At 32.6% G+C, this 114,684-nt stretch overlaps 5 protein-coding genes across 5 annotated transcripts; 2 read left to right on the forward strand and 3 right to left on the reverse strand.

Annotated features, from left to right (window-relative positions):
- Positions 1-20,945: 20,945 nt before the first annotated feature.
- LOC139524994 (uncharacterized) lies at positions 20,946-21,737 on the reverse strand. Its single transcript, XM_071320167.1, has one exon. The coding sequence runs from the start codon at positions 21,735-21,737 to the stop codon at positions 20,946-20,948; it is 792 nt and encodes a 263-aa protein (XP_071176268.1).
- Positions 21,738-21,913: 176 nt separating this feature from the next.
- Positions 21,914-23,065, reverse strand: LOC139524995 (uncharacterized). Its single transcript, XM_071320168.1, has one exon. The coding sequence runs from the start codon at positions 23,063-23,065 to the stop codon at positions 21,914-21,916; it is 1,152 nt and encodes a 383-aa protein (XP_071176269.1).
- A 20,157-nt stretch (positions 23,066-43,222) lies between these two features.
- On the forward strand, positions 43,223-45,102 carry LOC139523198 (zinc finger protein 135-like). The gene has a single exon (XM_071317014.1). It carries the CDS (start codon positions 44,067-44,069, stop codon positions 44,886-44,888), a length of 822 nt encoding a protein of 273 aa, XP_071173115.1. The 5' UTR covers positions 43,223-44,066; the 3' UTR covers positions 44,889-45,102.
- LOC139524996 (zinc finger and SCAN domain-containing protein 2-like) lies at positions 43,236-43,871 on the forward strand. Its single transcript, XM_071320169.1, has one exon. It carries the CDS (start codon positions 43,236-43,238, stop codon positions 43,869-43,871), a length of 636 nt encoding a protein of 211 aa, XP_071176270.1.
- A 2,321-nt stretch (positions 45,103-47,423) lies between the features above and the next one.
- Positions 47,424-101,385, reverse strand: LOC139525435 (low-density lipoprotein receptor-related protein 2-like). Its single transcript, XM_071320761.1, has 24 exons — positions 101,309-101,385; positions 96,026-96,078; positions 93,740-93,877; positions 91,592-91,717; positions 90,846-90,971; positions 87,165-87,290; positions 85,835-85,960; positions 83,470-83,595; positions 82,407-82,532; positions 78,808-78,933; positions 75,564-75,686; positions 74,947-75,072; positions 73,426-73,551; positions 72,791-72,916; positions 71,254-71,379; positions 69,147-69,272; positions 67,338-67,463; positions 65,128-65,253; positions 57,931-58,074; positions 56,626-56,751; positions 54,276-54,404; positions 52,952-53,080; positions 48,939-49,070; positions 47,424-47,945 (listed from the first exon to the last, which is right to left on the reverse strand). The coding sequence occupies exons 2-24, from the start codon at positions 96,072-96,074 to the stop codon at positions 47,908-47,910; spliced, it is 2,772 nt and encodes a 923-aa protein (XP_071176862.1). The 5' UTR covers positions 96,075-96,078; positions 101,309-101,385; the 3' UTR covers positions 47,424-47,907.
- Between the last annotated feature and the right edge of the window lie 13,299 nt (positions 101,386-114,684).

Here is a 114,684-nt window from a genome sequence, read left to right on the forward strand (position 1 = left end):
TTTATAGGTTAGTCCGAGACACCATTAATTATAATCTTTCATTTGCAGAGTAGTTTACTTAAGTTTACCTTTATTCTATTGATTGCCTATTGATTATTCATTGATCCATAAAATCTAACTGTTTACCTTGTAGCATTTACCTATTATTGATTTTACTATCAGTACTCAGTGTTCACTAGAGTATACAGGTTTTCTTGTATTCTGATTGGTTAATTAAGCCTTGCCCCCAGTTTTGGTGGTAGTTTTGAAAACAGTAATGGAGGATTGATGTCTTTGTTGTGATTCTGATATATTCGTATGATTTGATGCACTTTGTGCTCATAGACTTTATATTGTGTTTGATTAGTAGTTCCATAAGTTCTATGGATTAGTATAGTGATGGAATTCATTCTGGAACAGGAAATCATGACTTTATATGAACCATATTTGATGTGAACCTCTGTTACCATTACTGTAGAAGTATGAAGATCGTTACTGTTAGTATTGTGTAGACTGTCGATGTTAATTATTAAACTCAGTTCCACAGACTGGGGAGTTTATGTATACTTGAAATAGCATAATATATAGTGTTCATGTAAGACAGTGAATAACATTTGATATAATATAGAGTTATCTACCGTTGATATATATGCTATGGTTATTTGTAGAATATGGATTTACATATATCTATTTAGTAAATGGAAATAGTGTTATATGATCTTGACATTATAGTAGTATGTTTAATTGTCAAAGCTGATGATTTTATATGAACTATGAGTGTATATTTGCAAGTGTTAATTATCATCAGGCATGTCATGTCACCTTGTGTATTGATATTGTATTAGAACTATAAACATTCAATGTTCTGATTTTATTTTGATCTGCAGTAATGTTATAATAACTGTAACACAGTATGATATAGTATTTTTAGATTAATGTGTTTAAAATATGTATCTTGTTATATTTTATAGGGTTTATAATAATTATATGATTACATCATTGTTGAATAAAGAACCCTAGACTAAGATGAAATAGACTTGTTATTCTTTGACTGTCCAGAAATCACCTTTTACACACACACACACACACATACACTTCTATATATATATTTATTTAAATACTCCGTCTCAAATGCCCAACTGTAAAAGACCTACAAATTTGCGTTAGCAACATTTTAATGTTTGGTCTCCCCTCATTGGTAAAAGAACCCTTGCAGCTCAGACATCCATTAAAGTTTAAACTAGGTAAACATGTTCATAAGGACAAGATATATCTGCCCTGAAACTTTCAGGCACATCAGACAATTTATTGCTGGGTTGCTGCCAATAAATTGGTAATTTTAGAGAAATTTTAAAGGTTTCTGTTTTTTTCTTGAATATTTTAACACTAGTAGATAGAGATAAACTGTGAACAGCAAAATTATGCAGCGAAGTAAGATCTACAAATTAGTCAGGAGGACAAAAGTTGTCAATTGACCACATAAAGAATTATTGCTCTTTAATGTCAACTTTTTGACAATTTTTCATCAATTTTCATAATTTTACAAAAATTGTCTCCTCTGAAACTATTGCGTCAAATTAAATCAAAGATGGCCAAAATCATCATTAGGGTATCTCGTTTTACAAATGTATCCGATGAACCCGCCTATCAACCAAGATTTCTACCATGGCTATAACAGAACATGGTGGTAAAATGCAGTTTTTGGCTTATATCTATGAAACTAAAGCATTTAGAGCAAATGTGATATTTAGAAAATTTTGCTGTTTTTGGTTATTATCTTGAATATTATAATAGGTAGAGATAAACTGTAAACAGCACAAAAGTTATTGCCCTTTAAAGTAATTTTTCATTAATTTTGTAAATTTTTACAAAAATATTTTCCTCTGAGACTACTGGTCCAAAGTCATTGTAGATATAGAAATAATTGTTAAAAGCAAGAATGTTCAGTAAATTAAGATCTACGAACAAGTCATCATCATCAAAACAGAGAGTTTTGTCATGAATTCTATTCTTGTATGTAATGTGTGTCTTTTGTTTAATATGCACACAGACCAAGGTGAGCAACACAAGCTTTTGAGAGCCTCTAGAGAACTCAAGATTATACTGCAAAATAGGATGGTCAGGTCGGGTTTTATTCGTTCATGTTTTGAAATTAATCTACATTGGTTCATTCGACTGGCACTTAACGTTACAAAAGTATGGAAAGACTTGCCATAGCAAGCTATATGAAAACGATATTAATTAAAGATTAAAATAATGCAAGAAACATTGTGTGGAATAAAACAGGCCGTATATGGTAACGGTTTTGCTCATTAATGAAGGTTGTACGGGTACCTTTAGATGCTTATATCAACGTTGTTTTTACAGTTGAGTTGTTTCATAGGCAATAATTCCACAACTACTTAATACTAAATAATTCAAGAAATCTAATGTGGAATCAAATCGGTCTGGCAAGACGATACAAACCGCCGGCATTTTTAATATTGGCAAGTAATTGTTCTTCTGGTAACAGAAGTAACAAAAGTTCCTCTAATGACACCACACTTACGCTAGGCCATAACTCGAATAACTCGAATAACGCTTCCTCGGTACTCGGAGGATAAAATTCAAAACTGGTAACAGTGATGAAACATGCGCTCTGGTAAGCAAGAGAAAGTCGTTTATAAAAATTTCAACTTCCCTGTGGTACCACAGTAGAATATTTTAACATAGGGTCTAACGTAAATTTATAGGGTCATGATCCCCCTGTCGTATTGCCAGATTTTCGAGTCCCCCTTTTTTCTTTGCATTCTGAACTTTGACCGTGCCTGTCATGTGACGTTACCGTATTGTGACGTCACTTCTAAATTTTCTAACGTGTGAACGAGAAGCTTGTTCAGAATTGGAACTGGATTTTACAAAAACAAATTTGAACAAGCTTCCTATCAAACGTTAGAAAATTTAGAAGTGACGTCACAATCCGGTAACGTCACGTGACAGACACGGTCAGAATGCAAAGAAAAAAGGGGGGGGACTCGAAAATAAATGCGGAATTTGATCTTTTATTAAACTTGTATTATCAGTAAACCGATCAGCATTATTATCTAGTTTATTTGAAAGGAATACATGTTATTCAATAAAAATTTTTTTTTTACATAATAACAAAACATAAAAAAGCTTATATTTGTTCTGAGTGGTAAAACATTTACATATCTAATATTCTTTTGTTAAATTTGTTAAATTTGGGTCAATTTATCAGCATGAATAAATTGAGTGCTATATAACCATGTACCATGCCAAAGCAAACGAAACAAAATAACCCAACCCAAACCTACAAAACACAACAGTGTTAGGACTGTTCAACACCAAACCGTCTCAAAACCCAGAGCGATTCAATATACTATTAAGGGTGAGCCGGCCCTGTGTCACTCGTTGCACCCGTCGTACTGTATATGTGAGTACAAACCAAGGCAACAATTCAAAAGTTTTAGCTATCGATCAACATTTTGACATCTCAACATACATTTTGAAGATATTTTAACACGTAAATCAAAGATAATGGATTAAACATTATATGTATTACGTTATCTGAAGAAAATGCCAATTAATCTAAGATTCTGAGATGCAATCAGAAATTACACTTATTTTAAGAATTGTTACGTGTTCCTGCTCTGTTTACAATACGCACATCTGGCGCACAAAATGTAAAGCCTGGTATCTATGATAAGTTTAATGTAAGTGATAGAATACATGTAGTAGCATAAGAGTTAATTTTGTTGACTGGTCAATTTCATTGATTTATTTTTGTAATTTGTTCAACATTACTATGCGATTAAAATCATATTGATGTAAGTATTCTAGTGTTCCAGTGGTCTTGATCTGTATATAATTATAACGTTGTGCAAATCTGCATGTTCAACAAAAAATCTCAAGTAAAAAGTTCATAAATATATGAATTAAAGGGGCTTGTTACAGTCCCACGTAGCTACGTATGACCTTATTGCCGTCTAATCTTCATATTCCACCAAAGAATTGTCCATTAGATTGACTAAAATTATGTCCGCAGTGAAAGAGGGTCTTCAGAAATACTGTGAAACTGTTAACTCGCGTAGTGGTATTAACCATATGTGGATTTTTAAAAATTCAAAAGAACTTCTAGATAATTTTAAATCTCGGTCTTTTTTTTAATCTGAAATTAGTTCTATCAAAACTTTTGATTTTTCAATCCTGTATACAACCATTCCCCATGTGAAATTGAAAAATCGCTCGAAAGAAATAATCCACAATGCCTTTCAACGTAAAAATGGTAGCTTACACAATATATTTATTACTTTGGGATATCATAAGGCATATTTTGTAAATAGTAAAAAATAAAGGGTTAAACATGCTAAACAGAAGAACAAGTGATCAGTATGTTGGAGCTTCTTATCGACAACATATTTGTTGAATTTGGAGGTAGACTTTTTTTAACAAATTGTCGGCATTCCTATGGAAACAAACTGTGCGCCTCTCTTTGCCGACCTCTTTTTATTTTCAAATGAATCGGAGTTCCTTCAGACACGATTTTAATTTTGAAATTATAAATTTCTTCCACCTTATTAGCAATATACCAACTTCACCTGCATATGGGATATACATTTGCCAACTTATTCGATATGCAAGAGCTTGCAGCTCCTACTCAGACTTTGTAAAACGTCACCAGTGTCTGAGAAGACAGTTGATGAACCAGGGGTATGTCAAAGAACGTATGGTCTTTTTTTTTCTAAAAAAAGTTCATCGGAAGGTACCAAGACCTTATTGATAAATATTCCGTATCAACTTCACAAATAATACAGGATAGCCTTTATGTATAGATTCTGCGTCCTGACGTTGTTTATCATCTTAACAACGTGTTATATTGTTCTTTCATTTGTCCTTGTTCTATTATTAATATTACTTTTACTGTTTGGATTGTTTTCTGTGATATTCATTTGACGTGGCTCGGTACTTATATATCCTGTCAATGTGTTTGTATTATCTTTCATTTTTGCTGGTGTGTTTTTTATATGCGACTTTTTGTGTTTATTTGGTTCTTATAAACTGACTCTGTACTTTAAAAGATCTCGTCATTATGTTATGTTTCTAGTATATGTCATTATGTTAAAGTTCTATTATAAATTAGAAAATAATTTGAACGACAAAAGACAAAATTATTTTAATCGCGTAGTGGTATTAACCATTTGTGGATTTTTCGAAATTCTGGACTATTTTAAATCTCGGTCTATTTCTGAAATTCTTACATACTTTTGATTTTTTTAACCCTGTATGCCAACATTCCCCACGTGAAATTATAAAATTGTTTTATATAAAAATTGAACAACAAAATTTCTTCCTATGTGACGTATAAATTTCTGACGTCAGACACGCGAAGCAATAAATGTGTTTTTAATTTGATAGATGCTTTTGTGCTTTTTGTAAAATTGTTTGTTTTAAGATTGTAACACAGTGATGACTGTATCCATATTTTGACTATTTTATTAATTGTGTCTCTTTTATTCACGCATTGTTGCAAATATAATGGAATTTGATGAGACAAGAGAGAGGTTTAGCGCTATTATACCAGGTTCAATTCACAATTTTCTACATTTGAACTTTGAAAATGCCTGTACAAAGTCGGAATATGACAGTTGTTGTCAATTCGTTTGATTTTGTCATTTTATTAAGCCTCGGTCACACCTTACCGGATAAGACGAACGGACGCCTAACGGATGAAAATAAAAGTTGTCCGTTGACAAAATTGTTATCCGTTGGGCGTCCGTTGATGTACTGACCAACTAAAACGGACGCCTAACGAATGCATAACGGACATGCAACGGATATGCAACGGACGAGAAACGGAGACGTAACGGACAGAACGGATGTCGAACGTACATCCAACGGACGAGTACCGCATAAAACGGACACCTAACGGAAGCGTACCGGATAAAACGGATAAACAAGATATACGAAAAAATTAAAGGCGACAATAATAATACATGTCAATCGCATTAATATTGAAAATGTTCTAGTTAAGTAATTAAGTAAGTTGATTTTATTTCGAGTCGGCATATATATACATAATAACAGACAAAACATGAGCTCTGATGAACTTTTTAACCGACTATCACATAAAAAAATCATGCAAATCCTACCAAACAAAACTGAAAAAACATGCAATATAATGAAAGCAAATCTATTTGTCAAAGTTCTGTGTAACTGGTTTTTGTTTGTTCTTCAAAATGCCGCTAAAGGGTAGTGTCTGACCTGAATATTAAAGTTTAACAGCTGATTGATTGTGAAGATGTGCCCTTACTCTAAGATCGATTATGAATAATAAGAATTCATGAACCTTAAGAAATATTTTTGGCATTTCTGACGAGAAATTTTCAATTGGCATCAATTTTATCCGTTTAAGATCCGTTCATCATCCGTTATGTCCGTTATACGTCCGTTAGAAGTCCGTTTCTCATCCGTTTTATCCGTTAGACGTCCGTTAGAAGTCCGTTGGTGAATTTATCTGCCAGACCTCCAACGGATGTATAACGGACACGTAACGGATACAAAACGGAAACGAAACGGACGAGTACCGTACAAAACGGACGCCTAACGGACGTCTAACGGACGTTCAACGGACATTTTATCCGTTAGACGTCCGTTCAAAGTTTTGAACATGCTCAAAATTTTCCACCGGACAGAACGGACGTCGACGGATAAAACGGACGCTTAACGGACATGCAACGGATAAAACGGACGCTTAACGGACATGCAACGGATATGGACGGACGTCTAACGGATTGAAAAAAAGTTATCCGTTAGGCGTCCGTTCGAGCTATCCGGTAAGGTGTGACCGAGGCTTTAGGGACTTTCAATTGAATTTTCCTCGGAGTTCAGTATTTTTGTGATTTTACTTTTTTGGAACAAACAACGATTAATTAGTTTCAGAAACAAGAAAGATTAATCTTTAAAATTGTGATAATTTCATTATGACATAATTATTACATAATCAATTGTTATGTAATTAGTTGCCATATTGTGTTGTCCACACTTGATTGAATTTAGCATCTTTGTTCTTCATAGCATTTTATAGATTCTTGAACAACACAGCTTGACCTTCAAAACTGTGACTCAGATTTTTCCTATTGTATTTCATTCTCTCATAAATCTTCAATGAAGTTTGCAACATCAATTCATAAGAGATCACTAAATTCAATTGGGTATAAAATGTGTTTTATTGATGTTTTTGGAAATCTGAGACACAGTTTTGGAGGTCAAGCTGTGTTGTTCAAGAATCTATAAAATATTTTGGGATGCTATGAAGAACTGTGATATTCATTTGACGTGGCTCGGTACTTATATATCCTGTCAATGTGTTTGCATTATCTTTCATTTTTGCTGGTGTGTTTTTTATATGCGACTTTTTGTGTTTATTTGGTTCTTATAAACTGACTCTGTACTTTAAAAGATCTCGTCATTATGTTATGTTTCTAGTAATATCATTATGTTAAAGTTCTATTATAAATTAGAAAATACTTTGAACGACAAAAGACAAAATTATTTTAATCGCGTAGTGGTATTACCCATTTGTGGATTTTTCGAAATTCTGGACTATTTTAAATCTCGGTCTATTTCTGAAATTCTTACATACTTTTGATTTTTTAACCCTGTATGCCAACATTCCCCATGTGAAATCATAAAATTGTTTTATATAAAAATTGAACAACAAAATTTCTTCCTATGTGACGTATAAATTTTCTGACGTCAGACACGCGAAGCAATAAATGTGTTTTTAATTTGATAGATGCTTTTGTGCTTTTTGTAAAATTGTTTGTTTTAAGATTGTAACACAGTGATGACTGTATCCATATTTTGACTATTTTAATAATTGTGTCTCTTTTATTCACGCATTGTTGCAAATATAATGGAATTTGATGAGACAAGTGAGAGGTTTAGCGCTATTAAATCAGGTTCAATTCACCATTTTCTACATTTGAACTTTGAAAATGCCTGTACAAAGTCGGAATATGACAGTTGTCAATTCGTTTGATTTTGTCATTTTATTAGGGACTTTCAAATTGAATTTTCTTTGGAGTTCAGTATTTTTGTGACTTTACTTTTTTGGAACAAACAACGATAAATTAGTTTCAGAAACAAGAAAGATTAATCTTAAAAAATTGTGATAATTTCATTATGACATAATTATTACATAATCAATTGTTATGTAATTAGTTGCTATATTGTGATGTCCACACTTGAATGAATTTAGCATCTTTGTTCTTCATAGCATCCCAAATTATTTTATAGATTCTTGAACAACACAGCTTGACCTCCAAAACTGTATCTTCTTTTGGGATGCATATTTTGGGATGCTATAAATAACAAAGAATGGATATCACAATATAGCAACTAATTACATAACAATTAATTATGTAATAATTATGTCATAATGAAATTATCACAATTGGAAAGATTTATCATTCTTCTTTCTTTTGGTACCTAATTTATAAAATTAAAAGAAGGATGAGTGGAATTACATCAGTTTAAAGATGTCTGATTGGGGATGAAAAATCTTTGTATTGTGCTACCTTAAATATCTTCATTATTTATTCTATTTTGCTATGTATACAAAGTAATAAAAGCCAATTTGACCTAGCATGTTATATTAAACATGTAGACAATGAGTATCCTGAAGTTATAGACGTATGCAAATACAATGAAGGTAAAATGAGGTAAAATATTTAAAGAAACAAATTTTAATATTTGAGCTGCGTCGGATAGAAATCGACCTTATGCAAACGAAAATCAATACCTCTGTTAACACATTTTGGGTTGAAATAATTTTTACGGAAAGTTTGTAATTGTTCCAAAGGTAGATTTGCAGAAGAAGACAACCCTTTTAAACGGACCAAAATGCATCTTTTATATCTAAAATTATTCCAAAATCGATCAAAGTCTTATACATGAACCTGTGTACATGCACTTGCATAAGGTCGATATCTATCCGACGCAGCTCATTTCATATAAAACTAAGTGAATCTTCTATGTAATTGTAGAAAGTAACTAATTCTTCACTGGTATAAAGCTTTTTGTATAAAAAGATATAATTAGAAAGACTTTAACGTTATGTAACTTTTAATATATAAGTATTAGATGTGAAATTCTTCTTCTTTGACACTTGGCGACATAAATAAGGTTTGACAGCTTAAACTCTTAGAAGTATTTCCTTTAGCAAATATATCTAATTCTTTTCTATTGTCCAACTAGAGTTCTATCTAACCAAAATAATCGGATTTCCCTAATGGTCGTAAAAACAAAGTATTAAGACTTAGTAATTAAAAATAGTAACCCCAAATTATGTAAAAATGTAAATAAGTTTAAAGTCATAAGAAACGAGTGACTGGTGAAAAATAATGTTTATCCAATTCTTGCACCAATGCATGTATATATCATAAACTTAGTACTCTGTGCACGATTTTATCATTTTTTACGCAAATATATCCTATAATTGTCAATTTTTTTTTCTCTCTGTCTGTTATGATTTAACAAATATGGCTACTCATTAAATGCCGTGTTTTGAAACCGAAGTTTACCGATTGTCACCTTATAGTAAATAATCAACAAAAAGCATGGGTTATTTAGCACGTGTTTAATATATACAATCAGGTAATTGTTTATTTTAATGACAGATTCATGCGTATTGCTGTCACCGGATTTGTACGTAGAGGGTCACGCTTAGGTCACTATGCATACGGAAAATATGTCGGCGAATTGCTTCCTGGCAGCAAGCAATTAAAAATAAGTAAACTTCTTCTAAATGTGGACAAATTAAAGAATTTTCCTCAGAAAAAAAGTATATATACATAAGTTGTATAATGAAAACTATCCATTTAGTTTTAGAAAAACATATGCATATTTTTTTTAATTTGAGGTTTCATATGACTATAAAAGATATCTAACCAATAGAAACTGTTCTTATAAAAATAAGTATTCTAAAAGTCATTTTGTTGGTGAATAAAACAAGTCCAACCAGCACGTGTTCTTGGGGTTTAAAATAGGAAACCCTAAGAAACCAAACATTAATTTACTCGTATGGTTGGACTCGAAATAAACATACATAGACATCTTTGTTTTATTCACCAGGTTCGTAAACTTACAAATTGTGTTTAATGAAAAACATAACGTAACCTTAATAATCTTTTAATGTATCATTTTATAACAGAAATCTTTCTTAATTAAAGTTACCATAAATATCATGATAAACTATTTTAATTAATTAATAAAGTATTTTGATAAATGTTAATTCAAGTACATTTTAAGAACCAAACTCTTATTTCATATTGATGTATTTGATTAATTTACTCGTATGGTTGAACACAGATATGTAAAGCAGTGTACAACATTTAAACCCTTCAACGGGAAAGGGGAGGCAACTGCCTTAGTCTGCGCTTTCCTCCTCTTTCCCGCATAACACAAACATGACTTCAAGCACATTCCAGTAAAGAAGCAAGAGGTCAAGGATTTCATCAAAATCATTAATGGAAACAAATACCCAGATACCTATGGTGCACAGCTGAAAATGTATTTCCAGGTGGTGAAGCACCTGCCTTTGATATACAATTTTTACTCAATAGATCCTTTGAATTTTGCTTTATTCTTGATATTTTCAAATTTGGAACATTAACACCATTCTTTAAAAAATAAAGTCTATAAGACTCAAACCGCAAGCAATACTATTGGTTACTGGTCTAGTAACTAGTAACTCTCTGCTTGAATCACAAATATTAGTCAACATTGCTAATGACTAGAACAAAGGAGTCATATATAGACATTCATAACAACCTACTAACTAAAATCGTTGTACTGCCTATTCAAACCAACAGCAATACCCATGATGATATGACACTTTTTTATGGAATAAAGGAAAATAACTACGGTTGATAAAACCACATATATTGGGACACACATTGAGAGATAAACCTGTAACAAACAAACTTTTTTGGTGGGGTGCGTGTTGCTTAGTCTTAAGTTTTCTATGTTGTGTTGTGTGTGACGTTACGCACGTTATTGCGTCAGTACCGTGTAATCAACCAGTCCACACTAATAAACAGCTTTTCTATAAAATCATAACAGTTAAGTTATATAAAATTTACATCCATACACTAGACAGGTAAATACTATTCCGAAAAGTACTACAAATTGTTTAATCATATTTCACAATAGTCTAAAATAAGGACACCATGCTGCTGTTTCATAAAACAATCGTTAGCGTTCGTTTAAACGTTAACCAAACGTAACGCTAAAATTCCGTTTCGTAAAACAGTCGTACTTTGCGATGGTTGTACATTGCGTGTGAATCGCGATCGATATTAACGTGTGGTTAAACCTGTCGCAAAGCGATCGTTACATAAAAGATGGCCGTCGCTTTGCATAATTTGAGGTACAACCGACGCCGAATCTTTGGACGACAAAGGGTTTTCAGGGAAGAATTGAAATCATGGACAATTTAAATAACACATATATCATATCTCGCTACCGTCTTGGTAGACAGGGCATATTTAAGTTTGCATAGACGTTTTTACCACGCCTTGAAAGGCCTTGAAAGGACGACTTTGATTAATTTATCAAAACCTCCTTTCACACTGACTTTCGGGTAAAGTTAAAGGAAACAAAACGTCAAAAATATCCTTGTCAGACGTAACAGACTATACGAATAACTTTAGCAGGGGTGTTTGTTTTCTTCAAAACAGTGTTATATCCGCGAAAATTCGAATGAATGATCAAATTATGCTTTACATATAACGTATTACAATATTTCTGAATATGCGTTCCTGTAACGACTAACGCTATTTTTTGTCAAAAACAAATAGTGTTCATAATGGTCAGATTTAGGAAAATGTTAAATGTTATCAAAATTTATAGGTTTTAAAACATAAGATTATATGAACTTTCGTTTGTGTAAATTATGCTCACAAAAGTACATAGATAGACCATGTCAAAATCGAATTTTTGCAGCACTCACACCACATATAAAAATGCAATAGCTTCTGGCAAATGTCTTGCAAGATGTCCAATGTCAGATTTCGCCGCTTTTAAACTGGCATTTGCGAAGTTATTTATTGGAAATTTTGATTTGTTGCATGCTAAGTAGTGCTTTTCCGTAAATGTACCTTAACTCTACAAAACAGCTACATACTTTTTGATAATTTGCGTAGTCAAAATGACTTCGAAAAGAAAAGAAATGTCTTGCGAGTTTGTCCACTGGGCGATTTTCATACGTTTTCAACGTTGTCGATTAGGGACGCTATTTATGGTGGATCATCTGTATATATGTCCTCAGATAGAAAGATCTTAGTCAGATGCTATCAACAAATCCACAAAGTATAAACAAAAATCCGATGGCTGGGGTTGTTCGTTTAGTTGAGGTTCTTTTGTTGTGAAAAAGTTGTGTATTACGAGAGGATAAAAAATCATATTTTTCAAAATTTTCAAATTTGGGAAGCGTAAAACTGCGATTTTTTTTTAATTTTTCTGCAATAATATTTATATGTATTAATCTTGAAAGTGAAAATAAAATTGGGCCTGAAGCGTAGCAATATACCTCTCCATATCATACAAAGCATGTAAACATATGAGATGAATATAATCAACCTTTTTTTTTCTGACAATCGTTTCATTTCTTAATCTAATTGTTCCGTTATTAAAGAAAGTATTTACGGAGGCTCGCGGGTACAAAAATTTCGGCAAAAAATTAAACATTTATTTTTTCATTACAAATTTATCTATTACACTATTACTTTATGATATGGTACTGATATGGTACAAAAATCAACCAAAACAATTGATTCGGTTTGGTCCTAGATGACTTTTAAAATGTTTTTATCATGAAAAAAGCTCCAAAATGTCTCCCTTTGGTGAAAAGCTGTCATTTTTTGGCATTAAAATTAAAATGTCTTCTTTAACTCATCGATGACCTATATTTTTTATTATTGTTTTCAAATAAGCTTCACATAAACTAAATAATTGTAAAATTTTAGCAATTTCTGTAATTAAGTTGTTTTTATATCGATATTACCTTTATTTCACCTATTCTTTCAACCGAAAAAAAGAAGACATTAACAAAAATGTATGCTTCTTTCTGATGAAACGATGTTAACTAACATAGATACTTTAAACCTACTAGACGATTATATCTATTTTAGTTTATTTAATTCTTGTTCTGACTTTGTCGCTTCAAAAATATACGGGTTGTCAGTTTCCCTATCGAAGGTCGGTGGTTTTCTCCAGGCCCTCCAGCTTCCTCTACCAGTAAAAACTGACCGCCACGAAATAGCCCAAAAGCGTACTTAAAAGTGGCATTGAATACATGTACATGAATTAAATATGAACAGATCTAACATTGTTTGGTTGATGTTTACACGAGTTATATATATATATATATATATATATATATGTGTTAATATAATTTAATAAACAAAATATACATAAATAAGAATTAATATAAAATGCTATGTTAAAACATATATTTGTAATTTTTATGAGAAAAGGTTTACCACAATGCATGTGACACATTCCACTCTAGTTGAGCATGGTCTTTTACAGCCTGTCTGTACTGATCTCTTGGAACACCTAAAACACAAAATTTTAAAATCATCGTCAATCAAACTACATATTTTATATATATTGTAAATTGTACTTTATTTCATACCATTTAATGTATTATTTTCAGAGTTAAAAATTACGAATCAGGTTAATTTACAAAATGTGTAACTTTGACATATTTCAGAAACTTAGTTTCTAGTATTATACAAAATGAAAAAAAATGTCAACATTTTAGTATGAATACAAATACATGTATACTGTTTAATATTGATATAGACTTGTTTCCGTATATTTATGGATATGTACATAATATTTGGGCTTGTAGATATATGCCAATAGAAAAACACTTATCAGAAATACTTATGTTAAAGTATTATAAAGATAAACTTTTATAGCAACATTTGAATACTATTGTGCAGTAGTTTCTATTTGCTAAAAATAAAATTTAAATAAAAAAAAAAGCACAATGATGAGAAAGTTGACAAAATTTACATCAGTATCGACCCTAATATAGGTGATTGAAATGATGAGTTTTCAATCACCTATATATGTTTTCATCAATTTTCGAGCCAGATACCAAACCAAATTGTTTTAATTTTTCGAGTAATTTTTCAAAGTCTGTTAGATTCGTCGATATAATGCGTGTTGAAAAAGTTTTACATTTGTGCTATGATTAGGAATTTGTATTCCCTGTATATTATTGTTCCTGCGAACTTTACAGGCTAATGCTTCTATTATGACATCATAAATGCTCATACTTATTGGGCATCCTTGTCTCATGGATCTTGTAATTTCAATCTTGTCACTAAGTGCTCCGTTTATAATAACCTTACTTGATATGTTAGTGTAAATGATTTCAATCCATCTTATAAAGTTCGAAGGAAAATTCATCGCTCTTAACACTTGTATGATAAATTCATGCTCCACCCGATCAAAAGCCTTTTCCTGGTCAAATGAAATTAATATACCACTTATGCCATTCAAGTCCATATACTCCAATATACTTTCTACAGATAAAAGATTGTCTGATATTAATTTTTCTGGTCCTGCACCTGTTTGATTTTTATCTAATAGTTTGTTTAATACTTTTGACAAGTTTTTACTTAAGAATTTGGTAAGAATTTTGTAATCAACACATATTAGACTAATCGGTCGCCATTGTTTCATGTCTTTTCTATTACCCTTATTTTTATATATTAGTGAGATCAGTCCTGTCTTCATTGTTTCCGTGAGTTCTCCGTTTAAAAACACGTTGTTCAAAACTTCCACCAGGTCTTCCCCTATTTATGTTCCAGAATTTTAAGTAAAAAGACTTTCCTATTCCATCAACTCCTGGAGATTTGTTATTTTTGAATTCCTTTAATAATTTAAGACATTCATCTTGTGTTATAAAGGTGTCAAAGTGTGTTTTATCTTCTTCTGTTAATTTATTTAGATTAAGGTCTTCTAAATAGTTTGTCATTGATTGTCTATCAATGTTTTGGGACTTATATAAATCGGAATAAAAAAAACTACTTTAATCACCTCACTTATAGATGTGCATGATTTTCCATTTTTGTCTAATACATTTTCTACTTCTCGTTTATCTCCTCTTTTTTCCTCTGCTTGTTTAAAGAAATCTATGTTATCTATATCTCCTTCGTAATAATATTGTCTTGAATGTATTATTGTTCCAATTTTTCCCTTATTTTCTAATTTAATCATAATTTCACTTAAGTTATCAATGGTGACTTGAATTGGTCAGACTGAATTTTATTTTCTTCATTCTCAAGATGCATATATGTTTCTGAAAGTTCTTTTCTTTCACGAGCTACTAATTGTTTTGAGAAACGTATTGTCAATTCTTTAATTTGTTTCTTTCCAATTTCCCACCAAACTAAAATGTTATAGTTACTCTTCCTTTGTTTCCAATTTATCCAAAAGTTATTTTTGTATTCGGTATAAAGTTCTTTGTCCAATAAACTATCATTCATTTTCCAATAACCATTTCCCCATTTAGTTTTTTGAAGTTTCAAGGATATATATACGATCTTGTGATCACGTTATTGGTAGGGTATATGCTTAAGATCTCTTATCTTATGTTTTAATGCTTCAGATATCCATATTTTGTCTATTCTAGTTTTAACACCTTTATTACCTATAAAAGTATAACTTATTATTTTTAGGATATTTATATCTATAGCTATCTATTGTATTTAACATGGTACACAATTCTTTACATAACAAAATTACAGTATTATCAAGTACAACATTTGGGTTTTTTGTATCAATCTGTTGATCAATACAGTTAAATCTCCCAACATAATATTTCTATGTGATTCTACATTTACACTTGCAGAGTAATCTATCATTTCTCTATAAAAAATAACTTGTTGTCCTGCAGATTTTGTAGGACTATAAATGTTCAATAGATTTATTACTTTGTCATCAGTTTTGAAACTAGTATGTACCAATCTACCTTTCAATATATTGCTGTTAAAGTAATGGTTTGTACATTCAATATCTTTTTTTACCAAAGTTACCACAAGTTTTGTATGTAAATCTCCTTGCGAAAAATATATTTTAAAGTCTGTATTATTTTCTAAATTGCTAATAACATATTGCTTAATATAACTACATTCCTGCAAACAAATGATTTCACAATCACCATAAACTCTAATGATACCATCTATTTTTGTTTCAAAACTTTTTCTAATATTCACACTTATAATTTTCAAAATACTTAACATTAGTAGTGTGCTATAAAGAAATGTTAGTTAAGCATGCATCATTTTAAAGTTTGAGTTGTCGGTGTTTGTACTGTTATTTTCTTTTGTGTGTGCTCTTGCATTTTACCATCTCCGGTTGAATTTCTCGGTCTTTTATTTGCTATCTGTTTTCGGTTCATCTTTTTTGTCTTATCACTGTGTGTTTCGCCTTTTTTGTTTGTAGTTTTTGAACTTTTTGTCTTGTCTTTATCTTCCGTCTTTTCTTCATTTTTCTTTTTCCCTACTTTAGTTTTGTCTTTCTTTTTCTTAGCTTCTATATTCTTATTTTCTATTTGTTCATTTTCTTTTATCTGTGTATCTATTTTCTACATTTTCAACAATATCGTCAGATTCTGTTTCAAAAATTTGTTTATTTCTGGTAAACACGGAAACATTTTCGGTTTCGTCTGTTTCAACTGTTTTTTCTTTATGTTCACAAGATATTTCTATTATTTCACCAATTTGTAACTCATTCTGTTGTATGATTTCTTGTTTGTTTGTAATGCCGCCCTGATTGTCTTGTTCCCACAATTCTTCGTTTTCCCAATTGTTTTTGTATGTTGTGTTCTCCGTTTGGTATTGAATATTTGATTCTAAATTGTTATCAAAATTTTCACTTGAAACAAACTCCTCTGTATTTTCTATATGATCTTTTTTCGGTAGTGAAGGAAAACCGTGTCCAAAATATCTAGTTCCCGTATTAAAACTACAGAATTTGGAATGTGTGTAAGAGCTGTCTATATTTTGATCATGTACCTCAGCATATTGAGAGATATCATACGATTTGGGGTTTTCTTTATCACTATTGCCATTGTCATCTGTGTTATTTGTATCAGGTACATTTTTGTCATTATAAAATTCTGTAGATTTGTGTCCATAGCGACCACACTTGAAACAGTAATCTTTTGTTCCCATCTACGTTTTGGTTCATTTCTACAATCTATAGCAATATGACCGTATTCATTGCATTTGTAGCATTTTTTCAGATTTTGTTGGCCCTCATATCTGATAGTAACAAGCTGCCCATAATGTATATTTTTCTTGGAATCGGTTTTTCCATTGATGCAATTCTAACAATTCTGACTCCCGACTGAATAGAAGGAAAGTTTTTAAATGTAGGCGATATCAGTTTGATTATTTTTCCATATTGACTTATTTTTTTGTAAACAATTGCAGGCTTAACTTCGAAAGGCATCCCGTATATAAGAACATTTATGAAATCTGTTTTGTTCTCCCATTGGAGAGGACCAGCCTTTTCTGTTGTAAATTCAGTGTTTCCTATTTGAAATTTAGCAAATTTCCCCAAAAAAGTTTGCAGACTTGTACTGTCTTTACATGTTACCATATATAGATCTTGATTTATCCTTTGTAGACATTTTATTAAGTCTGATACATTTGTAGTTGTTTGTAAATGTGTAAGAATATCTATCGTCGTAATTTTATCTTCGACTAACTTTTCTTTTTGTATAATATCACTTAAATTTTCTTTTTGTAGCGGGCTTGTTGTAATTATCTTTGCTGTCAAATGTCTAGCAATAGTTTTGTTTATGGTTATCCCATCTCCATATTGACTATCACCATCTTGACTGTTAGATTCATATCGATAACCGTCATAACCATCATTTTCAGTTTCCATTTTGCATAGATGTAATGTCAAAAGGAAAACTTTTGTCGATAGGTAAATATTGTTCACTCATTAACGAATGAGCGACACATTTAGTAAACACGAAATATGGCGATCGGTTTATCGTATCACTTATTAATTAATGTATGTTTACATTTTGCTTATATAACATAAAACAGTACTTATAACTATTTGTTGTTTGTTTCCTTAATGTGGAATTCCAAAGAAAGCACTAATTTTCACTAAGAATCCGGAGCAGGCGAAAAACACGTCTGTTCACCTTAACGTCCAGGTAATACTGTATACACTGTATACAACTGTCGTCTGACATGTCATGGTATTTACTCATTATGGCTTGCACACGCTGTTATGTTTATGGCTTTTAATATTAAAACAATAAATTATTGTTTTCAAATATTGTGTTGTCTTAACAGATGTAAGGATAAAACGAGAACACAAGCTGCAAACACAAGCTATATACTTTTGATCTTTATTGAGGAATTATTAGATTTAAACATAAAATACTGATTAATGCATAACTACAATTAATTATGATTCAATTAAATAATGTTTATTCAAACAACGACGATCGACAACATATCTTACAATCAATTATGATTTAATTAAATAATGTTTATTCATACAAACATAATCATTAAGAGTTTAATTAAATGATGATTATTCTTTTTATAATGCATATTTTATATACAAATTATAATATTTATGCAACAATTCTTTAATTTTTGATAAAGAATTTATTTTTAAAAACGAGTAGCCGGATTGTCTTGATGCCGATTTGTCCGGATACCGATATGTCCAAAATGGGTGCCGAAATGTCTTCGGACTTGGGTGTCGATTTGTCTGGGTGCCGAGATGTCTTGTTACCATAATGACCAATAGCAAATTATATAAAACACTACAATCTTTCTACAAGAAAATGATTAAACACAACTTATATTTATTAATTACAACTGCTGACCCGGCCATATACATATTATCTGGATCACTACCCATTTCAATGCTGAAATCGATATAAAAATTATGATATTACTTAAAAATATTTAATGTTTGACAAATAAAACATTGAATGGGGGAAATATTGCAAGGGAAAAAAAATCGTCAATTAAAAATGAAATCAAGCAACAGATGCAAAAAAATCGTTTCAGAATATTATCATCTAAAAAGTAAACTGAATAACGAAAATACCGAGCTCAGCGGAAAATTCTATAAATACGGAAAGTTTAACCGATTCTGTGTATATTTTTGGATACTGTAATGACTAAAGCAACGTGAAAAAAACGTATCGTCAATAAAATAAAACATACTGGCATAGAAAGGGCATATAAACGAGAAAGAAAAATTCGCTATTCCACAGTATTTATTTCCAATATACAGACTTGGTCATTGTCATCAATATTAAATTTAATCTGCATATAAATCAGGAAAATGATCTACCTACCTAAAAAAAAAACCACACGGTATATACTACATTGTACAACCGAAAAGGAAAAGAGAAGTTTAAGGTTAATTATATTTTAGGTGATGTACAAAGTGACTAAGCATAAGCAGAGACGTGTAATACATTATTCGGTATATTAGTAGGGTGCCCAGTATCGAAAAAGACGTATAGTTAAAGAGTTTAAGTTAACGGATAACACACGGCTATATTTATATGCAAATTATTAGAAAATCATTAATTTTTCCAATCATGAATATCGCCGTAAGCTCCCGTGATCATTTTTATCAAAATTTCTTGGTTTCTTAGGGTACCCAAAGATACTTCATCATACAGGCCATTTTCAACACGAATGTTTTTTTTATTGCTTTCTGTGTTATTTGTTATAATGATACTTATCATTTAGCTTAAAAATTAAATTTATCATATAACGAAAGCTGAAAAGATTTATATAAGTTAAGTATAAGTATTTGTTGATTTTATTAAGACTATTTTTTAAGCCGAAATTTACCACATTTTGAACGAAAGAAAATTTATTGCGTGTTACTACCACGGGATTTTTACTCTGATTACACAAATAAGACATGGTTCATATGTGTGCCAAATATCTTTCTTGTAATGTTAATCGGTGAGAAGGAAAAAGCATTTAAAAACACAAATTTAGTGATAAATCTGCCTTGATTCAAACACGCCTTTTCTCGTGTCGTTAATCGTTTTGTAGCTTACACTATCAGGTCATTAACTAGGACAATTGTCACTAACTTCATTTCTTTTTTTTTGCTTGTTGTGTGGTCGATTTGTATATTTGGAATAGTTCAGGTAGTTTCATGATCGTTGTTTTGTAATTGGAAATATTTTGTTTTTGTTTTTTATAACTTTAATTGTTTTATTTGAATTGATAGTTTTGTTATAATTGTAATATACAAACCAAATCCTTCGGTCACGTTTCAGACCCAGAATATGGCACACATTCACAGTCCTGTTAAACTATGCCCATCAAGCCCGAAACGAAGTAGGAATGAAATACAATGGGATAAGTGTGTTATATGTCAGGGTTTGTTGAAGAATCTTAATGAATCATGCGTTGTGTTTTTCTATACGTTTAATCGTCGTGATAGCTAATGCATATAATATAACGTCACAGAGTAAAGCGGTATGGTAACAACGTTACCATAACGTAATGTTTGTACTTCGCGTATTTTCCGACATTCTGGGGGCCGACAAAAGTGCAATATGTAACGAAAATTAAAAAATGTAAATTCACAATATAGATGAATAAATTTAAAATTAATGTCCATCTCAAATAAATAATCAAATTCCTTAACCTTGACTGAACACAATTAAAGTTTATTTCTTAGTCCATTCGTGGATGTTTCTTCTGGCACACACGGTAACTTCACTAAGCGGTAATTTTCGTTATGCGTTATAAATTTGTCCTGTATCTATGTGACTTGTTGACTCCAACAGTTGAGGGTGTGTTTTTTCGGGCGGTCTAGGTAGCAAGTTACTTCCTTGGAGAGTTTCCTCAAATTGGTTCATGTACGATCTACTTTGTACGAGCCATACCTGAAGATATATCATCTAAATGGTCATGTTTCCAAGGCACCTCTGCCGTGGATTGTCCTTTCTCTTTGTCAATAGCTGTGTTCTTGTATGAAATGTTGTTTACGAGATCTGTAGATGTTGACGGATGGTTGATGTTTCTATTTATCGGTCCTGATAATAAATATCCGATCTTTGACTGGACAGCGGTGGGTCCGTTTCCTCTAATTACTTTGTCCTCGATAATGTCCCAATAGTGGTCGGCGCCTATGAGTAAGTCGATTTCAAAACGTTCTGTACTTTGCACAGAATGTGCAAGTTTAATTTCTCTTAAGTGTGGCAAGCTCCTTGTAGTCTGGGAAATATTGTTCTCAATTGGGACGGCAATTTCCGGAACAATGAGTGTGTTAATAAGCACCTTTTCTCCTGTGTCGGTCTGTAGTTGTATTGTTGCAGTGTCTAAGTTACGAACTTTCTGAGATAAATCTCCGAACGCAGACAGTTGAATGCTGACATTTTCTGTTGGTTTAATTTCTAGTTTATCAGCTAAATTCTGAGTTATGAAAGAACGCTGTGCTCCCTCGTCAAATAATATGTTACATTCTACTTCTTGGTCGTTATATACAACTGGTGCAATTGCTGTTTTCAGGATAATGTTGTGACTCTGTTGTGATGAATACATTACTCTAGTCTCGTTTAGTGTTTCAAATTCGTTTATTGCTGACTGTTGTATTGTAGGCTCCGGTGTCGTACCCGGAATGACCTCTTTATCTTTACATATGCTAGTATGATGCATTCCGTTACACTTTTTGCATCTATTAGTAGACTGGCATGCGGCCACTCGGTGTGACCCTAAACAGTTAAAGCATAACTGTTTCTGTTTTACAATTTGATTTCTTGTGTTTGCGTCTGTTACTTCAGTGCACTCCGTCGGATAGTGCTCACCTGAACAGAATATACATGTACGTGTATTTACCTTCTTGCGTGTGTCTGTGGAATTACCCTTGTTGAATGTATGTGATTGCGTACCATGAAAAATGCAGTGGCGTACAATCTGTCTGAATCTGTGACTCCTTCTCCAGCTTCGAGTATGTCGATCTCTTTAGTTATAGATTTGCGTAGATTGTTCAATATCAAATTATCTCTCCCGTGTTGTCGTGCAATATTCTTTCTTATGTCAATCGGTAACTTGTCCAAAACTACAGGTACCAAAAGCGAACCATACATCTCTGGTGTTTGACCAAGTGACTCTAATCCTCGTACGTATGATTCTAATCGGTCTCCGTAAGACCTCAAACTAAAAGCATCATTTGTCGGTGCGGGTAAATTCATGAGTGCTTTCATGTAAGCATGTATAAGTTTGCTAGGTTGTCCGAACCGATCTCTGAGAAGGTTGACTGCGGTTTCGTAGTTACTATTAGTCAAAGCGAATCCCTCTACTGTTTGCGCGGCGCTTCCCTCTAGCTGGGCTTTGAGATAATTAAACTTTTGGATTGGCGTTAATGTGTCGTTGTAGTGTATAGATGACTCGAAACAATCCCAAAATGTTTGCCACTTGAGAATATCTCCATTAAAATAGGGTAAGTCTAACTTTGGAAGCCTATGGTAATTAGTTTTTGAAGATCTCGGTTCTGACGGGACTTGAAACATGACATTCTCTGACGGACGGGTATGCACTGCAGGGGCGTTAATTGAATACTGCTGGTTCATAGAATCTATTGCACATCTGTTCATATCAACTCTAGCTTCGGGTGTGAAATGATATGCGTCTGGGTTAAGTCTGCTCGTTGAAGGACCAACAGTATCATGCGAAATTATAGTATGTGTTTCAACATGTTCAAAGGACTTAATAAATTTCAGAATTTGTCTAATTTTACAATCAAGTTCGTACATATACTCATCTGAGTCGGTGATTTCCTGCTCCAGATTTTCCTCCGATGTCTGTTCCAAAAGTCTGTTATTCAGGTCAATCAATGTTTTCTGTTTCTGCGTGACGGCATCATCAAGGGCTTTCACTTCGTCAACTTCTGTGTCTGTTTTTGACTTTAACTCGTCGAATTTCACCAGTAGCTTCGTGACGGCTCCTTTGTGTCCAGCACGAACTGATTTCAGCTTTGAATCCATATATATCCAAAGGTTACGGCACCATTAAATGTTGAAGAATCTTAATGAATCATGCGTTGTGTTTTTCTATACGTTTAATCGTCGTGATAGCTAATGCATATAATATAACGTCACAGAGTAAAGCGGTATGGTAACAACGTTACCATAACGTAATGTTTGTACTTCGCGTATTTTCCGACAGGGTTCTTCTACTGAATTGCTTATTAATATGCGAAGAATTAGCACAAACAAAAGCTTTATCGAAGCTATGGGACCACGGAAAGATTTTAGTTTATTGCATGATGCTTCAGACCTAGACCATCTGCGTACTGTTGATTACAAAATGTTGTACCACCGTTTTTGCTATAAATCTTTAAGTTACATTAGCAGACACAACTGCAGTTATTTTAATAAAATTGAAAATGGAAATGGGGAATGTGCCAAAGAGACAACAACCCGACCAAAGAAAAAAACAACAGCAGAAGGTCACCAACAGTTCTTCAATGTAGCGAAAAATTTCCCGCACCCGGAGGCGTCCTTCAGCTGGCCCCTAAACAAATATATACTAGTTCCGTGATAATGAACGCCATACTAATTTCCAAATTGTACACAAGAAACTAAAATTAAAATAATACAAGACTAAAAAAGGCCAGAGTCTCCTGACAGTCTTGGGACAGTCGCAAAAATGCGACGGGGTTAAACATGTTTGTGAGATCTCAACCCTCCCCCTATACCTCTAGCCAATGTAGAAAAGTAAACGCATAACAATACGCGCATTAAAATTCAGTTCAAGAGAAGTCCGAGTCTGATGTCAGAAGATGTAACCAAAGAAAATAAACAAAATGACAATAATACATAAATAACAACAGACTACTAGCAGTTAACTGACATGCCAGCTCCAGACTTCAATTAAACTGACTGAAAGATTATGATTTCATCATATGAACATCAGGCATAATCCAGTTCTTGTTCGTCTTTAAAAGTGTTTCGGGTCATATATAGAAGGTCGTCAAATTCCTGACTGGAAAAAGTTTCTTGGAGTCAGTGAGAACCAGCAGGCCTTAATCAGATTTCTTGGGAAATAGATTGTTCAGCATCATGGTAAATCAACAGTTACACGAGGAAGTCATATTCTAGCTAGCACTTCCAAGGACCCTTAATCAGCTCAGAAGGAGTATTCAGGTTTTAAGAATTATTTTGTACGCCCGATGAAGTAGATTCTCGCACGACTTTATATGCTATTCATGTAGACAAAGAGTTCGGTGTGAAAGGAATCAAGGGTAGGATAATAATAAAGTCGCAAGATACAGATATTCTGATCTTATGCGTTCATTACTTCCCCTCCATGCAACATACGCATGAGCTATGGTTTCAAACAGGCACTATAACTTGCACACAAGATTTGCGCCGCTATATACCTATCCATAAAATATGTAAAAGTCTCGGGTTTGCCATCTGTAACATTGTACCAGTCGCTATGCTTTAAAATGATGTGTTACAACGTAATCGGCCCTGTTTTTGATCGGTAAGGGCATTGTTTTTCAGTCTTGAAGGACAACCCAGATGATTTCACTGATTTGTCAAACCTTTTTAATTATGACGTCGATGAATCTATAGATGCAGCTCGAGATCTTGTTGTTAGGTTGAATGATCTCAAGTCAAAAATAAAAATAAATCATTGTGACCATAACAAATTGAGCGTAAAACTGGCTACAATTTAAAATTTCTCCCTTGTCAAACTTCCTCCTTGTGAATCTACTTTTAAACAATGTGTAATAAGAGCTTCACTCCAGACGAAAATTTGATGTCTTCCCATATAGCAAAACTACTCTAACATAAGTTCGAATGGGGAAAAAAGAATGACTTGTTCCTGTCTATCTCGCAGGTCAGATGTCATGCAAATTTCTGCAAGATTTAGATTGTACTTGTAAGGGGAACTCTGTGTTTTCAAAGGATTGCATTTGCTTCGAACAAAATCTATCATGTACAGATTTATGCCCTTGTCAGGCAAATGACATATGTCAAAATGTAAATTCTCGTCTGGTTGCAGTTAGAAACATTGATGACGACGAAGATGATGATGTATAAGATTTATTTTTTCTGTGTGTGTCTTATAAATCATTGTTAGCTATCGAATGAAAATTTAGCAGTCCATAATATTTTCTAAACAATAAATAGAACATCTACTCAAATTTGAAATCGTGAGAAATATAGTAATAATCTATCTAGTGGGGATTCCGAAAGATATGTGAAAAAAAACCAAAAAAACTGCCATACATGTATGTTACTTGACCTTGGCATGGTTGGTGGGCTTAAACTACAGGAGATCATAGAACGTAGTAGGTAATACTAGCCTCGATCATAATTTTCTATTTGTATTTGTTCTTTTTTTCGTATTTTGCCATGCTGTCATCTGCTTGTCTTCATTTTATAAGTTTTTAATGTTCCGTTGGTTTTTCACGCCTCTTTTGTTTGAATTGCTTGTAGAATACATCGGTGCTGTTCATAACCCTCTTCCTTATTATATTTTTGAAATACTTGTAAACATTATAGCCAATTGTTGCTTATTTATTCATCTATATATATATATGAAGTTCAAGGATGTTTTTTTTACCTGTATCTGATAGACGTTTTGTTTTCATAACTTTTACCCCCTTTTTCTCTGTTTGCAGTATTTTTTACTTCTGTAAAGCAAAGCTATACACAGAGCTTTATATTCAACCAAGTTCGACGTTAACTTCGAAACAAATCATTTATACATACTCTTTCACACCCAATAACAGAAATTTGATATTTACCCAGTTTAAGTTTTCGACAAATGATTAAAGTTAAGATCTAAAAAAACATCTTTAGATCTTACTTATAACGAGTTAAGGTAGATGGGGTGTCTAAATTATAATCCATAGAATTTTTTAATAATTTGCCAAAATGTAGTTTATATCGTGCTTTTTTAAAAATAACAATAAAAATATTGGGTCACCGGGCTTATTTTCACGCTACATGGTGTTCAAAATTTACAAATTTTGTATAGATTATGCATGGAAAACCCAATTTTCTGCAATAAAGCATAATCTACACCATAGAATTTTAAGATAACATATGAGAAGATGGCTTTCATAGTATGCTTTCATTTAAGAAAAAGAAACAATGGGGTCACCGGACCCGTTTTCTTGCTACAATTTAAAATAGGTAAATTCATAAGACATAAAGACATAAGACATTTTATTTCACTAAAGCCCCCACATGGGGTATGTTATTACAACATTTTTAACAAACAATAATAGTGTGAACATATTTACATTAGAACAACATGGTTAACAAAGGTGCAATAATAGTATATATATAATTAATGCAGATATTTGACAGGAAGTACAAATTATAGTAACATGATTAAGCACATGTATTAAAAGGTTTTAATAACACTTTTGCAAAATTTTGCTATTCCAGTAAGTGTAAATAAATCTGATGTATTCATCAATTCTTTAAATTTTAAAACATTTGGGTCCTAACACAATCCAGTGTAAGTACCTTATCTGAATTATCTGCCCTTGCATTTGAGTTGCCTCCCCTTATTTGGCAAAGTTGGAAAAAAAATTATGAAACAAAGGTTTTCTGTTTTTTGTAAAATACAACCATAAATATGATAAAACATGTCATTTTCAATATCGAAGTGAAATTTCTTACACATGAGTTACCTACTACTGAGTACTCTAAATATTTGCACATTCTATTAAAGATCTAGACCTTGTTTTCTGGTATTTCCAAATCCAATACAGCGGAAGACACCCTATCTACCTTAAATTCCGACCGTGCAAGGGCTGTATAGCCAGTCAAGGTCGTTAAAAACTTCCATTTGTTGTACCTTAAATCATTCAATCAACCCATTCATCACGTCTCAGTCATTACAGCTGAACGGACGTGCTGGGCCAGCTCTCCTTTACCCGCTATCTTCGATGAGGGTTTACAGTTAGATATCAACGACTTACTACTTAAGATGACAGAAACCAATCCATGCCGTACAGATAGACGTAGTAGTTGGCGTACCCGCGTTAACATGCACTCCAAAACCATTGTATCATGGGGAGTGTTATGCCGATTAACGTCCGAGGGCTGTATCCTAGGCTGTTGGGTAATACGACTTTCATTTCACTGCCTCGCGGCTTTGGTCCTGATAATGCTTCCTGTCATCTTTCGAACTACGTCCGAGATCATCTACCAGTACTCCATCATCGAGGTTAGCGGGATGCCAAGCTGACCAAACTGGCCCTGAAAGCAGCCGTTAATTTTTTGTGAAGTAAACCAACATCAAAATAGTCAACAAAAGAAAAACAACTTACCAAAACCAAGATGGCGGCCTACATATGGCGTCCTCTACTACCTGTTCCTGACCCACGGCATCAAAATATGATAAAGCTCACCAATCACCGAGCCGACCGTGCGAGGGCTGTATAGCCAGTCAAGGTCATTAAACACTTCCATATATACGCCTTAAATCCCGACCGTGCAAGGGCTGTATAGCCAGTCAAGGTCGTTAAAAACTTCCATTTGTTGTACCTTAAATACAAAACTTTCAAATTTAGAAAATGAAATAGGTTAAGGTCTCTGTTATTTAACAGTTGTTTGAAAATTTCAAATTTGCACCCTATATGCAAAAAAGTCAATCTAAAGTAATTTTTGGCGAATCAATGACACTTTCTAAAAAACGCCCCACTCTTGTTTACCAACTCGCCCCACTTATGAAAAGGGTAAACTCCCATTGCAAATAGGTATGATAACATGCCCCCTTATGAAAAGGGTTAAAATCCCGCTGAAATACGGTCTGTCAACTGGCCCCACTCATGACAAATAGATAAACCACTTATAAAAAAGATGCAATCCCGTTGTATATCTTTGTCCCTGCCCACGTCAATACCTTTGAAAACCTAAGTGAAGTGCTATAAAATCAAATTGCTGTTAAAAAAGCTTACAAGTATAAAGTTATTCTCCAATAATGATACGAAAATGTATTTGCAATTATATTTTAAGAATGTTAAAAAAGTTTAATAAATTTCGTTGGTTTTTTTTTTCGCATTCTGTGTAGATTACAAAAATCAAAATAATTAGTTTTCATTTAAGTGCGGCTAGTTGGTAGACCTGAAAATTGTATATATATATATATAAGTAGATTTTCCCTTTTTTTAATAAGTGGGGCAAGTTGACAGGGGGAAAATTAACTGGATTTGACCCTTTTCACCAGCGAGGCGATTTTTTTAAAAAGTGGGGCGAGTTGGTTAACCAGGTTGGGGCGATTTTTTTATTTTTTTAAATAGTGGGGCGAGTTTGTGAAAAAGTGGGGCGATTTGGTGTGGGGCGTTTTGCCAGTGGGGCGATTTGTCCTGCTTCCTTTTTGGCGATAAACATATATAATAAGTTCTAAATGTAGATACAAAAGATAAATTAGTTGTTTTTATGTTGCTCCAAACGCATATATATCAATGTGACTGTGCATTTTTCTTGAATTTTTGCTTGACCTTTAACCCTGATTTAAAAAAAAACGTCCTGGATGGAGAGTCATCTGACCTGGCTCCAGTCACCTCAGGTGTCCCTCAAGGCACAGTCCTGGGCCCAGTATTATTCTTGGTATATATCAACGACCTACCAGAATACCTATCATCCAGTAAGCTCAGACTGTTTGCCGACGACAGTATCATCTACAAAACCATCAAATCTCAAAGTGACTGTGATGCACTCCAGTTAGATTTAGATGCAGCTGCTAGGTGGGAGCAAGACTGGTTGATGGCTTTCCATCCAGACAAATGCACAGTCCTTACAGTCTCACAGAAGAAAAACCCATTCAAACATGACTATATCCTCCACGATCACAAACTGGAACTTGTCTCTTCAGCTAAATATCTGGGCATTACACTTCAATCCAACCTAAAATGGTCAAAACATACAGACAACATCATAGCTAATGGCAACAAATCTCTGGGCTTCTTAAAAAGAAACTTAAAAACATCATGTCAGAACATCAAAACTCAGGCATATCTGGCACTAGTCCGTCCAAAACTGGAATATTCATGTTCAGTGTGGGACCCTCACACAGTTGAACAAACCTCCAAAATCGAGATGGTCCAAAGGCGAGCTGCCAGATATGTCTGTAACAGATACCATAACATCAGTAGCCCGACAGCTATGATAAACACCCTAAACTGGCCAACTCTACAGGAAAGAAGAACACGCACAAGATTAATAATGTTCTACAAAATAATAAATCAAATCGTAGCTATACCATCTGCTATTCTCATACCATCAGACAGTAGAACCCGCAAAAACCATAATTATACTTTTAGACACATTTCAACCAAAAAAGATACATATAAATATTCATTTTTTCCATATACCATAACTCAGTGGAACTTATTGCCAATGCAAACAGTCGCTGTCGCCACAGTCGACACTTTTAGAGAACAGCTCAAACCATGCAGCTGTTCTCCACAAATTCATCTAACTCATTATTAGCCTTTGTACATAGTTTTAATCACCTTTTAAAAAAAGTTATATTACGCACCTCAAATTTATTTCCATATATTTTTGTCTTTGTCTTTGTAAATATATATAGGCCACGCTGCGCGCGCAAACAGTAAATAATCTTCAGATCATTGAAGGACTACTGAAAACCTAAAGAAGAAGACCACGACAGACAACGACGAGAACGCTATTTTGATGAGGAGTGTTCTCCTCTTTCCAATGATATAAATTATAGCCGTGTGTTATTCTGTCTATAAGGCAAATCCATCAAATTTGTTGACCCTACTGTATATGTCTCTGCCATAAGACAGTCCAAAATATCAATACTTATTCAAATGAACTGTCGGCGTGCGATAAACTCAGAGTTTGTATAGACCTATATAATATCTAACTTTCAATTATGTGATTATGATTTACAATCATAGTGGTGTTGGATATCATCACAGCTGGTTATGGAGGTGTGCCTTGACTGGTAGAAGATTTTTTTTACAGATTACAGGTGAAAATGCTGGTTTCGTTCCCTCGACTTCTATTATCCTCGTAGAATAAACAAAGGCAAAGTAAGTTTATCAGTAGACAACCATTTAACCTAATGTTTGTGTACACACTTAATTGCTTACATCGGTAACTTCAATGCTGATTAAAAAATTGAAATCAGGCAGCTAGTAACCACTTGCTCAGACTTATATTTGCCAATTGTCGACCGTAAATAACATGATAGCCCACAGGCTTTTTTTTCTTTTCTTCGTAAATTCCTCCGCAACGGAGCACCCGTGTCACACGGTAGTAAAATATAGTTCTTATATTTTTATATTAAAAGAGGAGGAGGTGAAGGGATATATTTACAGGCCATTATTTATCTTTATTAGTAAACTTTAAAACACTAAAAAACAAAGCATTTGCTATGTTAAGAAAGTTTTAAAAAGGATGTTGATAAAAATAAGTACGATTGGTGCTCAAGAATTTACAGTGATTATATGTTTACATCAGTTTAAATAATTTAAATAATTGCAAAGGCACTTGTTAAGTTGTTTCTATCCATAGGAAGGTCGAATATCCATATTGACTTATACACCTTATCGCTATGTATGTATGTACTGGTAAATGCCTCCGATATCCGAAGAACCCCTCGAAAGCTGCGAGGGTACAGTGGCATCCATGTACACTCCCTAACGGGATTAAACATTTGTTGTTAATGGAGATGTGTCACTAACGTATGTTTATACGACAATTAATTTTACAAGGACAATCAATCCCCACCCAATACAAAGGGAGTTCTAGGACACCGGGCAGTCTGTTATTATTTGTCCGCCATTACTGGATATTACACAGGTTCCCTTAAAAATTTGACGTCACAAAACAAAATATCTGACTCCACAATGGAAAAGTGATTGTTGTATGCGTCAAAAGTTCAAGCGGCCGGGTCAGCCGGGATTGGCGATAAGATGTATTGCCATGGCGTTAAAGTAAAAGGGGGTGGGTTGTGTCTGATATGGATCCAGCTTTTATCATTTAATATTGTTTAGTGAGAATCCTGTATCCGGCTTCTTTTTGCCATAATAGCTCATGTAATTTCCAGTGTACTGCAGAAATTTGTTTCTTGTTTTCACGCTTTCACAACTTTCACGGTTCATGCTTAAAAAAATCGGCCAATGCTGTGTCTTGCTTAGACACCGATGCGACCCTCTCAAGAGATCATAATTATTTGGACTAGGTTGGGTTAGGAACTGATTAATTACACATATTTAGATTAATTTTTGGTGTTTTAATGCCACTTTTAAGTGCCTACTTTGAGCTATTTGGTGGTGGTAATTTTTTAGTTATAGTGTTAAAGGAGTGCCTCCAGGAAAAACCCACTGAACTTCGACAGAAAAACTGACAATCCTGTAGCATGTGTAGTGTCAATTAAGATTGGAGTAGAGTGCATCCATACAAGAAGGGTTCAAACTAGCTTATTCAGAGTTGACTGGATAGTAATTTCAGTAATGGAACTACATAGACCACTTGGCCACCAAGGCCCCTCATTACAAATAACAATCATATTCATGTCTACTATTCTATTTTGCCAATCAGCTTCCTATAATAAGGCAAACCCTTAAGGAGGCTTGCGGGTATAAGATTTTCAGAAAAAAAATAAATATTAATTTTTTCATTACAAATTTTATTTATTACCTTTAAAGTAAAAAAGTAGTTGTTACTTTATCATATGGTACAAAATTCATTCCAAAATATCAATTTGTGTTGGCCCCAGGTGACTTTTAAAATGTAGATATCATTGAAAAAGCTCTAAATTATCTCCCTTTGGTGCAAAAATGCCATTTTTTGCTCACCTGGCCCAAAGGGCCAAGTGAGCTTTTCTCATCACTTGGCGTCCGACGTCCGTCGTCGTCGTCCGTCTTCGTCGTCGTTAACTTTTACAAAAATCTTCTCCTCTGAAATTACTAGACCAAATTGAACCAAACTTGGCCACAATCATCATTGAGGTATCTAGTTTAAAAAATGTTTGGCGTGACCCGGTCAACCAACCAAGATGGCCGCCATGGCTAAAAATAGAACATAGGGGTAAAATGCAATTTTTTGGCTTATAACTCAAAAACCAAAGCATTTATAGGAAATCTGATATGGGGTAAAAATGTTTATCAGGTCAAGATCTATCTGCCCTGAAATTTTCAGATGAATCGGTCAACCTGCTGTTGGGTTGCTGCCCCTGAATTGGTAATTTTGAGGAAATTTTGCCGTTTTTGGTTATTATCTTGAATATTATTATAGATAGAGATAAACTGTAAAAAGCAATAATGTTCAGCAAAGTTAAATTTACAAATAAGTCAACATGACCGAAATGGTCAGTTGACCCCTTAAGGAGTTATTGCCCTTTATAGTAAATTTTTAACCATTTTTCATAAATCTAAGTAATCTTTTACAAAAATCTTCTCCTCTGAAACTAAGGCCAATTAAAATTAATTGGTAGATTTTCATCCCCGCCCGCCCCTCTGAAATCGTCCCGCCCCGATTTTTGTTATTTTGAAAAATTTTCGATTTCCGGATTTGTTCATCTCCGTTTCCGGTAACTGTAAAAAATTGTGTTTCCTTCCAAACTTCCTGTTTCAAATTTGGAAATAAAAATTAGAAAATAAAATCCTCCCACCCGCCCCATTTTTTTCAAAAATTTGGATGAAAATCTACTAATTAATTTTAGTTGGCCTAATGGGCCAAATTAATCCAAAGTCTTTGGGGTATCTAGTTTAAAAAATGTGTGGTGTGACCCGGTCAACTAACCAAGATGGCCACCACGGCTAAAAATAGAACAGGGGTAAAATGCAGTTTTTTGCTTATAACTCTGAAACCAAATCATTTAGAGGAAATCTGACAAGGAGTTAAATTGTTAATCAAGTCAATATATATCTGCCCTGAAATATTCAAATGAATTGGACAACCGGTTGTTGGGTTGCTGCCCTCCAATTGGTAATTTTTAAAGAAATTTTGCTGTTTTTGGTTATTATCTTGAATACTATTATAGATAGCGATAAACTGTAAACAGCGATAATGTTCATCAAAGTAAGATCTACAAATAACTTATCGTCGTCGTCTGTCGTCGTTAACTTTTACAAAATTCTTCTCCTCTGAAACTACTGGGCCAAATTTAATCAAACTAGGCCACAATCATCATTGGGGTATCTAGTTTAAAAATTGTGTCCGGTGACCCGGTCAACCAACCAAGATGGCCGCCATGGCTTAAAATAGAACATAGGGGTAAAATGCAGTTTTTGGCTTATAACTCAAAAACCAAAGCATTTAGAGCAAATCTGACATGGGGGTTAAATTGTTTATCAGGTCAAGATCTATCTGCCCTGAAAATTTCAGATGAATCGAACAACTGTTGTTGGGTTGCTGCCCCTGAATTGGTAATATTAAGGAAATTTTGCTGTTTTAGGTTATCTTGAATAATATTATAGATAGAGATAAACAGTAAACAGCAATAACGTTCAGCAAATTACGATTTAAAAATAAGTCAACATGACCTAAATGGTCAATTGACCCCTTAAGGAGTTATTGCCCTTTATAGTCAATTTTTAACAATTTTCATTAATTTGGTAAATTTATGTAAATTTTTACCAAATATTTTTCTCTGTTACTAATGGGCAAAGTTCATTATAGATATAATTGTAAGAAGCAAGAATGTTCAGTTAAGTAAGAACTTCAAACACATCACCATCACCAAAATACAATTTTGTCATGAATCCATTTGTGTCCTTTGTTTAATATGCACATAGACCATGTAGACCAAGGTGAGCGACACAGGCTCTTTACTAGTCTTTAGAGCCTCTAGTTTGGCATTAAAATTGAAATATCTTTATTAACTCATCAGTGACCTATATTTTTTATTGTTGTTTTCGAATAAGCTGTACATTAACTAAATAATTGTAAATTTTAAGCGATTTCTGTAATTTAGTTCTTTTTTTATTTTGAAATTACCACTTTTTCTCCTATTAATTGATATAATAACCATAACTTTAGTATTAGTAAATAGAAATCTATGAAATTTAAACACAAGGTTTATGACCATAAAAGGAAGGTTGGGTTTAATTTTGGGAGGTTTGGTCCCAACAGTTTAGGAATAAGGGGCCCAAAGGGTCCAAAATTGAACTTTGTTTGATTTCATCAAAAATTGAATAATTGGGGTTCTTTGATATGACGAATCTAACTGTGTATGTAGATTCTTAATTTTTGGTCCCGTTTCAAATTGGTCTACATTAAGGTCCAAAGGGTCCGAAATTAAACTTAGTTTGATTTTAACAAAAATTGAATCCTTGGAGTTCTTTGATATGATGAATCTAAAAATGTACTTAGATTTTTTATTATTGGCCCAGTTTTCAAGTTGGTCCAAATCGGGGTCCAAAATTAAACTTTGTTTGATTTCATCAAAAATGGAATAATTGGGGTTCTTTGATATGCCAAATCTAACTGTGTATGTAGATTCTTAATTTTTGGTCCCATTTTCAAATTGGTCTACATTAAAGTCCAAAGGGTCCAAAATTAAATTAAGTTTGATTTTAACAAAAATTGAATTTTTGGGCTTTTTTGATATATGCTGAATCTAAACATATACTTAGATTTTTGATTATGGGCCCAGTTTTCAAGTTGGTTCAAATCAGGATCCAAAATTATTATGTTAAGTATTGTGCAATAGCAAGAAGTTTTCAATTGCACAGTATTTAGCAATAGCAAGAAATCTTCAATTGTGCAATAGCAAGCAATTTTCAATTGCACAGTATTGCGCAATAGAAAGAAATCTTCAATTGCACAGTATTGTGCAATAGCAAATATTTTCAATTGCACAGTATTGCGCAATAGCAAGAAATATCTAGTTGCACAATATTGTGCAATAGCAAGAAATTTTCAATTAGAGTTATCTTTCTTTGTCCAGAATAGTAGTTGAATCAACTTAAATCATTGTTTTATACAATATACAATGTATATTCACTTTTTCTACCAACTGATCAATTAAAACAATCTTTACCATTCAGTGATAGCAAGCACTTTATTTTACATTTTAATATTTTATGATGTATTTAAATGAGTAGTTATTGTTGCAAACTCCATTAGGAATTTGAATTGAGATCAGTTTTGGAAAAAGGGAAAGGGGGATGTGAAAAAAAATGTGGGGGGGGGGGGGTTAAATTTTTCTCATTTCAAATTTCATAAATAAAAATAAAATTAAAATTTCTTCAAACATTTTTTTGAGAGGATTAATATTCAACAGCATAGTGAATTGCTCAAAGGCAAAAAAAATATTTTAAGTTCATTAGACCACATTCATTCTGTGTCAGAAACCTATGTTGTGTCAACTATTTAATCACAATCCCAATTTAGAGCTGAATCCAGCTTAAATGTTGTGTCCATACTTGCCCCAACTGTTCAGGGTTCAACCTCTGCGGTCGTATATAGCTGTGCCCTGCGGAGCATCTGGTTATAATTAAGGTCTTTCCTTTTACAAAAGGGAAAGACCTTACTGTATTTCTTCTGTTTATTATTATTATTCTTCCTCCAAACTTTGACAAATTTATCCTTGTTAACGGTAAGACGTGTCGCTTTGATGTTCACAATTTGTATCGGTCTCATGAATACCTATCCTGAACTCATCCTGTTAGTAGAAATATTTTGTCGGTTCTGAGTAATCCCTCCGAAACCCAAAAACCTTGTAAGTTGTTATTGTTTTAACACCGTAACCATAATAGTTAGAAATAAAAAGAAGGGTGAAATTTGTTCAGGACCAGACCCTGGTTCTTCATTACATTTGGATCAAAAAGATTCAACGACTCATTGGTAGGGTTATGCCCCTATTAAAATTTACTGGTGTCGGTTGGCCACCAAAACTCAGAAACCGTAAGTCGTAGACACCTAGGATCTTCACCATTCATCTTCAATTCATGTGACTTTGAAAAATATCTCAAGGTCAAATGTGTATGTTGACCTTGACCTTTGACCTAACACCTTGTTAGCGGATAATCTCAGCAACCTTCATACTTTCAGAAGTGTTGTATAGTGGAAAATGTTTGGGTCATTAATGCGCAACTTTGTTACATTTTGACTGAAGAGATTTGACCTTTCTGTAAGGGGCATAACTCTTGTTTTAGGTTTCTGAACAGGCAAAATCAGCTTTACTATATGACCACAGGTCCTAGACCCATGGGGTCTTCAGCAATGACATTGGGGACCAATGACCTTGACAAAGGTCCAAAGGTAAAAGGTCAAGGTCATGTCCCACATAGCGAATTATGTGTTTTTGACCTTATTTAAAGGATTTTCAGTGTGTTTTAAAGCTTTTCAATACATTCTACGTCTATTGGAACATGTATTTTACATTACAAAAGGAAAGACCTCTCAATTGTTCGAGAACAATTGACATTTTAATTATTATTATTATTATTATTTAACTAACATGACTAATTTTTATATGACCGCAAAGTTGTATATTGGTATCATGTCATCGTCGTGGACCAAAACATACATTTATTTAGTTTCAGGACAATAAGTATTTGAATAACTCTGACTCTATAGATCGTAGTCGTCGTCAGCGTTGTCCAAAGACAGATGCATATGTTTCCAGATAATAACTTTTGTATAAATAAATAGAATTCATTAAAATTTTAACACAATGTTTATAACCACAAAAGGAAAGTTGGGATTTTTGGGGTTATGGTCCATAAGGTTTAGGAATAAGGGGCCCAAAGGAAAAATGAAGGAGCCCAAAACATACATTTATTTAGTTTCAGGACAATAAGTTGTGTATAAGTGTTTCAATTACTCTGAAATTGTACCACAATGTTTATACCATTAAGTAGAAGGTTGGGATTTATACTAAGGGTTATGGGGCAAACAGTCTAGGAATTAAGGGCCAAAAAGGGGCCAAAAACAAGCATTTTTCTAGTTTCAGGACAATAACTTATGTTTTTACTGTATGGATCTCTCTGACATTGTACCTAAAGGTTCCATATAATGAAGGGAAGGCTTGGTGTCAGTTTGGGTTTAATATCCCTGAACATTTAGGAATAAGGGGCCAAAAAAGGGCTGAAAAGAAGAATTTTTCTAGTTTACAGACAAAAAGTTGTGTTTAAGTGTATGGATCATTCTGAAATTATACTACAAGGTTACTTACTACAAAGGCAAGGCTGAAATTGAGTTTTGGGTTTTTTGTTCCAAGGGGGGTTACAATAAGCATGGGGCCAAAAAAAGGGGCCCAAATAAGCATTTTTGTAGTTTTCAGTCAATAATTTGTGTTTAAGTGTATAAATCTCTCTGAAATTATACCACAATTTTCATACAACAAATTAATGTTTATAGGGGGTAATGGATCAAATCATTAAGTAAATTAGGGGCACAAAAGGTGGAGGGGGGAGGGGGGGGGGGGGGGGGGGTTGGTTGAACAAGGTTTTTTCTGGTTAAATACAATTGCAAGGGAGGTAATCCAATTCCAATTAAAATTTCAAGAATACTGGTATATATGTTTGATTTCTTGATTACCTCCTTTACACTGCTTGAAAATTATGTTAGAGGAAGTGATAAGAGGGGGGGGGGGTGGGGGGGGGAGGGGGGAGGGGCTAGGATGAAAAATTTTGTCCTGCATTTTTTTTTTAGCTGTAATCTCTGTCCTGCCTTTTTATTTTTCACTCTGTTCGGTGCTGCCTTTTTTTTTTTAGTTTATCCTGACGTTTTTTTTACCTAAATTGTCGTCCTGACTTTTTTTTTGCAAGTGTCTCATCCTGCCTTTTTTTTTTACTCAAAACTCCTGTCCTGCCTATTTTTTTCAAATTTCATCGTAGCTCCCCCATAAAAATCAAATGATAGCTCCCTTAAATGATCGTCGAATCACCCAAAATTTTTGAAGTTGCACATAGGAAGTAGTGCTCGATAGAAATCCTTTTATAGTTTATCCCATGTGCTGTTGGCTAAGATGTCAAAGAACAATTGTTTGAAATATTTGATCGCCGAAAATCTATAAAGATGAGTCGTTTACATTTCCCAAATGGCAAAAGTCGTAGGAATATTGTTTGTCATCGATACGTATTACATACGTCAGTAGTCTATTAATCAGCTGATATAAATTAAGTTGGCGGCAATTTCAAATTACATACATTGTAGAAGACGAAATTTACGTACCTTTTAAATTGGGAGGATTATGATGATACATAGGTACATTATTATTAATCATTTCATTCGTTTTTTGTCTGAAATGATTGAGATTATTTAAATCATCTTAATTCAGTTATCTTAAATGTATGCTCATTTGTATTCTTGTTAATATTATTCCGTTATCTCGTAAATGACCTTCATGCTTGTCAAATAAAGTTGTTGTTAATGTAATTTTCTCATTGGTCGATGTCAACAGGTCAAGGTCATTTCAAGATTGTTTGGCTTTGGTGTTACATAATGCTACACGTGCTTTGATTTAGCTCAATGTGCATCGAAAATACTGAGATTAAAAATTTAACAACCGTTTTCTAAAGGACGGCATTATTTAACTTCCAAAGTCGCATATTTTTGCAAAATATTAAGTCCGAATCTGTGACACGTATTACACCGTAATTGTTTTTGATTTACAAGGACTTTTCGATTTCCGGTACAGTAAAATACAACTTTTTTCGATGTTTCTTTTTATAATTTTTCACATTTAAACACTCGTAAAGAGTTATTGAATCATTTCTATGCGGTTCCTTCAGCAACTTGATGCTGGTAAACGATTTTCCCATGAAAATGATACGAAAAGAAATCACATGATACGATAAAAAGGTAAGGCCTAAAACAAATAATGTTGTGTTTCCGATCACCCCCTTTAAATTTTGAAGGGACGGTAGGAATGGATTTTTTTTTTTTTTTTTTTTTTTTTTTATATTAATATATAAAACTCAATTTCCAGTTACCAGACAAAGTTTGGGATTTAATAGAAAGAGATTGATTACCCACTTAATCTCCCTGAGATAACTTTTAGTTTACCCCTTTTAAAATCCCACTGAAATAACTGTTAGTTTACCCCCTTTTAAAATACCCCTGAAAAAAAAAGTCCAAACCTAAAAAAAATTTGGGCAGCACTTCCCCTAGGAAATTAGCTTTTTAAACCTAATTCCCCTATTTCAGGACCAAAAGTTTGGGATTGTTAGAGAAAGAAATTGAGAAGATGTGGGGCAGATTCATTTATAGGAACATGAACCAAACATCATCCCAAACCTACAGATAGACAAATATATTATATTCACTGTACCTGGCAGGACACTTTCTTTTGGCAAAGCATTAGTCCAAATAATTTTGACGTCTGGCAAGGCTATTTTGATTTTTTTCTGGGACGCCAATAGCCTTGCCAGACGTCATAATTATTTGGACTAGCAAAGCATCTGTGGCTTTTCATCAGAATGTCTAAAGCGTTGATTAGCTGACCAGTTTCACATGGATTAATATCGGGTTCATTTTGAAGAAGGGTCTGGCATGAAATTTTGATAAATTTAATTCCAAAAGATTGCATTGTTCCAACAGTTGTGTTATTGTCATCAATCTCGGTCCAGTCATTTTTGCCGGTAGCCGAGCACAAAATGTGTGTTGTGTATTATTTTTCATCGATGTTAGACATTGGATGAATTTCATTGCTAATGTCAAAAAAGGTGTTACTTTCTGTAAAATTTAGAAATATTTTCTTTCTCCGCGAAATGGTCACACTTTCCGCGTTGAACATTGAATAGGACGCGTTGTGTTGCCATGTTCAAACACTGACAAACGAAAATAACTACTGCGCATGCTCCCGCATATATAATTAGCCAAGAAGATTCCACTTTCCAGTACATTCTAAAAATAAGCCTCGAGTTTGTAATTAGCGTTGTTTTCTTTTGGGGCGATAAAAAGATCGAGGTACTTAGAAATTTTTATTTTCTTTCAGAAAAAAACGGTCGGTAGGTATACAAATTACTTTTTTTCCCACATCAGCTTTAAAAACTTTTGAGTCGGGGGGTCTGAAGGACGGTCGGTCGGGTGACCGGAAACACAACATTTTTTTTTAGGCCTAACGAGGCTCGAGAAAAGTTGAAGTTACAAACAAGTTTTTCATAATTCCTACTGACTACTGTTACAGTTATTTAAAGTTTGAATGTTTTTTTTATTATGATATTAGTAATAGAAGACAGTTAAACCGTAATCAAGATTTTTTAATTCAGTTATAATTTGAGACGTTAATAAAATTGAGAATGAAAATGGGGAATGTGTCAAAGAGCCAATAACCCGTTCTAATAGCAGACAACAGTCGAAGGTTACCAATGGATCTTCAACAGGTTGGAAACAAACCCCCTGTATGGTGATTATACCTGTATAGAAGGATAATCCTTCTTTAGAGGGATAAAATTATCCCTCTATAGAGGTTTTTTTTTGTTTGCACTGGATTTAAAGCAAATTAGGGCAGAATGGCATTTTCTAGTTATATTGGCCAAAATCTCTAGCATTATATGCATTAACATATATGCACTTTACTAAAAAAGAATGGGATAACCAGTTTTCTGCTAAAGTGACAAAACTTGCAATCTATTGTATATACCTACCTGAACACCTGACAAGCAACAAAAGGAATAGTTGACCTTTAAATTTCATGTTAAATCTAACAATAGAAATTCTGTTCAGTGAGGCATAAGTGAGTAGAATTTATCTGATCATCACAGCTTTCAATCATGGTGAACAATAGATTTTATATTTAGTCAGATAAGCATCAAACTGGGCATGTGCATATTAAATTAATTACATCAATTGGTGCATCAACTGTTCCAGGTTACTGCCATAATAAGTAAAGAATGCTATTCTGCCCTATTTTGATTTAAATCCAGTCTTAACAAAAATACCCCTCTATAGAGGGATAATTTTACTCCTCTATAGACATGATAGAAGGATTATCCCTCTATACAGGTATAATCACCATATAGAGGGTTTGTTCCCAACCTGTTCAATGCAGGGAGAAACTCCCACACCCAGTTTACTTTCGCTGGCCCCTAAACATAATAACAACAAGGTATACTATGTCAGTGATAATCATTGATAATGGACATCATACTAAAATCAGAAGTATGCACAATAAATTAAAATAAAAAAAAAATGTACATAACAATTATGAAAAATAAATATGATATACAGCAACAAGCACCACATTAGTGGGTCCTCACTATGGACAGGTACATACAGTGTGGCGGCTTAAATGTCTTAACTGGCATAAAACTCTCCCCTTACAACGGACATTGTATGTGCATAATCTCAGACATTGGAATCTTTATAAATATAAATTGGAAATAACTTTTGAAAGTGGTAGGATTGCATAGCGTAAACATTACTGTACAAGCATTATTTGATACTTTAGAAATGGCTGAGAACAATGCCTGAGATAAATATTTTCACTAATTCTTTACACTATTCATCTGAACTTGGCCAAGTTTGCATTTGGGTTTTTGATTAACTGCCTATAGCACCCTTGGTGCTTTGATCTTTTACTGTATGCAATAGGTCTACTATATTTGGTGTATGGAATGATTGTAAGGTGTACATGTCTAGCTGGCAGGTGTCATCTGACCTTGACCTCATTTTCATGGTTCAGTTGTCAAAGTTAAGTTTTTGAGTTTTGGTCTTTTTTACTATACATTGTATGCAGTAGGTCAACTATATTTGGTGTATGGATATATTTTATGATCTATATGTTTGTCACCCAGATTTTATTTGACCTTGACCTTATTTTAACGGTTTATTTCTAAAATTGTGTTAAGTTTTTGTGTTTTTGTCTGTTTTTTTTTAAAAACTATAAGCAATAGGTCAACTATATTTGTTGTATGGAAGAATTGTTACTGTAAGCTGTACATGTCTGCCTGGCATGGTTCATCTTACCTTGACCTCATTTTCATGGTTCATTGGTCAGTGTTTAGTTTTCTTGGTTAATGTTAAGTTTTTGTGACAGTTGTAATAAAGCTTTATATTAAGGACTATCAACATAATATCAATGATTAGTGAAGAAGGCAAGTTTATTAGACCACAATCATTCTATGTCAGAAACCGTTGCTGTGTCAACTATTTAATCACAATCCAAATTCAGAGCTGTATCAAGCTTGAATGTTGTGTCCATACTTGCCCCAAATGTTCAGTGTTGGACCTCTTGGTCGTATAAAGCTCTGCCCTGCAGAGCATCTGGTGAAAGGTTTAACAGATGCGTCCAACAGAAACATATCATGCTCCCAAAACCTTGGTGGTTTTGTTTATCATGTTTATGTAGTCATTTGACAAAAGCATGAACATTAAATTCCCACTAAAAAGTATCCTATCATATCGACCAAAATACATATTTTTTCAAAAAAATATTACCAAGTAATTTAATGAGGGATATTTATAAAATAAACACTTTTAAATATAGAAATGTCTGAAGTTTATTGTTTATATGGCCATTGTTTTCGTGAGATTCATTTTCATATTCTGATGGGTTATTTGTTTTGTGTCATTCGTTTTTTGATTGAGTTAAGTCATTCCAATTGATATTTTATAGTGTGCCTTTCTATGTTGTGATGTTTTACTACTGTTTCAGAAAAGAAAGAAAGTTGGTACCTTTAAAACGTTTAATCCCGCTGCAATTGTTTGCACCTGTCCTAAGTCAGGAATCTGAAGTTCAGTGGTTGTCGTTTCTTTTTGTGGTTCATAAGGTTTCTCGTTTTTTATATATATTAGACCGTTAGTTTTCCCGTTTGAATGGTTTTATACTAGTAATTTTTTGGGCCCATTATAGCTTGCTGTTCAGTGTGAGCCAAGGCTCCGAGTTGAAGATCGTACCTTGACCTAGAATGGTTTACTGTTATAAATTGTGACTTGGATGAAGAGTTGTCTCATTGGCACTCATACCACATCTTCCTATATCTATAAACACAATTGCAAATGCTTAAGATTTTAATTTGGTTATATTATACATAGCAAACTTTTCCAGAAATATTTTTGTTTGTCAAATATTTGAATGGAGTAGAACTACCCTTACATGTAGACATGGTAGAAGCATATACACCAAAAACAACTTCAAAGTCTTGTATACAAAACATAGATGTTTTAAAGCTAATTTACCAGAGGGATATAAAACGGTTTCAGTCTTAACCTTTTTTGTTTTGTTTCTTACAGATAAAACCTTATTAATAAGATGAATGTTGTAGAGGATTTAGTTACCTTCAATGGTACTCTTCACAGCCCCACCCACGGTAGCACAGATGCTGGTTATAAAATGCATGAATGGGATGCTTACGCCAGAGAATTAATTCGTTGCAGTGACTTAACGAGACACTCGATAACACATACTTATAATACTGGTGAAAGTTATGGTAGTAACTTAACAATACATTCGAAAACACATACTCATGATCATAATACTAGTGAAAGTTATGGTAGAGACAAAACGAGACACTCGAGAACACATACTCATGATACTGGTGAAAGTTATGGTAGTGACTTAACGACACACTTGAGAACACATACTCATGATACTGGTGAAAGTTATGGTAGTGACTTATCGAGACACTTGAGAACACATACTCATGATACTGGTGAAAGTTATGGTAGTGACTTAACGACACACTTGAGAACACATACTCATGATACTGGTGAAAGTTATGGTAGTGACTTAAAGAGACACTCGAGAACACATACTCATGATACTGGTGAAAAACCACACAAATGTGACGTGTGTGGAAAAGAATTTTCTAAAAGGTGTAACCTAAGGACGCATATGAGTGTACATACTGGAGAAAAACCTTACACTTGTGAATTATGTGGTAAATAGTTTAGTCATTCTAGTAATTTTCAGAAGCACAGGAAGACACATATAGCCGATAAACCTCATTACTGTGATGTATGTGGTAAAGGGTTTAGTAGGCCTATTAATTTACAGTTCCACATTAGAACACATACAGCTAAACCTCTTGACTGTGATGTATGTGGTAAAGAATTCAACCATTTAAGTAATTTACAGAGACACATGAGAACACATACAGGCGAAAAACCTCATGCCTGTAATGAATGTGGTAAACGGTTTAGTGTGGTGCATCTTTTACAGATACACACCAGAACACATACAGGTGAAAAACCTTACGACTGTGGTGAATGTGGTAAGGGGTTTACCCAGATTGCTAGTTTAAAGAGACACATGAAAATACATTCAGGTGATAAATCACATGACTGTGATGTATGTGGTAAAAGGTTTGTTCATCTCCGTAATTTACAGGTACACACGAGAATACATACAGGTGATCAATCTCATAACTGTGATATATGTGGTAAAGTTGTTAGACAAGGTAGTGAATTTAAAAAACACATGAGATCACATACAGGTTATAAAACTTATGACTGTGATGTATGTGGTAAAGTGTATAGTCATCCTGGTAGTTTACAAAGACACATGAGAATACACATATATGATAAACCACATATTTGTGATGTATGTGGTAAAGAGTTTATTTATGCTGGTAGTTTACAAAGGCATATGAGAATACATACAGATGATAAACCACATGACTGTGATGTATGTGGTAATGAGTTTAGTCAGCATTGTGACTGTAAGGGACACAATAGAATACATACAGATGATAAACCACATGACTGTGATGTATGTGGTAATGACTTTAGTCAGCATTGTGACTGTAAGGGACACAATAGAATACATACAGATGATAAACCACATGACTGTGATGTATGTGGTAATGAGTTTAGTCAGCATTGTGACTGTAAGGAACACAATAGAATACATACAGATGATAAAGATCACAACGAGATGTTGGTGGTTGAGGTTCAGAGTGAGTGATATTTACATAGACACATATGAACACATACTAGTCACATCAATGGAAAAGTAACAAATCTAATTTTTTGGCAAAATAATATATTGGAAGAAAAACTTTTTTAAGACATGTAGAGAACCTGTGACAAACATAACAAATATGGTTTGTGTGTTTAAAGTTGTTTTCAGAAGAAATGTCTGAAATTACTGGAAATATTTATTAAACCTTATAATGAGATGTCTTTAGTAGAGTTTTTTTTTTATCTTGCCTGCAGCGACAGCAGCATCGGCGGGTAAACTTCTTTTATGAAGCTTTATTATATTTTAGAAAGAAGAAGATCTGGATGCTTCATATCTCGTATGCAGATTCCTTATGCTAAGAAGTTTCCGTCTGTTATAGTCTGATGTCCTTGACCTCATTTTAATGGTTCAGTAACTGCTTGAAAAAAAATAGTGTTTTTTTGTAATGTGAATTTCACACTTATTTTGAGTAATAAGATACATGTAACTATATTTGGTATATCAAAGCTTAGTTTAATAATTTTCCAATATAAAATGGATCATTACTTTGATAAATAAAACTTTGCAAATCATAAAACGAAGAGAGCGAAAAAAAGTGGTTGTGAATGTCAATCAAACATAAATACAATATTCAATATATCAGCCAAGAAAAGCGACTGCATATGCCGTCAAAGCATGGTTTTGACATACTTCTTCAATTTTATACACATTTTCCCTGCACTACATCTCACAAACCAGTATGAAGATTAAAAAAAGCCAACAGTGGTATACCGATGATCAAAAACAAATAAAAATAATGTCCATGGTATACCTAGTCTGCCCCGGCCCGATCCCCATTTCAAAAAATGGAGTTCAATACATGCACAAATTCGTGTTCTTTATCAATCAATTATGGACCAAATATGGACCGTAAGTAGGCCACACTGAATGAACAATAGCACGTACAAGACTATAGTACATACAGAGCACACACACTAGTCATCAGTGTGATCTTATCAATACAGATCACGACAATTGATTGAAATACGCACGAGTATTCACAAACCCAGTGCGAGCAGTTGTAGACGTTCATTTCTTCTGAAATCCGCTTCAAACAATTCTTTCGAAATTTTCAGAAACTTTTTTTTGCAGGACTGCCTGAATAATATCAGTCGCTGATCAACTCTTGTAATGTTCGTGTGATTACCGAAACAGTATCACTTTAAGAAGTAAAATGGCCGTTTATCTCCACTTACGACGGCAAATTATTATCAATTAAACACTTCATGACCAATTGTTTCTGGGGTCGAACCATACTATAAAATAATCAGTGATATCACGGAAGGATATTGTAAAGTGGTCGAAAATACCCGAATATTTAACAACGTTAAAATAGTCATTACTAATGCAAATATCAAAAATTATGTATTGTTTCTTCGACGAAAACAAAAGCCAATATGTAAAGATGTTTACTTGTAACGTCAAGATGACCATTGTTTTTTATCTGACGTCATAATCAAATTTACCGTTAAGTGGTCGAAAATTGCCGACACTACACTATATGGATTTTTGAGAATCGAATTTTAAAACGAAACATAAGTCGTAGTCACAGAACCATTCTATTTATCTAAATCATAGCATTTTCACGTGCAATAAGTAACATCATTGGTCATGTTGGTATCATAATAATATATGGGACTGAGGATTTTCCAAGAACAAGAGTTCAAGAATGGTGTCTAATGAGGTAGTGTTGCTTAACCAAAGTTTTCACTGTAGTGTTGTATGGATTTGTTTCTTTCCTTTAGGTAATTTTGTTTTTCGTTACTGCCTATTTTTCTTGAACTTATGGAATTCGACTGTTTCTGGGTTTTTTCCTTGTTTACCAGTTATGGATTTACTGTCATGTTTATATCTTCAAAACATTATTATTGTTCATTCCATATTAAAATCTTGAAATCACTGAACATTGTTATCGTTATATTGTAATTATCACAAGATCAACAAAGCCAAATCCGACGAAAGTTCATTTACTAGGGTTTTGCACTAATCTTGAAATAGGACCTATCATGAACATGATGAACTATTAAAATAAATAATCGACTTGTAAGAGGCGACTGTATACCCTTTATAGCAGAAAAAACGTGTATGGTACGTTTTATCATCGACATATGCAAGGGCTTGTTTCAATTCTGTTTAATGTCAGCCAGGAAATGTGTGTATGACAATAAAAAACCGATAACCACAGGTTTGAAGTGATTCATTATTAAAAATGCGTATGATGCGTATCAATATATTAACAAGCAAATTTGAAAGTCTTACACAAAAGATAACATAACAGAAACATTGAAGATTACAGGGAAATATGTTACCTTAAACAAGAGCACTTGTTTACACATACAGACACTAAATTTCGACATTTTTTTTTTCGCAAGTACTGTGAAAAATCAAATTTAAAATTATAATTATCTTTGAAGTTTGATTGGATAAGCATAGTTAGTGTTCGCGTACACATATTTTTTTTGGTCCTACCCTCTGTCAATGAAAGCAACATTGATCATAACTGTGCGTAAATTACAAATTGGGTAACTAAAACACCGAAATTATACCGCTAAAAAGAAAAATCTTGAAATTGAAAGAAAGCTTTATTTCCCTCAAATAAACGTTTCATCCTTATCAATTTTCATATTTCATGTAGATCAGTTGTACCATGGTGTTTTTTCTCGAAAAAAAACCTGTAAACATTGTGTTGAATTTCAGCTGATTTATATATCGTCATGAAGGCCTATTAGCAGTGACTGGAGACGACAATGACAAGACTAACGATACAAACTATACGGGTCGCAATTGAACAATTCCATGACATATTTCATATTTTGTTTATTATATAATGATAACATCTGAAAGCAAGATTTGTACAAACCAAATTGCAATCCTAACTATTTACAGATACAATAAAGGCGTGTAGTTTAATTCACATAATTCAATTTTTTATCTGTTGTCGTATGGTGAGATGTTTTCACATAAAATTCACTCAGACTGCTAGCTATGTCAGCCACGGCAATTCAATGGATCCCTTTGGACCTGAGAAGATAAATTAAGAAGAATCTATTTCAATGTCTTATCAATATATTTTAATATCATCTAACATTTTCAGATGAAAAAAGTATCTCGTGTTCTGAACCATTCTTTGGTTTAAGATGAAACGTTGTACGCGTATATTACGACGAAACATTATACTTGACCAATTAAAAACGAAATTTGAAAGTATTATCGACACCAAATTCATGTATGGACATAGGATACACACATATATATACATATATATATATATATATAAATATTTTACATGCAACGATCTTCCATTTCTGGACACTGCATTACATATCATTTTTAAAGTAATAGTATGATCACTTTGTTTTTGTCATGTACACAAATAAATAGTAAGAAAATTAGTCCAGCACAAGCAATCACTTAAAAAGTACCAGTACCAGCTGATATGTATTGTTAATACTAAACATGTTAATAAAGTATGGACATTAATAACGAACTCTCAGGTTATTTCAGGAGTCTCAGAAAGAAATCTATCAAACGTGACAAAATCAAATATAAGTCTTTATCAACCAACAGAAACTAACTGTTATATTTTTTCCTTTGAACGGGCATTTTCCAAAGAACACGATGGGTTGAAAAAGTCTAAACAAAACAATCTAATCCCAAGGTCAATTAAAACAAGGGGGAAGTATAAACCTTATACTGCATTTTTCATATATTTGAGAAACTTTACATATAATGTATTTCATTTTGAAAAACAAATGAAAAGAAACATCGACTTATATTTTACGCACATTTTAGCAAATATAAAATGATAAGTTCAAATTTACCAGTCCTGTTATCGTTCCAATTTAACCCAAACGAACGAAGTGAGTAAATGCAGTCGATATACGACAAATCTGCCTCTTTTTGCACATAAAAAGTTAATAAGTTCGATTTAAGGCATGCTTTACTTGGCGTTAATTAAAAATACACGAGTTAACATCATTATGTACACATGCGTTAATTTAAATATCTTCTTACGATTAAAGCAACTATTCGGACTTTCATCCTCTCTGTTTTCGCATTCTGGTCGTTTGTTGCAGAACCAACTATCATATATGCAATTTGGATCATTTTCGGAACATCTAGACATTCCAGTAGGGCAAGCTCTGTCTGTAAAAATAGGGTAAAGATTTTAATATACAATACACATATGTCATGAAACTGCAGTAATTCCGAATACATTTATGGCCCCTATTCCCATGTTATAACAGGAGACCTAAACATCGTCCATGACCGAGAGCTGAAATCATTCCTCAGTTAAGGACCTAAATATCGTCCCCAATAAATTATCGATTGGAATGAGTTACTGCACGAAATGGATAAAAAAAAAAAAGCTGACGTAAAGTCCTAATATTCTTTTTGTTTAATTCAGTAATGAACGTAGTCGTATTCAACATAAAGAACATATTACTCCTAACAACAACCATAAAAGCCCAATTCCTGGTATCAAATATAAGCTACAAGACCTCGTCAAGGAATTAATTGTTGCCCCGGGTATTAGGCTGCCAATAATATCATTATTGTTTTGACGTTAATTATACATTGAGGTTCAGCAAAAGAAAATCACAAATTAACCAACATTCCATCTGACTCCATTTTCGAAAAATGACATCTGTAACAAAAATAAACATTTAGCTACCTCTTTTCAAGCAGAACGGAATAATATGAAAGTTTCAACTACGTACAGGCTTCAAAAAAAGAGCAAAAAAGATACCAGAGGGAGATTCAAACTCATATGTTGAAAAGAAAATGACAATGCCATGACTAAAAACGCTGCACAAAACACCTTACAAATATAGATTTATTTCGTCTTCAAGACATTGTTCCACTGCTAAACTGTCTATTTTACTTACACTTGGTACAATCAAAAACCTGGAAATAGATTCTTCAAATACAACGTTTGAAAATAATGGATTTTCTTACTTTTGGAGTGTGAAACATCCGTTGGAAATACTTGATAAATTGCATGCTCATACATGTCATATCGGTGATTGATGTCTACCCTTTATACCACTTTGCCTCATTATCTCATTAAGAAAAAAATCACACACCTAATTAAACGGGTATTTTAAAATTCAGAATGCTAATATATATATATATATATATATATATATATATAACTCTTTTAGTATTTTTAGTAACAACAATCGAAAGAACTAAGTAAATTTGACCTGCTTTGATACGTTAACTGCACTTGAATTTTTAATAGATACCATTTTTGTTCGTTATGGATATTCCGTATATTGTATATCGTGAAGTTATAAAAATTTCAATGGGGACTTACTGTGCATCACTTATTCATGTTATTGCGGAACCATCGAAACAAAATTTAATAATACTTTTAGATATTTGGATGATATTTTGGCTCGCAATAATGTTAACTTCAGTATGTATACTTGAGATATTTATCCTGCTGAACTGATATTAAATAAATCTAATACTAGTCACGAACACTGCCCTTTTCTGGATCTCTATCTCTATTTCTTTAGCAGGACGGTTAATACCAACATTTACGATAAAAGAGATGATTTTTACTTAATGTACAAGGACATCATTCGTATGTATAAATTAACGTGCAGACATCCTATGGCCGAGTGGTCTAAGTAATTACTACTGTAATCACTAGCCAGTCAACACTGAATTTGTGAGTTCGAACCCCGCTCGTGTGGGTGCACTCGACTCCAATCTTTTTCTATCGAAGGTCGGTGGTTTTCTCCGGGCATTCTGGCTACCTCCACAAAAAACAAAAAAAAAACAAAAAAAAACTGGCCGCCACGAAATAGCCCCAAAGCAGTGCTTAAAAGTGGCGTTAAAACACCAACAGTCAATCCTATGAGTTAAGGTATTCACATCCAATCTTTTATGATACTATTCTATACAAAGCACACAAATATCATCAATTATCTCAAAAGCTAATCAAGTCTTTAAACAGACATATTCAGAAGGGATACAGTTACGACACTGTTATCGGGTCATTTTTTTTTGAAATAATAATGATTCACTCTTTGCATGCGAAATAAACACAGTTATACTAAAACCAGTAGTTAGTTTGACACGGGTTATGATGCTTACCGCCTAGCGGGAGAGATTGTGCTTGATAATAAAATGATGGAAACATAAATCTTTCAATCCGTTTAACTGAAGCTGGCATTTCAGTATATGCTAGTAGTCATTTGTCAATTTATGCATCATTGTCATTTTACTTAGTTTCTTCTGTTACCTATAATAACATGGGACTCGGACCTCTTTTAAACTGAGGTTTACTGTGCGATTTGCTGTTTTGTTTTATTCTACATTGGCTAGAGGTATAGGGGACGGGTTCAAATCTACCGAAACATGTTTGGTCCTGTCACATTTTTCGAGACTGTCCAAATCAGGGATCTCAGGCCTTTGTTAGTCTTGTTTGGTTTTTTTTTAAATTTTGGTTCATTTTTGTTTGTTTAGGAGTTTAGAATGACGTCCATTGTCGCTGAACTAGTACATATTTTTGTTGAGGGACCAGCTGAAGTCCGCAATCGGGTGCGGGATTTTCTCACTGTTTTAAAGACACATTATGACCTTTAGCTGCTTTTTCTGCTCTTTGATCTAGTTGTTGTCTCTTTGACACATTCCCCGTTCCCATTCTCAATTTCATTGTTTGATGCTGTTTTAATACTAGGACAAATAGAACATCATACAAGTCTTTATCTCCTAGTTGTGTCCAAAATTGTATACTCATTACACGACACCCCCAACCATCAGTTGTACTCAACTCGGTATTTTTTGTTTTTCTATATACATGTCTATATTGTCTTTAACCGCTAATGCAAAACATTAGTATATGAAAACATTAACATTATAAAAACAGAAAATTTACCATTAACGATCTTAACATACACATGAAACTTACACTGGTAAAAGAAAACGTGAAGTAGAAAGTAAAATAATAAAAATACCAAACTCTAATGAAAAATCGAAACGGAAAATCCTTTATCAAAAGGCAAAATCAAAAGTGAAAACAAATCAACCAAATGGAAAGAGGTTGTAATTTTCCTGACCGTTGAATATAATTATGTTATATTGACAACGATGCGTTAGCAAAATAAACAGAAATCATAGGTAAAAGTGTCAAAATTTGAGGCACAGCAGTCAATTAGGCGATTTTGGTGTCACGATATCACAGTAGCATGGGTTCGAATCCCGGCGAGGGAAGAACCAAAAATTTGCGAAATCAAATTTACAGATCTAACATTGTTGGGTTGATGTTTAGACGAGTTGTATATATATATACTTGGTAGACAGAGAGTCTTAGCATAAATGAAAGACAACTATACAAAAATGTCCACATCACAATAACAAAAAGGCTTGATGTTTAAATACAAAGCCAAGACTACAGTATATTATATTGGAATTTATTAGAATATATACATAGATAAATAAAACAGTTCACTTTAACACGTTATCCAGATGATAAACAACTTCAGTACCTATAATCTATACTTCAAGACCATCATATATTATTGGTGAATTTAATACAAAATATGTATCAACTAGGTCTTGGAATCCATCGATTATTTTTGTTTGTTTAACAAGGACTAAACGTTCTTTAACATTACCTTGGTTCATCAACTTTTTATTAGACCATATGACGTTTTATAAAGGGTGACTAGCTGCTGCAAGCTCTTGAATACGGAATGGGTTGGGAAAGTATATCCCATATAAAGGTGAAGTTGGTATATTGATTCTACGTACATAAGATTTATAAACCAAGAGGACAGACAATAGCATGTGCGTATCTGATATATGTGTACAGTTTCTTTGGTCAATGTCTATTTCTGTAATTCTTTCGTCATAGACGTACTAATGTGTATTAAACCATATTGCTAACATCTTCTCAAAATATGAAACATGACATAGACAGCTTAAAATAACCATTAATATTTGTAAAAATTATTAGTACTAAGTACTAAAACTAGCATTTTTTTTTCAAATAATGAAAGATATTTCATTACCTTTTGTACAAATCTCAGGGCTTTCATCCGATTTATCCTTGCAGTCAGGATATTTACTACAAAACTGTATTTCATAAATACACTGAATATTATCTTCACATTTCACCATTCCAACTGGACAAATACGATCTTTAAAAAAGATGGAAAGAAATTAGAATAAACTTATGCATCTTAAACCCTTTGACTGATGTCCCATTACAATTTAACATGTGTGTTATGCCTGGTTTAGCTATATTTGAGTATGCACCAATGACAACAAAGAACACGTAAGTTAAGTAGGTTTCAGTACTGACGATATATTTTACCGAAACACCAACACACCATTTCAAGAACATTTTTGTTAATAGTGACTCGACACTAGAAACAATATTCGTATTCCTTTTGTCAATATAGCTGGTTTAAATGTTAAGTTTGAAATGTGGCAACCAACAAATTTGACAGAATAAAGGTTTGTATGTTGTTCTTGTACTTCAAATGTGACTTTTACATAACTGAATGTTCCTTGGATCTGAAAGGTTAAGTGGGTGTCGACTTGTCAATTAAAAGTTGCGAATATTTCCAAATAATAAAGAACATTACAAAATTAATTGTATATAATGATGCTGTAAATAATGACTTTGTAAATATGTGCTGTTTTAGGAATTCTTTTCCGAATATTAATGTAGGTCTAACATATATGATTCACGAACTATGTGCTTAATATTTTGTTTAACAATTTTATTATTTTCTAAAACTTATAATCATTTGAGCTTTACTTTAGATAATATCAAACTCATGTTGCTTATTTCAAATCTATTCTGCGTGTTCTGGTACCCGTGTAAATAATTTCAAATTGCATTACATTACATGACAGAATATAACCTGCCTCGATAATAGCTGGAAGGACATTTGCTACACTTTCTTTCTTTTAGAGAAAAAAGTAATCAGTTTACAGTAATTACCATTAATCTGATTTTCACACCAATATAAAAAACAATGATTTCGTTACATGTATTGTGTTAGTACATTTTGTTTGTGGTAGTGTACTTAAAGCAAAGTAATGATCTCATAGAAACATGTTTATAAATTAATTTCTATTATCTAAATGTCTAAATATGCTTGAATCGAAGACAACCTAAATATATGCTGGGCAACACAACACACACTATATTATGAAAATATATGTAATGGGAATTAGTCTGTGAATTATTTGATAAATGAAAAAAAAAGTTATCTAGGCTTTTTTGAACCTCGAAAATCATTTTCATTACTTAAACCTTTCGGCTTTTATTTATTTTATTGATATAATGTCAATCATTGATTCAGTCGATTCAAATAAACTTACTCTCTACACATAAGTCTGGATTCTCGTCTGAACTGTCTGCACAATCTGCAACACCATCACATGTATTGAAATTGAGCACACATTGGTATCCATTATCACAATTCCACATGAAGTCACCACAGTTGCGTGCTGCAATTGAACAACAACATGAATAATCCATGTACTCATTTTTAATTTGTCAATGTGCAGTTATCATAAGATAAGGATGATGACTTTCTGTTTTTTCTTCTTCTTCTTCCCGTTACGAGTCGAACTCTGTAGTAAAGTGTAATTGACTCGTAATTATTTCATCGTTAGATATTATTTCAGGCAAACAAAACAAGACATATCCAGAAGATGCGAAACGAGAAAAAGGGGTAGAAAATACCAAGGGGTATACAAACTCTTAAGTCGAAAACAAACGGATAAAGCAATGAAAAAAAAGTACCAAAAACAAACAAAAGTCTACAAAACAAATCATGGAATACTTAAGAATCAGAAATCCCACTCAAAACTCGGATATATCATAGGTGCCTCGGAATGATAAGCCGATGTGTAGAAAACATAATTGCATTTCAGACGCTTTGTTTACAACGGAATCATTCATGCAACTTAAATAATGAATGAAAAAAAAAAAAAAAAAAAACAGGCCGTAGATGACCAAACATTACGCTTGTCTTTTTCAAAAATACACCTAACATACTCTATTCTAACAGATTATCTTAAACCTCTTACATTTTTGATTTTATTGACTCTGAACAATACTGTTTCATCTCGAAATGTGAAACCAAATACTGTAAGACCTGAAAAATCTTAATAACAGATGCCCAATTCACTAGCAATTTAACTGAGAAATCTTATTTTACCAGAAGCTCCAATGATTTGAATTGTAAATCAACAAATCTCGTCTACGGATTAGAGTTTTACCTTTACGGATGAGAATATGTCGGGCAAACGAAAGGAAGGCTTAACAAACGTACGTGCGACCATTGATCAGAAATCAACAAAAATGCATAAAACGAAAATAACAAACATACCGATCTCCGATGAAAATATTAAGCGGAAAGTCCCTCAGCAAATGGCAAAATCAAAAGCTTAAACACATCAAACGAATGAATAACAACTGTCATATTCCTGACTTGGTACAGTGTTTACCTAACATTTCAATTAGCATAATCATTCAATCCTTGTTATGCAAGTTCGCATCATCGAATAAATATACCACATCACTGACAATCCTCATCTTGCAACTCCTCTCCGTAGACAAAAAGAAAAACACTTGCCAATTAGGGACAATCACTTCTAAGAGTCTACATAATAGGTAGATCCGGATTTTTTTCCTGTTGGTCGTTTTTGCTATATGAAGAGTCTATATATCTTTTAATTTTTTTAAGATAATAGTCAAAACCTTACAGTATTCATCAACCTAGTCATTAACAAACAATAGTTTTAATAATAAGTGGACTCACGATTTTCGCTTTGTTGATTTATTTGTAGATATATAAACATAAGAAGATGTGGTACGATTGCCAATGAGACAATAGTCTTGCTGATCATGTTTGCTATCTAAAGTGGCTATCTTTCTATAATAGTTTTCAAGATAAGAGGCCGACGACAAAACATAGGTGTAAATGGTGATTTTAGAGAAATTAAATAGTTGTTAGAAATTTATGATACAATGAATTTAAGTGCAGAAAAAAATCAATATAGCAAGATTGATTCTGTAATAAATATACATGTACAACTATTATTCGGGTCCGATTATAAAGAACATAAAATAATGAAGTACATACCGAATGTTTTTTTTTTTAAAGAAAATAGTTCCTACGCATATCTGTAACTTTGTTCAAAAATAAAATATTTAAGTACCTTTGATATCAAATTAAAGCTCAAGGGTTAGGGATCCCTGAAGAACCTTTGTTGAAAGCTCTTGAATAAAGAAATAAATATATAAAATGATGAAAGAAGGGCATATTTTCTATGTTGCTAAGATTAGAAGTACATGTTTCTCTACTATCCAACTCCCGAAAGTCACTGCGCTTTTCAGTACAAGTCAGGATAAGGTTCGTTTTACTATGAAATGACTGCCATTTTATTTGAACACCAGACACAATTATCAATAGCAATTGGGCTATGAATTAGTTATTTTATTACAGACAGGAAATACATACATTCGTACTCACTTCATATTGATTACTTATTTAACTGTTTTATTATCTATAGTAAGAATTGGAATATACGTGAATGTCTGGTAATTGGAATAGCTCTTTTCTGTTAACCGTGAATTGTGACGAAGTGTCTGCATTTTACCCTGCTACTTGTAACGATAGAAAATACTCATCTTAATACAAAAAGTTAATTAATGAATTACTTTTACAAAACTGTTCTTCATCTTCTGATTCGCCATCACACATCTGTGCTCCTGAACAAAGCATTGTCTGATGTACACACTGATGACCATTAGGACACTTTTCAAAATACACGGGACATTCGTAAGCTACAATATCAAACACAGAAATAAATACCTGTTTGACAAATCACTAATTTGGGACATAAAAACAGGTTAAGAAGAGTCATGCATTTCAGATTCACATTAAGTGACAGGTAACAGAGTCATTTTACACACTTTAGTGTGAATAAAACAAATACATGTATGCTCAATTAATGAAATTCGATTAATTTTATCAATTATGTGTATACTACCTTTGAATGTGAGGGCTTGTAGATGCAACAGCAAATTTCATCCATTGTATGATTTAATTTAACATTTCTTACTACGCGAATAACCGCTACAAACTCATCTTTGAAAATTTTCAAATATTAAACGACTCATCTGAATGCACAGTAAACAACAAAACGTTATATATATCACTCTTTTAAAAAAATAATTGCTAATATTGTTTTATTCTGGATTTGAAAATCGATGAGTCTTGAGCACCAAAATGTAATTGTATTTGTTAACTGTGCCTTCAAATGAGTCTAAAATATTTGAAGATTTTCAAACATTAGTTTGTAGCGATTATACACGTAGTAATAATATAAATTGCTCAATCACCTGCGAGGGGTTGCAGCTCATTTACGTTAGTTTGTTTAAAGAAATATGTTCTCTCTTTTTATTTCGTTTTGTATTATGTCCTTTTTACCAAACTTAATCAAAATGTTGTTCACACATCTTCATGACTGATATGGTTTATCATGTTTATATGCCAAAGGTGCAGCACAACAAACCAGACAAACTACAGTCAGTACATACTATAGTTGAACCCGGATATTAAAGATAGCATAAATGTTATTATACCTTAAACTGCTTAAATTGTTTTTCTCCAAATTAGAAAAAAAAATGAATAAGATAAAATAATCAATAACAAGGATATATTTTAAAAGCTTGAATTAAGCCACAATATTCATTTTTCTTTTCTTTCCGTGAAATATTTACATGAACACTGTCACATCATATACAATTAACATTGCGTTTCCTTTTTTGATTCTAGAATTTTAAAGATGCAAATTGTCCCAGTTTATTTTATCGAGACTTTTGTTGGCAAAGGATACGTTTTCGAAAGAACATTTTTCTCCTTTTCATCTTTTTCAATAAGAACTAGTCTGAAACGTTTTATACCATATAACGTTTGATTTCTAAATTGAACCATTTTAAAAAATTCTCAAATATTTATACCTGAACAATGATCTGTATCATTATCGGAACCATCTTTACACTCTAAACCCCACAAACCAGCAACATTTACAGTACACATGGAAGAAGCACGAATACACTGCAGTCCGTCTTTGCATTTTACAAATCCGACAGGACACTCATAATCTAGAAAGAAAAGCAGATTTAATGTTACAAATATATCACAGATTATGGCAATACTATAAGTTATATGGTTTGCTACTGACCCCTTATGGATCTATAGAGGGTTAGTAAATGCCATAGGGATGAGGCCGAAGATTCCAAACACACTTTCTTTATCTTAAGACGTAATATGGAATCACTACAAACCATTAAAGTCTGAAATGGCCTATATCTGTACTCGACTGTACTGATTTTTACTCGACCAGTCTGAATTGGTCTGACTTTTACTTGACATTACTCGACCCAAGTCTGAACCATACTTGACTGTACTGAATCGTACTTGACCCTTATCTTTGCCGTTGAAAATAGTCTGAACTATTACTCGACCAGTCTGAAACAGTCTTAACCCATTCTTGACATGTACTCGACCTATTTTTCCAGTCTAGACCATACTTAACCAAAGGTCTGAACAATACTCGACCAGTCTGAACCATACTAGACCAAAAACACTCTACTTTTTTAACTGTTTAAATAAAGTTCTTTTTAACTGACATATATAACAACAGCCAACAAAATTTATAAAAGATTTTAACCTTATAAAAGAAATATATTTCTGATTATATTTAGGATAAAAAAAAATATATTATATATAACTTGTATCAAAAAGGGATAAAATTAAATAAATAAATAAAATTATTTTTCTGATTAGTAGTGAAATATAAAGTATAACCTCTGCTTGGGGCAAACTCAATAAGATCACACCTGGTCAGAAGTATTAAATTCTAAATAACATTGATTTAAAATTGCAACATCCTTTTAAATTAAACAACAAGGCCTTTCGAATATACATGTATGTACTAGATAAGTAATACACGAATTTAAGAAAAAAGGGCTTTCTTTTTACCTGTAAAACACACATGTACATATTAAAGTGCTTTATGTATCCCATGTTAATTTGACAAAAAAATACTTAAATTAATTTAACTTTTTTTTTACTGTTACTTTGGAATACATTTCCTTTTTTAAAAAGGTTATCAAGGATTGCTAGGGAAATTCTATTATAATGATTATATTCAATTCTTGGTTTAATAAAACAAAACAATTAAGCTCTCATTTTTTTTTTAAATATATTAAATTGTTTTATATACTATTTTATATATATCTTAATAAAAAAACATTCACTGCATTATAAACTAAAGTCAACTGACAACATAAATCTATACTAGGCTTAAATTAATGGTGAAAATAGTCCAATTACCGTAAAATACTTCCGAAATATTCATAAAATTTGAATAATATTGAAAATATTAGTCACAATTCATTTTTTTAGATTATTTGATCAGCTTGTTTTATTTATCATTTAAAAGTTGATATATATTATTATGTAAGTGTTGATTAATATTGAGTTGAAATTATATTATGATGGATTATTGTGAAATTTTAATTTCAATACTGTATTGAATACATTTTCAATTTCAAGTTGTTGTTTAAATTTCATTTCAAAAATCCTAAATTGATAAAATTCAGTTAATAGATACAAAGAATAGATCTAGTTTGGTTAAGACTTGGTCGAGTATGGTTCAGACTAGGTCGAGTATGGTTCAGACTAGGTCGAGTACGGTTCAGACTAGGTCGAGTACGGTTCAGACTAGGTCGAGTACAGTTCAGACTCGTATAAAACGGTTAAGTACTGGTCAAGTACACATTCAGACTGTTAAGTATGGTTCAGACTACAGTCGAGTATTATCAAGTAAATCTCAGACGAATTCAGACTGGTCGAGTAAAAATCAGTACAGTCGAGTACAGATATAGGCCATTTCAGACTTTTAATGGTTTGTAGTGAATTAGGCAACTAAATGAAATTTTTCGTCAAGTTTTGTCAAGTGATGATTAGTAACGTAAAAGCAAGGGTAAGAATTAGGAAGCCTGTTGTCATCTTAATAGTAAATTATCGTTTACCGTATATATTTTGTTTGTTTTGATCGTTGGTAGGTCGTACTCCATAAGCACAGAGAACATTGAATGTGTAGTCAAAATTAAGCCACACATTTATAACGTTCCGTGCATTCAAAAATGAGCCTTAGTGTTTATATACGAAACTTTCAAATAAGAAACAAATTGAATGAGCACAAATATATCTTGCGTTCAGAGCTATTTACCTACATCAGGAACGTTTAATAGAAACCAGGAAGTATCAATTCAAAAGCATGAGAACTATATGACTAATGGAGACCTAAAGTAAAAACCTGTTTATGTAAAGTCATATTTATCTAAGGGAGTAAGACCTTTAGTTTCTAGGTAGTTTTTTTTTATCACCAGGAAATGGTAGGAAAATGTATGGTACTTATTTCTATACCTAAACACTTGACTTCTGATCAGGAATCTGTTGTTCAACTTGTTGTTAATACGAACGAGTCGTAAACATTTCCTAAACATTCGATTAAATATAATCATATGATTAGAGTGCTGTTCAACCTGTCGTTAAATTAAATGCGATGTTAAAAATGCTAAACCTATCGTTAGATTTATTCCATGAGGGTGTATGCATTTTTAATTATATGAGTAAAACATCCAATATGGCTGCTGTAGTAATAAAAAAAAATGGTTTCGGCTCGAAAAATGCGACATTTTAGAGGTATTTATCCCCTATGAGATTTTAATAAAGATCAGCTCTGAAAGCGTCTTAGATTTAAAAGAAACACCAATAATTTTTTTAGGATTGAAGTTGAAACAACATTTGGAATGGGATTAGACGAGACAAGGCGAAGGATCGGAGGGATACATACAATGGTAATCTGATAACAAATAGAAATTGCACAATTTGGCAGGTTGTATGTTATCACTTTCTGAGCAGTTCTGATTGTAAACACGGATTCGTTATTGTGCGGTATCCTTCAACAAATTATGAAGAACCAGAAATCTTACCACAGCATAAATGAACAGGCCATAAGTTATTTCCAAAGCAAGTCTTTACTAATTTTCCTGTTTTTCGAAGTTCAAATATTATCACATTTTATAATGCCCTTTACCTTACTGCTAACACAGGTACATTTAAATGGGATAGTTCTGCCCACAGATACTTCGCACCGTACGATAATAATTTTTTTGCGTAGTTTTATTCTATCATATATTTATTTTCTTTAGTAAAAACTGTGAGTCAAAGAAGGATACAGTGAGACAACTATATCATGTCTATACCACATATACCAGCAGGCTACAACTATTTATAATAAAAAAAATACTTTAGTAAGTGTTTTCTGTCAGTGATTAAGTATAATGTAAAGTGAAAAAAACGTCTCATATTTCTCAGCTGACACGATATACAAAGACAAGCACCTGTTACTCAGAATTTGGGAAACCTAAGTCAGATAGACAGGGATTTTTTTCAACAAAAGTGGTATACCCCGTATGGTCTTTTAAATCTAAGACGCTTTCAGAGCTGATCTTTGTTAAAATCTCATAGGGGATAAATACCTCTAAAACGTCGCATTTTTCGAGCCGAAACCATTTTTTTATTACTACAGAAGCCATATTGGATGTTTTACTCATATAAAGGAGACTTTTACTAGTATCTTCAGGAAGCACAAAACTTTCCAATCATTCATATCATCAATATATCTTTGATTTTTTAACACTGAACACTGCTTCTCCCATGTCTCCGTTAAAGCGCACAAGGTCTAAGTAAGACATGATATATATAAAATGCACCAAGAGCATGCAGCATCCCTATAGTATTTACATGTAGTTTTCAACATATAGATTTCACCATGTAATGTTCTAACATTATGCAAGTAATGATCGTTACAGTTGAGATAAAACTGAAAAAAATAACCATCGTTTTATTATTCCTATGAGGTCGTTATTTGATAGTGTGATTTTCAATAAAAAAAATAAAACTACGCGGAGACATCATCGTGTTTTTTTTGTTTTAGTTTGACTGGTTAAAACTTAATTAATTCACATAAACATGCATGTTTCTTGTGATTTGAAAATAAGAGAAATATTCATCCTTTTCTGCATACTTATACAACTTTCTTCACCACAAACTATTACATGAGACTAACATACACCGTCTCGGTGGTCTCGTGTTCGTCTAAAGAGCGGTAGGAGGTGGGTTCAAACCCCAGCCGGGTCAAACCAAAGACTTTGAAATTGGTATATGGTGCGATTCCGCTAATCACGCGACATTAATGGATAATAGGATAGGCTAGTCGGCTCATAGTCAAAATAACGGGTCTGAGGAGGTATGATATGTCTTTTTGAGCACTGTTAATTGTGTACAAACACGTCAAAAATCAGGCTCAGGCTGTCAGTCTGGTGCAAAGTAGGGTTAATATTCATATTGCATTAACATGTTCTAATCTTAAAAAGTATCTCATTTCCCGCGTTGAACATGAATCATTCCTCCATCATCATCATTATTAGACAAACAACCCATGCAAATACACGATGTATTCCTTTGCTATTTTTTATTGTTTTTTTGAAAGCTGAAGGCAGGGTATGTATCTTTAAGTCGTCAAAGTTCAATTTTCAAGTTTAAGTAGTCACCAATGTATGTTATTGTTACAGTTCCTTACTTTTTATCAACCGTAATAATTATCTAAAACTTGGCATGCCATATTTGAAAGAAATGCAGACGTGAAAGAAAGCATTCCTCAGCAAAGCGTCAACAGTCCGTATATTTCACGAATGTTACAATACGACGATTTCATCAATTATCAAAAACAAAATACGTGAAATCTGTATCGAGTTGTACTAAATTAACAACAGCAAATACAAGTGTTTGAAGGACCCATTATAATGTTGATATATATATATTAAACAAAGACTTCTAATTATCTGCTGTCAAATCTAAAACACTCAAATTCCATGAAAGATAAAATCTATGCAAAGGAGAGGCGAAGGATACCAAGGGGACATTTAAAATCATCAGTCGAAAATAAACGGACTATGCCATTGCTTAAAAAGAAAATACAAACAGTAGTACAAAAAGCAAAACATAGAAAACTAAAGACTGGGAAACAAAACCCCTACCAAACACTGGGGGTGATTTTAGGTATTCCGGAAGGGTAAGTAGTTGCTGCTCCAAATTGGCACCCGTTGTGTTGCGCATATTAGTACAAACCCAGTGATAGGTCTAATAAGGTAGGCCACATTCACGGAAAGGGGCACCGGATTGTAGTTACGACAATTGGAACATATCCGTTGTCATTTGTGAAACGGATATTCCATAACGGCCAACCAACGTCCGAAAATTTACGAAGGGACGATTTCAACATCACCACTTGGAAGTCTTGGTTTAATTGCATCCTTGTGAGCAGCAACCCTCTATCAAGGATATTATGATAGAAAATACAAGCCTTATAATATCGTCTTAACTGGGTGATGTATAGTCCGTACGCAGGCGCTGCTGGAATGTTGCTTCAAAGAAATGGAAATTTCACAATAAGGAAGCTGAACTCATCTCTTTTGTCGTAATATTTGGTTTTCAACCGACCATCATTGTCAATTTCTAGATGTAAGTGAAGATATGATGCAGACTTAAATTTATCTGTTGTATCCTTTGTTTTAAGTTCGAAGGAATATATGCATTCAACATAGACACCGAATTTTAAATTATATAGTCAGAAAACATAACATCATCTATATAGCGGAAAGTAAAGTTAAAGCATACTGCTAATTTCTTGTCTTTCTTCCTAAAAAGTTCCTGTATGAAGTCAGCCTCATATAAATAAAGAAACAAGTTAGCAAGACGAGTAGCATAATTGGTTCCCGGGTTAAAAGGAGGAGAGAATCCAGAAAAGGAAGTTATAAGCCCTGATTTACAATGCATTGTGTATGTTGTGGGGAACACTTGCTTATTACCCTATATTAATCATATGAATAAAAATTATAAAATGATAAAAAATTGTTGAACAACAAAATTTAATCATTGCATTTATATCATGTGATTGACTTTTAACGACTCGTTAAAATTAATCATATGACTAGTTGAACGACAAGTTGAACAACAGACCCCTGATAATAAACCTACCAGCAGTGACAGGCAACTGTAGTTTGCCGTTTAACGTATTATTTCATTTAGCAGATTAAAATTGAAGGTAAAAAGAAAACACCCGAGGGAATCAAATGAATTTAATAAAGGGGGATACGGTCAATAGGGTGTCTGGCTATAGACTAGATTGAACAGATCTAAAATGATCTTATTTGAATGCATGTTTCTGCTTTTATTCAAATAATATTAATAACAAAACGAAGCTTATTTCAATGTCGGTTCGAAGATACTTGCGATGTGTTGTGTTCTCCATACATTTGTTATAAGAGACGGATAGAAAATTTATATACCTAAGTATCGGATAAATAAGACATCCAATTACAGAAAGTTGGTAGTATTCTAACTTGCGTTTGAAAAAATAGAACATATGGAATTTCCAACATTTCACCAATTACTACCAAAGCATACGTCTGATATTTAAGATTTATATAAGTGAAGCTGAACATTTTGTAATAAGTGCAATGTCTAGAACCAGATAACAAATGAAGTGTTTGTGTGTGTATATATTTGTGTGTGTTTGTGTGTATGTGTGTGTTTGTTTGTGTGTGTATTGTTAGATCGAGTTAAATGTATAATGTTATATCATTATCTAAAGACCCATTATAGTATAATTGAAAGCTATTAGGTTGCTACTCAGTGGTATCAGAGGTTCACAAGAAGCGACACTATTCACAATTTTCTAAATATAAAAGTGTTACGCTGTAAATATGTATGACAAACTAACTAAAGGAGATGTCTATCTAGATACTTTATAAATTTTATTGTTATATTACAATGTTGACTGTTGTTTGTTTACAGTTTTCTACATAAGGAATATGACAGTTGTTTTTGATTCGTTTGAAGTGTCTAAGCTTTTCGTTTTGCCGTTTCGAATTTTCCTTGGAGTTCAATATGGTTTTTTTACTGTTTTATAATGTTTATATGTTTTAATGTGTTTCCCCTAATGAGTTAATGGTCAGTTATCAAGTTTTAGTAGCACAGCACCTAATATAACCATCAGTATAACTAAGATGCATATTTACGTAAGCACATATTGGGATCTTCGTCTTCACCCGATGAACAATCATCGCGTCCATCACACCAATGTTCTTCATTTATACACCGATAATTATCATTACACTTTCGAAAACCATAACCACATTCTCTTGCTGAAATAAATAAATAAATGAGAAAAAATACCCGAAATGACAATATAAAACAATTTAAACAAGAAAACTAACGGCTTTATTTATGTACAAAAATTGAACGAAAAACAAATATGTAAAACATAAACCAACAACAACCACTGAATAACAGGCTCCTGACTTGGGACAGGCACATTCATAATGTGGCGGGGTTAAACATGTAAGCGGGATCCCAACCCTTCCCTAACCAGGGAAAGTGGTATGACAGTACAACATAAGAACGAACTATAAAAATCAGTTGGCAAAACTTTACTCATCAGAAGGATAAAAATACAAGTGGACGTGGACGTGTACTGTACATTATAACAACATGAATACACTAGGAACAGATCTGAGAGTGCTCGCAGTTAACCGACAGCTAGTTAAAAGCCTCTAACAACTAATAAATCATACATATAAGACTAACTTAAGCTGATTTCCTCTTGCATTGAAAGGTCGTCAATTTATTCATGCTTACAGACACTAATTACAATTATATTAAGGAGGAGGACAAATGTATCACACTTTGACGTATTTTGACTAGAATTATCATTAAGCACGTAAACCAATGTTGTGTCATTAGACAACAATGCATGTAGCAATAATGTAATTAATAGAAAGATAGATACATTCAACAAGGAATTAAAAAAGATATTATAGTCAAAGTATTTAAGTTATACAAGTGAAAAAATATAAACCTACGTGGAACATAAAAATATTATAAACAAGATATACTTTTGGCATGCAGTGTTTCTATAAAAAAAGTGAAACATTCTTGTTTCGCAATGGTTCTTAGATATTCCCAGGATAATTTAAAACTGTCAGAAAATTCAACCTTTGTATTCTGATAAAACGAACACTATTTGTATTTCTGAGCCTTGAATACTCGATCTTTATCAACAACGATGTGAAAATATCATGCTAGTAGGAATAAGTCTGGTATCGAGATACAATGACAGGAAAACTGCATATTTCTAGGTACAGTTTTATTTGTTAAGGGGCTTGCGGGTCTAAATCATTTTGTTTTTTTAATAAAGGATATCGCTATATTTTTCTATAAATGAACTTTATCTTATACTTCTTCTTTTGTTACAGAAAACCATCAACGTACTGATGTTTACAGAAATCGATCAAATTTTGAAATAGTTTAGTTTAGTTACAGATTATTTGAAAATAATAATAACAAATATAGGTAAAAGATGAGTAAAAAAAAAGATATTTGTATGTTAAGTGCCAGTCTTTGTAAGAATCAGGCAATTTAGGTAAAAATCAAAACATGATCAGAAAAAACCCACCGAGCTAATCATGCTATTTAATACTAATCATCATCCTGAGTTAAAAATAATTGGTCTTTCGTTTGTGTGTGTCTGGTAATATCAAATAACTTGGTTAGAAAATTGGTTAGAATGATAGCAAATTACAGAGTTATCTCCCCTTATTTGTTCATTTCTAGTGCATTTCAACCAAATTGTATCTTCTATTACCAGAACAAAAAACAGAAATGAATGTTATTTTTGTGCATAACTACATTTTATGAACTGAAATCAAAGTCAAATTGGGTGGGGTTTTTTGGTCATATTTTCACCACTGCCTGATTCTTAGGCAGACTGGCACTTAATGCCAAAACATAGCATGTTTTACCAAAGGGAGATAATTTTAAGCTTTTTCAATATAAAAGTCATCTGGGGCCAAAACGAATTGAATTATTTGAATGATTTTTGTACCATGTGATAAAGTATCAACTAATAAAAAGTAATAAATAAAATATAATGAAAAAAACGAAACGTTTATTTTTTTTCTGAACATTTTATATCCTCGAGCCTCCTTAATACAATGATACTTTGACATTTACATTTAATCGCAACATATTTTAAACTGTAAGTAGTGGGGTTGTCATTGTAACACACAAAAACAAGCATGAATAAAGATTAAAAAAAAAGACAAAAACAAGCATGTCACAAAATTTGGAAAAAACGACACCCATTCATGAATAGGGATGATGAGAAATAAAACTATCGTTCAAAATATTTTTGAATATTTCCTCCTTTATGATGATGGGTGTATTATACCTTTGCATTTTTGTCTATCTTCATCACTACCATCACGGCAATCGTCTTTACCTTCACAGATATCTTCTTGACGAATACATTGTAGTCCATCCGCACATTTAGTTCTATCATCCGAACAATTGTATTCTTGTAAAGACAATAAACAGAACTATCCATTATATTGATAATCGGTATATGTTGTCGAATGTGAAGATTTATATATTTTAACATACTAAACTTTTATTACAACACTGATAACTTGAATGTTATAATCGTTTGATGTGTTTGAGCGTTACATTTGCCTTTTATGAGTCACATCCCGTTTTGAATTTCCCATGCAGCTCGGTACTGTTGTTTTTTGTATGTTTTACTTTTGAAAATGGCTTTTATGCAATCATCAGATTTGACGATAATAACGATTCAGTTATAAAGTCAGTAAATAAGTTCTCTATTGTAATATAAAATTGAGAACGGAAATGGGGAATGTGCCAAAGAGACAACAATTCTACCATAGAACAGACAATAGCAGAAGGTCACCAAAAGGTCTGCGAGAAATTCCCGCAACCGGAAGCGTCCTTCAGTTGGCCCCTAAACAAATATATATCTTATCTCAGTGATGATGAACGCCATACTAAACTCCAAATTATACACAAGAAACTAAAATTAAAAATAATACAAGACTAACAAAAGCCAGAGGCTCCTGACTTCGAACTCCTGCGGAGTTATATATGTTTATGAGATCTCAACCCTCCCCCTATACCTCTAGCCAATGTCGAAAAGTAAACGCATACTAATGCGCACATTAAAATTCAGTTCAAGAGAAGTCCGAGTCCGATGTCAGAAGATGTAACAAAAGAAAATAAACAAAATGACAATAATACATAAATAACAACAGACTACTAGCAGTTAACTGACATGCCATCTCCAGACTTTGATTAAACTGTTTGAAAGATTATGTCTCCATAATGTGAATATCAAGCACAATCCCTCCCGTTAGTGGTTGAGTATCATCCCATCATAACATATATGAGAAGAACATAACCCGTGTCATGCCAACAACTGGTTTATAAATAAATGTGTTCCGATACAAAAACCCTATAAATGAATCAATATTAAAGCCAAAACATAAATCTTTAATGACCTGACAACATTATCGTAACTATATCCCTTCTTAATAAGTCTATTTAAAGGTTTTGTAAGCTTATGAGGTGAATACTGACATTTTTGTGCTGTAATGTTAAAGTTTTGTCTCAACTTTTGTTTCGATGAGTTTTTGCTTATTTTAGTCATAAATTGTTACTCATAACAATACAAAAACAGGTTTGCAATAAGTGGTGCACAGTTAAAATTTAGTAAACGTTTTTACCAGTTTGTGATATCGAAAACCCTGGTGTAATAATTTTTCAGTAAAACATATATTTCTCTCGTTAAAATCTAAAACGTTGTTACATACACGAGCGAATCGTACACGTTGTGATATATAAACACCGTAAGATGGTGACAAGGGAACGTCACTATATTTAGGTTCATATATTTAGCATTTTAAAAGTGGTGCGTAGCAATTTTCCTTTGCAACTCTTTTGGTTTTAATCATTGATTATACATAAATATGAACATGCCAGGAGGGAAGTTGCATAAAATACATCAATTTGATATATCTAAGTGAAAAACATATTCTATTTGTTACTCAGAAATCAAGATAGCTAAACAATAAATGTGTTGGCTTAAAACAATGAAACCACATGGTCAAGCGTATATGGATAAACACAATGATTTACATTAAAAAAAAAGTATAGTTGTACATAAGTTGTAAACAAATATCAGAAGTACCTTCGCATGTTCTTGTTTCTTCATCAGACTCATCATTACAGTTTGTAAATCCATCGCAGACTCTGTCTTTGTGTATACACTGATAATTGTCTGCACACTTTGTCTCGCCTAATTCACACTCTCTAGCTGTAATTGGTGGATACATTTATCATAAAGAACACCTTTTCAAAATAGGATGTTATTCAACCAAGCTTCAGTGGAGAATTATGCCAGGCAATGGGTTAAGGGCGAGAAGGAAGACGTAGACACAATGGATTAAGGCGGTAAGGTCGTTGATACAAATCAGAATTAAGAAACTAAATTAGTCTACAAATGTCCATGCTTCGTCAATCTTTAAAGACCCTAATGTGGCAAAACACCTATCCTACCTCCATAAAAAATATGTTGTTGTCCCCACAGATAAAGCTCCAAACACATCGTTTTTGTGTGTAAAACTCATTACATTAACTGCCTGATCAACGAATTAGGTATTGACAATTCACTTGGAAACTCTACATATACCCTCACGACACTTACCAAGAAGGAAATTCTGGATAAACATAGGTCTGTTCTGTGTTCCTTTGGAATTTTAACCAAAGATGAAGAACTGAATCTTTCATCACTGTATTGGATTCTTAAACTATACAAGTGTCCTTACAAACAATAGTATATTGCTGGGTCTTTCAAGTGCTCTACGAAATCCCTTTCTAAATTATTCATATCTATTTTATCAGCAATAAAAAACGGGATTCAAAGTTATTTTGAAACTGCCTATTCTAGATGTTGCGTGAATCAGATATGGATACTTTAAAAATTTCAATGATCTTTTAGAGTACATACAATCTAACTATCTTTCATCTTGCAATAGTATTATAAAATTTGACCTTTCTACACTTTACACAAGTATTCAACATTCCAAACTAAAAGACAAATTAAAAGAGTTGGTATTGCTTTGTTTCCTAACGTAAATGCAAGTATCTTAAACAAATTCCTGAAACTGACATTATCAAGATTCTTGATTTATTGATTGACAACATATTTTTTACATTCGAAAGATGTGTTTTTCAACAGACTGTCGGCATTCCAAAGGTTACCAATTGAGTCCCTCTTCTTCCCGACTTTTTCCTTATTACCATAAGGCTGCCTTCATACAGGAACTTCTTAGGCAGAAAGATAAGAAGTTAGCAATATCCTTTAACTCTACTTTCCGATATATAGCTGATGTTCTTTCAATAAATTATTCAAAATTTGGGGACAATGTTGAACGCATCTACCCCAGCGAACTAGAGATAAAGGATACAGCAGATACAGCTAAGTCGGCCTCATATCTTGAAAAACATCTAGACATTGACAATGAGGGTCGGTCGAAAACAAAACTCTACGACAAAAGAGATGATTTTAGCTTTCTCATTGTGAACTTTCCATTTCTTAGTAGGAACATTCTAGCAGCACCTGCATACGGGGTATATATGTCCCAATAGATACGATATGCCCGTGCTTGCATTTCCTATCATGATTTTCTTGATAGAGGGCTGCTGCTCACAAGGAAGCTGTAAAACCAAGAGTTCTAATGATGAAGTTGAAATCATCCCTTCGTAAATTTTACAGACGCAATCATGGGTTGGTTGATCGTTATGGAATAACCGTTTCACAAATGATATAGGATATGTTCCTTACGTCGTAACTATTATCCCCTTGCCTTTCATAAATATGACCTACCGAATTAGATTATTCAATTACTTGAGAAATTGTAATTAATTACGTTCAATTATACACTTGCAATCCTGGTATCTATGGTGAGTTTATTTACAATTACATATTTCTGTTACCCCATGTCAGATTACAATTGCAAATGCAGTATTGTCCTATGTCCTTCGTCATAAGGCCATTTTTCTTTATATTGAGTTACTTTCTGGCAAATTTAAAACAACAGTCACTTTTCATTCTAAAAAATACATTTTGGTCGAAGTAATGACTATCACCATACTGTATGATAACGAAAACATTGAAATGAACTATGAACATGCCAAACGGGGAAGGAACCTTTTATAACAAGTTACCATACTGATATACTTTCTACATCTAAATCTTGACAAATGAAAGTTAAACCTGACGCATAATGTCTCACCTTTACAAATATCTTCATTCTCATCAGATTTGTCTTTACAATGTGTGTATTTGTCACATACTTCGCGTTTATAAATACACTGTATGCCATCATCACATTTCACACTGTCGTTGTCACATTCCTTTGCTGAAAAAAATATTGTGTTCATATTATAGCAATGGGATAGTTTTTTTTTAATCTGAACGAATGTAAACAAACCAATCAATTCATTACATGGACATCTAGTTTTAACAAGCTTAAATTAATTACATATGTCGTTTTAATTAGTCTAAAAAAAATTTGAAAACCGAAAAATTATTTATTGACATATTTAAATCCCTTTGATCATCATTATGATTTTGAAAGTGTATTTCTTACTTTTATATATTAAATGTACATGTTCGTGTTGAAGGCCTTACATTGACCTTTAATGATTTACTTTTATGAAAAAGTAAATAGATGGAGAGTTGTCTCAATGACACTCACACCACATCTTACTATATCTAAGATATTTGGAAAAATATGAAGATGAACTAAATCAAACATAGTAAAGGAAAAATATGCAGAAAATTGGTGCTGGTTATGGCATTGTATTTTAAGGGTGCATTTGCCTCACTTAGTTTGATTGCAATTTAAATGATGTAAATTTACCTTCTATAGCTGTATATGTTAGGTTTATCTTCTTTTAATGAGAACAACGTATTGTGTAATGGTATTTTGAGTTTTTCTTATAAATGAAATTTACACCATTGAGGGATGTACTTAGGTGATCTAAGGTTAAATAAAATTAATCAATAATTCAAAATTTACAATTTAAGCTGGAAGAGTATTAGATAAGGATCAAAATAAGCTAAAAATATTGATAGGTCATGGAGCTCCTTTTCGAGACATTTGATCTATAAAATATGGCGGGAAAAGGCCGACTCGGTCTTTTATCCTAACATTTGCATTGTTATTATTTGGTTCTCACATCAAAAGAAAGAAAACCAAGAATCTGCTTAAATTTGTCAAGTGACATTTTCTGAGCTATTAAGTCTTATGTTAAAAGATAAATAGATGTTATGCGGCAAAATATTTTACCTTGTATCGTATTGAAAAACACCAAGAGTCTGAACATTGACACTTATTCCAAAACCTCACCTAAGTATATCCGTAAGAACAGTCATCAGACAAAAGACTGGCAAGATATGCCAAACAATGTAATTGCCAAAGACGAAAAAACGACAAACAAAATTGAGAATAGAAATTGGAAATATGTCATAGACAACAATCCGACTTAAAGCAGGCAAGGCTGAAGGCCACGAATAGGTTTTCAATGCAGCGAGAACTCCCACTCCCTTTGGAGTACTCCAACTGCCATCTAGACAAATATGTATCTATCTGTACAAAATCAATGTTGACGTTATACAAAACAAAATTTTCTTGCGAAGTGTGCGCCATTCTACATATACATGATATACACATGTTGTATCAACGTTTCATGAGTTAAACATAACTTTTCTTTAGGCAAACCAATAAGAATGTTGAGGAAACAAATGTTAACAGCTTCAGAACATACCTCTACAAAAGTCTGGGTCTTCATCTGATCTATCTGTACAATCTCTACGTCCATTACATAAACTGTATTTATCGATACATTGTAATCCGTCAGCACATTTTTGACGGTATTCACTGCAGTTATAATCTAGATACATATAAACATGTATGAAATGTGAAATATTATCAGATGATAAATATAGGCGCGAGAACAATTTGTTACTCCAATCATATAAGTATCTATTTTGCGACACTAAACAGTTGTTATTTTAAGGGGATTTATTCATCAATACATTTTTTTAGTACATGAATTGTTAAATAGAGATAGTTCCCACATCGGACACAATATTGTATTTAGTATCAATATCAATGGACATTATTGAATATAAAAACGCGGATATATCACAACGTCATAGTGAATATATAACCATGTCAAATGTTTTTTTTTCAAGTTACCGGGTTTTTGGTAATACTTGCAGTTTTGTTATTTTTTCGAAGTTATGACTATCACCATACTGTATGATAACGAAAACATTGAAATGAACTATGAACATGCCAAACAGGGAAGGAACCTTTCATAACAAGTCACCATACTGATATACTTTCAACTTCTAAATTTTGACAAATGAAAGTGAAACCTGACGCATGATGTCTCACCTTTACACATATCTTCATCCTCATCAGATTTGTCTTTACAATCTGTGTATTTGTTACATACGTCTGATTTATAAATACACTGTATGCCATCCTCACACTTCACATTGTCGTTGTCACATTCCGTTGCTGAAAAAAAAAGAATTGTGTTCATATTAAAGCATAAGGGATAGTTTTTTTTCTATACGAATGTTAACAAACTAATCAAATGTATTACATGGACTATCTAGTTTTAACAAGCTTAAACTAATTACATATGTCGTTTTATTAGTTTTTAAAAACCGAAAAATTATTTATTGACATATTTGAATCCCTTTGATCATCATTATGATTTTGAGCGTGTTATAAGCAAGATGTTTTGTATTTCTTACTTTTATATATTAAATGTACATGTCCGTGTTGAAGGCCTTACATTGACTTATAATGGTTTACTTTTATAAAAAAATAAATGGATGGAGAGTTGTCTAATTGGAACTCACACCACATCTGCCTATATCTATGATATTTGGAAAATATGAAGATGAACTGAATCAAACTTAGTAAAGGAAAAATTTGCAGAAAATTGGTGCTGGTTATGGCATTGTATTTTAAGGGTACATTTGCCTCACTTAGTTTGATTGCAATTTAAATGATATAAATTTACCTTCTATAACTGTATATGTTAGGTTTATCTTCTTTTAATGAGAACAAAATATTGTGTAATGGTATTTTGAGTATTTTTTATAAATCAAATTTACACCATTGAAGGATGATCAAGGATGTACTTAGGTGATCTCAGGTTAAATTAAATTAATCTAGAATTCAAAATTAATACTTTAAGCTGGAAGATTATTAGATAAGGTTCAAAATAAGCTAAAAATATTGATAGGTCATGGAGCTCCTTTTCGAGACATTTGATCTATAAAATATGGCGGGAAAAGGCTGACTCGGACTTTTATCCTAACATTTGCATTGTTATTATTTGGGTCTCACATAAAAAAAGAGAAAATCAAGAATCTGCTTAAATTTGTCAAGTGACATTTTCTGAGCTATGAAGTCTTATGTTAAAAGATAAATAGATGTTATGCGGCAAAATATTTTACCTTGTATCGTATTGAAAAACACCAAGGAGTCTGAACATTGACACTTATTCCAAAACCTCACCTAAATGTATCCTTAAGTCATCAGACAAAAAAATTAACAATATTATTGTCAAAGATGAAAATTGAGAATAGAAATTGGGAATATGTCAAAGAGACAACAATCCGACTTACATTTAGAGCAGACAAGAGCCGAAGGCCACGAATAGGTTTTCAATGCAGCGAGAACTCCCGCACCCGGTGGAGTACTCCAACTGGCCTCTTAACAAATATGTGTCAATCTGTATAAAAACAATGTTGACGTTATACAAAACAAAATTGTTCCATTCTACATATACATGATATACACATGTTGTAACAACGTTTCATGTGTTAAACATAACTTTTCTTTAGGCAAAAGAATAATAATGTTGAAAAAACAAAAGTCAACTGCTTCAGAACATACCTCTACAAAAGTCTGGGTCTTCATCTGATCCATCTGTACAATCGTCAAGTCCATCACATAGACTGTATTCACCGATACATTGTAATCCGTCAGCACATTTTTGACGGTATTCACTGCAGTTATAATCTAGATATATATAAACATGTATGTAATGTGAAATACTAGCAGATGATAAATATAGGCGCGAGAACAATTTGTTACTTCAATCATATAAGTATCTATTTTTCGACACTGAACAGTTGTTATTTTATTGGGATTTTTTCATCAATACATTTTCTTAGTACATGAATTGTTAAAAAGAGATAGTTCCCACATCGGACACAATATTGTATTTAGTATCAATATCAATGGACATTACTAAATATAAAAACGCGGATATGTCAAAATGTCGTAGTGAATATATAACCATGTCAAATGGTTGTTTTTCAAGTTACCGGGTTTTTGGTAACACTTGCAGTTTTGTTATTTTGATTGATAACAATTTGAAAGAACTATTGTATATGAAATATAATACTTTAATTCATTTGATCGATATTCTGAGTATATAAAATAAGCAGCATATCTCATTGTCGACAACAGAAACTAATACCTTTTCGAAAAAAAAGGTTTTTGAATACCTTGACAAAATCCTGGATCTTCGTCTGACCTATCGTTACAATCTGCATGTCCATTACAAAAGCAAGTTTTGTCTTCGACACATTGTAGGCCATCAGCACATTTCCCCTCTGGGCAAACATATGCTAAACACAAAATTAAAATCCTGAATTGTTCATATCAGACATAACCTTTCATAACATAAACAGTAATCATATTGTTCAATTGTACAGTACTTCAAAGTACTATTCTATTAGACATGTTACACAAATGCAGGGACTGTGTCAAAACATAAAATATATTACATGTGTATACATTGAATATAAGTTTTAAACTACATTGATATATTGGAGACAGGTTAATTATAAATATCCCGTATGGAACAGTATTCAATAACATTTTATCATATGATATATAGAAAATAAATATAGATATAGTTTATTATTTTCCTACAAAACTTTAGTTTGATTTTTTTAGGGAGGTTGTAGGTTTTAAGTGGTAGAGTTTCAGGGCAATGGAGATACGGAGTTCATACCTGAGATCATTCTTCGGCAAAATTGTATAGATGACAAATGTTTCACCTCTAGGGGCATGCAAGCCCTTAAAATACCTTGCAAATAATTTTAATGTCATATGAAACTTTGAATAAATAATTATGCCGAACATGCTAATAGGTATTTCAAAACTTTAGGAGTCATGGGAAGCTTATGGATACACCCGAGAAATAAATCAACCGGACTGTAAAGCTTTGTGCTGGAAGCTAATGGATACACCCGAGAGATAACTCAACCACTCTGTAGAGCTTAGTGCTGGAGTAGCGGAAGGAACAGTTAAATTTTCTAGGAACTGTAATAAAACAATAAAACTAATAACATGTTGGCATACTTTGTAAAATCAATGCAGAATCGCATGCATTTAAATAACGCTCAGCCGTCCACTCGTATTGTCCAGCCCACCACCTTCTGCACGCGTAGACCTTTTTTTATAATCGTCAGCAATGCTATCACAAAAGCAATTGTCATTAACGATGTTATTATCTGATTTTCTAGATTAATCAGATTTAAATGATCCAAGACGCACAGGATTTAAATTTACCTGCTTAAATTTATAATAAATGTTTTTACACCGTACCAACATTTAAATTCTAATTTGTCAGCCTCAACGTTGAGTGTATGAATTTTCGTATCTATTTACATTGTGTCTTCTGTATACACAATGACACATTTTGGTTGTTCTTTTCTGGTATTATTACAATTATTACAACATTTTTGCATCATGTTGTGATGGTACATGATGCTACCATAAAATTGATAATGTTCTGAATCATTTATAATCATTCCGTTAACTTCTGCATAATGACATATGTAACGTGACGGTACCCAAATTGCACCTATTTTGACAGTTTTTTCACCTACGTTTTTTTATGATCAAGAAAAAAATGTCCATACTGTGTTTATTTTGTAGCCCTATCCTTCTTTATTGTATAGGTACACCAATATAATTTTGAATCGATATTGAGTCATAAAAAAATGGGTTTGAATCAACCTCCAAACTATCCATGATTCTATAATGAGGAGTACCAAAATTGCATCCATGCTTAAATTCACATCGTCAAAAGTCTAATAACCGAGCTTTTGTTTAATTTCTTCAAATATTTTGAACAATTGGATATTAGTCCATGCTTACTCTTCATATTTTACGAAATGGATACTTATAATATATTGTGTTTGCTAATTTTAAAAAGATGACGTTTTGATGACGTCGCATGGTGACGTTTTCGTACATTTTGCTTTTTCAGTAAACAGTCCATCTGTTGATAAATACAGTGAACGTTTTGTGTATATCTAAATATGTTTACCTATGTTGAAAGACGTGCATAGTATCAAATCATAAAAAGACAAATTGTTTAGTCTCTAGGAAATCTTGTATGATTTCCGTTGCTATTTTTTCTAAATAGGTGCAATTTGGGTACTCGGTGCAATTTGGGTACCCTTACGTTATACAACTTTAATATTTTTATCATAATCATAGATATGATATTTTTAAATGGATACGGATTTTGATGCGATTGTCATATAAGTAAGAGATTTAAATAGCTATAAAAACTAGTTATTATCCTCCATAAAAATAAAAATGCCTAAAACGGGTAAGGTATATATGAAAGTTATTATCAAACCGTTTGATGTCCTTTGTCTTTTGATTATTCCGCTTGATTTGGGAATTGTTTGAAGTCATTGAGTACCAATATACATGAAGCTGTCATTTATATCATACTATCGTAACACATTTAATGATTTATGATACCGTTTCATCAAATATAATACAAAGTACAAAATTGTTATTTTTGGTTGATGCAGACAAAATATTATACAGACCGTCCTGATAAATCAAAACAACAAATGTTTAATGACAGTTCAGTACTTAGACTAATAAGAGGCACTAGGATTCCATGCCTATATAATTATACAACCACATCAGTAAAGCTGGCGTTTGTATTTTGCAATCGATTATGGGTTATAAAATTTAAAAAAAATGTTACACTGCTATTTGAATTTGAACACATAACTAACACAAACTAATTCCTTCGCATAAGTGTAGCTTTTAAAATATGCAGAATAATTAGGTGCTGTTGGTAACAAATGAAAGCTGAGTGACTGGTGATATTGAATAACCTTTTTTGACTCATAATAATTTTGAATGAAAAAAAAAACCTGTATTAAATTCTAAAAGAGGTTTCATTGGTCAGTATCAGTTTTGGTACATCCGAAGTTCCGATAACCAGTACTTTCTTATACGCCATTAACATATATGTTGCGTTTTGTAAGTTCAATGCCCCATAAAGTGTTGTTTTGTACATGCAATGGTTGTAACTCTGTTTGAACATTAAACAAAAGAGCTGTGTCTTCTTGAAATAAAATAATTTTACATGAACAGCAATGGGGCCTTACATAAGTGGTGTACTTTCTTATGTTTTATCTAAGAAAGTAAAAATCAACACACGCAACACTCCTCCCAAAGGTAAATATATGGTTTGTTATTTTATTTTGGCATAGTTAGCAGGAAAAAAAATATGATAATCACGTTTTTGAAGTATGCGATTAAGTTGATTCCTGTTTTAGAAAGGAACGATCTTTTCACTTATCCTTTTCCCTAGATTGTATCGACAACCCAAACGCACTCAACGTTCAAGTTATGTTCTACATGCAAACAAAACTACAACATTTAATAATGGTAACTTTGGTATATGAAAAGGGTAGTGGGATTTACCGTTGCACATCACTTCATCTTCATCAGAACCGTCAGAACAGTGTGTCGATCCATCGCAAAAAGAAGAATTATAGACACATTGAAGACCATTCGCACACTTGACCTGGTTGTTTTCACAAGGAAGAGCTGCAAAGAATAATATAAACTAGAGGCTCTTAAGAGCCTGTGTCGCTCACCTTGGTTTATGTGCATATCAAACAAAGGACACAAATGGATTCATGACAAAATTGTATTTTGGTGATGGTGATGTGTTTGAAGTTCTTACTTTACTGAACGATTTTGCTTCTTACAATTATATCTATAATGAACTTTGCCCATTAGTAACAGAGAACTATATTTGGTAAAAATTTACATAAATTTACCAAATTAATGAAAATTGTTAAAAATTGACTATAAAGGGCAATAACTCCTTAAGGGGTCAATTGACCATTTAGGTCATGTTGACTTATTTGTAGATCTTACTTTGCTGAACATTATTGTTGTTTACAGTTTATCGCTATCTATAATAGTATTCAAGAAAACCAAAAACGGCAAAATTTCTTTAAAAATTACCAATTGGAGGGCAGCAACCCAACAACCAGTTGTCCAATTTATCTGAAAAATTCAGGGCAGATAAATATTGACTTGATTAACAATTTAACTTCATGTCAGATTTGCTCTAAATGCTTTGGTTTCATAGTTATAAGCCAAAAACTGCATTTTTCCCCTATGTTCTATTTTTAGCCGTGGCGGCCATCTTGGTTGAATGGCCAGGTCATCGGACACATTTTTCAAACTAGATACCCCAAAGATGATTGTGGTCTAGTAGTTTCAGTGGAGATTTTGTAAAAGATTACTTAGATTTATGAAAAATGGTTAAAATTGACTATAAAGGGCAATAACTCCTAAAGGGGTCAACTGACCATTTCGGTCATGTTGACTTATTTGTAAATCTAACTTTGCTGAACATTATTGATGTTTACAGTTTATCTCTATCTATAATAATATTCAAGATAATAACCAAAAACAGCAAAATTTCCTCAAAATTACCAGTTCAAGGGCAGCAACCCAACAACGGGTTGACTGATTCAACTGAAAATTTCAGGGCAGATAGATCTTGACCTGATAAACATTTTTATCCCATGTCAGATTTGCTCTAAATGCTTTGGTTTTTGAGTTATAAGCCAAAAACTGCATTTTACCCCTATGTTCTATTTTTTAAGTGTCCGTTTATAAATTTTTAAATTATTATAAAACTAAGGTTTCAACTCCCTCAGGCAAAGTTGGCTTTAGATGAATTTGGCTATTTATTTTAGGTATTTTTGACATATAGCTCTTCAACGATTTTCGGTACTTACCCATCTTTCGGATTTCAAATGTTTGGCTTTGAGCGTTCCTGATGAAGGTAAATCCAGAAAAGCGCTTCGGACGCAATAAATTATTAAACGTGTTGTTTTCCATTTTTTAACTGTGGCGTCCATCTTAGTTGGTTGACCAGGTCACGCCACACATTTTTTAAACTAGATACCCCAAAGATGATTGTGGCCAAGTTTGGATTAATTTGGCCCAATAGTTTCAGAGGAGAAGATTTTTGTAAAAGATTACTTTAATTTACGAAAAATGGTTAAAAATTGACCCCTATGTTCTATTTTTAGCCGTGGCGGCCATCTTGGTTGGTTGACCAAGTCACGCCACACATTTGTTAAACTAGATACCCCAAAGATGATTGTGGCCAAGTTTGGATTAATTTGGCCCAGTAGTTTCAGAGGAGAAGATTTTTGTAAAAGATTACTTTAATTTACGAAAAATGGTTAAAAATTGACTATAAAGGGCAATAACTCCTAAACGGGTCAACTGACCATTTTGGTCATGTTGACTTATTTGTAGATCTTACTTTGCTGAACATTATTGCTGTTTACAGTTTATCTCTATCTATAATAATATTCAAGATAATAACCAAAAACAGCAAAATTTCCTCAAAATTACCAATTCAGGGGCAGCAACCCAACAACCGATTGACCGATTCATCTGAAAATTTCAGGGCAGATAGATCTTGACCTGATAAACATTTTCAACCCATGTCAGATTCCTTAAAATGCTTTGGTTTTTGAGTTATAAGCCAAAAACTGCATTTTACCCCTATGTTCTATTTTAATGCCGTGGCGGCCATCTTTGTTGGTTGACCAGGTCACGCCACACATTTTTTTTTAACTAGATACCCCAAAGATGATTGTGGCCAAGTTTGGATTAATTTGGCCCAGTAGTTTCAGAGGAGAAGATTTTTGTAAAAGATTACTTTAATTTACGAAAAATGGTTAAAAATTGACTATAAAGGGCAATAACTCCTAAATGGGTCAACTGACCATTTTGGTCATGTTGACTTATTCGTAAATCTAACTTTGCTAAACATTATTGCTGTTTACAGTTTATCTCTATCTATAATAATATTCAAGATAATAACCAAAAACAGCAAAATTTCCTCAAAATTACCAATTCAGGGGCAGCAACCCAACAACCGATTGACCGATTCATCTGAAAATTTCAGGGCAGATAGATCTTGACCTGATAAACATTTTTATCCCATGTCAGATTTGCTCTAAATGGTTTGGTTTTTGAGTTATAAGCCAAAAACTGCATTTTACCCCTATGTTCTATTTTAAGCCGTGGATGCCATCTTGGTTGGTTGACCGGGTCACGCCACACATTTTTTAAACTAGATACCCAAATGATGATTGTGGCCAAGTTTGGTTTGATTTGGCCCAGTAGTTTCAGAGGAGAAGATTTTTGTAAAAGCTAACGCCGGACGACGACGGACGACGGACGCCGGACGCTGGACGCAAAGTGATGAGAAAAGTTCACTTGGCCCTTTGGGCCAGGTGAGCTAAAAAGGTATGCGGCCATTTCATTATTAACAAACTGCCATCGCAACTCTGGCAGGTAATGTTGACATCAGCTAAGACCGAAGTCGATTTTACATAACTTGACTTTAACATATTATGTCGTTATTTTCCAAAAAAAGGTCAAATTCAGAAAGGGACTCTCTTGCCTATAATAGAAAAATCATGTTTTGTATTTCAAAACAATAGTTTTGCTTTGTTGACTGTTTATATTTTATATTTACGACTGTTTTGATAACAATAAGAAAATTGTTAATGAGACCAATCCACGCCAGAGATTAAATGATGTAGATATCAAAAGCTTTAGGTCAACATATGAACTTCAACATATGAAAAATCCATATCGCATAGTAAGTGATAAAAAGCTCAGAAGATGTGAAACAAAGTAACCACAACGCCTTTTTGTTTATTTTTTTGACACAGATGTGTATATTTCCATTAATACATTTGTAAAAGGTCAAATCGTTTAATAGCTTGACTTAAGAAATAGGCGAGCATGGACGTCTTTAGATAATCTTAATCTAATATCGTTTGAAATTCTATTGTTAAGAGGTTGTCAAATTTAGCTATCCTACATGACCTTTTGTACAAGTTTATCTATCCTACATGACCTTTTGTACAAGTTTATCTATCCTATATAACCTTTTGTACAAGTTTACCTATCCTACATGACCTTTTGTACAAGTTTACCTATCCTACATGACCTTTTGTACAAGTTTATACCTTTACACATGTCTTCATCCTCGTCAGATTTATCACGGCATCTAGGGTATCGATCGCACAGGGCTGATTTATATATACACTGTATGTTATCCTTACATTTTACTTGATTTTCTGGACACTCATAATCTATAATTCAAAGAGATTAAACATAGATAAGTTGTTCAACATAATGATTTCCCAGTAAAAGTTTCGACACAACACTATTGTTATAAAAAAAAAATAGTCTCGTGGTTTGCATTTATTACAAAATGACAAATTGTTTTTGTCTTCCAGTATATTATTACATTTACCTCTTTGTTTGCATGGTTACTACAATTTTTAATATTATTTACTCAACATGTTCTGAATACGAAAACATGAGTAATGCTATTTGAAATATAAGTTGACATTAGGAATAGTTCGTTTTTAAAACAAGTTTCCTGATGATTGCTTTAAGCAACATTGCGTACGATAACAAATGGCTTACATTTGCTTCTTAAAAGTCCCTTATTCAAGTTATTTTAGACCTAGCAATGTTTGTTTTTATATCGATGAATCTTTATACATATCTCCATTTTCATCATCGTCAATCGATTTAATTTTGATTTGATTTTTGGTGTTTTACCTCCAATTTTAAGCACCGCATTAAGACTATTTCGTGGCGGTCAGTTTTTATTGAATAATATGCCGAGTGGGCGTACCTTAGTGTGGTGCTAAATTCAAATTTTTATTGATGGAGGAAGCCAGGGTGCCCGGAGAAAGCCACCGACCTTCGATAAGAAAACTGACAATCCTTGTCAATTAATATTGGAATCGAGTGCACCCACACGAGTAGGGTTCGAACATCCAACATAATTGTTGACTGACTAGTGATTACAGTAGTAACCACACGGCCACCACGGCCCCTAGCGTCAAGTGAATTAACAGCGGAAAAAAACAATTGGCATCTATTTGTTTTGATTTCTTATATAAACATGATAAATGAGTGTGTACTCTTATATTTTAATGAATAATATGCCGAGTGGGCGCACTTTAGTGTGGTGCTAAATTCAAATTTTGAAATGTAAAATAATTGTATTCTTACCATTACAGACTTCTGGTGATTCATCAGATTTATCACTACATTCCGTCCAACCAGAACACAGACTGTTTTTATATATGCACTGGATACCATCCTTGCATTTGATTTTATGTTCACCACAGTCGAAATCTTAATGATAATCTTATAATTAGGTCTGCGTCAATATTTCTCAACTGATAATCACATGAATACAAAATAATTGTTTACTGTGATCTGAAGGAAACTTTAATTATTATAACTAGCTTTTGAACGACGAAGTTGTATCCGTGATTTAAACACATATTTAGACATATATATATATATGATTAGCATGAAACGCTTAACAAAATTACTCAATAGGAATAAGTGTATGTAATGTAACAGAAGGAATGTTGTGTATCAGTTTTTAAACTGATAAATGCTAAGCGCACACCACTTACTTACACAAAACCAAATGAAAGCACGACGACCTTGAGACCTGAAAACAATATCCCCATCAATGTATGATATAAATAAACGACATTGAGAGGCGGAACATTCTAAATGCGACATTTAAATAGTTTACAATGAAATGGCAAAAAAACACACAGAAAAAAAGACAAACAGACTTAACAATAGCTTGCTCAAATGTTGCTGGTGTCTTTGTATATGCGACTTTTTGTGTTTCTTTGGTTCTGATAACGTTACTCTGTACTTTAAATGATCCTCTCACTATGTTATTTTTTTTATAATATGTCATTATTTTATATTTCTATTATAAATTAAGAAATACGTTGAACCACAAACGTCAAAATTATTTAATCACGTAGTTAGATGAACCATATATGGATTCTTATAAATTCTATAGAAGTTTTGGACAATTTTAAATCTCGGTCTATTTCAGAAATTAATTCTTACTTACTTTTGATTTTTTTAACCATGTATGCTAACATTGCCAATGTGAAATTTTAAATTTGTTTGCATTAACATTAAGCGACAAAAATATGTGACGTATAAATGTTCTGACGTCAGACACGCGAAGCAATGAATGTGTTTTGATTTTGATAGATGATTTTGTGTTCTGTTAAATTGTTTCTGTAACACGATGATGAATGCTGTACCCATATTTTGACTATTTTATTAATTATGCCTGTCCAGTTCACGCATCGTTGTACATATAACGGAATTTGATGAGACTGTTGTACAAAGTGAGAGATTAAGCGCTATAAAACCAGGTTTAATTCACCATTTTCTACAATTGAAAATGCATGTACCAAGTCGTTTTTGATGTGTTTATTCATTTGAATTTGCCATGTAATTAGGGACTTTCCGATTTGATCGTCCTCTGAGTTCAGTATTTTTTGTGATTTTACTTTTCACAACTAGTAAATTTATAAAAAATGACCATCACATTTATATTCATACACCGATGTGCTGAGTTCTGGGCTAGTGATACCATAAAGGACGAAACGTCCAACAGTATGATCGTCACAGTGATGTAGATAGTTGTCAAAGGTATCAGGCGAATTATTTGATACGCAAGACGTGCGTTTCGTACACGTACAATTCGTACCTCAAAACCAGGAGGTAATCTTAGTTGTTCCGGACGTGAACGCAGAATGTGCTTCGTATATGGTATAGGTCGAGCTGTTCTTTCAAATAAACAAACCCAGCTATAAGTCTTATTCGAAAGGTCACATTGAATGTAATGGAACTATTATTTTTCCCTCACTCATTAATTTGACGACAATAACGTTATAGTTTTAGAAGCATATTGGTATGTTTTATTATAATTTCAGTATACATGTATAAGGAATTTGAATATAAGCTGCTAGTCAAAATACGAGGTTTGTTGTCAAAGATACGTAAATACTAGTTAGTCTAAGAGTTTTCCATGTTGTCAAGTGACTAACATTTTTCAATATTCGTATGCATTTTGATCGTTGTTGTCTCTTTGACACATTCCCCATTTCCATTCTCAATTTTACATCTTAAAATAGACTTTTCCCAATATATTTGCATGTTTTTTTTTTATGCATGAACATGATGAAGTACAAACTTGACTGTTGGCAATACCTTAAAATCGGTAGGATACGGTTATGATATTGTTCGATTAGATTTATCGACATTCATGAATTGTTATAAATAATGTGTATGTACAATTCGAATCAGAGTTATTAAGGCTGGGCTAAGCATATTTAACCTCATACTCCCTACAACACAAGCATAATAAAGAATTTATCTCAGAAACATAGGAACAAAGATAATAAAATAGCAAAGGTTAAAAATCCAAGAAGCAGATTGATAGTTTATTTATCTCTTGAAATACACAAAATAACCTGAAAGTAAAGATTATGCGAAATAATATAAAAGCCTATTTACAATGATTATCGAATGAAAATATACACACCTGAACAGATCTCTTTACTTTCGTCGGAATCATCATTACACTGTAAATATCCATTACAGAGGTTATACGTGTTCATACATTGTAAACCATCTGCACATTTTACATGACCTTGTGGGCACTGAAAATCTTTAAAACGAGTATTTGATTTATATCATGAAAAAAACCCCACAACATTATGCAATGCCAATATTACATCTGTTCACAAACGACAAATGAAATATTTTTTTAACAATCACATGTCACCATATGGTCTTCTGCAATAAGCAAAATCCAAACTACTAGACTAGAAATGCCCCCGATATGACAAGAAAAATAACTGGTAGAATTATGAATAAAGCAATGAATGAACAAACGACACAAAATATGAGATACAGAAACAAACAACAGCCACGGAATTAATTACACACCTACTTTTTGTCCTTTGTTTTTTGTTGTATATACTTGTTGTCTGTTTATTTGTCTTTTTGAGCCATGGCGTTGACAGTTTATTTGTTATTTTCATGAGAAAATGTTTGAATGATTATTTCATACCGTTCGCCGGTCTTTAAGTTCACATCTGTGATGTACTGACAGTTAGTTTAAAACCTAAAGAAACTAAAAAAACAACCCCAAATGTTTATAATATTATTGTTTTGTTTTATCCCAATAATAAATAGACGCTCTTTGGCTGACTTAGGTATACACGTTTGTGTTAAACATGTTTAATGTTAATACCACTCAAGTTTTGATACGATGTAATTGTCTTTTATTGTGTTTGAAATCAACAACGCTAATTTTGTATTACTAATATGACTTAAATACCACCATGTCGTGTAACGTACAGATAATAAAATAATAAAACTGACCATATCTAAAATATTTGAACAATGTTACATTACTATTTTTTTTTTCAATAGCAAATATGAAAAAAATTCTTCAACAAAACCAAGTTATGTCTTCTTCTTTTTTAAATTTTTTTCGAACATATAACACATAGTAACCTTCAAAATTGAATTCCGTCAATGTAGCCATTTTGAGTCAGGACACTGTGTACTGACGTTAAAAGATCTTGCTTAATAATATTAATTTAAAACTCAAAATGCACATATGTGTCAGATATTCATAAAGCAGTACCCAAATTTAACATATAGCTTTCAAATAAGTGTACAACACAAATATTTTAAAAAGGCGATATCAGAAAGATAGGCACATACAATGTAGATCTAAATAATAAAAAAATGAAATTAATCAAAGAATAAATCTCAGGTATGACAATTATTTCATGAAATACACAGAACAACCTAAATGTAAAAGAACGCTATAAATAGAACCAAAATTGGTATATACAGACCTTTACACGTATCTTTACTTTCATCGGATCTATCATTACAATGTGTATATCCATCACAGAGGTCCGTCGTTCTAATACACTGTAAACCATCAGCACATTTGACATGATCTGGTTGGCACTGAAAATCTAAAGGAACACATTTGATTTGTTTTTTAAAATGGAAAATATGGTTTATTATCGAAAGGACAAGTGTCAATCAAAGACTAAATGGCATATCAATTAATAACTATAGGTTTACGTATGGTCTTCATGAGCAAAACCCATACCGTATAGAGGGCTTTAAATGTCCCTATATGACTGCTGTGAATGAGTTCAAACTATCAACATGATGACCCTATGTATGAACAGAACATAAAGAAAACAAATGAAATACAGCAACCATCGACAACCGTTGAGTACAGGAATATTTGGTCAGGCAAAACATAATGTTATGTAGTTAAACTATTTTGTAAACATCCCCCCCTTATCTGGTTCAGTAGACGTGTTACAGGCCAGCAAAATAACAGACTTTACAAAACATTTGAAAAGTGATCAATTCATCTCATCACTTACAAGCAAAAACATCTTGCGAGAACAAGGACGGACTTGGCATTTATTCATCCGCCATCAAAATCGACAATTAGTACTTATCTTGTAGTTCAGCATTTTATCAAAATATTTATACATCTTATATACTGTTAATTTGAACATTGATTTGTTTTTAATGAGCAATGCTCCATGTTAATGGCCGTACTATGACTTGTAATTGTGACTTTGATGGTCAGTCTCATTGGCACTCAAACTACCTCTTCTTATATTTGTTTGAACACAATTGTCGATAGAGTATTTTCTCTGTATCATTTGATGATGAAATTGTTTAACCATGTCCAAAGTTGTATCGTTCTAATTTTGTCGACAGTAAATTTCTCTTTTTTTTGTATTTGCATATCATAAATTGCAGATTGCTATGATTATGTTTAAATAATCCAAAGATGTTTAACACATATAATAGTATTTCAACAATTAAATCTCAACAGTAATCAGTGAATAATCAAACCAAAGTAAATTGTTAAGGTTATAATTGATGAATAATTAGTGGTAAATTGCTTTCAGGTGTAATATTACCAAATCATAGTACGTCACATCGGGTTGCATACGAAAATAAGTCGAGGAAAAATAGTCCTTTGAATCATTGTCATAAAAATATATCTGAGGTTTTTCAAAGCATCAATATTTTTTTATTTGTAGTTTCTATAAAATATCTTTAGAAACAAACTGGTTACTAAAGTTGCAGACAAGTTAAAAAAAGCGGAAAATTTGATTAGTTAACCTCAAGTGATGTTTTTTTTCTGATATGCAATTAAATGTTATGTTAATGAATTTTTTTCTATAGTACTAGACATGATACAACTTTTCTCATGCCAGGTATTTCTTTTCTTGAAACAATTTAAATTCTGCACATTTTTTTGGGAAAGTGCAAATTTAACAAAGACTACTATGAGGAAATCGATGGTGGTATCACACCTAATATGGGAAGCTGTACATGCTCCTTTAACCTCTTGAGTACTCTCACGTGTTAACATTTCTTGTTATCTTAGTGAAACTAAAAAAAATGAAAACATCCTTGAAATAGGATTCTACCATGAATATTAGTTGACAGAACAAGCAATACTTAGTGTTTTGGGAGCCTATTCACTTACATAGAAGTTTTTATTTGTCCATCTCTGGAACGCGGAATAAATTTAAGTTTTACGTAAGGACTTATTAAAGCATCCTTGGAGACTGTAAACTTTTACATTGATAGTTCATTTAGCTCGAATACTTAAATTACTCAATTGTTGTAACATAAATATCCTAAATGAGTGAAAATTACTCCAAATTTGTATTAAATAGCATCAGCAGTTGATATTTTGAAGTAATCTGAGGTATAAATGGACCAAAAACAGACCTTGTGAGGAGGAAACATAGGTTCATTATTGCTATTTCTCTTATGGTTGGGGCCTGTTATCTAACTCCCACGTGAAAAGATATTTTTCGTATCACACCGTACGGAGTGTGATATGAAAAAGTGATATCAAAATTACGTTAATTTGATTGGCTTATCTCGTAAATTTCCAATATTTTCCTTGGCCGTTGATCAGGTCATTATTCACTGGAAAAGGTCATGACGGGACTACTTTTTATCTTGACAACTGATTGTTTACTTCCGGTTTTCGCGATTTTCGTCTGCTTTATCGTCTGCATTATCTAATATAAATCTTATCATGAACGAAAAATTAATAAAGGAACCCGTGTACGGTTATGTAACGGAGCAAAGGGCATTATAACTGGCACAACTTTCAATTTCAATTTCCCTCTGTATGCGACAGTAAAACTACCGATGGACGTCCGCAAAGCAGTTATCTCTATTCTAATGCAAAACAAGTTCATAATTAAATTTCAATCACAATTTCAGTGTAAAATCTTCATTAAAGAAAATTCCGCGAAAAGATGTTATCTTCTTTGGTCCCTACACTACGTGACGTCATAGGTATGCTTCCGGTGTCATACATAAACACCGGGCATTTTCTGGCTTCTGTGCCGCTTCAGAATGTAATAAAATTTGATAAAAAGAAGATTTTAAGGCGCAACAAGTGAGTTATTTGTTAATTATTGTAGAAATAACGTGTCAATACACTTGTTACAAATTAGATAACAGGCCCCAACCATAAGAGAAAGATCAGTACGCGTTGCAAAGAAAAACGGTCGTAGCAACACAACTCGCAACAAATAGGCCACGCACATACAACTTTTTGCCATAAGAGAAATAGGTTTAACAACTTGTGAGAATTAGATATCGCTTGATATCAACTCTCGTTATTTAATTTCAATAATAATAAACTCGCCATAGGCTCGTTTATTATTATTGAAATTAAATAACTCGAGTTGATATCAATCGATATCTAATTCTCACTCGTTATGGAACCTATAATTATCATCATACAGTCATCTTTTATTATCATATTCAACTATGTAGATGAAATAATTATTTGAAGGTCAACACTATGTTTTATCATGATGCAGCTTGGTTTGGATCTCTCGAGGACATTTTGCTCGAATCGCTGTAGATGTATTCTTACATTATGCTATATTTTTTTAAACTATTGAGCTAATTATGCCAAACTTGACAGGAATGCTTGACATAACCATTATTACAATGGAAAAAAGTCACACTCAGTTTATTCGCCAAAAAAAATCTTCTTTATGTGTAATACCACCAATTCATAGTGCGTCACATCCGGTTGCATACCAAAATAGTCGAAACAAAATGTTCCCTTGAATAAAGGCAGAAAACTCAGTAAAAAAATCAGTTGAAAGTTTTAATGACGTTCTATTGTTAAGGAAATATTAAGCTTCTTAATTATCAAAATTGGCGTTTGTAAAACTGTTATATGCCTGATGAAAATTTTACAATAAAGTATGTGGTTTAAGTTTAAGAAAAAAATATTTTTGTAAAAGGGTCAAAGTAAACATTTTGCCACACATTTTATCAACATTAAACGAGTCAAAGCAATTTTTATGAATCTGTCGGCTACCACCTTCACTTGTTTATTTATGATACGTGTGTGAATGTTTAAAACTGCATTGTTTGAACCTGTGCCTGTCAAGAACTCTAAGACACAACACATAATTAATATTTACATTTTGTAATTAAGAACAAACCTTTGCACATTGCTGTATCTTCATCATCACCAGTTTTGCACAATGCGTTACCATTACAGAGATCTTCTGGTGAAAAACATTCTATACCATCACTACACTTTGTTGTATCAGTCGGACACCTTCGATCTATTGGAAAGGTAGAAGCAATTAGGCGATGGATTTATGTTTCAAAATAACATGAATAATTGTACTGTACATGTACACTGCGGTAGTAGTTCAATGACTTGATAAACAAGTTACCAAACGTCGTTTTACGCGGACTTTACAGAAGTATACATTTTCCGTCCCTAATATAACATGGTCATGACCGAGTTGCATACATATTTTAGTAAAACAATTTGAAAGTGCGTTTCTGTGGCAGTTAACTTGCTGACTCTTGCCTTGTTGGAAATCACTTGCCGAACAAATCCGCATGTTGTTTATGATAAGATATTACATACTAAACAAAGAAACCTTTATCAATTCTTGATGTATCAAGACCTTAGACCGTTAATTTTCCTGTTTGAATGGTTTTACACTTATTCTAGTAATTTTGGGGCCCTTTATAGCTTGTGTTTCGGTGTGAGCCAAGACTCCGTGTTGAAGGCCGTATATTGACTTATAATGGTTTACTTTTATAAATTGTTATTTGAATGGAGAGTTGTCTCATTGGCACTCATACCACATCTCCCTATATCTATTTAGAATAGTTTGTCAATTTTGAATTATGTTATCCAGTAATAGCACTCTCCAAAAAGTATACTTACTTTTGCACATTTCCTGATCCTCATCAGAACCATCTTTACAGTAGGCGTAGTAATTACATAAAGTATATTCAGGAAAACATAGTATTCCGTCTTTACATTTCATATCACCTTTTGCACATTCCAATTCTAGATTAAAAACAATAAACATTTAACACTCTGTATATATAAAAATTGTATGTACAGGATTTCTCAGAATAATGTCATATTCGATTTCTACGGAGTGGTTAGATTGTCACTTTTCAGAAAAAAGTTGTCAAAATTATTTCAGGACAAAGGGCACAGGACTATATTGAGAGCCCCTTGATATCTCAATCCGTCTAATATTAATTCATCGAATTTCTTGGACATTGAAAGAACAGGGGGTCTCCACGTCATTTAAGCGGTCTCAGATAGGTTTTTGCTATATAGTTCTATTGAAAGTTGCACTTTGTAAATACAGCTGTTTCTCAAAACACGCCTCTTTTGAATATTCATAGAAAATTTATTTTGTTTACATTCTGGTTCCCAGTTATGCTCTCTGTGTTCGATCTCACAGAGACATAACTTGGGAATGTTACCAGTAAATTTACATGCGCATATTGTTTACATTGAAATCTGTGGTAACCTTTCATTCGAGGTAGGGGTAGTTATGAAAATAAGTGTTAGTTTAAACAGCCCTATATTTTGACCTTTGACAAAAATTGTGGTGCATATGAACTTTCAATTCTAGGATAAGATTTTTTTCAAAACTTCATAGTAAAAGTGGTATAGTTTTAGCCGTAAAAGGAGTTTCTATGGGAAATTGCATTGTCAATATTTACAGAATTGCAACCTATATAGGGTGAAAAAGGGGACATTCAGAATTCAACCAAATTTGCTACATTTCACAAATTTTGAAGAAATTAACTCAAATATGAAGTTTTATAAATATTTAATGAAGATTGATAGAATCCTGGGCCTTTCATATGATGACTCAGCATAAATTCACAGTTTACAGTGTGCATAGTTTACTTCAAGTCCTGGATACAAAAATAATTCATAATATTTGCATATTTGTAAGTTAAATTGTTAAGAAGTGCTTATATTTACTCTTCGCAGTCATTTAAACTCATACATCCTTCCTGAATATTATTTATGGGTGTTTTTGTCCTTTCGATAACCTAAAAGTAAGCCGCAACACCTTAATCTGCTGTTTTATCACTGCGGCATAATAAATACAAGCTAGAAAAAAAAATATCTCAACAAAACTTACAATAGTGTGTTCTATCCTGAATGTGTACTAAATATTCCAAATTGCTAGAAACAGCAGAATGATTAAGAAATTTGAGGCCCCAGGGGCAAAAAAAACAGAGAAAATTGCCTACTCCCTGGGTCATAAAACAAATAATTTAAGTTGTAAATGCTATGATTTTATGATTTTAAAGTGAATTTCTATCTCAGACTGTTATCTGCATACATACAACTATTGCACATATGACTTTGTTTGAACACTTCTAGTATATATATTAGCTAAATTGTGTCAAATATATGGTTACAGATGATACTGTTGTGACAAGAATTCTAAATTGACCATTTGAGGCAGAAAAGTTGTATTTTAATTGACAACCTTTCATTCGAGGTAAGGGTAGTTAAGAAAACTAGTGTTAGTTTAAACTCTGAGAAGATCAGGGCATATAAACGTTGAAAATATGCCGCACAGCCCTATATTTTGACCTTTGAAAAAAATTGTGGTGCATATGAACTTTCAATTCTAGGATAATCCAATCTTCCAATCTAGTAAAAGTGGTACAGTTTTATCCGTAAAAGGAGTTCCTATTGGAAATTGCATTGTCAATATTTACAGAATTGCAACCTCTAGGGGCTTTCCATATGTTTCTATTTCTATTTAAAATGTTTCTAAAGTGAACGGTTTTGTTTTTGTTTTAAGAAATGTTAAATATAAATTACACTTTCGATGTCGTTTTATTGATAAAAATCTATATAACATGAAGACAAAAAATGCAACTTACACAAATTTTTCATACGTCATATAAATTCTATTGTTCAATGGGAAGATCAATATGAATAGCATGAAAACCTACAAAAAGATGAAAAGCAATTTGCAATTACACATTTATGTTATAAACACATTACAGATTCTCTTTACAGATAAACATTTAACCTTCGTACCTCTACATATATCTTCGTTTTCATCCTCCCCATTGTCACATGTATTCCAGCCATTACAGAATTGATATCTATATATACAGCCAGAACCGTCGGAACAGTCTTTACATTTTCCTGGAGGGAGCACCTCCGTCATTCCACCTGTTTAGATTTTACAATTAATTACTACATATCTTAATGCATGGGGAATAGATAATGTTTTACTTTGTTATACTTTGTTTTATTTTCAGGATAGGGGACTGTGAATTTTTATGTTCTTTTTTATTAGGGGGAGGGGCACGATCTGAGTTCTAGGACCATACTGTCATTTATTTGTTTGGTTATCAACAGTCTGATTATATGAAGTTTAGACTAAAAGGTAATATGAAATAAATTCTAATTTTACTCAGAAACACACTTCACGTTCTCCGAGCCAAAATTTGCACAAGTTTACTTAATGAAATCCCTTGTTTCAACGTATTTTCGGAATCGTGGTAAATCTGTCGTTAATAGGTGAAACCACAAGTACACGTGTATTTATAGGATTGGTTTGTTTAGCAGCTACCAGCTGTGTTTTTTTTTTAAAAGTAGTCTACTAATGATTATCTATGTGTGATTAAAAAAGAGGGACGTATGAATATGAATACTAGCAAATTTTATAACTAAAGCTACTTCGATTTGACTGAAATTTAAAAAAAATGAATTTACCAAAAAATGCCCACAAATTGTGATGCGTAAGTAGAAAGTGGATACTTAAATTAGTAAGATGCTTTTAATATAATTTTGATTTAGTTTTAACTATTGACTTAAAATAATTCATTTTGTCTTGTAATCATATAATAAATACTATATTGTATTACCATATGATTGAAAAGTTAACAGGAAAGAAATTCCTCTTTTCCTCATGTGAAGATAACAACCTTACTGGTTTAAAAAGACGGAAAAGGCCTCACAAATTGTACTAACTTAGTCTGAATATAAGTAATAATATATTTATGCATCCATTGTCAGTTCATTATCTCAAAATTTTTTAGACAAAGTAACAGGCAATATTAATAATAGTTCTAGTGTAATGTTACTGTAAAAGTACTTTTATTCGTGGGGTACCAATTTTCGTGGTTTTCGTGGATGACTTTATCCACGAATTTAAGTGTCAAACGAAATAAAACAACCATTGACCAAATCAAGACATGGAAAGAACCCCATCGGTAGGTTCGACTACTGATATGATCTAGAAAATATATTGAATAACGCAAAATCTGAGAATACTTTAATAGCAGTCACAGAACTACAACCGCATGCAAGATTATACCCATATAATCTTTAATAACCTAAACTGTACAACTTTAATTTGATCTTTTACTTCTCTAAAAAAATATTTTTGGTCGATGAAAGTAAGATTTCCAGTATTGATATGCTAGAATGATAAAGTGTTCATTTTATATCCTCATAGTTCTCGTACATATGGGAAATTATAATTTCACGCTGGGTTTGATTTTGATAAGAATTATTTGACAATTCAAAATACGTTTATAGCATTTGTTTATGTTACTGTTTTCTTTAGGTGACATGTTTATGACCCAATTAATACCTTCGATGATCTTTAATCTGTTGATCACTTTATCATGGGTTAACTAGTGTTATCATTATGATTTACACGGTCAAATGTTTACTTTGCAATTTCCTCAATCCAGACTATTTGTAACCTTCGTCTCTTAAAATGCTTTAATTTTTATTTATTTTTTTATTTTTAGAAAACTAAAATCCATGAATTTAAAAACCCACAAACATGTAAATATTCCTTAAACCACGAAAATTGATACCCACGAATTAAAGTACTTTCACAGTACCTTAGCGGATGGTTAAGATATGACAGAAAGTCAATGAAGCTTCCAGAAGGCGATCTAGATTTGGAAGACTTTTTTTTCACATTCGGCCGATGGTAGTATGTTGGCACATGACTACGTTGGCATCGTAAGGTAGTATTAAATAAGCTCGTTACATTAACTTCACATACAGGCCGGACAAAATTCCTTATCCTTTAATATTAAGACAGCAACCATGGGAGACAGTTTTATCGGTGAATAAAAGGATATTTCGTAGCATATTATCATGCGACAATCCTTGCATTTAAATGATGGTTGACACAAATAGGTCATTATTGAACCTGTTATGTATGAGACTTCTTAAAGTCGTTTCGTTCATCAGTCAGCTTACTTCGACCAAATGCGATTGTACTTGCAAATGAACATGATATAATATAATATGAAAACAATTATTTAAGTTTAGCCTCGCATAAATATACGTTACCTCTTATTGCAGTCAAAAACAACACAACAAAGAAAAGATACATTTCCATTGCCCTGTGAAAAAAATTTTTATAGATGTAAAATGATAAAAAACTATAGCATGCACTGTTATTTATTTTCAAGTCTTTTTTATACATTGTATAATAATTTATATATCGGTTTTATTTACATGGAAAAAGTAATCAAGTCGTGATACAACTGATACATTGTGATAATGTAAATAATTCAAAGTAAAACTAAATTTCAAACAATTCGAATACATGAAATGATAAAAATTTTAATATAAAAACAGCTATATTTGTAATAAGTCAGTTTTTTACTTTCTTTTATAATATCACATGTTTTGCTAAGATATCAGCTAAGCTAAATGTGAATTTGTCCATGGATAAAACGAGTGACTACCATATAATATTTATTATAATTCGTTTTATGATGTAAAACAAAAAATGATAAAGGTAAACGATTCAGTTATTCTCTAGATTTTGTTGCTAAATTTTCAGAATATCACAATATATTCAAGGTTTCTGATATAAGAGAAAACATACTTAGGATATGTTTACCAATAAAATATTCAGTTGTATATATTTTTAAAACCTGATAGATATAAGAAGATGTGGTATGAGTGTCAATGAGACAATTCTACATCCAAGTCACAAATTGTAAAAGAAAATAAGTATAGGTTAAAGTACGGTCTTTAACACGGAGCCTTAGTTCACCCCGAACGGGAAGCTATAAAGGGCTCTCCAATGACTAGTGTAAAACCATTCAAACGGGATAACCAGCGCACTAATATAAATAAAAAAGAGAATTGAGAAAAACTTATGAACCACATCAACAAACGACAACTACCGAACATCATAATCCTGACATAAGACAGGTGAAAATAAATGCAGCGGGGTTAAATGTTTTAATAAATACAAACCTTCACCCTTATACGAAACAATAGAATAACATCACAACAGAGCAAGATACACTATAAAATATCAATTGAAATGGCTTAACTCAAAGAAGAGACATATTCACACAAGTGAACATACTAGTACACTGAGCGAAAACATTTGATCTTTGACATAATATGAATACAAAATCAATAAAATATTAGGTAAACTTGTTTATTTATATTTACCTTACTTGTGTATCCCTTATAATGTGTATAAACTATGTATTTGCCTTCAGGTATCACATATCAAATTTATTCGTCCAGTGTGTGTTAATTTGCGTTTTTTGATTGAGTTAAGCCTTCCAATTGATATTTTATAGTGTGTCTTTCTATGTGGTGATGTTATACTATTGTTTTCAGAAAAGGGAGAAAGTTTGGTACCATTAATATGTTTGATACAACTGCAAATGTTTGCACCTGTCGTACGTCATAGATCTGATGTACAGTGGTTGTCCTCTGTATATGTAGTTCATACGTGTTTCTCGTTTCTCGTTTTTAGACCGTTGGTTTCCCCATTTTAATGGTATTAAAACATTTGACTTTTCTACACTTTACACAAGTATTCCATCTTCCAAACTAAAAGACAAATTGAAAGAGTTGGTATTGCTTTGTTCTATATAAAAAAAGAAGGGCCAACGTAGATACAAGTAAGGGATACATCTGCTTTGTAAAGGATCACTCTGGTTCAATCGAAAAATTCTCTGAAACTGACATTATCAAGATGTTTGATTTCTCGATTGACACATATGTGTCATGTTTGTTACGTTCCGAGGACGTGTTTTTCAACAGACTGTCGGCATTCCAATTTGAACCAATCGTGCCCCTCTTGTCCTCGATTTGTTACTTTATTATTATGAGGCTGACTTCATACAGGAACTTCTTCTGAAGAAAGATAAGAAGTTAGCAATATCCTTTAACTCTACTTTCCGCTATATTGATGATGTTCTTTCACGAAATAATTCAAAATTTGTTGACTATGTTGAATGCATCGATCCCATCGAACTAGAGATAAAGGATACCACATTTTCAGTTAAGTCGTCCTCATATTTTGACTAACATCTAGATATTAACAATGAGGGTCGGTTGAAAACAAAACTTATCGACAAAAGAGATGATTTTAGCTTTCCAATTGTGAACACGCCTCCGGATGCGGGAATTTCTCGCTACATTGAAGACCTGTTGGTGACCTTCTGCTGTTGTTTTTTTCTATGGTCGGGTTGTTGTCTCTTTGGCACATTTCCCATTTCCATTCTCAATTTTATTTCCATTTTTTTAGTAGCGACATTCCAGCAGCACTTGCATACGGGGTTTATATCTCGAATATATACGATATTCCCGTGCTTGCATTTTCTATCATGATTTTCTTGATAGAGGGTTGATGCTCACAAGAAAGCTATTAAACTAAGAGTTCCAAATGGTAAGTTGAACCATCACTACGTAAATTAAAAAGGACGTCATCACGAGTTGGTTGATCGTTATGTAATAACCGTTTCACAAATGATATCGGATTATTCATTACGTCGTAACTACAATCCCCTTCCGTTTCATGAATGTGACCTATCGAATTAGACTATTAACGGAATTTGTTATAACATGAGCAACACGATGGGTGCCGCATGTGGAGCAGGATCTGCTTACCTATCCGGAGAACCTCAGATCATCCCTAGTTTTTGGAGGGGTTCGTGTTGCTTATTCTTTAGTTTTCTATATTGTGTCATATGTACCATTGTTTGTCTGTTTGTCTTTTTCATATAAAGCCATGGCGTTGTCAGTTTTTTTTTCTTTCGATTTATGAGTTTGAGTCCCTCTGGTATCTTTCGTCCCTCTTTTAAGTGGTTTTACACTAGTAATTTTTGGGACCCTTTATAGCTTGATGTTCGGTGTGAGCCGTGGCTCCATGTTGAAGGCCGTACCTTGAGCTATAGAGGTTTACTTTTTATAAATTGTTATTTGGATGGAGAGTTGTCTCATTGGCACTCATACCACATCTTCATATATCTATTACCTGTTACACCATATCAGAAAAAACAACAATAACCTTAAACAAAATAGAATACTGTACACATGTACACGATTCTAATATGACGTGCTTCTTTCGCTTTATGAATAAATCCATGCTCTAAATCTAATAATTTTTGTTGGCACATGGGTATATTGACTACTATAAAATAATGACATTTATCAAATTGGCATGCATTTATTTTATTTCATTAACTTAAAACACTTCCAAACTCTTAAATGATGCATATGTTGTTATTAATTCATTTATTACGACTGTAATGTGTTGCATTCCGAAAATGACATTTTTGACCCAGATCCGACGACCGTTCATGCTGGCTGTCCAAAAACTCTTCCCTCTGAAAAATCACAGTGCCAGCTGTTTGCTTCTTTACACACAAAAAATGGAGGTTCATGGGAAAGCCTACACAATCGCTTTACCCTTATACACATCGGACATAGAAAATACCTGAATTGTCATAATCAGAATCAAAATAATTGATGCAAGCTATACTTTATTTTAGTTTTAACATGGGTAGACATTATTCGTGTTATTTTAGTCGTCACTATCGCTCGGGCAAAAACAATCACGAATATAATGCCTATCCATGTTAAAACTACAATAAAGTATAGCTTGCATCAATTATTTCTTAAACATAACTGTGTTGTTGGGTGTACAATATAAATGGAGAACGAAAATCATTTTTTTACAAAATAAATAATTGTGTTGTTCATTGTACGAGTACAGAGAAAAAAATGAATCAAAGCTGGTAAATATTCAGAATTGAGATATGTGATATACCACTAAATAAGTAAACCTTAGACACCAAAAGTCTGTTTTCGATTTAATGTGTACAAACATTTTTTTTGTAAATGAGCATATGGATGAAATGTACACATTGTTCAATCTGAAAAATTGTTTCACGAGTAAAACTCAAAGTCTAAATTAATGTGCACTCTTGATATTTTTTTTTTAAAGTTAAAAGAATTTGGATGCCTTATTTTCAAATAACAATTAAACAGAAATGGAAGATGGCATGATAGCCAACGAAACAACTGTCCATTAGAGATCTAGTGACACAATAATCAACAGCTAAAGCTCGTCATACGGCCTTCAACAATTCGAAAATCCCATACCGCAAATCAAGCTATTAAAGGGCCCGAAATCACAAATGTCAAACAACTCAAACGGGAAAACTAACGTCTTTCTTAATGTACAAAAAAATCAACGATAACAAATATGTAAAACACCAACAAACGGACACCATTGTATTACAGGCTCCCGACTTGATAACAGTACAATTAAAGAACGAACCTGTAGTATAAAAATTACTTGAAAAAGCCTTAACTCATCAGATGGATACAAATTGAAATACATCTAACGAAATCAGAGTGTACGGGGCTGTGTACTTGAACATCCCAACATTAAAACGACACCGAGTACAGGTCGAAGGGTACTAGCAATTACTGCCTTCACAAACCTTTACAGAATATTGCTAGACAATAGATAATGGAACTAAGTTACCAAGTGACCAAGTTAAAGGTACGCACCCTAGTTTGTTTTTTAACACACAAGGCATTTAATGGTTCTAAATTTTTTTGTAGTGAATAAATAATTTACAACCAAAAGTATTAAAATAATAAAGCATTAAAAACAAGTTTACAACATGACAAGTGATAAACAGCAGAGACCAATACATACAAGGCATAATAAGACAACAAATAACTTAAATTAACAATATGTAATCTACAAATGATCTGATTTACCTCAATTTCCTTTAGACGTAAAACAGAGACAATAACAGAATATGCTAATAAAATATTTTAATCGAGTATTTTTTGGCCAAAATTTTTGTCAAATATTAGGGCCTAATTAACCTATATGCAAGGTGTAATGTTAAAAAAATTTAATATTGATACACGTTCGTTCTTTCATTAACAACAAGCATTGTTTAAGATTTTCAAAACTGATGTTTTATATTAACTGTTACAAATTTATGGAAAGAAAAGTAGAAATTATCAAGCAAAATCAAACTTGCAATTGATCAATTAAATTATAGGAGACAAAATATCTGACAAAAGTCACTAACAAGAACAGCAAACATCCTTAACTTAAACGCATTTGATAATAAACTATACAGAATAATTACATTTATATTATGTAATACAATCGGTTCCATATAAGGCAAAACTGTGTAAAACTTTTGAAAGTAAAATAGGAGTAAGCCAGCTAATTGATTTGTGTAAATGTTTCACTCAGATTATATTTAATTAAAGTTTGCTTAACATCCAGACTTAACAAATAAAAAAAATGTTTGACTTAAAAATGATAAAATATATACTCACACTATGTAGAATAGTAGCTTACATACGAGAGGTGAATACTCAAGTAAATTAGAAAGTGGATAGGAGACGTATTTAAATGTTAACAACTAGGTACTGACATTTAAAAAAACCGCCGATTATACCAATTACCTTCATTATCCGCCTTTCCAGATATAATTTTATGTTAACATTAAACTTTCAAATGTCACCTATGGTGACCATTCTAAAAGTGGTATCAGTTTAATTCGCAATTATGAATAAAAAATGTAAATGATAGATTGACATCGAAATAACCTGGGATTATTTTTAAAAAATCTAATAATTATAACCGTTAATTGATCACGTTTATTTGACTATTCAATATATACAACTGCAGTTTAAATCTGTAAAAATATTGTGATCGTGTATGTGCTATTTCTTCTTTTTTTTTAAAACGTCCGTTTAATACTATTTTTAATTGTATACTATATTCTATTAGAATGATGTATATGACCTTAAATTAATATTTGAATAGTTATCAAAGGTACCAGGATTATAAGTTAGTACGCCAGACGCGTGTTTCGTCTAAACAAGACTCAAAAACCAAATGGTTAAAAAGGTAAAGATTTTAATATTCGATGAACAAAATTGTCCCAAAAAAGAATTTAAAAGCAATTAAACGAATTCTATAAGTGTCCATTACATTTACAATAAACCCTCGGGAATAAGCAGTTTTAATTTGGAATTAGTTTGACAAGAGTGTATATCCCGTTGGGTTTACAGTATACTGATCATTATTAAGACCGAGTAATGTGATTCGTAAAACTATAGAGATAACGTTGCATGCATGGATGATTTCACAACTAGCTTATAAAAAAATGTGTTTATGATAATTTTGAAGAGTGTCAACTGTTACAGTAAATGAAATATGTTTGGAAGCCTTAGCAATTTAACTGATAGGTATATGAAGTTACGTATTACATATGTATTAAACAGTAGCGTCTGAAATCGCAGGTATCTAGTGGTGGTTCCTATTTTTTTTAAAAGAGATGAGAGACAAGGGAGTATTACTAAGTTTATAAATTTACCACAGCGGGACAAACCAAAGTTTTTACGGGGAAATATTTCAATATTTGCCTTGAACAGTTACACAATAACTGCAACAGTGAACAATTTACAACGGTTGCAACTTTAAAAAAAACCCATTATAAGTCTTAGAACGACAATAACTGGTATGAACAGTTGCTTATTCGTCCATTAGTGTAGTGGTTGTCATGGTATCAAGAGTGCCGATGCGCAGCGGATGAAACTGTTCTATAGTATCCGTAGTTATAAAATTATGAAATGAACGAAAAATACCGTTGTTTCTTAATAGAACGTTTATAACACTTCACAATTCTACAATAAAGCATTCAGATATTTTCCACGGTTAAACTGATAAAATTTGGAATGAAAACTTGGGAAAATTTCAAGCAGACAACAACCCGACCAACAAGCACCAATAGGTCTATTACGCAGCAAGACAATCCCGCAACCAGAGGAGATACTCAGGTGGCCTTAATCAACATTGTGTTCTGGTACAGTGAACATAGACATGATTATAAACTCCAAAACAAATAAATAACTAATATTTAAAACCTTACAAGACTTACAAGACTTACACAAGCCTAATTTGAGATAGATGCAAATATGAAGTGAGGTTAACATGTATTGTGAGATCTCAATCGTTCCCCTATTTATCTAGTCAGTGTTTGATAAAGACACACACAGCAATACGCACAAAACAAATCAGTGCAAAAGAAGTCTGAGTCCGATATCAGAATAAGTAACAAAAGAAGCTAAGCTAAATCAAAGACGTTCGATCTACATTCTTACCACTTTAGATGCTATTAAATTAAATCCTGCGTTTTCAGTGAAGGATTTGTCAAAATAGATATAGGAAGATGTGGTGTGAGTGCCAATGAGACAACTCTCCATACAAATAACAATTTAAAAAGTAAACCATTATAGGTTAAAGTACGGCCTTCAACACGGAGCCTTGGCTCACACCGAACAACAAGCTATAAAGGGCCCCAAAATTACTAGTGTAAAACCATTCAAACGGGAAAACCAACGGTCTAATCTATATAAACAAAACGAGAAACGAGAAAGACGTATATATTACATAAACAAAAGTAAATAATTTTGTAGTCGCACGCTTTCTTTATAATCAAATTGCAAAATGGGTTATTTCTGATAGTGTAGATAGAATGTGTAAGGTGAATGGTGCAAAGGTGTTACGTGTATGATGTTATGGCACAGGATGTATGGTGTAATGGTGTATAGTGTAAAAGAGGGACAAAAGATACCAAAAAGACAGTCAAACTCATAAATCGAAAATAAACTGACAACGCCATGGCTCAAAATGAAAAAGACAAACAGACAAACAATAGTACACATGACACAACATAGAAAACTACAGAATAAGCAACACTGATCCCAGGTGCTACGGAAGGGTAAGCAGATCTTGCTCCACATGTGGCACCCGTCCTGTTGTTCATGTAATAACAAATCCGGTAAATAGTCTAATTCGGTAGGTCACATTCATGAAAGGGAAGGGGATTGTAGTTACGACGTAAGGAATATATCTTATATCATCTGTGAAACGGTTATTCCATAACAGTCACCAACTCGTGATGGCGTCCGTAAAATTTACGAAGTGATAATTTTAACTTCACAATTTATAACTCTTCGTTTAATAGCTTCCTTGTGAGCAGCAACCCTTTATCAGAAAAATCATGATAGGAAATACAAGCACGGGAATATCGTATCAATTGGGAGATATATACCTCGTATGCAGATGCTGCTGGAATATTGCTACTTAGAAATGGAAAGTTCACAATTGGAAAGCTGAAATCATCTCTTTTGTCGTAAAGTTTTGTTTTCAACCGACCCTCATTGTCAAATTTCTAGATGTAAGTCAAGATATGAGACTGACATAATTGTATCTGTTGTATCCTTTATTTCTAGTTCGATGGGATAGATGCGTTCAACATATAGTCACCAATTTACATTTTTGATTTTTAAGTGAGACAACATCATCTATATAGCGGAAAGTAGAGTTAAAGGATATTGCTAACTTCTTTATCTTTCTCCCTTAGAAATTCCTGGGTGAAGTCAGTCTCATAATTATAAAGAAACAAGTCAATAAGAAGAGGGACACAATTGGTTCCCATTGAAATGCCGACAGTCTGTTGAAAAACACTCCCACTGAACGTAACAAATATGTTAAAAAAAATCAAGCATCTTGATAATGTCAGTTTCAGAGATTTTTTTGTTTGAATCAGAGTGTTCCGTTACAATATAGATATTGGTGTATTGTGAAGGGTGTAATGGTGTTAGGTGTTTGTTGGTGTTTGTTGGATGTTTACATCATCCGAGGACTGAAGTCAAGGTGTTCCATATAATAAAACTATAAAAATATTCCTTCAGACACTTCTGTTATTGTAATCAAAATCATTCTTGTATTTCATTTTCGCTAATTTGCTATATCTATAAGCTATAAAACCAGGTTTATGCCACCCTTTTCTTTTTAAGAAAATGCCAGTACCAAGTCAGTTATATGACAGTTGTTATCTATTTGTTGGATTTTTTTGAGCTGTTGATTTTGCCATTTGATTAGGGACTCTCCGTTCTGAATTTCCACGAAGTTTGGTATGCAGACTTCTAATACGTTCAGGTATTTCACATCCAATTTTTTATGGAAATATTCTTTATAAAGCACAAAGGTGTCAGTATTCACCTTAGAAACTTACAAAACCTTTGAATAGACTTATTAAGAAGGGATATAATTACGATACTGTTGTCAAGTCATTAAAGATTGCATATTTTGGCGTTAATATCGAGTCACTGATAAGGTCTTTGCATCGGAACTAAACACATTTATTCTAAAAACAGTTGTTGGCATGACACGGTTTATGTTCTTCTCATATATGTTATGATGGTATGATACTAAACCCCTAACGGGAAGGATTGTGCCTGATGTTCATATGATGAAATCATAATCTTTCAGTCAGTTTAATTGAAGTCTGGAGCTGGCATGTCAGTTAACTGCTAGTAGTCTGTTGTTATTTATGTATTATTGTCATTTTGTTTATTTTCTTTGGTTACATCTTCTAACACCAGACTCGGACTTCTCTTGAACTGAATTTCAATGTGCGTATTGTTATGCATTTTCTTTTCTACATTGGTTAGAGGTATAGAAGGAGGGTTGAGATCTCACAAACATGTTTAACCCCGCCGCATTTTTGCGCCTGTCCCAAGTCAGGAGCCTCTGGCCTTTGTTAGTCTTGTATTATTCTAATTTTAGTTTCTTGTGTACAATTTGGAAATTAGTATGGCGTTCATTATCACTGTACTAGTATATATTTGTTTAGGGGCCAGCTGAAGGACGCCTCCAGGTGCGGGAATTTCTCGCTACATTGAAGACCTGTTGGTGACCCTCTGCTGTTGTTTTTTATTTGGTCGGGTTGTTGTCTCTTTGCCACATTCCCCATTTCCATTCTTAATTTTATTGTTATTTTACCTTTACATACTATATGAACAATCATTATTATTTTGAATCTGTATCAGCTGGGTTTTTTTCTCAAATACTTCCAAATAGAGAATACTATTAAGTAAATTCAATAAAAATCCTGTCCCGAAAAAAATAAAATAAGGCGAGACTAATTGTCACAAACATAAGATATATTTAAGATTACATGTGCCGATATTGTTAGATCGTCTTTTTTCAGTAAGAATATCATCTGCAGTCAAACGCTGTCGGCTCTGGAGTGCTATAAGGATTATAATGTCAGACATTACTTATTTCTTTTGAATTTGAAGGTAAAAAAATCTCAAATAATATGTAAAGGATACAATAATGTCTGAAGTCATTCCAGATTTTTTCACAGTGAAACTCACGATTGAAAAAACAATATGCTTTATCAACACACCTTCAACACTGGTGTTTGCCTACCAATTTTCAATTTTCAATTTTGATGCAGCAACATACCCGTAGCACCTGTATACGGAGTATTTATCTCCCAGTAGAAATAATGTTTCAGTGCTTTCATTTCTTATCATGATTTCCTTGGTATAGGGTTGCTCACATGGAAGCTGTGCATCCTAGAATACATGTGGTAAAGTTAAAATCTTCCCTTTGTTAATTACACAGTACTCGTCACGAGTTTATTGACCGTTATCGAATATCTTTATTTCGTCCTAATTACTACAATACTATCCAATATCATCCGAATGTGACCTCTGCGTTATATTTACCACAACGGGTCTGTACTAGCATGTATCTTTTTCATTGTTTAAATTCCGTTAAAATTTAAAAGTTTATTGGCTTTTTAAATATTCAATTAATTTGACCTTTGGTGGAGTACATGATTTATGTATTTTTTGTTGTTGTAAATGTTCAAATGCAGTTCAACGAGTTCCAAATAATGTATACTTGACATTACGCTTATAAGTTGTAATGTTATCATTTAATTCATACAGTGTTACTGAACAAAATAAACATCTTCATAAAGTTGATTGCATCCCTTCTTCAAATATGAATGGGGTGGCATATTTTTAACTTGGATATTTACATTAGTCGAAGTCACAAAACTGTTCACCTATATTTCGTGAATCATAAAATCATAACACATGCACTTGCAATAATCAACACAATTGTTATCATAATAAGATAGGGGATTGCGGATTTTCCAAGACGACGAGTTCAAGAACGGAATTTAACAACAAATCCAGTGTTGTTTAACTAATATTTTTCACAATAGGGTTGTATGGAATTTTTTTTCTGTTAGTTTTGTTTTTTTATGTCATTATCTATGTTTTTGAACGTATGGAATTTGACTGTCATGACAGTCAAAGATTAACTGTTTACACATACATACACTAAGTTTCGACACTTATTTTTATAAACAAGAACTATGCTTATTCAATTTTAAAATCATAATTGTCGATGAAGTTCGATCGGATAAATATAGTGTTTTCGCACCAATTTTTGTTTTATTCCGACCTCTAGTAAAGGAGGCAGCATTGGTCATATCTGTGCATAAACTATAATTTGGGTAACTAAAAGACAGAAATTGTGCTACAAAAAAAGACGTAAAGAATTGAAACCTTTAAATTAACGTTTTATCCTAATTAAATTTTTATATTTCATATAGATTAGTTTTTATCTTGAGTGGTTTTTTTTTCGCAAAAAGAACAAACAAACTATAAATATTGTGTTGAATTTCAGCTGCTTTTCATATCGTCAGGAAGACTTGTTAGCAGTGACTGGTAACGTCGATGACAAGAAGATACAAATAAACCTGATTGCAATTGAACAATTGCATGAAATATTTCATATTATGTTTATTATATGATAACATCTAAAAGCAAGATTTGAACACACCAAATTGCCATCCCATCCATTTACAGATACTACAAAGGCGTGTCGTTTACATCACATAGTTCTTTTTTTTTATTTTGTTGTATGACTAAAGCGAGATGTTCTTACTTCAGCTCAAATCAGACTGCTATCTATGTTAGCCACGGCAAATTAATGGATCCTTTTGGACCTGAAAAATTAATATAAATTAAGAAGAACATATTTCAATGTTTTTATCGATATATCATAAAACTATCAGACATTTTTATATGAAAAAAAAAAGGTTCTAATGTTCTGACTCATTCTTGCATTTTAGATGAAACGTTGTACAATTATACTACAACTAAACATTATTCTCGATCAATTGAAAACTGAATTTAGAAGTATTCAAAAATCTACGAACAACACCACATTCATAAATGGACATAAGATACATATGCCATGCAACGATCTTCTCTTTCCTTAATGGACAATGCATCCCGTATCATTATTTGAAATTAATGGTACGAAAACGTTTTTTTGGTCATATACACAAATAAAAAAGTTGGAAGAAAATTAGTCAAGAACAAGCAACCACTCAAAAAGTATCAGAACCAGTTGATACATGTATGTATTGTTTATTCTGAACATTGCCAACATATGTTAATAAATCAAGTGTGAATAGTGATACCGAATGTTTATTTCATTCTAAGAGACAGAAACCTAACAAACTTAACAAAATCAAAACTCGTTTTTTTATTTAGACAAGACCGTTAGTTTTGAAGTAAGAATGGTTTTACACTACTAATTGTTGGGGCCCCTTTATAGCTTGTTCTTCGGTATGGGCCAAGGCTCCGTAATGAATACGTGACTTTGACCTATACTGGTTTACTTTTATCAATTGTGACTTGGATGGAGAGTTGTCTAATTGGCACTCGTACCACATTTTCTTATATTTATTTGTTTTTAACCAGAAAACACGAACTGTCGTTTTCTCTACTTTGAACAGAAAGTTCCCAAAGAACACGATGGGTTGAAAAAGGTCTTAATAAAACAATCTAACACCAGTATCAGTTAAAAAAGGGAGATGTCTTAACCTTAAACTGCATTTGTCAAATAGTCGATAAACTATACATATGATGCATTTCATGCATTTCATATTTTGAAGAGAAAAATGACAGAAACATCGACTTATATTTTTTCGCAAATCTGAGTAAATATAAATTTGTTTAGTTTAAATTCACCTTTTATCGTTCCAATTAAACCCAAACGAAAACAGTGTGTAAATGAGGTCGATATTTGACAAATCTGCCCCTTTTAATATATTTCAAATAAGAAGTTTATCTTAAGTCCTGCAAAACATGGCGTAATTTGAAAATACTAAGTTAATATCATTATGCAAACATGTGTTTAAGTTAAATATCTTCTTACGATTGAAGCTGTTATTGTGACTTTCATCCGCACAGTATTCACATTCTAATTGGTTGTTGCAGAACCAACTATCATATATGCATTTTGGGTCATTTTCTGAACATCTAGACATTCCGATGGGACAAGTTCTATCTGTGAAAAATATCGTAATAAAATTTATTATACAATTCATATACATCATGACATTGCAGTTCTAGTAATTCCAAATACATTGATGGCCCCAGATCCTATGTTATAACAAGACACCTTATTATCGAGAGTTAAATTATTCCTCATTTAATAACCTGCATATCGTCTTCGATTTACGCCTTGCTCAATGCACGAAATAGATAAAACGAGAAACTGCTGACACAAAACCCTGAGCTTCTTTTTTAAATTAAGTAATGAATGAAGTTGATATTCGTAGTCAACGTTTTAAAACAAGCCTTATTTCTCCTAACAACAACCATAATAGCTCGATTTCTGTTATGGAATATAAGCTAAAAGAAATCGCGATAGAATTTATTTTTCCAGCTTGAATTTCCTATCATAATTTCCTTCATAGAGGGTTGCTGGTCACAAGGAAGCTTGTAAACCACGAATTCAAAATGGTGAAGTTGAAATAATCACTTTGCAAATTTAACGGACGCCATCATGAGTTGGTTTACCTTTATGGAATAACCGTTTCCCAGATGATATCGGATATGTTCCTTATATCGTAGCTATAATCGTCTTTCCTTTTCACGAATGTGATCTACATAACTTACTGGGTTTGTAATAATATTAGCTACACGATGGCTGCCTTATGTGGAGCAGGATCTGCTAACTCTTCCTGACACGTAAGATCACCCCTTGTTTTGGTGGGGTTCGTGTTTCTTAGTCTGTAGTGTTCTGTTGTGTGTTGTTTACTGTCATTTGTCTATTTGCATTTTCTTTTTTGCCATGGTCTTGTCACATTTATATTTATAATCTATGAATTCAATTGTCCTACTGGTATCTTTCGGTCCTTTTTAGCAGTTGTCTCTCCCTTTATATTTGAAATTATGCGATTGATGGTAGAACTCATTAACCATATCATAACAATGAACTACTAGTAGTCTTTTTTGATTCGAGGTCATAGGTCATATGCAATATTGACGTTCTAGACTTTGATCTTTCTTTAAACCTTGTATGCATACGTCTAGTAAATTATCAGATAATACTCAAAATGACATTTTTCAAACCGGAAGTACCAATTGATTTCCCTTTATTTCCACTATATATTTTTAACAGCTTACGACGAGTTTATGACCTTGACATTGAGGTCAAGTCATATGCAATATTGACGTTCTAGACTTTGACCTTTCCTTTAACTTCGTATGATAAACCTCAAGGACTTTTGCATTATGTTGCTAGCCATATGTCCTTGACAAAGCCAACTGGAAATCACCTTGTGAAAACCAAAAGGAAGCTAAGTTGTGTACCTTTTGAATGTCAAAGTACTAGAATCACATAAGTTTTTAATGAAATCAAAATTTAAAATATGACCTTGACCTTTGAGTTTGACCTTGTTCTTTTTTGTAGTCCAAGGACCTCAAGTCAAAAGATGTTTATCATTTATGGTTTACCAGTATAAAGGGAAACAACTCTAATATAGAGTGTCCTGATTTCTTCGGTATAAATTAAACATCTTATCCTAAGGATATAACGAGCAATTTGTAAGATCTATTTGTCGTTATCCTTTACAGTTGAAAAGGAGTAGTGCGACACTGTAAATATTTTTGGGAGATAACTCTTACAAAACAAAGTATTTGGTTAAGCGGTGTCAGTTTCAAAAGCGTATTTACTATTCAACATCATACCCCAAAAATCTAAGCGACGTATTTTTAAACAACAATACAGTGAAAGAAAAATAGCCGAAAAAATCAGAACAAAAGTAAACGGTCTTTCCACGTAAAAATGGAAATACCTAATAAAAGTATATTATAAAACACTAAATAGTGAGGGTTACAAATTTAAATAAAAAGTTTGCTATTACACGGTACACAACGTCTGTACCTATAATCTGTACTTCAACATCAGCAAATATTATTTGTGAAATTGATAAAAAAAATATCTATCAACTAGGTCTTTGGAAACCATCGATGAACTTTTTTAATAAGGACGGGGAGTTATTTTACATCACACTGGCTCATCGACGTTCTGCTTAGAAACTGATGATGTTTGATAAAGTCTGACTTGCAGCTGTCATTAATGCAACAGTAGTATACCAGTATTCAAAGGTCATAGATCGATAGAGGGATAACAATTCGGGATTACAAACTAAAAAGGAAAGAAACACATCAACTATGAAAGAAAATTTAAAAGAAAGGAACAAAAGGAACAACAGGAACACTGAAGTTTAATAAAAACAAACGTAAACTAACATAAAAACGAACTATTAGATAACAACTGCCATATTCCTGACTTGGTACAGGACATTTAAGAAAAACAATGATTGGTTGGACCAGGTTTCCAGACTAGCTAAACCTCCCGCTGATATGACAAAACTTAATAATATTGCTTAAATTACAACACTACGTGACAGAAATACTATACAAACACACTCAAGAACACTCACCACAGAGAATCGAACGGACAAATATTATAAAAGTAGACAAAACTGCAAAAGAACAAGTAATATATTCATTGAAAGAAACACCACAAACAGAGACGGTCTTATGTAACGAACAAGCAATCTATATCACGATTTGGTGGATCCATACGATGTTTCGTTGACCAAAATAGCTAAGGACATTTTTACCACATGGTAGATTGTGTTTTGTCATAATGTCGTCTAATCTTTTAATTACCAAATGGGACTTATTCCCGATTGTGACTGTTTTGCCGAGTGTGAACTCGCATTACTATAAGACGTGGTACGGTACTTGTCTATCCCAAATTCATGTATTTAGTTTAAATGTTTAATGTTATATTTGTAATTTTCATCGGATTTTGTCAAATGTGTTGACGTCTTTTCTATTATATTTATGTGTTATGGTAAAGAAAATTAATCACCGCCTTCATTTATCAGATTTGATTTCGTTCAACGTAATCAGTACGATATTTTACGTTTGAAGTTAGATTCAAAACAAACCGGACATAGTTTTATAATATAGTTAATTGCTACCTTAGTTTGGTATTAATAAGTATTAAAATGTGCTTTGTTATTAAATGCAATATCAGTATTTAGTTCAAATATATAGTCTTAAATCAATCCTAATTCTATCTTATTCATTCTTATTTGACGTCATTTTTCATTTTTTGATGATCTGTTTTACAAATTCAAATGACGTCATTTTTTCGTCATTTTTCAGTTTCAAATAGGACGTCACTTGGCGTAGAGGTTTAAACTTATTCGGATGTGTCTACTTTTGTGTTTCAAATGTCTGGTTATGTAAATGTATTTCAGTTGTTTCCTGTATTTAGTTAATACATCAGTTTTATCATGTACATATTTTGAATATTCATTTTATAAAATTTACTGTTTGCCATAGTATAAATTATTCTAAATTATAGGGATTTTCTGGTAACTAACAGAAAACCCTTGCCGTTTTTGGCACAACCTTTTTGATTTTTTGGTCCTCGATGCTGTTCAACTTTGTACTTGTTTGGCTGTTGTTCGTGTGATTCTTTGTCAATTGTGTTCTCCAATTTATTTATATTGTAGTCCTGTGTTGTCATTTTGATGTTATATTTCACATGGCCATAAAAGTGCGAGGTTTGGCATGCCACAAAACCAGGTTCAACCCATAATTTTTTCGTTTAAAAATGCCCTGTACCAAGTCAGGAATACGGCCATTGTTATATTATAGTTCGTTTCTGTGTGTATTACATTATAACGTTGTGTCGTTTGTTTTCTCTTATTTTTGAGTGTAAATTCACATTGCGATAAGACGTGTCACGGTACTTGTCTATCCCAAATTTATGTATTTGGTTTTGATGTTATATATATATGTTATATTTGTTATTCTCGTGGGATTTTGTCTATGTGTGTTACATTTTAGTGTTATGTCGTTGTTCTCCTCTTATATTTAATGCGTTTCCCTCGGTTTTAGTTTGTTACCCCGATTTTGTTTTTTGTCCATGGATTTATGAGTTTTGAACAGAGGTATACTACTGTTGCCTTTATTTACATTCATACAATTATTTTCACAATATCAGTTCAAAACACTTTCATGAAAATGATGGTAAAACAGATTATTTCATAGATAATTAGACTACAAAGGATAACGGTTTTGTGAGAATTCGTCCATCTTTGTTAATATTGAGGAAAGTATCAAGATATGAAGGAGTCCTCTTTTATCAGTTGTATCCCTAGTTTCGCGTTTAATGGGGTATATGAGATAAAACTTTTGAATACCGAATGAGTCATGAAACCTATATACAAATGAAGTTGAGTTATAGCTGTTCAGTATATAAGAGTTATAAACCACAAGGAAAGACACAAGCATCTGCGTACTTGATAGATATATAATTATATAGCAGAGTTTCTTTGCTCAATATTTTTGTCTGTAATTTTTCCGACATAGACGTATTTATGTGTACTAAACTGTTTTACTAACATCTTTTCAAAGTATGACACACGCATAGACAGCTTAAACCTTTGGTATCTTTCGTCCCTCTTTTAAAATAGCTTTCAAAGACAACAGGCTTAGCATTCGCTAAAACATCTGACATTGCGTACAAAAACTATAATTGTTTTTTTTCTTCAAAACATGAATTAAGATTTGTTATTACCTTTTGTACAAATCTCTGGGCTTTCGTCAGATTTATCCACGCAGTCATGGTATATATTACAAAACTGTACTTCATAAATACACTGAACATTATCTTCACATTTCACCATTCCAACTGGACAGACACGATCTTTACAAAAAAAGAAAATATAATAAGTAAAGGCATGTTGAAGTATACATTCTTGGTACTGACGTTGTTGATTATCTTGATTACGTGTTATAATATTCTTTTATTTGGTAATTTTAGAATATTACTTGTACTGTTTAATGTATCCTTTTGTGATATTTATTTTACATTATTTACGTGGCTCGGTACTTTGACATCCCGCCATTGTTACCTATTTGTTTGTTTTATGGCGATTATGATTATACACGTAACACAATATTGACTGTTGTATCCTTATTTTGAAATTTTTACCTGTTATGTCTGTTTTTTTTTTGTGATCACATCGTTGTTAATATAATGGAATGTTAAGCGACAGTCATATAAATGAGACAACAATCTAGCTATCTTTAACCAAGTATGATTCAAAGGTTTTTTTTCAATAAAAGAAAATGCCTGTATCAAGTTAGGAATATGTCAGTTGTTATCTATCCGTTCGATGTGTTTGAGCTTTTGCTTTTGTCATTTGATAAGAAACGTCATTTGTACTTTCCGTTTTGAATTTTCCTCGTATTTTTTTTTGCGATTTACTTCTTGTGACTAAGTTCCAATAACAATTTCACATTTGTTTTATGAATGGTTTAGCAGTTTAAGAGTATGCACCAATAACCAGCAGACTAACAAAAAAACATGACAGAGTATGCACCAATAACCAGCAGACTTACAAAAAAACATGACAGTTTAGTATTTTCCAGTACTGACAGTA

This window comes from Mytilus edulis, chromosome 5, assembly GCF_963676685.1.
Source record: "Mytilus edulis chromosome 5, xbMytEdul2.2, whole genome shotgun sequence".
Taxonomy (NCBI): Eukaryota; Metazoa; Mollusca; class Bivalvia; order Mytilida; family Mytilidae; genus Mytilus; species Mytilus edulis.

Excerpts from the sequence above, each read along its gene's own strand:
- LOC139524994 (XM_071320167.1), bottom strand. The coding sequence starts at position 21,737 with ATGCATCATACTAGCATATGTAAAGATAAAGAGGTCATTCCGGGTACG.
- LOC139524995 (XM_071320168.1), bottom strand. The coding sequence starts at position 23,065 with ATGGATTCAAAGCTGAAATCAGTTCGTGCTGGACACAAAGGAGCCGTC.
- LOC139524996 (XM_071320169.1), top strand. The coding sequence starts at position 43,236 with ATGAATGTTGTAGAGGATTTAGTTACCTTCAATGGTACTCTTCACAGC.
- LOC139523198 (XM_071317014.1), top strand. The coding sequence starts at position 44,067 with ATGAGAACACATACAGGCGAAAAACCTCATGCCTGTAATGAATGTGGT.
- LOC139525435 (XM_071320761.1), bottom strand. The coding sequence starts at position 96,074 with ATGGAAATGTATCTTTTCTTTGTTGTGTTGTTTTTGACTGCAATAAGA. Across the intron at positions 83,596-85,834 it reads AAGTAAAGAGATCTGTTCAG|ATTTCGACTGTGGTGAACAT; the intron begins GTGTGTATATTT and ends ATTATCATTAAG. Across the intron at positions 72,917-73,425 it reads GGATGAAGATATGTGTAAAG|ATTATAACTGCAGTGAATAC; the intron begins GTGAGACATCAT and ends ATATGTATCTAG.